This window comes from Xiphias gladius, chromosome 19, assembly GCF_016859285.1.
Source record: "Xiphias gladius isolate SHS-SW01 ecotype Sanya breed wild chromosome 19, ASM1685928v1, whole genome shotgun sequence".
NCBI classification, from domain to species: Eukaryota; Metazoa; Chordata; class Actinopteri; order Istiophoriformes; family Xiphiidae; genus Xiphias; species Xiphias gladius.
In genome coordinates this window covers 28,571,154-28,715,332 of record NC_053418.1, presented here as the reverse complement: position 1 = coordinate 28,715,332, position 144,179 = coordinate 28,571,154, and the positions used below count along the sequence as shown (strand labels likewise).

General features: G+C 38.6%; 4 protein-coding genes and 2 long non-coding RNA genes across 15 annotated transcripts; 3 read left to right on the top strand and 3 right to left on the bottom strand.

The window, feature by feature from the left end:
* The first annotated feature begins 15,182 nt into the window (after positions 1 to 15,182).
* LOC120805754 lies at positions 15,183 to 19,223 on the top strand. Its single transcript, XR_005709596.1, has 3 exons — positions 15,183 to 15,229; positions 17,622 to 17,706; positions 18,801 to 19,223. It is a non-coding gene; the product is annotated as an uncharacterized LOC120805754 (long non-coding RNA).
* Positions 19,224 to 44,048: 24,825 nt separating this feature from the next.
* LOC120804723 (protein crumbs homolog 1-like) lies at positions 44,049 to 91,688 on the bottom strand. Of its 7 annotated transcripts, none has more exons than XR_005709472.1 (17): positions 89,964 to 90,124; positions 89,798 to 89,861; positions 89,061 to 89,375; positions 77,585 to 77,873; positions 69,176 to 69,871; positions 67,394 to 67,589; positions 64,698 to 64,837; positions 62,983 to 63,168; positions 62,763 to 62,876; positions 56,772 to 57,725; positions 55,007 to 55,545; positions 53,490 to 53,655; positions 50,866 to 51,727; positions 49,623 to 49,739; positions 49,349 to 49,475; positions 48,408 to 48,813; positions 44,049 to 47,617 (listed from the first exon to the last, which is right to left on the bottom strand). XR_005709472.1 is itself a non-coding variant. In XM_040154276.1 (17 exons), the coding sequence occupies exons 5-17, from the start codon at positions 77,652 to 77,654 to the stop codon at positions 48,589 to 48,591; spliced, it is 4,392 nt and encodes a 1,463-aa protein (XP_040010210.1). In that variant the 5' UTR covers positions 77,655 to 77,873; positions 89,061 to 89,375; positions 89,798 to 89,861; positions 89,964 to 90,039; positions 90,264 to 91,688; the 3' UTR covers positions 48,010 to 48,588. The 7 variants fall into 7 exon arrangements, 6 of the variants coding, with proteins under 6 accessions (XP_040010210.1, XP_040010208.1, XP_040010207.1 ...); XM_040154276.1 differs by lacking the exon at positions 44,049 to 47,617 and adding an exon at positions 90,264 to 91,688 and having other exon boundaries at positions 48,010 to 48,813; positions 89,964 to 90,039; XM_040154274.1 differs by lacking the exon at positions 44,049 to 47,617 and having other exon boundaries at positions 48,010 to 48,813; positions 89,061 to 89,388.
* Positions 91,689 to 92,243: 555 nt separating this feature from the next.
* LOC120804724 lies at positions 92,244 to 106,741 on the bottom strand. Of its 4 annotated transcripts, XR_005709474.1 has the most exons (9): positions 106,532 to 106,741; positions 105,862 to 105,989; positions 104,177 to 104,230; positions 104,023 to 104,086; positions 101,464 to 102,455; positions 101,157 to 101,284; positions 100,267 to 100,344; positions 100,069 to 100,130; positions 92,244 to 92,325 (listed from the first exon to the last, which is right to left on the bottom strand). It is a non-coding gene; the product is annotated as an uncharacterized LOC120804724 (long non-coding RNA). The 4 variants fall into 4 exon arrangements; XR_005709476.1 differs by having other exon boundaries at positions 101,157 to 102,455; positions 104,023 to 104,102; XR_005709473.1 differs by having other exon boundaries at positions 101,157 to 102,455.
* A 14,719-nt stretch (positions 106,742 to 121,460) lies between these two features.
* On the top strand, positions 121,461 to 127,079 carry LOC120805028 (Golgi-associated plant pathogenesis-related protein 1-like). Its single transcript, XM_040154846.1, has 6 exons — positions 121,461 to 121,560; positions 121,770 to 121,796; positions 121,988 to 122,197; positions 122,872 to 122,949; positions 123,241 to 123,390; positions 126,994 to 127,079. The coding sequence occupies exons 1-6, from the start codon at positions 121,461 to 121,463 to the stop codon at positions 127,077 to 127,079; spliced, it is 651 nt and encodes a 216-aa protein (XP_040010780.1).
* A 9,142-nt stretch (positions 127,080 to 136,221) lies between these two features.
* tubb2b (tubulin, beta 2b) lies at positions 136,222 to 138,814 on the top strand. The gene is made up of 4 exons (XM_040155071.1): positions 136,222 to 136,350; positions 137,207 to 137,315; positions 137,415 to 137,525; positions 137,633 to 138,814. The coding sequence occupies exons 1-4, from the start codon at positions 136,294 to 136,296 to the stop codon at positions 138,691 to 138,693; spliced, it is 1,338 nt and encodes a 445-aa protein (XP_040011005.1). The 5' UTR covers positions 136,222 to 136,293; the 3' UTR covers positions 138,694 to 138,814.
* A 687-nt stretch (positions 138,815 to 139,501) lies between these two features.
* bcl2l16 (BCL2 like 16) lies at positions 139,502 to 141,464 on the bottom strand. The gene is made up of 2 exons (XM_040154845.1): positions 140,982 to 141,464; positions 139,502 to 139,630 (listed from the first exon to the last, which is right to left on the bottom strand). The coding sequence occupies exons 1-2, from the start codon at positions 141,462 to 141,464 to the stop codon at positions 139,502 to 139,504; spliced, it is 612 nt and encodes a 203-aa protein (XP_040010779.1).
* Between the last annotated feature and the right edge of the window lie 2,715 nt (positions 141,465 to 144,179).

Genomic DNA, 144,179 nt, shown 5'->3' with positions numbered 1-144,179 from the left:
CGAGTTGCTAGTGATAACTAACTTTGCAACAAACAGTCCACAATCCAATTTGTGCTGGCAGAATTTGCTTTGTGTTTTGTCGGAACACTTGTGTGAACTTATGTGATTAAAATGTCATAATTTTATGTTATATTTTTATCATATCATCTGTACCTAATAGTTGTCTGCATATTTGTGCAGAAAAATATTTTTTCTCCAAGGCAACTGATCTAAAATCTTGCAGAAACACCTATTAACATGAGCTGGTGACATATCAGACATTATTATTAATATGGCATCATAGCAGTTAATGTGTCCCATGATCAAAATGTAAAAAAAAAAAGGTTTTACCAGCAGAAAACAGTTTATTTTCATCTGTGTTCATGTGATGTTAAAATCCTTTATTAGGTTCTAGGTTCAAAGGATAACCTTACTTTCATTCCGTTTCTCCTCACATCTCTTGCCCCATCACTTTCCTGTTTAAATGTTTAGGGGTGGGGGGGTTGCTGAGTGAATGGCAGAAGGGAGTGGGTCAGCAGCGCAAGGTCGGTCATGCGAGATTAGCCGGAGTGCTTGTGGTCATTATCAGAGCAAAGTCTCAACATTGCAGCACCAATTAGTTTTGACCCAGAAGGAATAGTCTGTAGACCAGGGATGGGCATAGCTCCATCCACAGCAGATTCAGATGGACACACACACATATATGAGATTGAAACCTCACGCTGACACACATACACACTCAGGCTAGCTTGCACGTGGTGCATCACTTTCATTTGTACTGCATCAGTGTAAGTCGCTGGATCTGTCCTTCTCTTGCCCCACATTCTGTTTTCTCGGTCCATGTCCATCTCAAAGCAGAAGTTTTCAGTTCAGGTGCTTCCTGAAAGACAAATTTTGTCTTAACTGATAACCTTTACATAAATCTTGGTGAACATATTGAAGGTTTTGATTGGTTTTGATCATTATATCAAACCTAGAATGATGAAAATTTACCAAAACTTAGTCTAATGTGTACAAAAGTCCATGTGACTTTTATATATGGGCACTGCTTTTTTATGTAATCGGCCAGTGAGAAGTGAACATCATAAAAAAATGCAAAATACATGGTTTTGGATGCAAAAAAAACACTGCAGGTATGATCACACATTGACAAGCAATTTTGAATGCCTGTTTCCCCCTCTCAGGTTAAAGCTGTGTTTAGGCTGAGGACAAACTACAGAAAGTTCAACATCCGTGGTGACGTTGTATTTATTCAATAGTCAGTCAATAGACCTTTAGACCCATATCATATGAGTTTCCCTGAAACATTAGACCCTCCAGAAACGTCTGACATCAGAATTCCCCAGAATTCCCCTAGAATCTTTGTAAAAAATAAGTCAAGTTCTTAATTTCAATAACTTCAAACAGTTATTTATTATTGTCATTAATATGACTCTTTGCAGTTAAGAAAATGAATGGATAATGTTTTGATTCAAGTCTTCTTCTGCCAGACATCTGTTAACTGAGCTTTCACTAGTTGTTGGAGGCATTTGATTCTCACACAGTAGAGTACTCTTCCAGATGTAGGTTGTACATAGATCAGATCAGTTTGTTCAGACTAAAAATCTTTATATTTCTAAGACTACATGATAATCTTTGTTGGTGTGTCTCCGGTGTACTTAAAGGGAATTACTGTGTACACTGTTTTGTCCAACCATACAAACTTCTCAAATGAGCCCTTGAGAAAGTGTCATCAACATGTATTAATAATGCAGTGCAAGTGTAGGAGTGTCAGAGATGCAGAAAAACCCACAGTCAAAACATGGATGTTCACATTCCACAGTAACCTATGTAAAATGGAATAAGTCAGATATCTTAAAGAATAATTCCTGTTTGCTTTAACTTCTATCTTACTGTTACTGAAAGGGATGTTTGTAATAAACTGGACTCATCCCTTAAAATCAGGTTTCTCACCCAGTGAATTAGGGCTTCAATGAGTATTGTATATCGTCAGGTGATGACAACCAATACTGTATATTGACCAAACTAGATTCCATGTATGTCCCTTTATGTAAACTCTGGCTGTCTCTTCCTCTTCCTCTCTCAGCCTTCCTCCTGGCTGCCAGGTTGGCCCAGGCAGACGCCGCTCTGATTTGTTAAGGTAATGATCTAATCTGCGGCCATTAGGGAGAACAGCCTTTAGTGTTTAATGCGTCGCCAGGTGGCCCAGCTGCCACCCTCCCCATACTAAAGGTTCCGGGCTTGGCAGTAATGAGTAATGAGCTCTTTTTAAAAGCTGCCATACCTGAGCCCGTTTGGCCAGGTCTCAATATGGCCAGGTTCAAATGAACAACTTGACTGCTTTTTCAAATTCCCCAGATGCTCAAATGAGCTCAGACTACTGTGCACAGTGTAGCTAAACACACACATGCCAAGAAACACCTGAGCTAAAATATACACACACGCACTTACAGTCAGGGGTGTGTGAACATCCTACATTTTAAACTTTTTGGTTACTTTTCAATAAAGGAAATTGCAGTGAGAAATAGGTAAAGCCAAAGTGAGAAATGTTAGTGACCTCTTTTACTAGATACAATCCAGATGTAATTAGAAATGGCTGGATGAAGGAAAAATCATGAACTTAGATTTATCATGAGGCAACCTATTTGTCCTTTCTGATGCAGACTGGCTATAATGTTTCTCAGCCCACATATTTGTTTGAGTCCTGTTGATTGTTTAAGATTTCTCTTACTTTGAAACGGTTTTTACTGGCTGTTATCATTCCTCCTGTTCATAATAACTATTAAGAGGTCCCTTCCTAACATTCTTCCAATGTAAGTGATGAGGGATAAAATCCAGAGTCCTTATTTTTTGGAAAAATATATTCCAAAGTTTTTCTGAAGTTTATATTAGGCTTCAACGGTCTGGGTTAGACAAATCAAGTGGGGCTCTTCGAAAGTTTGACATTTTAGTGCAAAGTTCCGTCTTTGTGTTTCCATGAACAGTGTTTCTGTGCTGAGCTGTCACTAAGGGACGGAAAAACAAAGAAGGAATTTTGGACCAAAAGACTTGAAAAACTGTGAGCCTATCCTTTAATGAAGGTTTCTGAGCTGTCCTGCCTTGTGCTTTCCAGTTGGGTGGAGCTTGATGTGTGGCCATGTAACAAGCACAAACATTTCAGCTATCCCTAAGTCAATGTAATGCCACTGAGCCTGTACACTGTGAGACTTCTGCATTACAAAAAATAAAGATCTAGCAGATGTGAACTTAGAAAGACTTTATTCTGTGGATCAACCAGTTTACCTTCATTTGGAAAGATTTTTCCTTGTTTTAATGCACCAGATAAAGGGTGAGCACTGTAATTCTTCAATACATAGACTGGGCTGAAATTATAAAAATCCACTGAAACTTAATTCATTCACATTCACAGTGTTTATTTTATTATAGAAATTATATTTTTTGTGCATAAGAGATTATAAATGTGATAAAATTATCACAGTACTTTAATTAAGGTGTTCATGTGTTTGAAATGATACAAACTTATACAGGTCTAACCTTTTAAGAATCCTGTTGAGACTTTTACATGAAAGTGACTTGAGGATACTGTGACCAGCATTTTAAATGCTTTCTAATAATGTAAAGATGTAGTATGGTGAACAAAGATAGATCAGTTGTCAGATGATAATTTTCATTTTTCTAATCTTTTAATCCTCAGTTATAATTCTACCTTTTGCTTCTCATTTCCTGAATTTTGTCTCATGTTCTGCACAAGAAACTATTAGCTCTAGAACAGACTCTGAATTAGTCTTATGAGGTGCACAGAAAAGTTCAATTTTCATTTATTATTAAAAAAAAAGATCCAAGGTATTTTTCAGGCAATAGTTTTAAGATTAACGAAATATGGAATCAAAAACACAAAAACTGTGAGTGAAAATCAGATGAAAGAATCATTTGTAATGAACCATTCATACATTCGTTCATTTTTTTCTTTTAAGAAACTCAGGTGCATGATCAGCAGCATCTGTCCTTATTTGTCTCTTTACTTCCTGTCAGTGGAAGCAAATTCTGAGCTGTGCTTGCTGCAGGAAAACCATGTGTACTGTAAACTGCAGTTAACAGTATCTTCTTGAAGCGGGGGAAACAATAACTTTTAAATGGAAAAGCACAAAAGCTGAAATTAATCAATGCTCCACTGAAACAACTAAAGAATTTTTGAGTGAATTTAATTGCAACTGAAAATTATGAGCCTCGAATAAAGTGTGTTCACTGGCAGTGGACATTTCCATAAGAACACTAATACGTGCAGAGAACACAGAACACCAGTTCAGGGGTAAGTTACTTTTAAAGGAATGACTTTAAAAGCAATTTACTAAATGTTCAATGCTGTTAAACCTTATGTCTGATAATTGGTTCAGATTAAATTCAAGAAAATATATTTTATCCTATAATTTGAGACAAAAACGTCTTAATATATGGAAGGCAGGTTGTTAGTGAAATGCTTATTGGGAGCCAATGTAAGCATGAGTAGGATTAAGTTCTTGTTTTTTCAGTTATTTTCACAGAAAGGTAAGCTATTTGTGTTTTAATGTAAGGGATAAACATTATGTGTGTGTTAATGTAAGTTTTTATTTGATGTATTACAAAAACCATTTTCCATGGTTTCCATCAAGCAGCAGCCCATCTCATTGATCTATGATAATTAGTGCACGAGTTATTTCCTTACATTGGAATTATATAATCCTTTCCCCACATCAGATAATGAGGGGAGCTAATCTTTTATGGAAATTTGTCTATGGTACAGACGACCACGAACAAAAACACAAACATAAAATATATTCAAATTAAAAGTCAGGAGTAATTATAAAAATCACAGGGATAAAAAAACTATAGTTACTACAAGAGAGTTAGTTGGTGAGCATTCACAAACTCATACATATATGATGCTCAGTGAGTACCCACAATTGAAGTATGTATACACTCAATCAGAAATGCACACACACACACGGATCCTGTACTGAGTGGTGGTCAGTGACGGCTGACCACACTTTAATCAGTGTGTGTGACAGTGTGGGGTGAATGCATGCAGCCTGCCATGTCATATCATATCCATTTACCAGACATACACAAACACACACAGACACAGTCTTTTTTTTCCATCATTTGAGAGGAAATTACATTGACATTAATTTCCTTACATTACTTACATTAATTTCCTGTAGACTTACACTAACCATAACAGCTATTCACCTAGCCCTAACCCTAACCTTAACCTAAACCTAACCTTAAACCAAGTCTTAACCCTAAAATGAAATGATTCACATTATGGGGACTGGCTTTTTGTCCCCAAAAGGAAGTCGAGTCCCCATGATGTGACTGTGTAAACAGATTTATGTCCCGACAGCTTGAGTAAAAGCCCCCAATGCACAAACACACAACTCGAGAACAAGTATGTACCCAACACTCAGACGTTAAATGCTGGAGTTTGACAGGACACATGTACTGATACTCTATTATATACTTATTCTAGTCCTTGCGCTGGTTTTATTCATTCATGCATTCATCTGTATGTTTGTTTTTAACCATATATCCACATCTATCTGTCTTTTTCTCTAACTGTCTATCTATCTCTTTTTGTTAAATTCATTCATGCAGGTGCCATTGTTTTTTCATTTTTGTATTGTGTATGTTGTTTGTACTTCATATCATTTGATCATGGTCTTGATTCAATAAAAGTGTTAAATCTGAATCTGAAATAAAATAATAAACAAGAAAAGAAAAGAGATGTGCCATGTTCTGTGAAGTACCTTTGTTCTACGCATAGTTATATGCCAAATTATAAATACTATACGACTATTACAGTAGATTTCAATACTTCTCTAGCCAGTTTTCTAACTAATTAGATATTTGAGAGCAATTTTGAATGCTGGCTCTCAGTCTCAGTAAGCGCGTCCACCCATCCAGGCTCCTTGTCAGGGCTGATTGACCTCTACTTCAATTTCATGCATGCATGGTGGAGAGCTGTCATTAAGCAATGTGATTTGAATATTCAGATGACTGTTTTAATTGAAGAGAACAAGTGTTCACACATGGCGGGGCTAGCGGTGTTGTCAAGCGCCTGAGGCCAAGTCCCCAAGTGGCCCAGACCCATCTGATCATGGCTCAGTGGAGACCACAAGCCCACCAACACTACGGCAAAACCCTGGCTTCTTTTAATACCCCCAGGCTTCCATCACATCCACATCACACTTCACACACACACACACACACACACACACACACACACACAGAGGCCTGCACGGCACAGGAGAGGATGGAAGGAAAGGAAGAATAAGGGAGGACACAAGGAGAGAAGACATAGAGGTGGAAGGAAGAGATGAATGAAGTGAGTGAAAGCATAATTTGAAACAGCAAACACATTAACATGTACAACAAATAGGATTTCAACAACTGTCAGTGAGACGTAAACACAAATCAATATACTAAGAGGGATTTTGCTTCAGTCAGCATAAGCAGAATAACAACAGTAACATACAGAGTACACTCATTTCCCAGCACAAGTAAATTTGATTAAAGCATACATGTACAAGTATGAAAATACAAATAAAAATACAAATGTATTCTATTTATTTATATCTATATTAGTCCTAATAACACAGAATAATGACACTGACCATTTTGCCTTCCGTAACAAAAGCGTTATGGTCTACATTAGTTTGATTGATATACTGTAGTGTAGACATGAAACTTGGACTTTACTTATATCTTTAACCAGAAAGCACAAAATATACCAAAGTACAGCATTTAAAAACTTAAAGACTGAAAAGTAGTTCCCAAAATCAGTTATTCATCCCAGGGGCATGGTGCTTTGCTGCATTATCTGTGGATGATGTTCAACTGTAGGGCCCTTTTATTTGAATAATAATATTACAAATTGTGTCCTGTAAATCAATATATAAAATTAATGTTTTGTTCCCCAAAAACACAGAGAAGTTTGAAATGGTGCTTGTGGTCCGGAGTAGAGTCTGCAAATCTTCCTGTCAGGCTGCGCATGGCCCCAACAAACTTCTTCACCCATCAGAGGTTTTGGGCAACTTGCATGGTCTATGAGGCAAACCGGAGGGAAAATTGCTTCCCATTGCTCACAAAGCTTAATATTGCTTTGAGTGCCACAGTAATATAATAATAACACAGTACAATGGTGACAGTTGAAGACAACTTCCATAAGTGTATCAACATTTTTATCAACTCCTCTCTTCTCTCACCCTGATTACTGCAGTTGGACAGCAAGAGGATGTTTAGATAGACTGCAGCCCTCAAAAAGCGACTTTACGACTGTAAAACTGTAAAAGTGAGGGTGAAAAAAACTGGGAAACATTGAAACATGAACCAAACCCATCTCCAGGGTTAAATAGCAATTTAAGATAAACGAAATCTGCAATATTTAAGAACTATACAGCAGAAAAGTACATTAGACAACTAAATCTAGCTTATTATTGTTTACCAATGCTGAATGCAGGTTTAAATTTTTGTATGATAAGCTGAGAAATATTTATTTTTGATCAAGGCATAGTTTTCCTAACTATATGAATGATTGTAGATGTGAATATAACTGCATTTGTCGGTATGTTTTTATGTCTCTATTTTTTATTGGTGTTGGATTATATGACTTGTTGATATCCAGTTATTAAAAATAGCCAATATTCATGGGTTCAATACTTGTATTGGGAATATATATACTGACATGGAAGTGGAATAGAAGGAATAGAAGTTCTGTTTGAAAAAGATTTGTCTCTTTGCACATGTTGGTATATACTGATTTGGCAATGCATAGATTTAACCTTTTATTAAATGTAGGTGCTTATTCTCTCCTTGTGGTTCCCCTTTTTTGTTATGTCCCTTTAATTAATTGCAATAACAAGTTTATAATTGGGGGAAGCATACCTTTGCAGTATCTTAGACTTTTACCAATAACTGCATTGTTGTGTGCATGCAAATACAGCCAGAGAGGTGGAAAACTTGTTCATCCGGTATGAGAATTTACACAGAACAGATAGATATCACTTCCCTGTTTTCTGGAAGTTTTTACCATAAGACAAGTCTAACGTTAAATTCTCAAATTTAGCATGAAAGTTCTTGGATTCACTGAAGTCTGCTTTATCTGAGTACTCTCTCTTGATGAAAAATCCAAAATATTTTCTGTTGTCTCATACATGGATTAAGAGAATAAATATGTGTGCTACCGTTGTGCAGGAAGTTATTACTACACCGAGGCTTGGTGGTTGCCAGGATCACTATGAAGAATGAAATGGTTGTGTGAGACTGGGGTTTGCTAGCCCTTCACCCCCTCGCGCCTGGTCCTCTTACCGTACTCAGGCACCTCCTGTCCTGCCCAGATCACCCACTCCTCATCCGCATTAATTGGCTGTCAAAAATGTGCTGAATTAACGGATTAATGAGCATGGATTTGAATCCTCTGTTTGGCAAAGGGGCGATGTTTCCCTACCGTGGCGCAGGCTCCCCCTGCCTCCCCTCTCGTGTGCGCAGGCCTGTTACAGATATGCATCCAGGACATTTGAGCGGATTGCATTTCATTAGTTTGATTTGAGCGGACAGCACTAAGCTGCTGAGGGCTCTGCGCTGACAGCTAATTACAGGAATCAGCCTTGTCCACTGATAGAGAACAATGGGCTGGGATGAGCCTGCTTCGCCAGGGGGACTGGCCTTGTATACAGCCCCAGTATTTGGCTTCCATATAGTCCCCAGTATGGAGAACCATTACTTTAGTTAAAGGATATGGAAAGCCTAATTGAGTGCTACCTTCCTTCTCAGTTCCCAACTCTATTTTGAGTCAGAAACAGAAAGAATGATATATAGGAACAACGGCCTTCCTGGCAACCTGAAATGCCCCCCTCACACCTCCTCCACCAACTACATGCCCTTCCCCACCCATCCCCACCGTTACCCTCCAACCCACAGCATCCTCCATCCCCTTGCCCAGGCCAGCCGCCCGGCTGCGTGCATGGATCTGTCCGCTTCCATAACTCCGTCCATCTTTAAATCATCAACATTAAAACATGCCGTTCACTCATGTGAACACTTTCCCCCTTAAAAGAGAATTAAATGGATTACTGCAAACGTCAGTAAATTTAGCGGTGCATTACCCTTGCAACATTCCAAATGGCAGATCGCAGTCAGACAACTGGATTAGCTGAGTTCCTGCTCCCTGCCCTCCGTAATCTTTTGTCAGGAATTATGCTTTTTCTCTCTCTCTGTTCTTCTGCCGACCATGCAAATAAGTTTTCTTTTATATCTGTCTCTAATGATCAACTTTGTTTGTAAGACCGAACAAAACTATTGTGGATTTTCTCTGTTCTTTTAAACCACAGTACTGAGGGTAGAGGCAATTTTGGACAGGATCTCCAAAATAGCCTATTTTGTGCTCCTTTGTCTTGTTTGGGAGGCATTTATATGGCCAGTGGCTAGTAGCCAGGTGCACTGACACAGACTATTATTTTGGGAGTGAGTAGCACCATCTCTCAGCTTTTTGTGCCATTTTCAGGTCAGGCCTTTAGGTCATTTTCTCCTACAGATTCTAACAGTCTATTTTCTGGTCGGCTGATGGAAGGTAATGACTGAGAGGCTGATGATGGTGCTGGCTGTGCCTGCATGTGACCATGTCATCTCATCTCAGCGACAGGGCCTGCGGTGGCCAGCGTCTGCCAGGAGAGTGCAGAAGGATAGACAGATCGCAACGCCAGGTCCGGGGGGTCAATGTGAGGTGGCCCCTGTGCTGACTGACAGGACACAAGGGTTTGTTAGGGAGATTTGTCCCTGCTGTGGATCTCCTGTCGGCCTGGTTGTGGCACTTGTGTCAATTTGCACCCCACACACGTCGCCAGTATAGCTGACAGGTTAGCAGTGGTATGGCGGCCTGTCCACCTAATTGTACCCCGCAGTCCTGCCTGTGTGTGGGTGCAGAGAGGATGGCTGAGGCCCGTACCTGTTAGTGCCCTGCTTACCCTGGCGGCCAGGCCCAGAGCATCCTCCCCAGTATGGGAGTAATCCAAGGTGAGGGCCTGTCGCTCTGTCAGCTGGTTGTGTAGCGGCTACAGATGATGATGGACATGCCACCCTGCACACACAGATATGCATTCTGAGCCTGCTGTCTGAACGTGGTGCTATGTACAACAAGCATGCATGAGCAAATCCATAGACAAATACCCAGGCACAACACATGCAAACAATAAATCAAACTGCATTTACATGAAATCCAGGGAGAGGTTTATAGCTATACATGCATTTATGTCATGCATGCTGTATTCTTTAGGGAATCCAAGGATTTCAGTGTGTGTGTGTGTGTGTGTGTGTGGGGGGGGGGGGGGGGGGTTGTAATTGTCAAATTGTCCATCTCTGAATTCCCCAAAGAAATTTTAATGTAAATATGCTGAACACAATTCTTAAGCAATTCCTATGTTTTGTTTACCAGCTCTGGTATATGATAAATGGGCACCAATTAATGTCACAAGACTGAAAGTACCTTGCGTAACACAAACTTTTGTCATGTAAGCTGTCTCGCTGAATATTTAAAAAAATCATCCAACATGTGTGACAGACAGACAGGAATCAACGATGTGTGATTGTTTGATTTACAGTGTGAAGAGGGTGTGTCTGTGTGTTTGTGGAGGAAGGGAGGGAGGAAGGTTGGGGGGGTTTGTTGGGGAGGTGTGCCATTTCCTGGCTCATGAAGGCCTCCGTGCCAGCTGCGCGGGACTGGTGCTGCTTCCTGGGGGCAGATGCCTGCAGTGCTGCCTCCATGATCCCAGCTCTGTTCCTGCACCAGCCCCTGCAGTCTGCTTCACACCCTAGAGGAGTGGAGGGTGGGGGGGTAACACACACACATAAACACACAGCCCTGCTTGTGCATGCACAGTCACACAAAGTACATACGACTGGCGGTGCAAATACACACACTCACATACACACCTCCTAGGCTCTGGAGCATTAATTAGGCAACCTAAAAGTCTGCCACACCATGGTCTACCTGCATCACATACTGAATAACAGGTAGAGAGAACGAAAAGCACAATTCAACACATACGCTGCAGCATTTGATGAAACTGGGAGGTACGTCTGGACCCTGACTACAGAGAAATGACGAAAAGAAGAGACTCCAGTCGCTTTTTTGCCTCTGAACATCAGCTACTCCTCGACTTCAACCAGCTCGTCCATCGCTTTCATCACCCATTGCCCCTGTCTCTCCTCTTCACTCCAGGCACACTGTTACTGACACCACACTGGCATCCAGAGGCCCTGTTGGGTACTGCAGCCTCTCTGCCACTTCGTTACCCCCACACCACTACCAAGTCTATAAATAGGCGCTAATTAACCACAGTGCTGTACCTTTGGAGATGTTGTTCGGAGAGGGAGAGTGTGTTTGTTGTCTTGTATCTATAGAAGTTGCTTCTCTCTGGGACTGAAGAATGACTGAAGGTTTGGGATGTAAACTGGTGTTCAGCCAGCATATGAAAATGACATGAAGGTGAAGCTACATAAGTGAAGACCTGAACTAACCAGGGTCAGGCTGATGCATGATTCTAATTTTGGATTTGAAATGAAAATACCTCTAGTGTGATGGAGTTTCCTTTGTGGCCACAAGAATTGTTTATTATCTTTTAAGGCCAGATTCCTGACCAAAAATCCATTTCAGTGAAGTGTTGGAGGATTTTACTTTATTTTCAGTCTTTAGACCCTTCAGTGTAACCTGCCTGACTCTGTTTAAGGAGCATAAAGCTAATTAACATAATATAAAACACACCAACAAAAAAATTGCCTAAATCCAGATTTTAGTGGAAAGTGTTGGTGTCCTATCATGCAGTTTAGATGATTTTCCTCCCTGAGAAGAATAAGTGGGAAATTGTGAAAATGTTCAATTTAAACTACAAAAGTATGGCCACAAAACATCAGCATGTGCCTGATTCCACTCAAAAATATCTGTATTTATCACACCAGCACTATTTTTGTAATAGAATTATAATAATAATCTTTTTTGGCCCTCCAAATCTACTCTTCAATCCATTGATTTATGGTACCAGCAAACAAGACTGATTTCCCTTAATGGTCCATGACTCTGTTTTTAATATCATTTACTACAGATCACACATACAGATGGGTGATTAATTAAAGGAAAAATGAGTGGAAAAACAGGATGACAATGCCCCCATCCACAGGGCACGAGGGGTCACAAATGATGTGAATCATATTCAATGGCCTTCACAGTCATCAGTTCTCAACCCAACTGAACAACTATGGGAGATTGACGTGTTAGTCACTCCACCACCATCATCAAAACACTACATGAGGGAATATTTTCGGAAGAATGGTGTTCCATCCCTCCAGTAGAGTTCCAGAGACTTGTAGAATCAATGCCAAGGCACACTGAAGTTGTTCTGGCAGCTTGTGGTAGCCCAACACTTTATTGAGACACTTTATTTTGGTTTTTCCTTTAATTTGTCACCTGTCTGGACATTCATATTACTGCTAACATTTTACATACTAACATTTTTATCATGACATCACTTTTTTTAAAAATCAATTCTCTGCTATTTGATACTTTTTAATGACACAGATTTTGGTCTACAGCCACTGCTATACTAATTAGATACATTAGCCTAATATAAGCATTCAAAAACCTAATAAACTACGATAAGAAATGATGATTGAAAATGGGCTGCAGTAACGTAATTGTATGGGTTATGGTATGGTAATTGTAAATGGTTTCAACATCCTGAGTTGAATCATGGTGTATTTCTTGTGTCATCTTTCTGAATCTGAAAGTGAATCTTTGTTCCCGAAGAATGGACCTCAATCTCAAACAGCCTAATAGATGGGGAAAAAAAGGAAGATAACATAAATAGACTCCTGACAGTGTAGACGCTGCACAGTTAACATTCTCTCCCTCAGTGTGCGATAGGCCCGGCTGCAGAGGGCTGTGGCAGCTGTCTGAGCGCGTGTTTTACCAATATGGGGCAGAAATGCTCATGGTGCACTGTTTTCCGATAGGTCTTCACCACCTCTGCTGCTCGTGGCCTGCGGCTCCTTCCTCCTTCTCCTGCTCCTCCTCTGCACTCAATCAATCGACTGACGCCGCTGACCAGCTCCCACAGCACGCTGCCGGAGGAGGGAAGTTATTAGAGTCGTGTGTGTGTGGGTGTGTGTGTCTGCATCAGATACCTCCAGTGGGGTTGTGCATGCAGTAATATTTGCATAACCTGCTAATAATCTGTAGATGTCTAAAGCTTCAGACAATAAAATAACTGATACACCCAGATTCTCCACAACAGACCTCTGTGGTAGGTTTGATGTGTTAAAGATTTAATTTTTTGTTCAAATATATGTTTCTAAAGATTTTGCTTACATATATTTCGATAAATATGAACAGTCTGCTTTCTTATTCTACAGTAAGTACAAGCAAAGTTTATCATTACTTTTTTAGGAGCTTTTTTCCATCACAAGGGTGTGAATTCACTACATAATTTTACTTCAGTTACTTTATAATTTGACTTAATTTTTTACATTAAGGTGAGCACTGTTGCAAAATTTGCTTTTTTAAATATTTCAGGAAAGCACCAATGTAACGATTAAATTTGTTTGGAGTTCTTTGGGGCTGTAGTGTAGGCAAAACACTGTAAGCAGAAGCCAGTAATGTGATGTACTGTACATAACACGCATCAGCTGTATGAGGGTTCCCAAAGGTTTAGGGAGTCAATAAACTTACACTTTTAACCCTGATATGAAAAGCCACTAAATCTACAGCTTCTTGCAAAGTTGCCAAGTAGCAAAAAAATTACCAAGATACTGTCCATAAATAGGTTCCAGAGTTGATGTTCAAAAAAAATTAAAGCATTGTAAATTAAGATTGTGCAGTAAGTAGAAAGTATCTAAAATTAAGTTGTGATATAATTAGGTTTTCAATATGACTTCTAAAAGTCCCTTCTTAAAGGGTTAACAATGAGTCAACAATAATTTAACATCTAGTTCATAAACTACATTTATTTAAAAGGAAAAACTTTTGCCCCAAAATACACGGATTCGGGGTGTATAACATACTGTAGGTATTCAAATCCATTACTCAGTGCTCAAATCTAATTTTTAGCAGCATTTTACTGTTACTAATTTGAATTAGTGTGTATTCTGTTGAGTAGTGTAATTTCATAACCATGCATCATATTTTACATGCTTGTCATAGGATTTTAATGTTTTAGTCTACAAAGTACTATGATGTAGTGGAGGAAAAACTAGCCTACCTTCTGAAATGTAGTAGAATAGAAGTATAAAGCATAAATGGATACAGTTAAAAAACAAGGATCCTAGAATTTTATTTGAGTATTGAGTAAATGTATTCAATTACTTCTCACCACTGGATACAGCTTTTACCTCCTGCAGAACAAAGAGCTTACAAAATGTTCTAAAGTAATTTACAAGGGTTTATGCAAGATGTTTTAGCTGCGTAAGCAGTGGTCAGTAGGTCATGTGTCAATAGCATTATAGATTATTCAAATTTATATTAACTTTGCCTAATAGTCCAAGTGGTTTTTACCGCCCTCAGTTATGAGGGGTTGATGCATTTCACACCCCAATACAGAAAAATTATAATTTTCTAGATAGTAATATTGATATAAGTAGCTAGATAGATTGATAGATTGACTGATGAAAACCCACATTATTTAGTTATTTTTGAGGATTAATGCAAAGATTAGTAGATACTGCAAAAATGTGAACTCAGTACATAGATCAAATGTCTCCAGAACAATTTAGGTATCAGTTTTCATTTTCCCACAATCACAGCTGTGATTCCAAAACCTTTACATGAAAAACACAAACACACACATTGCTAGTCTGTTCAACTGTTTTTGTGTTGTGAGATTTCACAGTTGAGAAAGGGAGGCTGTAGATACCAGGTGTGTGATAGAAAGTACCTTCCTCAGGGAGCGCAAGGTGCCTGCTGTCATAGCCACCAGCCACCAGTGTGTGTGAGTGTGTATGTGTGTGGCCACCACCCCAGGGAGCTGGTCAGCTGTTGTTTCATGCAGGAGATTACACAGCTTAATCAGGCAGCCGGATCAGGTGCAGCTGATGCTGTGGAGTCTCAACACACACTAACACACGACTAACCCCACCGCATACTATATAGACACCCCTCCCTTTACACCCAATTAGCTCTGTTACCAGGCCCTTCATACTAGGGGATCGCAGACACACCCACCATATACAGGTAAGCACAGCCTCACTCATGTGCAGGCCCATACATGTAACATAATAGTCCACACACACGCACACACACAGTGCACAGCACAATCAAAAGAGGTCACATGTCATTTAAATGACACCTAAATTAATGTAGAGTCAGTCAGTGTGGTCAGACTCTGATATGATGGATGTAATGCAGTTTTATTGATTGTTACAATGTAAAACTGATCAATGCTACACTGGTTGTGTATGAGAAGCTTTTGAACTGAAATGATTCTAATAAGGCAAAGATCAAACAAGCTGCAAGTTTATTATCACTGTTATTATTGTTTCACTCACGAGTTATGGGAGTTTTATTGTCCCACAGTGGTCTAAAGGCTGTTTCTGAGGGAGTAAAGGAAAAAAAATTCATAGTTAAATTAGTTTAGCAAATAAGAAATTATGATGAAACTGGTTATAATGCTTTCCATAATAATGGAATGGAATTTTATCAAAAATAAATGAATAAAATAAGAATAAAAATGCAATGTCTTATAAATCTCTGTATTGTAACCCTACTCAAAAACATTCTTAGTCTTATAAAATCATGCTGTATTTGTAGCTTTACTACAAAGCCCTCTTTGCTTTACTAACTTGTCTTTATCTGATTTTCAAGAGAATTAGAAGACTAGGAGAATATTAACTGTAAGATGATGGTTTAACCCAAAAAATGTAGTTGGCTGTATCCTTTTTCATCCTGAATAGCATCTGCAGGTATTACCTTCAGGCTGCATACAGCCCCACCAACCTTCACCAATAAGGGATAACCTGTAGCCTGGGAAGCAAAACCCTGGGCACTAAAAAGTAGTCAAAGCACCCGCCACATCACTTGCTGGTGCTCCTTAGCTTATTGCTTTGAGCGCACACTAATAACTGAAAGAGACTCAGATGAGTGTACCTACATTTTCATTAACTCAGATCATCTCTCATTTCATCATCTGTTACTATTGTCACAGCACAGGGAGTACTGGAGAAATAATTTGTTGTTACGTCTAGGGGAATTAATTAACACTTCCTCCATATAGTATGTGACCGAGAGATTACATCATTTACAGGCTTCATCATTAATAGAAAATAGTTTAGCTGCTAATACTGAGCAGAGCTATTATGGAGGGGAGTGGATTTGGATTTACTGGTGAGAACATTATAGGCAGTGAATTTTGGTTCATGTAGACACTCTGAGCCACACTCTTTCAGCATTAAAGTGCAGGTTTCGCTATCATGATGACAACACTCTTACTCTGCAACAATGGATTTGATACAGATATCTACTATACTGTACTATACTGTAATGTACTACAGCCAAACTCTGGATTTAGTTAATCTAATTTATATATTTTTTATGTATCTTTTGTCAGACACCTTGACAATAGTGATTTGATTGTGGCTCCTAAGTGCTACCTGCTAACCAGGCACTCCTGCTCTGTTGCTTTGAGACGTTAAAGACTTCAATCAAATGATGGTGTCTGTCAAAATCAGTAACACCTATATCTGAAATACGGATTTTCGGGTAAGAAAAAGCTTAGAAGAGAGAAAAGACGTGTTTTTATATTTACGGTTGCTCCACAATGTGTACAAGTTTCATTTGGTGACGTTTGTGCGGCTTGTTTGTTTTATACTTTTGTGTTTAGTATTAGCATGCCATGTTCCAGTGTTCCGTTTTGAACATTCTTTTTGACAGGAAGTTGGATCAACCAATCGGCTTGTGCAGGATGAAACAATGCAGAGTTGAGATTTGGGTCATGATGTGGGCACTCACACAAAATGTAAACACAGAGCTCCTATTCAGTTTTATCCATTCTAGCAAAATATTCCTATCCTTAAAAGAAGAAGGAAATTTTATATTTTGCAATTTTACTTAAATTTGAAAAGAGAAATGGACCCAATGTTGTCTGAGAAAATGCAGACAAATTCAGTTCATTTCTATCATAGTCTCACAGTCTCACTCAAGACTACACTTTCAGACAAAACAAATGTACTGAACAAAAATATTACTCCATTTAATGTATATTAAAACAAATTCATAAAAGTTTACACCATAATGGATCTTTTGACAGCAGCCATTTAAGAAACAGTCGACCAAATCTTCTGATGAGCCAGACATTTACCCTACCATCCGATAGTTTGTTAATTGTTAAGGCAATATTTCAGATCAATTCGTAGGTTTTTGTCTCAAGAACTTGCTTTGCATATTCTCACATCTCTTAAGCTATGATATCATTTTGTTTTGAGGGCTTGTCAGTAGGAAACCAACAGTACTGATGATTCAAAGGCTGCGCAATTAATCAATAACATACTGAAATCAACATTATGATGCTCTAAACGACTTACATGTAATTTCAGTCATGTTGGTTTGTTCCATACATTTTCTCATTCAGAAAAAGCACACTGAGTGCTCCAGTATGAGGTGTGTGTGGCAATCATGCCGGGAAGAGAGATGGTGTGACCGCAGCTGATTATCAGGTCAGTAAGCTGTGAATATACTTTAACAGTGAACGTACTTTATGAGCTAAAGTTTGTCATTACACTGAAAATAAATTCTGCAGCTCCCTGAGAACCAAGCAGAGTTCCTGAGATTTGTTTAACAGCAGTTGAGTGTTGTGACGGAGGTTAACCCTAAGGTTAGCAAAAAGGAATATGGAGCATTGAGGCAATCTCCCCATTTCTTCCTGACAATAGTCTGGTGGCTGAATCAGGCTAAATAAAGTGTTAAATGAGCCCCAGAAAGGACATGGTGGGAAGTTTTTTTGGACCTACTTTTGCATTCCCTCACAATAAGTTTTACATTGCTTTGCATAAAGTTTTGTGTTTCCTTGCAATACTTTCTGCATTCCCCAATCCATATGAACAGTTAATGTGATGGTTCAGTCCAGTTATACAACACTGCCAGTGTACTTAATTGCTTTGCAGATAATACAAAAAGAAGAGATGATGTTATACTTTACATGATGCATTTTTTGCTCGTTACTCATTTCAAAAGGCAGCGTTGCGACAGTATACAGCCACCAGCTGTGAGCACAGCTGTAGCTGCTTTTATTGCAAGGTACCTCAAAATTTATTGTGAAAGAAGTTTTGGAGAGTATTGCGGGGGAACACAAAACATTGTGAATGAATGCAAAATTTATTGAGAGGTAACGCAAAACAATTTCAGGGAGAAAATAATTCCCACCATGACTTTTCAGGGGCTCCATATAACTGTAATACTCAATAATTATTACTTTTTTGAGATGTGAAATGGAGCATATTTTACATATAAACATAAGACATATCTATACCTCAAGGTGTTGTTTATATCATATAATCATAAATATATGATTATGTTACATAAATATTATTCAGTAGTTTATGTTTTTCTGTTTATAGTTCAGTACAAAGAATAATTGAGCAAAGGTGCATTTTAATGAGATATTGTCTGTTGATTTTTACCAATGTAAATGTAGCAATTAATCATGATATTGATTATAGGCAATATCGCCCAGGCCCAGATTCAAATCACATTTGACATACTGCAAACAAACAAATGTACAAATAACTAAGTTGATCATGTCTCCTCTTAGGAAACTCCCTGTACCCCCCAACTGAGAGCACAGTCATCCAGCCACCCTTCAAACTTCAACCTATTCATCCGTTCCTCCATATTCTTTAAACCGAGACTTTGGGATGGTTCCACTTAGCCAGAGACGGGCCTTGAGATTCAGTGTGTCACAGATTTTTGGAGACTCCTGCAGTCTTCTCATGTGTCCTGAGGGCTGACAGAAAGACAGAGAGACCCTCTTTGTGGATGTCGTTGCTTCTGTCTCTATCTTTATTTCCCTTATGCACTCGCTCCCTTCTTCTAACTCTCCCTCTCAGTCTCTCTCTCTCTCTGATGCCAGTGTCTATCTGGAGATTAATTAAATGCTACCCAGCCAGCCAGCAACACATCAGCCATCATCAGCCTCTCCTTGGCATCAGCTCCCTGCTACAGCAGGGCTGGAGAGAGTGCATGTCTGTCCATGCGCATGCAGCTATGCGTATGATTAAATTTATCTATTTATCTGTGTTTTGTGTGTGTGTCCTATTTGGTGTGTATTTTAATGTGTGAGTTGTACAAAGCTGCACACAGTGATAGTCTTTAAGTGTGTTCATTGCTGAATGTCCTGTCTGTGTAACTGAATATGTGTTTGTGAGCAGGAAATTAATTTTATGGTACAGTGTGTATGTGTGTGTGCATACGGGCATGTGTGTGAGAGAATGTGTGGGCAATTGTACAGTATGTGTGAATATGTGTCCACAGTTTGCCTATATACTGTATGTGTACATTGTGTGTGTATTCTGTATGTGTTTTAGTTTGTCTAGTGTGTTTTTTATGTGTGTGTCAGTCAGTATGCTCCAGTAGAGAGTTGTGTCACAGTAACCGTCAAACCTGGCAGCAGTGGTGATGATTGTAGGGTGGTTACGTGGCAGGTATGGGGGGGGCTGCAGTGGGATGCCGGATCTGAGTGTTTATTGTTTGCCATTATTGTTGTCATTACAGCTAGTGTTGGCATCAGTGCCGTTTGTGCTCCAGCCGGTCTTATCATTACCATCCTGCCTCACCATAGTTCTCCGGTTGTCAATTTACCATGCAGACTCCTCTCAAGAATTTCCCCTGCTGTCACGCTGCTGAAGGCTTCCTCTTTCCCCTTCCCTTCAGTTTTCCCTCTCTTTTGTTTGTTCTTTTCAGTTCTTCGCTATGCTTTAAGGAAGTGCGTGGACATAATGTGTGTGTGCATGTGTTAGGGGGTGGGGGGGTCAGTGAAGCTGGCAGCTCAGACCAGCTCTGCTCGGCTTTTCGGGCCTTAATTGAGACATACTGTCAGAGTGACAAACACATTTGCATGTGGTGTGTTTTTCAGGATGTGCTTTTTTTTTCGGCTGCTCACCATTCTGTTAATCAGCCCTCCATCACTCACATGAAGAAATACGCACACGCACACACACACACACACACACACAAACACACACACACACACACACGCACATACAGCTTAAGGAGCTGTCAGGATACTCCTTTACTCCCCATCCTGGCAGTAACAAGTATAAAAAGAGACAGCTGAAGGAAAAGATACAGACTAGAACATTTAGCTGATATATATAAAGCTGATACTGTCCCCATTTTAACAAGACTAAGCATCTACAGCCATGTCAGCATGCTCACGATGACAATGCTAACATGTTTAGCATGTTAACCATCTAATGTTTACCGTTTTCATCTAATGTTTAGCATGTTTACTATGTCGGCATGCTAACATCTGCTAATTATCATTAAAAACAAACTACAGCCGAGGCTGATGGGAATGTCATTAGTTTTTGAGGTATAAACCAAAGTATTAGTCTAAAAAAGGAAATTTTAACTTGATGGTGTCACCACATGAAAAGTCAGAGGATCACTAAGTCAGTAGGATTCATCCTCTGGGGAACATTACTGTCTGTACAAAATTGAATTTAGTTAAATAGTTGTTGAGATATTTCAGTCTGGACCAAAGTGGTGGATGGACAGAAAGACCAACATAATAAAACCAAACTCAACTACTAAAGTTTGTGTACCCGATGGTCCAAATCTGTGCCAGACGCCTCCACACTTTGTAGTAACACCTCCATGTTTTAGACAAATATCCAGTCACCTAGCGAGTGAAATGAGACCTAGAGGAAAACTTTGCTGCTAATTATCACCAGTTTCTGCTGGTGATCTACAGTATGTAGTGCACTATAACCCACTCAGTGCCTTTTAGCTTTCTGCTGGTCAGACAGACAGTGCTTTGGTGTACCAGAGGAATGTGTCAGAACTGGGTGTCTACCAGCTCATTTTGGAGTTCTTCATCCCCCTTGTGGCCGAACAAAGTAGCAGTTTATAGCAGCTCTGAATGGCCACAGAAGCCTACAGTCATCGAAGGAGAAAGAAGTTATAATAATTCAAGTTGGGTAAATGGAAGGCAGTCTCACCTCAAAGGCATTCAGAGTTTCCCAATCAAAATTCAGACTTGGATATACCACTTCAGGAATGCCATTTAGTCAGAAAACTGGTAATTACAAAACATGAACAAGACATGTTTTTAGTTAAGTCACTTTTACTTCATGCTGAATAACAGCCGAGACAGTATTAGACCATAAAAGCATCCTTGTTTTCCTGGAAACAAGGATGCTTTTGTGGTCTCAGAACATTTGTAAGATTGGATGCATTTTTAAAATAATTTAAAGGTTAATCTTTAAATCACTCTTTTACACGTTTTAGGGTTGTTAACAGACTTTTTGGGAATCACAGGAAATCATTACAAGGGTGCGAGATAAGTTGGGAAAAGTGGTTACACCAAAAAGCCAAAATATAACTTATACAAACTTGTGAAATGATCTGATCCATTAATGCTATCGTGTGGATAGTTTTTTTTTTCAACCTACTGGACATTGAGAACATCAAATGTACAGCAAATGTAAAAGCTCCCATGAACCAGCTGTGGCCCAAATATATAATACATTAAATTATATAGTCAGAGAAATGTGAATTATTTGCATTATTGGTGAGTTTGTGCCTTCCCTTTTCACAACATTATTCAGCAGTTACACGTATGTCATGTTTTTTGGGAGATGAAACATAAATGATGGACATTTTAAGTGCTCTTAATAAAATATAATCCTGTTAACACCAAGTTGGAGAGCAACTTTCCCCTTTATCAACATCAGCCATGATTTGCATACTGCAACGGTGCCAGATAGCCTAACTGTGGTGCCGCTATTCACAATCTGCAATCCTTCTCCTTTGTCATCTCACTTTATCTATTTGCCCACTGAAAACAGCCTCCCTGGTACCAAATTTATTATGCCTTGCATGTATAATCACATTAAATCTGGACCACATAGCTTTATTCCTCATACCCTATTCTACATTCACTGAGGTCCAATCTAAGTAACAGTGGGTGAATGTATTGTAATGATTGCCAAAGCTGAACACTAAGAGGTATTTTGTTCTTGAGGGTCTTAAGGAATATGGATTATGAATGAGGGCGGGATCAGACTTGCTGTGGTTTCAATATGTATGAATCTTTTCATATGCACCGACCCCACTCCTTTATCTGCCACAGCAGGTGAGGATCAGGCAGCACTTCTGACATTGGTGAAAAGCAGCTACATGGGTTGGCTCTTTGCTGGGCTCAAAAAATATAATATATTCCTTAATACAGTTACTCATTTGAGAAGTCATGTTTTTAGTTGGTATTTGTCTCGCTGACCACTACATAATGAATTATGTTCATTTTTTTATAAACTAAAGTTGGTGATTTTATCCAGTGTTTATTCTAGAATCACTGTCAGGATTTTTTTATAACGTCCAGCAGACAAAACCGAATTGAGGCTCAGTATTGTCTGTTTGTGAATAACATCAATGAAAAGCAAAGCACTCGCCAACTATCACAAACACTTGGTTTTAATTTCCAGACATTAATCTCCCTCAGGATGAATTGTAATAACTTTGGTGATCCTCTAGCTTTTCAACTAGCGCCATCATCAGGTCAAATTTTCATTTTATGACCAAATACCCACAAAACAGACATTCCCATTAGTCTCTGTACTTTGTGCTTAGTGCCGATTAGGGCAGTGAACCCGGTAAGCATCATACCTACAAATCTTTGTTCTGTCAACTGTCAAGACAAGATTTGTTGCACATATAGCATATCCAAAGCAACTTGATAGCGACACAATCTCAAATTTTGTCATGTGTTGCCTTTTCTGTTACACTATCAGTCTTGTAGCCTCTTTAGTGGACCTCAAAAACAAAACAACGTAATCTGAATAAAAGTGCTCTGAAACAAGTGGAATCTTCAGAAAATGCTGTTCCTGAGACTCAGTACTTTTGCACTGGCTTTCGGCCCATCAAGTTCAAGAAACAGCTCTGAAAAACTTCAGAAGTATATTTAACTACCTTGCAGTAGTTTAGATTCAGATTATATATTATGCCCACCAGCAAAGCCTCCAGGATTTTGGTTCCCTCGACCACGATGGTTGCCATTTTGTGGTCAGATCCTGGGGTGAATCACCGATATAGCAATTTTCATCACTTGCCTGTCAAGGCCTGCCTCAAACTCTTCTGTTTTCTTGTAAACCAAATGAAAAGATAGGTAAGCGTGAGGAAATGAACTGGATGATTACTGTTGACATTTTAGGACATAACTGTTCCTGAATTCAGTTGATTAACGGGGCCATTTGAGTAAATGGGTATATGTCTATGTGTGTGTGTGTGTGTGTGTGTGTGTGTGTGTGGTCGTGTGTGTGTGGTTGTGTGTGTGCAAGGTTTAAAATGAAATAATGGCTCCGTTAATCAACTAAATTCAGGGAGAGTTATGGTCTAAAAATGTAATGTATCATAAAGCATGATAATCATGATAAATCATGCCTATTTTTCATTTATCACACAAATTAAACAGTGAGTTGTATGACCAAATCGGCCATCTTTACTAAAATAGATTTCTAAAAAGGTTTTCAATTGCTCAACATGAGGTTAATCCGGGAAATTATCGAGCAGGGGTTAGGACAAGAGCCAACTATGGCAAAGCAAAGGGCGTTTATGTTTATGCTGTGTATTGACAGTCGATGCCTGTCATTCACTCATCTGACAAGTTCACTGTTTAAAACAGATTTTAATTTCCATTAAATGAAAATTATGGGTCTTTTGCGTTTTTGTCCATCATTCCTAATGGTTATCATTACATGTTATTTAATAATTACAAAGATCTGACAGCCCTGCAACATCAATAAACCAAGGTGGGTCGAGAAACTAATTTGGAACGGAAAGCTAAGGCAAACAGTAAAATTAAACTGAAAACATAAAAATTATTATCAGCTTTCACATAACATACTTATCGTAGTAATGTGCACACTTTTCGTGTACCACAGGAGTGCAGCGTGCACTCAATTTCAGTTTTATACCCCCCTCAAAAAAAAGAGGTTTAGTTGATATGGCTAACCCAAGTTGTAATAAACTAGAAATATCCCTTTAATAACATACTAACAAACACATTTTTAGTTTCTTAAGGACATTTTTATTTTCTTTTATTACATTTGTTTTTAATTGACCTTCAGTTTTTCTCTACCTCTAGATATATTTCTCATCTTTTTTGCAGGTTTTATATGATATTTGAACTGGTTAAGTGTAGAACAGCAGCCACTTCTTACATTTTTCACAAGGCTTTTCCATTGGGTTGACAGCCATTGCTGTCAAAACCTATACATGCTGAATGGACCATTGTTTGATATTACTGATTGGGGTGTGGCCAGAAGTACAACATGCTTAAAAATTTAACCGACAGGGAGCAGTGCAGGAGCAGGTTTTTGCCATGTGTGTTTATACTGTACCCGGTGTGGATTTAATTTTCTTTCAAGATGTTGAATCACTTACACCAAACTCCTTGAAAAGGTCCTCTTCCTTCTCTCCAAGGTGCACGACAAGGCACTGGATGGCTACTTCTCCGAATACTTCAATTGTATTGTGCTATTTAAAAAAAAGGAAAAGAAGGATCAACAAAAGGCTGCTAATTTTGGTCAAAGAGTTATTTGCCTGTAGTGGAACTACAAGGCTATCTATGTGAATGACAAAGAATTTTTAAAATATTAATTGAAATTAGATGACACAATGTAGCTGGCGGTTACGCAAATAAGCAAAAATTTAATCATGCTTGTGCTCCCCACGTCACAAATGAAAAGCCCTCTCTAGCTGAACAGATGTGTGAAATGAAACTTTATCATTCTTATCCACTACTATGCTAAACTAAAGGGTAGGATGGACAAATTATTCTGTTAAATATGACTAGCGTTAGCAGGTAGCAGTACAACATATTCTATCAAATCTATTAGCAGGTGTAGCCCAACTGCTGCACACAATTCCACTATTGGCCATATCACAATTGAGAATATGAATTTCATTTTAAATAAATCAATGCAGAAATTTGAGTTTAAATTACACACAATATTAAGTTGACGTAATTACCAACATTATTATGTCAACACAACTCATCAAAATAATGTTTGCAACTTAAAAGTTTTATCTAAATCAATAAAAAATATTTTTTTATCTGGTAACCCTGCATTTAATTAAGTGGTGGTAACAGGTCCCCTGAATTACTTTTTCATTTTACATTTTCAGTATAAGCAGGTACATTAGTATACAAAACAAGGACAGATTCAGAGCAGTTTCCTGTCTAGAACTTTATCTAGATGAACATGAGATGACTTACATGCAGTTACTGGGATTCACTGTCATCTTCAGTGAGTTTAGAACAGAACATCTTTTGAGTGTGATGTGTGTTTTGCCTCCCTAGTCTTTGTCACATGCTTATGTCCCTCTCTGGTAATTACGGTCAGGTTGTTGTGTGGGATAATAACCATGAGTGGAGAACTTATGACTATATCAGCAGATTTATTAACTACAATTACAGCTACACCTATGGCTTTAAAGCAGGGTAGATATTTGCTCTCTACAGGATCCACTTTGGATTAAAAATCAGCAAGAGGTCTATAAAATAGCACTGAGCAAGAACAGATTATGCAAAAACCATAATTGTCTTGTAGAAGACAATGAAATATTGGTTATAGTCAGTAAATCATGGGATGGAGCTTGCAGCTATATTTGTTTCAGCTTACTACATGACTCCTCTGGCTGTTTTGACCTGATAAGGGGTGAGTGCATGTTGAGGATTCTCATATCTCTTGGAGTGGTGTGGCGAGTGATGCAGAATCCATTATCTGTTGTGTCCATTGTCTATCATTCCTAAAAAGTTCTCCAAATGTGACATATTTGTGGGCATTTCTAATATGACCCTTATTCTATAGAGAGCAAGAAATCTTGTTGAACTTGATAATGTCTGTCCCAAATATAAGACAACATTCTGACACAGCTAAGCCCTCTTTAACGAAGCCCTATGACCCTTTACCATCAAGCCCTGGAGGGATGCCTCTGCCTCTGCTTATGCTAAACTCATAAGCAGAAGCAGAAGCCAAAAGTAAATTATCTACATTTTGAATCAAAATAAATCATCCTGTCCAGGAGAAATCTTTGAGGTCATTGGACCTCATGCAAGAACATTTTCATATTCTTGTACTAAAATTCTCTGACTTTTTTCAGTGTGATTTGTTCGTATGATTGTTCCCGATTCGGATTCAACAAACTCTCTTAACTGCACAAACTTGTCGTAAATCGTTTGTTTCAAACTGATGAATGCCACCTGTTCTTGATTTGATCATAGCATAATCAATACCCCTAAAACTGCCCGTTGCCGTATAGGGCTGCCTGTTCTTCTTAAGAACTTAACATTGTGAAGATTCAAGTCTGCTGTCAGAAATCAGCAAACAAAAAGATAACAAATTAAGTAAATTTAGTGGTCAGATTAGACGGCCCAGAACAATTAGAAAAATGTCTTTTCAAGCAAAACCAGTCAAGGGGACGACAAACACTGAGATCTTAGACTAGAGAGCATTACGTATTACAGCCAACTGTAGGTGATGTTGAGGCAGGTTGAAGCTGAGGCAGAGTGAGAGAGTTTTCCTATTTTTCTTCCTACGTAACTATTGAAATTTTGAATCTGCTGTGACAAAATATGCAAAAAGAATACTAAAAACTAAAGAATCTCTCACTGAATTGACTATTATTTGAATATTAATTTCGAATTAAGTTTGTTACATACTTTTTTTAATTCAGTCAATTTCAATATCATATATTAATGCCGAATTCACTCATGTCAAACAAGTGTCTTTTCTCCCTGTGAAGAAGGGTAGTCTATCTGTTCATGACTTGTGTAAAAGGTCTGGACCGCACGTAAATTTCATTCCTACCTAAGAGAAAATTCTAAGTATAATTCTCTTAAATCGCTTGTATGTGCTTTTTAAGAACAAATCTGTTCGTACAACTGGTTCTTGCATAGGGCCCATTGTGTGGAGCCTGAGGAATGATTGGGGTAATCATGTAAATGTATATTGATGTCACTCATAGGAAAATGCAAATACTGACTGTCTTTATGTAGCAGAAGAGAAAAAATTAACTGCAGAGGTCAATTACATTATAGTGACTAAAGTAAGCAGGTATTTCAGAGAAGAGAGTGGTAATATTTGGCACTATAGAAATCGGGGAAGCACCACTTGATCTATAGCTCTAAAGTCATACAAATCTGTCCTCCTGTTTCATTGGCTGTTTAACATGAAGTATAGGAAAGTTGTGTGGACTGTTGACATGACAATATTTATTTGGTCTGGCAGAGTTAAGTCACTGTCTGAACAGGATACTGTGAGATCAATGGCAGAGAAGCAATATGTTTTCATGACATACTTGCACTGGTACAACAGCTCTACTCAGACCAATATCTTATGAGGAGTCCCATGCAGAAGAAGGTACAGTAGAAACTATAGCATCATGCCCTTCCCCTTTTTCTCCTCTTGAGGGTGAATTCTAATCGATCAGGGCTGCTAGCACAGCTGATGTGTCACTTTGGCCCTATTCATACCTGGCATTAACATGCTTCTTGGGTGATCTGATCACAAATGGACAGCTGTGGGGTGGCTGTGGCTCAGGAGGTAAAGCAGGTTGTCCATCATTTGGAAGCTCGTGGTTCCATATCCGGCTCCTCCAGTCTGGATATCGAAGTGTCCTTGTGCAAGATACTGAACTACAAATTGCTCCTGATGCCTGTGCCATCAGAGTGTGTGTGAATGGGTGAATGTGGCATGTAGTGTAAAGCATTTAGAGTGGTCGATAAGACTAGAAAAGTTATATATAAGTGCAATCCATTTACCATTTACTCAAAGTACAGGTGTGAATGCATGCATTGAGATCCAATGGTTTAGACCATATTCCGATGTGGTCTGGGCTGAATATAGCCACATTCTTTTAGCAGTGTTTAAGCAAATGTGTCGTAGACCACCTACTCAACTGATGTCCTCTGCGCAAGTGGATGCACATACTCATTCTCAAACAAATACAAGTCGTACAAATCGCGTAAGCTGGCTTTGTCCACAACGTCTGAAAATTTTGAAAAAGCCCATAGAGATACATTACGAGTGCATCAAGCATCTTGGACAATTTGATTTGCCTGGACCATGCCAAGGAATAGATCCAGTCTTTATTGTTTTGATTTCTTCTTCTTCCTTTAATTTCTGGCAGGCTAGGCAAGGGAAGTGCATTGTTGCCTCCCATCCATTAAAAAAACACAACACATTGGGTCTTTGCAAACAGAATTGATGTATGTGTTTTTTTGCATGTAGAGCGGGGAGGTGAGATCCAATCACAGGTGTTCTCTAGAGACACATGTGGAGATGCATTTTAATGCTGGGTGTGAACTGATGTAATTAGAGCTATCCACTTGCGATTGGATGACCCAAGACGCATGCTAATGCCAGGTATAAACAACGCCAAAGGCAATGTTGAAATCAACGAGTTAGAACATACTAGGGTTCAAAACATTAGTGCTGTAGTCTCCTGGCCGTCCGGTCAATTGGTTGGTTGATGTTCTCTTGTTTGACCAAATTCTCATTGGTCAGACATTCGTCAGTGTTACTTTCATAAGGAAAAAAGTGCTACATCAATAACCTTCCAGGATTAATCCATTATTTCCTGTGGGGGGCAGAGTACCTGTGAAAATGGGGGGTCTTGTGAAAGTCGTTGTCAATGTCAGTCGTTCAGATGTCAGTCAATGACATCTGAACGTTTTTGCTATTGTTAGTAAAATGTTGTACTCAAAGTTTACAAAGCAAAAAAAAACTGATCTGTGACTTAATTCTCTTACAGTTGAGCACTAAATCTGTGTGTTCATACTGCAGCCTCCATCTGGTAGCCCAATTGTGTCTCCTAGAAATTGCGTTTATTTGCCACTAATTTGTTTTGCCTATAAAATTATTATATAATGTAATTACTGCCACAGTGACGTATGTTTGGTGGGAATGTTTTTTTTTCCAGGGACCGGAACAAAGTATTATATTTCTGCACCACAAGGAAGGTACAAATAGAAAGGCTGTTATGGTGGATGGTGGATGTACAAAGTGAAGGACTCCGATAACCAAGATCAAAGTTTGCATCCTGAGTACCATGTATGGTTAGGTTTAAGCAACAAAAGCACTTTGGTTCAGGGGGAAAAGGTCATGGTTTTGGTTAAATGTTAGTAGGGTAAATACGCTCTTTTGCCTGCTTCAAGTTATAGTTGCTACAAGCAGATATTATAGGAAAACAAATCAATACATTGTCAGTTAACATTTTATTGAAATGTTCAGTATCAACATTTTGCTACTTTCCGTGTTCATTAACAACATGTAATACAGATGGCATTACATTTCTTACAAAAAATATTGGCTGTTGGGAATCAGTAGTATATAAAAATTTGGCAGGCACACATTTTCCCAGGATCAGGGAAACTTTTATCTACCGTTGTAACCACCATTGCTATCTTGTTGAATGTTGAAGCTAAGTGATCAAAAGCACGGAGAACAGGTAGTTTTGCGATATCAATGATATCGTCATCATTGGATTTTTGTGGACCTCTGACCTTATTTAAAATTCCTATGTAGATTCTTAATAAAAATGTTGGAGTACCCCTGCAGTATGTTATACTATAAATTGTCTGTGCTGATCGGTAATGTCTTTTCCCTCTTCTTTCAGTGGCAATAACAAGTACGTCTTTTTTGGGTGACAGTGTATTTTGATTGATGTTCTTTCTTTAGTCAGCTTTTGTTGTAAGTACAACCTGATTATAATCTGTTTCCTCTCTGTGATCTTCAGCCACCTTTGGGTTATTGGGAGTTCAGAACAAGTATGAAAAACTTTGCTTTTGCATGTGGTTGCACTATGTCATAAAACAAGGTTTGTTAACTCCTCCTCTCATTCTTGATGTCCTATTTGTCTTTCTCTTTGTCCCTGCCAAGCTCCTGCCCTTTTCCCAGACTCTTTTTCTGTGAGTTTGATAATACATTGCGACTGATTATTTCCAAATGATATTATTGTCTGACTAATAATAATAGTAATCAATATGAAGCATAATCATGCATACAACTGTACAAATTGCAATGTGGTTGATGACTAGCTGCACAGTATGTGATATTCAATAAAAGCACCTGCAAATCAGTGGTTTCAGAAACTAATCAGACCCCTTCATTTTTTGCACACTTTAAATGGATAAAATTGTTATTTTTGTCCACCATTCTACATTCATTAACTAATAATGACAAAGTAAAAGCATGTTTTTGGAATTTTTTGCAAATTTATTAAAAATCAAAAACTGAAACTCTACTACTACCTTACAAAGGAACCGATAAAATTGTGACGAGGAATAGATCAGAGCAAGTGTATAAAACTATATCTAAAACTGAGTAACGAGGCAAGAAGGGCCTTGGTCAGGGAGCTGACCAAGAACCAACAATGGTCACTCTAACAGCTGCAGAAATCCTCTGCGAGATAGGAGAACCTGCCTGAAGGATGACCATTGCAGCAGCACTCCATCAATTAGGCCTTTATGGTAGAGTGGCTAGATGTAAGCCACTTTGAGTAAAAGGCATATGACCACCCACTTCGAGTTTGCCAAATGTTATTTAAAGGACTCTGAGAGCACGAGGAAAAAGATTCTTTATTCTGATGAGACAAAAATTGCAAAAACATTTTAGGAAGGACTCCAAACACCTATGTCTGGTGAACACAAGGCACTTCCCCTCACCTGGATAATAGCATCCCTACGGTGAGGCATGGTGTTGGCAGCATCATGCTGTGGGGATGCTTCTCAGTGGCAGGGACAGGATGACTGGTCAGACTTGAGGAAAGGATGAATACAGTCAAATACAGACAAGTCCTTGAAGAAAACCTGCTCCAGAGTGCATGAGACCTGAGACCGGGGTGACGGTTCACCTTTCAGCATAGGAGTGGCTTGGGGACAAGTCTCTGACTGCCATTTATTGGCCCAGCAAAAGCCCAGACTTAAGCCCCACAGAACATCTGTGGTGAGACCTGAAGATGGCAGTTCACAGACGCTTCCCATCTAATCTGATGGAGCTTGAGAGGATCTTCCAGGACGAATGGGATAAACTGCCCAAATCCAGCTGTGCAAAGCTTGTAGAGACTTAACCCAAAAAGACTTGAAACTGTAATTGTAATTGTAAAGGAAAGATTTCAGTTATTGATTTTTAATAAATTTGCAAAAAATTCTAAAAAACATGTTTTGACTTTGTCATTATGGGTTATTGAGTGGGAAATGGCAATTTTATCCATTTACAATTAAATCTACAACACAACAAAGTGTGCAAAAATGAAAGGGGAATACTCTCAATACTGAATACTCTCAGAAGCCAGTGTGTGAGTGTAACCCTGATGTAACCTCCCCCTGCCTGACTGGCGCTGAGACACTTGGCTGGGCACTGTCAGCTCCTCTTGACTAATTAGCTCTGTTGTTTTCTCCCTCCCCAGATTCCCTCTGTTTCAAGTACAGACAAACAGCACAAGGCTTTCACGTTCACCTCCCATCTCCTCCACAATACAGCTGTGAACCAAGTCTGACTGAATCTAGCCCCTTGCACCCCAGCTAAAACTACTGACCCCTCTGCTGGGTGTGTACTGTTCATCTTCTCAAAGTAAACTTCAACTGTGATTTGTCATAAACATCTGAGTTGACTGTAAGTATTTTAGTACAGTTGAGACAGGTTATGCTGTCTTTAGTCAGTGCTGAGGGAACCAATTTTTAAAACTAATTGCTCACTTTGTAACTTAACTGTAAAGAATTTTAGCTAAATGGAAGCTAAATGGAATTCAACAGTCATTCATTTATTATATACACTTGTCCTTTTCCTACTGTGACATGTCAAAAACAAATAAAATGCTGTTGCTGAAATGCCATAATGAGCGCATTATGCCAGTTCTGCAACAGCTGTAAAATATATTAATAAGTTAGAAAAATTTTATGGCCATCTGTGTAGTTTTTCCACAACGTCAAACCTGTGCAGTATGGGATTTGGCTTGTCAGCCTCACTCAGGCCATGTCATGAAAGGATAATTCTGGTTCATTTCAGCTTGGTTCTTCTTTTTACAGTTTTGTCATCATTTCTGTGCGTTATGATACTAATGAATTCACCAAATTAATCACTAATATCTGGGAACATGACAACATCAACACAGCACAAAGTCCAACGAGTCAAGATACTAAAGCAGTCAGTCGATCAGAACCAAATAAGACCCAAGTTGTAATAATCACAAATTATCCTTCAACACTAACATACATTTGAATGAACTGAATTGAAATGAAGTTGAAAAATGGAATGAATGATGCGCTACATTTATTAACAACAGCAGAAGTACTTGCAGTGGATGGTGGGCATAAAAAGTACATGGCTTTCACACCAGAGACTGGGATTCACATTTGGAGTCCTGTCTGTGGTTTGGGCAACAAAAGCACTTTGGTAAAGTTTAGGGAAAGATCATGGTTTTGGTTAAAAGTAAAAAGTGGCTAGTGTAAAAGTACTGTGAGTGTCAAAACAAAACCATAACAAAGTTTAATAATGCTGGAGTCACTACAAGTGGATATTGTACTGCAAGATCAGATATTTTAGCCGAAAACAAATAAGTTTTCTGTGCATATTTTAGTGATATGTTCAGTATCAGTATATTTGCTACTTGTTAAATATGTAAATTAACAACAGATTGTCATTATGTTAATAGCAAACATAATCTGGTCACAGTTAAATTTCCTAAAAAAACATATTTGCTGTTGAAGCTTAGTTGTACAGAAATGTCATTTCTAGGAGACAGAGTTGCAACAGTAGGCTTGAAATATATTGAATGTTTGTTCTTCTTTTCCACAGCAACTATTTTTTTTTTACCCATATGTATTGTTTTCAAGCATATCAGAGGATTAATGTGTAAGGGTGTAAGGCAAAGCTAAATGCTTAAATTTTGAAGGATTAGGTTGTGTGTGTGAGTACTGGAAGAAAATGTGTGTAGCTTACTGTGTGCATGCAACCATTTGTGTGTTTGGAGACTGCCCTCCCCTAAAAAAACCATCCACATAGGTTGTCTGTACAAGCAGCTTATTATGACCCATATTTGTGTTTTTTTTTAGGCGACTTCTTGCAGTGATAGTAATTATTACAGGACCAAAGAAGGAAGTCAGGTGATGTAGTATGAAGAGCAAAAAAGTCTGCATAGGGAGGAGGTCGGGGTGGATGGATGGGTTAACAAACCACAGGACTTTGTCCTATTAACATGAGAGACCGCTGTTCATTTTCATTTGAAACCAATGGTCATCAGTATTTCTTTTCACCATAACCATTCCACAATCTTCCTGCGTGTTTATTATTGTAACCATGATGACTAAGGCCCTCTAACCTTAATGAAGTACTTATTTTGACCCAAACCACAATCTTTCCCTAAACCTCACCAAGTAGTTGCGTAAATCTAACCAAACCGTGACCATTCCATAAGCTTAACTGCATTTATTATTGTAACCAGGTCAAAGAAGAGCCGGTATGCCTGCCGTTATATGGGTACTATTTCAAAAGCTGCTCCTAATGGTCACAGAGGGGTAGGTACAAACAACCTTTATGATCATTCTGGTTGGAGGACTTGTGTGTTTGTGTGCATACATGCATGTCTGAGTGGCCAGAGTGTGAGAGGTCCTCACAGTTGTGTGTGTGTGGTGAGTGCTTGTGGATGTGGTGTGCATATCTATTCCTGGGCCAGGGGATCCTCTCCTGCAGGTCTAATTACTTTAATGAGGGATGTCTCCCACTCTATCAGCACAACCCAAGGGTGCACATTAACATTCCCACCACATAGTCATACACACCAAAGCTCACAATCAACCACAAATTCATCAGCATAGTAAATACTCTTTCTTGCCTCCATGTGAAACTTACTCCTCTCTTAAACTCTTACTTCCGTGAGAAAGCAGCCCCCCCCTCAAGTCTAGCGATTCGGGCCAGACTCAACTGTGATTCCTGGGGTATTTTAAGTCTATCTGCCTTCACTTCCAGGAGAAATTTAAAGGTTAGAAGACACCAGGGTTTTCTTTTTAACTGATCAGGCAATATGCAATTGAGTCATTATTCGGCTGTGCTGTATCACTCTCACCCTCTCATCCAATTTGGAATCCAAGAAAGTGGCTGACAGCTGGATATCTAATGATATTTCTGTTGTGACCTGCAACTATTACCTTTGTGTCTTTGTGGGTTTTCATGTGTGTCTTGTGTGAGTTACTTAGTATTAAGCTTCAGCGAGCAGTCTAGCGTTGCCAAGAGACAGTGCAGGCACCACTAAGGGCCACAGCTTTATTCATGAGAGAGAAATGGAAGCTGGGAGGGTTACTTATTTAAACTGATCTGATGAGCAAAGCCCAAGGATGTGAAATAAACATGCTGAAACTTGGATGGTCCCCTTCTCAGAGCTGCAGCTTCTGTCTGCCTTCTGGTGGTCAAAACAATGAACTGCAACACAGAGGACGGAGGAAGAGAGAAGTTGTGACCTGAAGCTCAAAATCATAAGATAATCATTGCATGGAGATCGATTTATTTCATATTTATTAACATTTTTCAATTTGTCTCACCAGCTTTCACTGTTAAATGGCAAACAACTGGTAATTTATAATTGATAATGAACAAGTGAAGAATTCATCTGATGCTAAAGTGTACCTAGATATCCCGTAAAAGTGTAATCACCCCCAGAATAGTCCATAAATCATAGGAAAAATGGCTGCACACTTACAAAAAATCACAAAGATGGTATTCACATGCAAAATAAGGATTAATTTATTACATCACAAAACGCTAAACAATGTGACAGAAGACAACTAATAGCCTATGTAATTTTAGAGGCTTAAATAAACCAATTTAAGAATAACCTGCCAAAACCTGAAACATTTGTTAGTTTCATTACATTAGTTTTCATTCATTGTGAAAACATAATGATGTTGATGACTGTATAATGATTTCTGTGGCTCCAGATGAGCTTTGTCAAGTCTGCAGATAACATCTCTGATGATGTTGTCAGGGTTATCTCAGCTTTTTTTGTAAAAGAATGCACACAAAACAGTAACAGTGTTTGTGCCTCTTTGATTTTGATTGTAATTCTGGCTTTTTGATAGTCCAGTCGAAAGACTTACCTTTCATAAAAGACCTGCTGTTGACAAAATTTTACAACAACACTTACAATTTTTATTTTCCTAACCTTTCGCCTACTAACTTTAGCCATGTCTTCATCTAAACCATCAACTTGTCTCTTAGACCCCATCCCAACTAGGCTGCTTAAGGAAGTTTTACCCTTAGTTAGCACCTCTTTGCTAGATATAATCAATCTGTCTTTATTAACAGGCTATGTACCACAGTCCATTAAAAAAGCTGTAATTAAATCTCTTCTTAAAAAGCATACTCTTGATCCAGATGTTTTAGCCAGCTATAGACCCATATCTAACCTTCCCTTTTTCTCTAAGATCCTTTAGAAAGCTGTTGCCAACCAGTTCTGCGACTTTTTACATGATAATAGTTTATCTGAGGATTTTCCGTCAGGATTTAGAGTGCATCATAGCACAGAGACAGCACTGGTTAAAGTTACAAATGACCTTCTTATTGTTCGGACAAAGGACTTTTCTCTGTACTCATCTTGTCAGATCTTAGTGCTGCATTAGATACCATTCACCATCACAGCCTATTACAAAGTAATTGGCATTAAAGGGACCGTTCTAGGCTGGTTTAAGTCCTATTTATCAGATCAATTTCAGTTTGTGCATGTTAACGATAAATCCTCCATATACTCAAAAGTTAGTCACGGAGTTCTGCAAGGTTCTGTGCTTGGACCAGTTCTATTCACCTTATATATTCTTTTTTTAGGCAATATTATTAGGAAACACTCCATAAACTTTCATTGCTATGCTGATGATACCCAGTTTGTACTTGTCAGTTAATCAGTTAGCTAAATTTCAAGCGTGCGTTAAGGACATAAAGACCTGGATGACCAGCAACTTTCTGCTGGCAAACTCAGACAAAACTGAAGTTATTGTGCTTGGCCCCCAAATCAGAAACACATTTACTGATGATATAGTTACTCTAGATGGCATTGCCCTGGCCTCCAGCTCAACTGTTAGGAATCTCAGCATTCCCTTTGATCAGGAAATGTCCTTTAACTCCCATATAAAACAAACTGAAAGGACTGCCTTTTTTCACCTAAGTAACATTGGAAAAATCAGGCACATCCTTCTCAAAAAGATGCAGAAAAACTAGTGCTTTGTTACTTCTAGGCTGGGTTATTGCAACTTCTTATTATCAGGCTGTCCCAACAATTCTTTAAATACTCTCCAGCTGATCCAGAACGCTGCAGTGCGAGTACTGACAGGAATAAGGAAAAGAGATCATATTCCTCCTGTGTTAGCTTCTCTGCATTGGCTCCCTGTAAAATCCAGAATACAATTTAAAATCCTCCTCCACCTACAAAGCCCTTAATGGTCAGGCACCATCATATATTAAAGAGCTCATAGTACTCTATTACCCCACTAGAAAACTGCGCTCCCAGAATGCAGGCTAACTTGTCAATCCCAGAATCTCCAAGAGTAGAATAGGAGGCAGAGCCTTTAGTTATCAGGCTCCTCTTCTGTGGAACCATCTTCCAGTTTGTATACAGGAGGCAGACACCCTCTCCACGTTTAAGAGTAGGCTTAAATCCTTCCTTTTTGATAAAGCTTACAGTTAGGGCTGGCTCAGGCTTGTCTTGAACCATCCCCTAGTTATGCTGCTATAGGCCTAGACTACCAGGGGACTTCCCATGATGCTCCTCTCTCCTCTCTCCTCCTCTTCCTCTCCATCTGCACACATTCATTTGGCATCAATGCTTGTTACTAACTTGACTTCTTCTCTCTCCTGTAGTTTTGCGCTTTCTTGTCTCTCTCCTCCTGTCGCTTTCTGCAGGTATTTCCGTCCCTGGTGCTGCAGAGTCTGGATGTGTGACTCCAAACCACCTGCTGCCCCCATGATCCTGCTCAACACCCACTGTTACAATTATTATGATTCTCATTATTATTATTATATTAAGTTTTATTAGTATTATTATTCACCCTATTATTATGATTATTAGTTTTATTATTAGTGTCATTATTATTATTATACATCTTTATGTAGTACCTGTGCTATGTTCTCTTTCCTCCCTCCAAACAGGTTTCTACCTGTTAAAAGGGAGTTTTTCCTTGCCACTGTCACCAATTGCTTGTTCGTGGGGGAATGTTGAGTCTCTGTAAATATAACTATAAAGAGTCTAGACCAGCTCTACATGATAAATGCGCTGAGATAACCTCTGTTATGATTTGGCGCTTTATAAATAAAATTGAGTGGAACTGAATTGAATTGAATATGGCATTTTTAGGTGCTTGTCAGCGGGTTAAACTAGAATCTATTTCATTGATTATAATCAACCTGGGTTTTGTGTGTCATATGAATCTGAGCCTTATCCTTGTCCTTTCAACAAGTTAGAGCTGCATGGTAAGTGCCATGTAATCATAGGCAATGGCCATGATGGACAGTGCTATGAAAATAAGGCTGAATAAATCCTTTTATGTCATTGCTACTATCTAACTTATAACACATAGTTAACATCTGTATCTTAATGTGAACACATAATGTATAGTTTGTGGATAAAATGTTGATGATGGCGTATTATATTACTAGTAGAAATTGATTTTTGCTTATGCAGTTACAAATAAAAGCACCATTCCTTGATATGTCCTCTCTACTTGGTAATATATACAGTACCACCATAGTTTATGTCACGCAAAATTGCCAGTTTACTGTAAAAGAATGGCACTGAAGATGGCAACAAGGGAAATGCCAAATGAATATCCAAAATGGACTACCTCATTCCCTTCCCTCATATCCTCCAGGGGTAGGGATGGTAGTGAGTAGTGTTGGGAAATATTGCATCACTTACTGACATGTTACAGTAATGTGATTACATATTTCAGTAACAAGTAGTGAAAGGGGTTACCATTTGAAATTAAATAATGACATTATACTTAGTAATCCAGTATCGCTCCGTCAGTACATTTGACATTTTGAAGGTTGGCTTGTTTGCCATTTTACTGGGAGTTTGTTTGAGGGTTGAAAGCTTGGTACATCTGCATTCAGAGGAGAGGAGTACATACCCGGGTACATGGGTACATGTTATCTTGGTACAGGGGCTGGAGGAGTCGGTAAACTGTTCGACTCTACTGACGTTAAGCATTCCAGCAAAAAGGATGTGTGCCAACTCTGTTATTTTGTCTTTTAACTTCCTGTGTACACCAGAAGTGGGAATGTGTTGCATTGCGTAGATTGACATCTGCTGCTTGTGATCCCCTTGCACCTATATGTTACCAAATCTATAAAAAGTTGTATAATATAATATACAACACGAAGTACTGATAGAGCTGGAGGACAATGAGACTTTATTCCACAGCAGCCTGAAAAAAAACAACTACTACTTACTAAGTAGATCAGTTCTCCGCCCACACAGAGATGGGATCAGCTGGTCATCCTACTTCTATAATAGTCATAGTGACTGGTTGGTATTTGTGTTTTATTATATGTTTATCACAATACGATATCATAACAGAATACATTGGCTCACTGTGGGAATTTAAAACGTGTTAATACGATATTTCTTCATCCAAAACACAGTCACAGTGGAGACTAATTTATTTTTAGTTACATAATTACATAGAGTGCATTTTTGCATGACGTGTGATTGTTTAACTTGTGTTTAGTGACTGTTTGAGAAAGAATGCAAATCATGTTAATAACTTATTAAGCTGAATCATCATACCGATAAGTCAGCATCAGAACAGATTTTCTCCCCAGAAACAGCTGCTGCAACACATAGTAAGCTAGTTGAGCTAGATGTAATTTAGTTAACACCAAACGTAACTGTGACTGTCTTTTTTATTTGCCTTCTTTTTTCGGATATCTTCAGCAGTAAACAAAGGCCTTTAGAGCCCCAAAATGAATCAACAAACAGTCAGTAAGAGCAATAACAGATAGCAGAATATCAAGTGTTCCCTAATTCAGCCTTTGTCAGGCAGAGTTGAGACAGGGGACTTTATGGAGAAGGCCCACCTGGCTAAATGAATAGGCAATGTTGTCAGGGTTTAGAAGATTCAGTCGGTTGTGAGGCTGCCTTATAATACAGCGTCTGTCAGCGCTGACAAGTCTCAGAAACACACACCTCTAATCTCAACCCCCCCGTTCTGCTCCCTCTCAACCATAACGCACAGAAAAAATGACAACCTGTGCAAATATTAAACATCTTCCAAGGCTATTCCAACATCCTCTTTTCTCTAACACTGTTTTACCCCCTCCCCCTTGCCTGCTTTCTCCTTTTCTCTCCATATCTCTCTCCCATCTTGCCTTGTCCTTTTCTCCTCAGAAGCCCTGGCAGCCGGATCATCTCCGTCTCTTAGTGTCAATTAAAAGTGAAATATCTGCATTTGTCAACATATAATTTGTGGTAGGCCCGTGATGCACTGCTGATTTGTCGGCCGATTCCTGACACTGGGGAGGCAATGCCGAGGCGACAGTCCCCCTCATTAGACCTAGTGCTGGCACCATGATGGCTGACAACGCTGGGAGGCTTCGCTCCCCGCCGACATTATACTAACCCAGGAACAGGGCTCGTCTGTCAGTCCTGTCACTTGCCAGCCAACCATCCAGTCAGGGAGAGCGAGGGGCAGATGGGTGGAGGAGGAGATGCGCCAGGGGCGGGTGGGAGGGTGAACTGTGCACGCTACTCTGAGAGCCAGGGATGGATAGGCTATAATGAAGTTTATTTGTACAGCACAATGTCAATACATGTCATAATGTCTGAGGTACATGTGGCCCAAGTTTGACATTTTAGTGTGCTTACAACAAAATGTAAATTGTTCTAATAATGATCTTAAACCCTGGTTACATTATGCATTCAAAATCAAACTGATGCAAAAATAACTCTCATGAAATAATACAAATGTAAAACAATAAAGAGACAATTAAAGTATACAAATAGGTGGTAAACACTAATAATAATCAATACCGAAAGTCTGAAGCCCCACTAGTGAGTACTAGATGCTGCAACTTACATATCACCTCAGAATATACTGAATTTTACTATTCTTTGTGGGTCTTACATGTAAAGTTTGTCCTGAAGGTGCTTGAAGAGGACAGGCTATGGTGTCTAAAATCAAAAAAGTTCATCCTCTGGGGAACAAGGAAATTTCAGTAAATTTCACAATAACATGCTGATTGGATGTTGACATTTTTGTGTACAAGTACTGAATGTGGTCTGATGATTGTATAAGGGGGAATGTCAGGGGGGCACCAGTAATTATACAGAACGGGCCAATGAGAGTTGAGACACTCTCTTTTGCATGGGCACCATTTTTCCACATGACAATCAAAAACAAAAATGTCCCAAGCAATAATAAACATTCAGACAACAATTGAAATTTAAAAAGAAGCTAAGAGATATGGATTCAATGGTAAAGGATAAAAACAAGAGTAAAACAGAAGAAAAACAGAATTTAACAATAAAGATTTAAATTTAAAATAACAGATGAAAACCAAGCTGTAAGGTCTACCCTTCAGTCAGATCTGACAATAGCAGGTACTGGTGTAGTCAATGGTGGACTCAAGTAAAACATTAAAATCAGCCAACAAAATGACTGTAGCATTACCTTTAATTATTTGTTGAGGGAGCGAGCAGGCAGAGTTATCTTTAAGAAGTTTAAAAGTATTCCAAAATTTGGCTGGTTTATTGAAGACATTTTTCTATGTGTTAATGAGGAAGAAAGAATTGTCTTTCTTCATCAGTTTGGTGCACCTACTGCATTTCAAAGTTGTCTATAAGTCAACCAATCACTTGCCAAATCAGTATGTTTAGCTTTAGTGCATGCACAGTCCCTTTCTCGAATGGCTGTAGCGTGAACAGTCGAAAACCAGTAGTTTTACCTGTCCTTAATTCTAACCCTTTTCATCAGAGCATGTTTAACAGATAAATTAATAAAAATGGATAAAAACTGTCCAAAAGCTTCCTCCACATCAAATTAGTATAAAATCAAAATAAAATCAAACCTGATTTAAGATCTGGCTTTTTTTAGAGATAAAACTACGTTTAGACTTGGGAAATTTTGTTTTTGTAATACATGCAATGAGATGGTGGTCACTGAGATCATTAGTAAAAACATCAAGAGCAGGGTATTTATGCAGAGTGTTTACAATACAACATTAATTAAGAAGACTCTTGAGGGATTTCTGGGATTAGGTTGGGTATCTTTTTTTGTTTGTAGCACATATCCTTCAGTCCGTTGATGATCACCAGTCCAAGTGTAAATCTCCCATTAGAAGCATTTAGGAAGACAAACAAGGGATTGACTACAAGTAATACGATATATCAGGCTCTGGATACAAACACAGGGTATCTGGAGGGGATCCAGAAAAAATTATACTGATGCAAGTGTAAATGCAGGCAGCAACCAGTTCAATCAGAATTCAGATGGACCAGACCACATTGGAGGTGGTTTTTGCCAATGTCACATGACACTGAGCATATTCTCAAGAAAATAAGTTGAATAATATGTTGAAAGGTCACTTAACTGCACCCTTTCCTGCTAACTGAAGGTGCCCATCAAAAAGTAGAGACAAGCCCTTACTCTGCCAGGAAAATAAATAGAACCCATTCAGCAGTGTCACTTTGGGAGACTCTTGAAGGAGAGTTACAACTAGCAAGACAAGGGTCAAGGGTCACATAACATCCACATTCCACATTCATGCAACTGTGCACATACATTACATCATGTGCTCATGTCTGCGTGGACTGAATGCACCAGCAAAAATGTCCAACATCACTTTATGTGCGCATCCAATGTGGTGTAAGCAGTTGTGCTACAGTATGTTCAGCCCTTTAAAGTATAAGTAACATTTGCCTAATTGGCAAGATTACACAAAAGTACAGATGCTTTGGCTGGCTGTCTCCATCTGTATTGTGACCCTCACTTTGCACGGCAAAGCTGGCTACCTCAGAGACCAGGAATCCATGGGTAAGATTTTATTAAAGACTTTTATTTTAATCATGGTGTTACACCAATTACCATGTCTTTTTTTACCGGTTTCAGCATATAAGATTGAAAGTTTTACAGTTACAGCTTTACTATAGGCCACAGGTCTTGATGACATATCTGCTTGATTTTTAAATGTGATAGCCTCATTACACCCTGTATAACCAATATTTTTAGTTTGGCTCCAGAACATGGTATTGTGTCAAAGGATATGAAATATTCTAAAATGATTAAAAAGGGCAATAGGACAGGTCCAGTTAATTATAGACACATTTCTATCTTAAACGTTTGTAGTTTGGGTTGAAGAGCATGGCATTAAAAGACTCTGGAAAGTAAACAGCAGAACCAGGTCATTTAACAGGTTATTTCTTTATATGATAAAGAAAGCTTAATCCTGCTGGTTAATTCTCTTGTTTTGAGTTGTTTTGATCTGTTTGTGGTTTGAAGCTCTGGGACAAACACTGCTGACTGCAGAGGTTCAATACCAATATGGACAGTTGCGTTTATGCTTTTAGATTATGTGGAGCAAGAAACTAGATCATCTTAGCATTGTATATTAAAAACATTAGAAACCATCAAAGTTTTAGAAGTAAAGTTAAATTTTGGCTCATGGTAAATTTGGAAATGTAAGTATGTACAGTAGTTTTGATTTGATTTTATTATCCATGATGTACATTGTATTTGATATACCAATTTAATGTTAATATAATGTTGCTAAATTGTGTGGACTCCTGCATCAGTGCTGTTTTTTACATCAAAGGCCACAATGAAAACAAGTCTCAGACTTTGCTGTGTCATCCTTGACATTTTGCAGATATGTGAAACGTGGGGTTCTCTCTCTCATTGTGTCAAAGAAACTAAACTAAACTAAACTAAACTAAAAGATGTAGATAACATTTAGATGATCTAACATTTAAACATGTTGGACAGATATATATGTATGTATATGTACATATATATAAATATATATACACATACACACACACACACACACACACACACATATATATTTATAAACACACACACACACACTCATATATATATATATATATATATATATATATAGTGGTGTCAGGTAGTTGTGAAAAGTTCATTTCAGCAGTGTGTCTTTTCAGACAGTGTCTACGTTGTGTTATGGTAGTAGAATTTGCACATTGTTTCCAAGTTTCCAATTTCAGATAATTCAACATTTCCTCTTAGTCTGTCTGATAGGATGACTGTGTTTCTTTAGTTTTTAAAAACAATTCCTATTCCATTTCTAACTTGCTTTGGAGTAGCAACAGTTTCATGGTTTCATGCCAGCATTCCTGGCTCCTCCACCCCCAGAAAGGAGGAGGAGGAGGATGCTTGTTCTGCTTTGCCTGCCATCATTAGGAAGAGAGGCACTGACCAAGCCAGCAGCCACCATGGGTGGGAGTCACTCAGAGACACAGAAGGTTGAACTGGTGAAGGTTCAGAAGGTACAGTACAACAGATCTTTTTTTTTCTTTCTTTTTCTTGAAGGCTGATATCTTTTTCCATATATTTATTTCTACTGGTTAAGCAATATACATGTAATTCAGTTTAATTAAAGTTAATTCAGCAAAACCCAACAGCACCCCTCATTATACCCCTCATTGTATATATGGTGCTTTGTATGATTAATGTATTTTATTTTCTATACTCTTTGGAATCAGAAAATGGAAACTAAAACATATATTTAAAAGCAGTTAGTTTTTTATAAAATGAAAACATCCATCCTGGTTATTTATTTCCTTTGTTTTTTATTTTTCCTTGAACACTGTTTGAGACAATTTCATATCTACCAATTAAAGCGCCATTTCCCACTATATACACAAAATTTCAGTGTAACTATACACTTTGATTGAAAGTATACATCTTACTTTACAAACTAATCATAAATCCTCCTCAAATAGACAAGGGTTCTCAGTACAAATTTGGAATAGAACTCATCATGTATTCATCTACAGTTTGCTATACATGGTACAGCTTTAGTAAAAACAACTCCAGTGTAAAATCACTATCATTCTGTACATAGCTGGGATATTTATATGTCCTGTTATGTTATAGTATCATATAATAATGTATGTCTGTATAATACCATAATGCATCAAACAACATTTGAATATTTGTGCAGAGATACAGTTCTCACAATGAGGTTTCTGTCAGTGACCTCGCCTTCTGAAGTACAGTGTACAAAGAGGCTTTAATCTGTCTAACATCAAAACAATCACAGGATGCTTGGGTGTAATGGATGCAGGAGAAGATGAAGGCACATACTGTCTCATCATGTACATATCTGTACAGTCCCTGCAGTCATTTTAAAGGAGCAAAGAAGATTTCTGACCTTTATTTAACACTACAAGGAGGGAGCCCTGCATCCTCATACAGTAAATTCTTATATAAAAGCTAGTATTCATACAATGGTTGGGTTTCAAGTAATAGCCTGAATGAACAAATAAACGCCAGTCTAGGCTGGGTAAAAAAATATTGAGTGGGGTGGAATTACCTTTAGCCTACTACAATAGCTTGTGTGGTAAACTATGGTATAATGCCCATTTCTATAGCAATAATTCCCTCAGTACAATAGTACTGCTGCTCTGAGTTTCTTTGATTTCGTACTGTAATTCAAGTTGTTTCTTTTTTGCCGTAATTCTGATTGATGTTAAACTGCCCTCAACAAAACTCAACACTTTTTTTTCCTTCACATTAAAAGCCTAGTTATAAACAGAAGGCTACAAGAATTTTATTTGAAAATTATGAAGGATGTGTTGTGTTTCATTCATGGTAGCTTAACATCATTCACAGAAAAATGCAAAGATAAATGCCTGACCTGACTCCTTGTAAATGAAATTAGTACTGTGGAAATGGATGTTATATTGACTTTAAAAAGACAACAGGTAAACATGGAAGAAGTTTATATTGACAGGGAAGCCGGCAAAATTACAAAGCCTTTCTCTAATTAAAATTTGTCCCAAATGAAGACATGAATTTACTGTAAATGATAAAGAAGCCACTTTTTATGAGGGCATACTTACACTAAATGCCTTGATGGGTCAGAAATTTTTAAAACTTTTTTTCATTTTTCTACTCTACTTAGTAAATCACATCAGATTTCTGCATTTGTAGTGAAACATAAACATAAGCCGGAGTATTACTGAATCCTTGGAGGGTCCTGCCCTCTGGTAGATCTGACCCAAAAAGTATACGGACACCTGAACATTACACCCATATCTATCTCCAGAACATGTATTTCCAAAACCTTTCCACCAGATGTTGAACCTGGTTGCAGGGATTTGCTCCCATTTAGCCACAAGAGTATTAGTGAGGTCCCACACTGGTGTTGGATGATAAGGTCTGGCTCACAGTTGGTGTCCTAATTCTTCCAGAAGTTGTTGAATGGGATTGAGTTTAGGGCTCTGTGCATGCCCTTCCACACAAAACTGGGAAAAAAACAATTCTTTATGTATCTGGCTTTGTGCACATTATCATGCTGAAAAAGGAAAAGAAAAGAATGAAACTGGTGCAATGAAGCTTGAAGCACTGTTGTCTGAAATATTACTGTATGCTGTACCACTAAGATTTCCCTTCATTGAAACAAAGAGGCCTAGACAAAAAACAGCCCAACAAAGGATAGGTCATGATCAAATTCCTACTTTTTGCCCCTTTAAGAAGACATGTAATACTACATTCGATATTATTGACCAGTGTTTTACTAATTCATATTCAGCTGTGACTTGCATGTATCTTCCATTTCACAAACTGTTCTTTCTCTATTAGCATGAAACTGGCACAGAGTGTCAGTCTGCATTCTAGTTAACTGGTTTAGTAAAGTTAGCAGCACTGGTGACTACAGCGTGAAAGGCAAGTGAGTGGTGTGACTTCCTGGGGTACAGATATGAGAATAGTTGCATAAGACAGTAAGGGCAAATTCACAGTTTAAAAATTCTTAACTGAAATGAAGAATCCTTTGCCACACTATTAAGGTCAAGGATGGTCTAATCAGTATTTGTGAAACATTATTCCAAAGCTAGATAGTAGGTTTATCTTTAGCATCCTCATTAGATTGTATAAATGAAAATGGTGACTTGACACTATATTACTGACATAAACAATACCTTTATGTTTCTTTTTTTTTTCCAAGAGGGAGATAAGGGGATGGATAGCAACCTTATATCTGTGTGTTGAGTACAGAGCTGGAGTCAGGAAGTGGTTAGCCTAGCTTGGTGCAAAGACTGGAAGCAGGGGGGGAACAGCTCTGTCCAAAGTTCAAAAATATGTCTACAAACACATGTAAATTTCAATAGGTAACACATTGTATGTTTGTTTAATGCATACACCAAATTAAAAGTAAAAATTACACCTTCTGGTTTAAGGGAGAATCACACAACACTTTCTCCGTCCATCCGCTATTTCTGTGCATTGTCTCTGGCTGTTGGTTGTGTTGCCAGAAACAATCTGAAGACAGGTTTTAGATTCAGTCTCTACTGGAATGATTGTACCAAACCTGGCAACAACACTGTGACCTGTACACAGTCACTGCACCCAGCTGCTGTTTGCCAAGAAATAGTCCCCTAATAATTACAAATAGTCATTAACTTTTACATTTGTTTGTGTGTGGATTAAACAATTGAGATGTAATGTGTTTATCAGTGAGCTTTAGAGGTGTTAGTAGGTATATCTTTTCACTCTGAAAAGAGCCTTGCTAGCTGTCTCCCCCTGCGTTCAGTCTTTATTCTAAGCAAGGCTAACTATATCTGCCTCCAGCTCTGTATTTAACACATACAGATAGGCTTAATTCTTCTTAACTCACTCTTGGAAAGAAAAATGTTAACTACAATTAGACATTCTTTGCAAATTAATTCTCCCTTTTAATTTGTGACACTTGGTTATTTATGTCCACAAATCCTAATGTGACCACCTTTGCCAAAAAAGATTTCTACAATTAAATACCGTTTCCCTTGAAGATGTAACAAAACCAAAATACAGTGACTTGAACTTTTGAAACAAATTATACACAACACAATTACATGGATAAAAACACTCATAGCATACTTACACAATAACAAAAATTGGTAAAGTGGTTAGCGTGTTAGCCATACAGTGCACATTGACAGTAATTATAACAAAACAGTTTTTGATGCCTGCAGAAGCTGCAGTGGTGTCCATCTGCACATTGGAGAGGGTTCTGGAGAGATATGTTCCATCACCTGAACTGTTTGCATCTTTTTATTCACAGTGAAGACTGCAGCAGTTTAGATAAGGAGGGACTACTCAGTGACAGAAGCTGGTGGAGTCTTTGGATGAATGAAAACCTGCAGACACATGATGGAAGAGAACTGCCTTCAAATTAAGAATTGTCTTCTCCCATGGACAAGTATTATTAAGCACCAGGGCTTGAGACAATATTGTACAAATTAAAAAATTTGGATTCAGCAGAGGAAAACATGATGTTGCAATCTAAAATGCATTCCTTCAGACAATAAAAGTTAAAATCATAAATTTGCTGTGCAAGGGAAAAAACCCATTACAGCAGAAGAGATGAAGTTGTCAAGGATTACCATTACCAAGGGACCTCTAATAAGATAAAGCCAGAATTTAAATCGGGCTCTCTCTCCAAAAAAATCTTACAATTAACCAGACACCCCTTGTATATGTAAGTCATGCTACTACAAGGAGTACGTTGGTGAAGAAAGGGCTCCCCTGATAATTTTATATACTTTATTCTCATGCAAATTCAAATATAATTTAACAATGTGTTTCAAATGTATTTTTCTCCCTCTATACATTCCTCTTTCCTCTGTCTTGCAAAACAGAGTCAGACTTGGAATCTGCAGAGGAAGGTTTTGAATTCAAATAAGGTTTTGCTTTGCTAAACATTAAGACCATGATTCACTTGCCCTTACATGACTGTATGGAAGCTGTCAGAAAAATTCAGTTTCAGTCATTTTCAGTCTGTGTGAATACAAATCAAGCTTGAGATTGTACTCAACACTTAACTTTACAAGGGGACATCCTGGGTCAAAGAATCCTTTGACCACACCCCCCCCTATCAGGACAGCTTGTAAATCAGGAGATTGCCCCTCTCTAGGCTCTATTCTTTACCTGTCCACCTCTGAGGCTTCAACGTCAGTAGTTTTCCTAGGCAGAGGATCAGTCATTGACTTATCCTCCAGCATTTCCCTGTAGGGTGAGAGAGCCCAGCAGTGTGACACTGCAGAGTAAGTGTTCTCTAGGCCGTATAGATAGATGCATCCACTAGATGTAAGAGGCAGGGCTGCAGGACTCAGATCAGCCTCTCCTCTGGCGGCACTTTGAGGACACTGCCCATCTCCAGCCTGGCACCAGCTACCTCCTGTGAGCTGGGGCTGTATGTGCCCTCAGATTGACGTTTCTTCCGGGCCGTCATGATGAGGAAAAACACCACCAGGATGGCGAGTAACACACACAGGGTGGTGAGAGGGATGGTCACAGCAAGCCAGGGAACTCGCTCCTTATGCTCCTCTTTCTGCTAGAGCACAGGGCTTAAAGTTAAGTGTTGTTTAAAACAATCAATCTAGTCTGAAATTGTACATCTTAATACATTTTTAATACGTGGATTTTAGTCCAGATGTTTTGCAGCTCTTTTCTAAAAAGTCAGAGGTCACACTGTCCATTTTAGGGGTCTTGAGTTTTGCTTATTTGTACAGGTGAGCATTTAACAGATGTTATACAGTAACACTAATTATGTTACAGGCCCAGCTGAGGCCTGTAAAATACACACACACACACACACACACACATAAAACACTTATTAAAAGCACTGGACCGGGGCAATACAGTGAGAGATTAAATAATGTTAATGCTATTTTGCTATCCCTTGTCTTTTAAACCACACAAATAGGTGGTAGGTCTGTGTTGTTTGTTATTTCTAGATCATACAGTCTATGAGCAGCTAAAGGGAACCTGAATCTAAGCCATGAATTAGGGTTCTAATTGAGCACATGTGCTGTGAAAGTGAAGTAACTCAGAGGCAGTGTCAGTGAAAATATCTGTCTGTCACTTACGTTGCTCTCACACAGAATGCCACTGAAGCCCGGAACACACACACACTGGAAGTGGTTGAGTCTGTCCAGACAGGTGGCACCGTTGAGACAAGGGCTGGACTGACACTCGTCTATTTCTGTCTCACACCTGAAACGCATCAGCAGGGTTTTAACACAACACTGACTGACAGAGCAGTGGCAAACACACACTCTCTTGACCTTTAGACATGGTTCAGACACACTTTCTCCTCAGCCACAAGTGTGTGGTAAGGAGTGTGTAGTGTGCTGCTCTCACCTGGCACCAGTGTATCCAGGTTTGCAGGTGCAATTTCCACCAGAGTTGCCTCCTATACAAACCCCTCCATTAAGACATTCTGTTTTTGCATCACATGCCACTGGAGGGAAACGCCACCTATTGGACACACAAACATACTTTCTATTACAATCTACACTTAGTTAGCAGTTTATTAGGTACACCTAGTTAAAACTAATGCAGTCTATATACAGCAATTAGCCACAATATTAAAGCCAGAGCACTATATCTTCTATGAAGGAGGATTTATTGCATAATGCAATGAATTTCACCAAGCCACATTTTCTTGTGCATTGTTTCAAAAAGCAGACATGACAGGAAAAAGTATGAGTTGTAAGCATAAATGTCGGGAGATAGGCTGGCTAATGGCCTAACAACAGCATTCCACAAGTTGTAAGTTATACAGCTTCTGATTAAACACTTTGTCCTTGCATTCACTGCAACTAAGCAGCACCCTTCCATGTACTCTACTTGTATTATTTTGTGGTGCAGTTGAACTGTGTGAACAAGAATGTAAACATTCTATACATTTTTCAGAGAAAAAAAAAATCCCATCCCCTCTCTAGCTGGCTGGAAATCGGACAGCATCAAGATTCAGTCAGATTAAACTGCACGACCAATGAAGCAGGGACAGTTCATGATTGGAAGTTAAAACATCTTTCCTGGTTCCTCAGTGAAATGAATGGGGAGCAAAATCAGATTTTGCCAAACTTTAAGAACCCCCTTCCTTGGTACATGCCTATCTTTCAAATTCCATGCCTGTAGTTTGTAGCACAGAATTCTCAATAAAAAGTAGTGGTCCTTAAGGCCAAGCCAAACTACTAAAATGATGTTTCTTGACTCCAGACTTCCAGAGCCACACAAGACATATTAAAACTGTTTTCAGAGGCTAAATATTACTCATCATAAAAATTGACATTGACATATAAATCAGTGGATTGTCCCTTTAATATTTACTGTATTACTACTCAATAAATTTCATTATTAAAAAAAGCTACTTTGTTTTGACAGTATTCCTATGACTGTAGAATAATCTTGGATATTAGTTCATTGGAAGGAAAATAAGTTACTTTTACTCACAAAACCACAGATGGGAAGGTGAGAAGAGGGGGAATGATTCACAGGACAAATATAATTGAAAGTAGTAAAATATGAGTTTTCAGCCTTTTCGAACCAACAAAAAGTCTAAAATGTGCTGCAGAGAAATGCAAAAGTTTGTACTCACTGGCAGCGCTTGCCGACATAGCCAGGAGGACATGAACACGTGAGAGTTTCCACCGTTTCCAGGCAGGTTCCTCCGTTCACACAGCTGAACTCCAGACAGTTATCCAACTCCTCCTGACAGTCTTTACCTGTGTATCCAGGCTCACAGTCACACTTATAGTCTGCCTGGAGGTCTTTACATGTACCGTAGACACAGGGACCTGAAGAACACTCATTTATCTCTATCTCACACAGCTCCCCCTCCCATCCTGAGCTGCAGCTGCAATTAAACTCATTAAACTGGTCCTGACACTCGCCCTGGTTGAGGCAGGGCTGGGAATCACAAATTGGTGCACCTTGGCATCCTATGATTGGCTCACGCCCACCCAGTCTGTAGAACTGGCTCACCTGAGGGGTATCTGGTACATTAATGAGTGGCAGGTAGACTCCACCCACTCTCACCTCCCCTAAACATCCAGTGTATTTCTCAGCCAGCCAGATTTTAGTATGATTGAGGAAGTTGAGGTTGCCGCCAGCACCAAAGCTGCCACCCGCTCTCTGCCCATCCACAGTAAGGCGCCAGCGGGACACTGGCTGTGCAGGGTCGACCATGGTCAGCTGGATATGGTGCCACACTCCATCTGCAATAGTCCTATCACTTGTGAAGGCCAGCAGCTCAGTACTCAACCCACTGTCCAGTTTGACCAGCAGGGAGGAGTTGAGCAGTCCCAGGCAGAAGACCTCGGATCTGCTGGTGGCCCGTAACAAGATTCCATTCTCGTCTCGTGTCCGTATGTCCATTGTGATGTTGATTACAGGGCTCAGCAGGGAGCTGTTGGCAACATACTGGAGAGAGTTGTCCTGAAAAATGGCTTCAGTCAAACCTGTTGGAGGAGAACATCATGTGAGCAGCTTTGAAAAGTTACTGAAACTAACCACTGAGTGTTACATGCCTATTCAAACCTTAGTATGTTAAGTCTTCTTCAATATTACACGATCAGTGAATTGACTGCAAAGCCAAATACTGAGCTGCTGTCACAGGAGGGAACACTTTTTCCATTGAGCAAATGTCTTTCTCTGAACTACTGCTTTGGTGTTGTACAGTAGAGCCCTCTCTCATGCTTTCCAGGTATTAAAATCCATCAAATCAAACTCAAACAACTGTTCAAATTGAACCACTGTTGTAGCAACTCAGCACTGACTTTATCTTTCTCACTGGTATTAGTATAATAATATCAAAGGAACAGTTTGAATTGTGTATAAGTGTATCCATCTCGCTTTTGTTGGAGTTTCTTTTGCTGACCCACTTTATGCGTCCTATCCAGGGGTTCTCCAAATGACATAAAAGAGATTCATTTGGCAGTTATCTGTTTTATACATGAAAGCGATTTACTTGTTATAGTCATCTGTGCATCTTGAGGAGATTTGTCAAGTCTGGCAAAATAACCAAGATGAGGTCATCAGGATTTTCTTAGTTTGAGGTTTGATACTACAAAATCTTTAAGGAAAGTCAGCAATATAGACTAGGGGCACAGAGCTTGAAAGACAAGGGCATTTACCACGCACAGATCTAATAAACTACTAAACTAGCAAGTTGCATCATGGGAATTGTTGGATCCAGTGTTTTGGGTGAAGTAAAATTTTCAGGATTTTTTTCTGCTGCACTGATTTGGTCTATTCTTCTTTTAATCTGTATCTACCAACTTTATGGGAGTGCAACGCTAAATTGCTGAAATATTGTTTAAATTAGGCTGTTTCACAAATACCACCATCTTGGATTTTGCCCTGCCAATGTCGTAGGTTGCAGGACGTATTGGAGAACATTGCATCAAAAGCTAGCTCACTGTACAAGACAGTGAGACTAACAGAGAAATGGGGTATAAAAGAATGGAGAGGATAGAGACAGCACTGAGAGCTGGACAGTTAATGAATTAAGAAGTTGGAAAAATAAAAACACTGTGTCTTAGACCATGATATTCCAATCAAAAACATATAGAAAGACATTTTGATATCACATTTTCAAGCAGAAATATATCCCTGAGAGCCAAAATCCCATCAGAAACCGTCAAAACTCAAAATAAATGCAATTTTTACAAGTAAAGTATACAGTCGTAGTTATGTTGCCGAACTATCCCACAATGCATCCCACAATCAATCACTGGCTTGTCAAAATTCAAGATGGGGGTATTTGTGAAACAGTCTATAGCAAGGTTTAAAAATAATATATACTGTATAGAGAACCTTGTTTAATCTACTAAGGAATACAAAATCTACAACTAGTCAAGTCAGGAGTTCAAATCCCACTGTAGTCACCCATGAAAATCAAAAAGGAGTAAACTCATCATTATCATCATTATATTTATAAATTTTAGAATTTTGTAGGATAATCTTTTTTCTCAGCACCATGTGCAGGGCTCTTGAGGTCATGGAGTTCTTATACTAAGACAGTTTTCCTTTGATGTCAGTAAGGGTCTAAGGTTGGCAGGTTCTCCATACCATTTCATGTTAAATGACCCTTCATAACCTTTTCAAGACTGTAATTCTAATTAAGAAATTAAGAACTAAACAAATAAACTTGACCTGACCTGACTTGACTTGCCCTGCCTTGATAAAAAGAGTGATAATCACTACCAAAGGATTACTCACACTCATAACCATCCTGCAGGTCCACACAGCGCACTCCATCAAAACAAGGGTTGTCAACACACCATCGACGTGTCTCACACAGCCGGCCTGAGTAGTTAATGGAACAGTTACACTTGAAGTCATTCCAGGTGACCTGACACTGACCGCCATTGAAACAGGGCTCATCCTGTGCAGAGAAAAACACAGATGGATGGATTACACGGTCACCTGTAAAATCTCTCATCTGATGCAACCGCAGGGGTAAAAGCTGTAGAGAGGACTGAGTTACAGATCAAAAGGATTCAAAACCAAAGAAATTGTTAATAGGGTTGAGAAAATACAGTACAGCCCAGCTATTAGAGAGGACTGCAAGGCGCTAACACAATTAGAATGAGTTCAATGTTAGAGCTGTGCATTGACTAACCTTGGGGCTTTTAATTAAAACTGAATATTAGCCGGACAGTTTTATCACTTTCTGACATGTTGGATGTGATGCAATCTGCTTAATTACATAATGTAGCCATGCCATAGTGGCCCTAGCAATAGTAATGTTGGTTGGTCAGTGTGTCAGTGCACCTTTACAGCAAAGACTTCAATTTCTCAAAAACTATTTGATGGACTGTAATGAAATTTCACACGGGCCCCAATGGATGAATTCTAATGGCCGTGGTAACCCCTAAATTTACATCTAGTGCCACCAAAAACTCAAACCTTCCACATATCCAACACTTCAGTTAATGACAGGAAAACACTAAAACTAAGGATCAAATTCCCTTTAGCCTGAGCTGCATTTTTGCACTAATGCTAACATAGCATGTTAACATCCAGTAGTTGCATATTACCTTGCTGACCATACTATGTTATTTCAAAGAACAAGCGGCGTACAGCTGAGGCTGGAGACGTACAGCTCTAACTGAGGAAAGCTGAGCAAATCCTGACTGATTAAGGCAAAAACATGGCCTTTCAGGCCAAATCTTACCATAGGGTATTTATCCCACTAGTAGTAAAACTAGATCTCATTGACACTACAAATTCCAAGCTTAATATGTAATTATTTCTAAGGCAAAACATTATGCAGATTCCTCATAAACATGGATAAACTTTCTCTCTCTTTGTTTTACAGTAGCAGTAATAGTCAATGTGGTGCTTGGAGTAGTGGTCATAGTAGTAGCAGAAGCAGTAGCAGACATAATAGTAGAAAAAGCAGAAGTGGCTGTAGTAACAGTTGAGCAGTAGTTCTAGTGGGATTAGAAGTTTTCTGGGTTCCTGGGGACAGAAGACCCCTGACACAAATGCTGTTTGGAATTTCCATGAAACCCTTGAAATTAATTTGAATTTTTTTTTGTAGTAAAAATAGTCAGATTTAAACATTCTTAATTGTATTTCACTACAAAAATATAGCTCACATTAACAACTAAATATCAGTTCAGCCTTTCTCTCCAGTTCAAATCATCTTGAGGGAGTATATTTCATCAAATTTCTGTCTATTCTGTAGTTAAAGTGATGATTATACACCGGACTACATATTTCTTTTTTACCTTGCATGTGTCATCACTATGGCATCCTGGCAACACGTTCTCTGTGCTCGCCTGGTAAACCTCCACCCTCTCAGGATGAGCTTCAGCAGTCAGATGCTTGTGGTCCAGCCGAATGTCCTGCAGGCAGCCCTTGAAGTTTCCACCCCAGGCATTCATGCTCTTGCCTACAGGGAGCCCTCCAACATACGCCACATCCCCTGCCTCTACACTCACGTTCCCTAAGGCACGGTGGTTCCCCGCTTTGGGGAAGACCACATGGCCATAGTGTACCTTAACAGTCACCAAATTAGTGTTGCCATCAGTGACAAATTTGTCTTCTGACAGCAGTGTGGTGTGAGGGCTGTAAATAGCAACGGTGCCTTCCTTCAGGTAGATTGTCAGGTAGGGCTTTCCTTCTCGACTGAGCTGCAAAAGCAGACCGTTGGGTTTGAGGGAGCGCATCAAAAAGGAAATGGTGAAGTTGTCTCCATGGTTTTCCGAGATATTGAAGGCAGCGTAGCTGTTGGTGTTCTCATAGCCGAAAGTCCAGGATGGGTATGCTAAGGTATGAAGTGGGAAGCACAAAGTTGTTAGTATCTTATCCCAAACCATTGGTATATGCTATGCTTGCATCAGCAATACTTTATTTTACTTTCCTTAAAGGGGCACTCCAGTATTACATGAATTATCAGTTCTCCTCAGCCTGGAAAACAGTTTTATAACGTCATTTGTGGCTCTGGGCTTGAACTTGAACGGTACAAATTTTTAACAGAGTAAAATGAAAGATATAATGAAGGATCTAACAAAAAGAGCCACTGAGTTGCATTATGGGAAGTCTGATCCAGTGTTTTTGGAGCAAGACCCATATTGATTATGATCAACTGCGTTCAGATCATTGTTTTCATTTTACAGCCTTCAACTTTACTAGTACTTTACTAAAGGTTCAGTCTCACCACTAATCAATATTTCCAGCAAAAGGAGGCAGCTGTTTTCAGTGAGCTCTGATATACCCACTGTACACTACCTGCTCGGCACCAAATGGAAGACAAAGACAAAGATAGCAACAAGCTGGTGAACATAAAGGAGCATTTAACAGCAGAAGCGAAGGACATTTTTATTTTGAGCCCAGACCAGTTATTTGAGCTCAAACCAGAGAGAAAAGGAGAGTCAATATTGAACTTCTTTTCTTCAAGAGGACAGAAGCACATGTCCAAATGAATCTTAATGTTGCTCTGTGTCTGCTGGATGTATAAATGTCTGAACAACTTTATAAGGTGATAATATGTCAGTGTTGTGCAGCCTGTTCTGTTGCCAAAATTGTCATAACTGTCAGTAATAGTGACTGTTTCCGCATTCTCAAGATTAAATTTTGTATCAAATTCTGGCAGTCTCAAACAGCAATAAGAGCTAACTTTATTACAAAGTAGTAGAAGTAAAGATGCTCAGACTTTGATACATCCAGCTGTCTAGCAAGGGTTCATTGAGCGCTCACAAGGAGGGAGTTTAGATTTAATTCACTAATTCTGATTTGTCATATCCTCCCCTAAAACACGACCATCACTCTGAGAGGGATACAAAAATTTATGATTTTCTTAAGTATAGTTTGTAAGGTAAAGATCCCACCTACAGAAACATTACAACAGTAACTTCTACACATGGAGTTGGAAACCCCCCACTTTGAGAAGCTGTGATTGCTAGCCACAAAGTAACCTTTCCACAAGTAGTATTTTTGCTGTAAAAGTAGCATGTATTCCAGAGCTATAAGGTATACTGTAAGAACTCTCACCTTTCTCACAGCTTTCTCCGTAGTAGGGCCGGTGACACTGACAACTGGCACGAACCCACATGTCCACACACTGCCCACGTTGCATGCATGGGTCCTCGTGACACCAGTCTTTTTTTGTACATCCCAGTTCCAAGCCCTGGTTCTCCTCTCTGATGAGGTCCTGAGGCAGAAGCAGCTTATGGTCAACATGAAGGTCTTCCATACACCCAATGAACCCCCTCCCATTGGATGTATGGCCTAAATATTCCTGAGGTGCCCCTCCTACATACAGCTGTTGAAAGGAGCTGGGCTGTAGGAAGATCAGATGGTTGTGGCCCTCATTCTTCACCTGACACCCTTCCTCACAGTCAAGTCCTTTTACAACCAGAACCAGCCTCTCATCCATGGTCACAGAGACCTGGTGCCATTCTCCATCATTGACCCGGCCAGGGTAAATGACTTGTAGTACCTTTCCTGACTTCAACATGGCCTTGAGGGAGCCACTAACAAGCTCCAAGGAGAAGAAGTGCTCCATGGTGCCCCGGAAGTAAAGCAACATGTCAGGGAGAGTGCTCTTGAATCGGAGCTGCATGTGGAGCCCAGTGTTATGGTCATCAGTCTCTCGCCTAGTCCTGTTTTTGGAAATAGGCAGCTGCATGTGGATGTAGCCCTCTGAGTTAAAGGAGAAGGTGGTTGAAGTGTTGCAGTGTTCTCCAGCCCAGCCAGGCGGACACAGGCAGGTGTAGCTGTGCTGTCCATCATCGGTAAGCATGGGGACACAACCTGCTTTGTGTTGACACTGATGCTGTTGGCAGCCCACCAGGCGGACATCACAGTGTCGCCCACCCCAGGGCTCCTGGGCAGGCTCTGGCATCGGGCAGTGACACCTGTAGGAGTTGGCGGCATCTTCACACTTGGCACCATTCTGGCAGGGATAGCTGTCACACTCGTTTATGTCTTCCTCACAGTGTACACCTGCATCAAAATGGAAGTCATATTTAATCTAATTATTTAATCACATAAATCTGGCAAATCAATCACAACTAGAGGTGACTTGTATTTGCTGTCTTCCTTAATACAATTAAACCAGTATATGTCATACTGATTGTATCAGCTAGACACTGAAATATTGCACTATATGATTGTCAGCTTGCAACATACACACCCACATAAACACAGGCACACACACACCCTCTGCCAGAAATACAGTTTATTTGCCTGGTTTCTGTAGTCAGTGTCACCTCATCAAACTGCATTCAACATTAAGCCCTGGCAGTAGTCAACTTGCATTAACATAGTCCTTTAAAATACTCTACACCCAAGGAACCCTAAAGCTGTTCGTCCTCTCTGTGCCAAGACTCCACCCTTATAGACAAGCACGCAACTTTCTTCTTTGTTAATGTAGTATTAAACAGTGCTATACCATACTCTACCTGTCAGCCACCAGGGCCCACAGCAGCAGCACAGCAGAAACAGCCACAAACTCCTTCCCCCCATGATCCACTGAGTCAACAGCCAAAGCACTCTGGATGGCAGAAATGACACAAGCAGGTCCTGTCCCTCTTTCTCTCTCTCTCTCTTTAGCTTACAAAGCAGAAGAACTGTGACTACTCCACTTTGTACCAGGCAGACAAGAAAGAGTGATTAAAAGTTAGCCCTGCCCAGTTTTCTTTTCCTCCCTATCTTTCTCCCTCCTCTATCCCTCCCTGAATCCCTCCCTCCCTCACATCCCTTTCTCATCTCCTGTCTGCAGCCCAGCCCAAGCAGAGTGGTAAGCTTTTAGCCTCCAGATGGCTCCTGTCAGTGTTTGACACGAGGAATGCAGTGCTGCAGTCCCCTCTGTGCTCCATTTGCTGGCCTGTGGATGCCCACTAGTGGAAGGATCTGCTGGAAAGAACTCACAGGAGGTGCTGCAGATTCAAGGCCTCAGGTGGGCCAGGCCTGCGCACGGCTGGACTGATATATGGAGCCAACATTCATTTTAATTAATGTTTGCATATCCGCTAGTCAGTCTCATCCAGCAATGTGTTTGATTGTATCGCATTTGATTTATTGCCTATAGCAAGACGTGACCTTGAACTGATTCAGTAGTAGTATATTTAAGTATGCCCTGGTATTACTAGCAGTGATAAAGAGGATTATAGCCTGAAATTTGAGTTCTGAATCTAATCCTAAAATTATGAGGGGGAAAACTGAATTCTGCCTTCTCACAACCTTGGTTGATCTTGGTTCATAAAGTCAAAGATATAAATGTTTGAATTTTATTGTGAATAGTCTATTTTTAAAGCGTAACTTCTAACATTCTCAGAATTATGATTTTAACCTTGTAATCCGAACTTTCTCTCAGAATTCTGCTCTTATTAAGATGTTATTTATGTTAAAACAAAAAGAAAGAAAATCTGAAATGAATCTCATAATTTGCTTAAATCTCACAATTTATCCTTTTTAAATCTTACATTTATCCTTTATTTCTGCATTTATTCACAAAATGAGAGATTCATCTCAGACATCATCTTCTTCCATAATGGAAATACTTACAATATTACCTCACAGTATCTGGGGATATAAATCTTGTTTCAAAGGGGTTGTAACCTAAGCCTTTAAAATTACATTTTCAAATGTAATTCTGAGAGAACCAGCAAATGCATCAAAATTTAGAGAAACAGAAACAGAAAATACGGATATACAGTATATGAATAATGTCAATAGTTTTGTCATGTAATCAGTAATTGACTAAATCAGCTGTTACCATGAGCTTTAAAAGCACACACCTGCTGCTGATGATTTGATTAGCAAACCTGAGGAAGCTACAATGTGGAATGTGTTATTTGCTGATAGATTTCTAAATTATGTATGACTTAACTAATAAGTGTAACCCTAACCCAGACATTTTTAATGCAAAATGTCTTGCATCAGCCTTCGAAAAAACTTAATCAATTTCTAGTTCCAAGTGCAATGAAGAGAACACAAGAGGGGTTCATCTCTTCCAGTTTCAACCATCTCATACACTTGGGAAGTCAATCTGTTGCACATGTGCCATACAAAGTTAATAGGATCATATTTTTGTGCCATATGGAGTTTTCCTGTATCTCTGCTTACTGTTGCCAATAGTCATGTGTTCATAGTGTAGCATAGAAGTACAATGAAATGCAGATCATTTGGAAAAAGGGCCTTGTGTTGCTCACAATGTTTTGTATCGTCTTTGTCTTTTTTTAATCAGGCTTTAATTAGTCTCCTAAGCAGCTTTGCTGTAATCTCCCCTCCACTTGACAAATTTCCTAGGAGACCCCTGTTAATGCCCAAGATGGATGCCTGACATATGGCCCCCTTCATTGGCTTTGTTGTTTTCTGCTATCTTCTTCCATACCATATGCCCCCTCATCCCCTCCCTTCCTATGCTCTGTTGTGGCCTACACATCGCGTTGCCATAATAATGTTAGTAAATTTGCTTCTTGTTTTGTTGACCAAAGCTTTTGGTTGAATTCCTCACTTCTAAGTCCAGATCTTGCATTACAAGGTCATCTTCTGGTGCGATTCCTCCTGTTTTGAGTGATGCTGAGACAAATTTCCTCTAATGAGGAATTCATTCCTTGGCTGGCCTTGAGGAATGATCAGCAGGAGGAAGATTAACCCTTTATTGTTTGGCCAAGTAGCTTCTGAGACTTGGTTTGAAGGTTATCTGTCTACACTGGCATCTACTGAGGACATTCTGACAGTTCATTTATGTTCAGATAGATAGATAGATAGATAGATAGATAGATAGATAGATACTATATTCATCCTTACAGGATATTACAGCAGCTACATTCACAGTTAAGACAACAAAAATAATGAAAAAAGTAAAATAATAAAATACTAATTATACTATTAAAGCAATTGAAATATATGTATATATACAATAGATAGAGATTTGGCTTGTGATACATCAATTTTGCTTTCTCTGACTTTCTTATTTAGTCTATAAAATGGTGAAAAAATTGTGAAAAATGCTCATCAAAATGTTTAAAGCTCAAGGTAATGTTTTCACATATCTTGCGGTGTCTGACAAACAGTCCTGATAGTCAGTTAATAATAATATAAAATAAAGAAAATTCTCATATTAGAAATTACATGGAGAAAATTAGCATTGCCCGTCAATACCAGTAATTTTGCCAGCCACATGTTGCCATGATGACCAGTCAGTTCCTGTTGTACACATTTTGATTGCCATACCAAGTAATCAATAAAAAGGTCAGACTACTTCTGTGAAGAACCTATAGAGTAACACCATCACCTTTCTGTCAGTCTTAACACCTTAACACCAGTCAACAGTATAATTCATACTTTGTATACTTTGTTGCTCATTCTTACATTTTTCCTCAGCATTCAAGTCAAAGCTCATTTTCATCAATATACCAAGTAATAATTTCGACCGTTGACTACTAACCATGGTCTAGTAAACTAAGTCATTTGTTCATCAGCCAGTTGTTAACTTTTAGTCATAGTTTTATTAGTTTATTTAGTTGTACTAATGTTAAGCCTCAGGTGATTCACATGTACAGATTAAAAAGCTGGGACAGCAGTAGCATGCTATTCATTGTGAACGAGAACTGGCATTGCAGCCCGACATCACCTACTGACCTATAGAGATTTAAAAATCAACCAACGGCACTTCAGGAGGAAAGTTGTGAAACTTTATGCATATTTCCTCTGACACGATGCAAGCAACAACCAGGCAAGAGCCAATTGCACTAATTTTTTTCCTATCCAGATAGCTGGTGTGATGCCATCTCTGTTTTGATTCAGAAAAAGAGTTGCAACTTGGGAAATGGGTTAAAAAAAAAAAAAGATAAATATTTTTAAGTGTTTTTAAATGATCTGGGTTTTTAACACATCACCAGTTAATTATCTTTTAGAGAAAAACTGATGGTTACCTCTGTGACCCGACTGTATGGTAACACATGAGAGGCACAAACTGGGGTTACATCACACTGGCATACAAGTTCACTGACCACAGGCCCATGCAACAACTGTCATATGTGAATTTCAGGAAGTGTCTCTCCCTGTATTAACATTTGAAACTGTTCCTCTGTAAAAAACAAGCATGTTGACCATCTGCGTAAGCAGGTTATTACAACCCACAGTCCTGTTTTCCTGTTAGATGACCTCTAGCGGCTGTAGTAATTATGACGGGAGAAATGGGAGAAGGTGATTTAGTATAAAGAGTAACAAAGTCCATGTTAGATGGAGGTTGGGGTGGATGGATGAATCGACAAAACACAGGACTTTCACACAGGACACCGCTGTTCATTTCCTGTTTGAAACCAATAATCTTAATATAGGGAGTATAGTCTAGACCTGCTCTATATGAAAAGTGCCTTGAGATAACTTTTGTTATGATTTGGTGCTATATAAATAAAATTGTCTTTACTTGACTTGATTGTGTATTTCAACCATTATCTGTTCCATAACCTTAACTTACTCAGTTTATTATTGTAGATATGACGACAAAGGCCCTTTAATCCTAAGGAAGTACTTTTTTAACCCAAACCATGATCTTTCCCTAAATCTAACCAATTAGTTGAGTTTTTATATGTAAACCTAACCAATGTCCATATAGGCAAGTCTTGCCACTCAGCAGCCATCTTCACAACATCCCCAGGCAGTGATTTACACAAAAACAACCACTCTGGCATTAAAGACTTTTCTATTCAAACTGCTTTAAGTGGTTTGTATCCTGTCTTAAAAAGTCTCTGACCTAACAAAACTGTGACCATTCCATAGTCTTAACCACAGGTTTATTATTGTAACCATGATGGCAAAGGTCCGGTATGGACCTTTGCCATCATGGTTACTATCTGCTATCTGATACGGTCTGCTATTTCAGGAGATGCTCCTGGGTATGAACAAATTAACTTATATGGTTGTTCAGGTAGGACACAACCCTGTGGGTGGCTGGTGGGGGAAAAGCAGCTCAGTGAAGATGTTTTGTCAGAGATAAGAGTAGGAGAGCAGATAAGAGGTTTCTCTTACCTGTGAAGCCGTTTGGACACACACATCGATAAGAGTTGACCAGATCCTGGCAGATTCCTCCATGCTGACATGGAGCAGACTCACATTCGTCCACATTGACTGAGCAGTTGTCTCCTGCAAGAGGAAGACACTGATCAGATCTATGTCATCATCACTTCATGGTGAGTTAAAGAGGCAACATACCAAGAAACTAAAGGGTTTCTGCTATGAACTAGCTTACCGGTGAACCCTGGCAGACAGTGGCAGATGAAGCCAGCTGCCCCTTCGTATGTGAGATTGGTTGTGTTGAGTTCAGGCAAAATCCTGTAGTTAAGGGTATCTGATCGCTGGAAACACTCGCCACCATTCTCACAGGGATGCTGCTCACACTCATCTATATCCACCTGGCAGTTATCTCCCTCATAACCTGGACACACACACAGATACATGTTTAAAGGATAGAGTTTGACTTTTTTTCAAATCTGTCTTAATACAAAACTCACATACCAATAATTATTATACCAATAAAGACTTATTGGTCACTGTAACCATTCCTTTTATCCATAGAGGATGTGATCCCTTCTTAACTTCCACACACACACACACACACACACACACACACACACACACACACATACACACACAGTCAGAGTATATTGTATATACACGGACTGCAAAACCACTTAATTTGTCAAATGTGTCTCAATGAAGCAAGCTCATTTTAGCTACAGTTGAACTTAGAATGCATTTTTGCCACAACTTGACAATTTCTTGATAGATTTAATGACTTTTAATGCCCCTTTAGCAAGTTTTTTTATTTTTTTTATTTATTTATTTTTAAAAACCTAGTGACAAAGCTAGCTACTTTTGGGGGATTCATTTAATGCATAATTTCCAAGAATATACAAGTACCATTTTATTTAATTGTCTGGATAATTTATATTCAGTATACTTCAGTTCTAAAGTCTTTACCACTGCCATCTTTAACACGTTTTTGAAAATACATATAGATTTAGATGCATATTGATGAAATGAGGGAGCCTGAAAAACAATACATAATGTTAAAGCCAGTTAGAGTCGGTTAATTTTATGACATCATTGATAGGCAAATGAATGTATGAACATGATCTAGAAACTTTTCTCACAGGCTTCAGCTACTTTCCATTGAAAATAGTTGGCAACACTGACAAGGACTCTGGATTTTGTCCCCAGATCACACATGGGACGCGCTCATGTTTGTTTCACAGTTAGTACAGAGAGAAAGAATTATTACAGTGACTAATAGCTCTTCCAGTAAACAGTACATATGATATGTGAGTATTGGATTAAGATATACTGTGCTTGAAAAAAGAACTTGGAACCTATCTTTTAAGTCTTTGAATCCACCTTTGAAATTTGCACAAGGTAACTTTTACGACATGCACACATCATAACACAACATAATTATTGCAGCAAAAATCACAGGAAGACTGTTGACGTCTGCATCTCTCTCTGTTGAAATGTGCTCATGGGTCACTTTTCATAATTCATCACAACCCTGGAGGATTTAAAGAGTCCCCTGCCGCTTTTATTTAGCTGTACCATAAATGACAGATAGCCCTTTTCTTTAGCCCCCTCTTGTCCTCTAAACTCAAGGCTCAGATTAACTCTTTTGTGGAGTTTAACTTATGTGTGTGAATCCTCCTGCCTCCAGAGGATACTCTTTATGTGTACAAGGTCTTGGAGGTTGTATTCTTTAAATATTTGAACATAGATTTCCCTTTAGTGATCAAGCAGAACCCTTGATTAACGGTGACTGTTAAAATCTACTGAATATCAAAGAATTGTTCACAATGCGATTATGTTATGTCAAGTGTAATGGCTATATAATATTATGATGGTGGGTGGGTTTATGTGTGACTGCTCTAATGTGTAACAGTTGGTTTATATCAGATCTAGTGTTGAACCACATTGTACCTGGCCAGCAAAGGCACTTGTACTGGTTGATTCCCTCCAAGCAGGTGGCTCCATTCTTGCAGGGGTCAGAAGCACATTCAGGAATATCCTCTTCACAGTGGTCGCCTACAAAGCCTGTCCCCTCACAGTCACATTCATAGCTAGGAAAAAGCAGAGATGCAAATAAGCCTGTCTTATACTGCGTATAATGTTATACTTGTCAACAAACTGTTGAATAAGGGCAACAAATACAGTATATCTAGATTCTTTGTGTGATTCTTTCAGTTCTTGGTAAAATCACTTGTTTGCAAAAAAATGATTGGGAAATGGCACAAAGGCACGTTTTAAATCTAGATTTTCTAAATCAGTGGTTCATTTTCTAGAGGAAAAGGAAATGAAGAAAAATCACGTATAGTCAACTAAGATTTAAAGCAAGCTTACAGTACGTAACTTTTGCTGGCCGCTGTGGAAATAAATTCCAATTACAGGATAATGAGACATTGAATTTTCCTTTATTTCTCAAGATACTCTAAATTAATTAAAAAATATCATTAGGTGACCTGAGCAAGAGCGATTGGAACGGGACTACAAGCATGAAACAAACATGTCTCTTGGTGAAATATGCTGGGTTATATCTTGTTTTAATGTTGTAAAATGTTCCTCTCTTACATGCTAAAACATATTGTAACGGTGACACAAGGAGAGAAGACCCATAATATAATATCAATGACACAACAGTATCTACCTAAACCTGGCTAACATTAGCCACCATAAACTACTGGTCATACAGGACCAATTAGTAACAAAAAAAACCCTGAGTGTATTAAATTGAACAAGGGTGTCTTTTATTACTCCTGAATTCACCTCTTCATTTGTAAGAAAAGGAATGTGCATTTTCTTCTCTCAAAAGTTACATGGTCTCATTTTAAATATTTATAAATAATATAATAATTTATAAATATATTTAAAGATTTTTCTAATAAATAGAATGTTGTGGCATTCTCTGCAAAGACTGTGATTAACAAAGTTTAAAAAAAATCATAAAACCTCAACACAAATCACATAGTCCACAACAAAAAAAACAGCATTATTTCAGTAGATTCAAGCAATAAATGCAAAAACTGCACCCTTGATTTGCTCATCATTGTAGCTGACCATTTGAAGAGGCACTTAAACCTGTTCATATAAAACAGTTATATGAACAGGTGTGTAGTTGGTGCTCAGAGATCACCTGATGAAGAGCCGATCTGGAAGGCCTCTAACTACTTAATCTTCCTGCCAAAACCTACTCTATGATCTACTGTTTTGCATCAGTTGCCTTTCCCCTAAGCACATAAAATACATACAGCCTTCATATCCCCATCTTCCTCACACCCTGCTGTTCCAATTAGCTTTACTGCTGTACCAGGTATTCTCAGCACCTCCAGCCATTTAATGACTCATCACAATGACTGACAGTAAGTGGATTATATCTTATCCCTGGTTAACTTTAATGTCTGCCTTACAGCCTCAAGCTGACATGACACTGCTGGATCACACATCGGCCTTACCAGGCTCAATGTGAGAAGGAAATATAAACGCAGACAGTTATAGACAGGAATATAACAATTAGCAGCAGTTCTGTTATATTAGTTATACATATGAAAACTAAGCATGGGATAATCTCTTAAAATCAGTCAAAAACTCACATAGGCCCACACACTATGGGTCTAACCTTGATTATAGTTGAGCATTTGATCAAATTCCACCAAAGTTCACATTATTAATTTTAAGACATCTTATGTAAGAAAGAAATACTCAGACATTAAAATACAGATTGGTTGTACCTAAAGCACCTAAAAACATGACCAGTAAAACAGGCAATACATATGAAAATGACATATGAAAATACTTTTAAATAGTATGTCACAAATACATACATCTCAGAAAAGAACTAATATCAAATGTCATCCATAAGTTTCACAGCTGTGCCCAAAAAACATTGTCAACAGTTTTGTTGAGAAACTTGGCCTCTTTAACTGGTCACCCAAAACACTTTTTTGACCAGTAAACCTTACAGGGTCTGAACTCCCTTGTTTCTTACCTCTAATACCGTTTGTCATGAATCTGGAGTCACACCAACTATAGAACTATCCTTTATAATAAACTTGGTATTCCTGTTTCTGTCACTGGCATGAATCCTGTTACCGCCCATACAGTACAGGGCATAAAATATGGAAATGGATACATAACTCTAAAAAAAAAATGGATATAGAAAACACTGTAAACAATACAGCATAATAATACAGCATAATCATTTTCGGAAAAGTTCATTCCATATCAGTATGAACCCCCAGATATTTATGCAAGGAAACAATTTAATTTCAGTTTGTTTATTTAGCGTACAAAGTAGCATTTGCACGTTTTTTCATTTTGCAAAGTTCTATTGCTCCTTTGTCTTACTAATGTCAAGTTTCGGGTAATTAACATCACATCAGCTGACAAATCTGTCAACCTCAACTGTGAGGATCTACAAAATGCATTACTTCAAAAACGCAAAAATCTATGGTCTATTTGTCAGACCCCATTTATAAGTACATTTGCATTGTTCTCAGTATTTGTAACTGTTTTTTCATGACGTTGTATTTTCTTTCAAAAACCCAAATCATTCTAACTATTATAAAGTTGTATGTGTAGGTAATTGCTTATAGTATAAACATGCATGTGTGTAATCCCACCTGTTGACCCCGTCTATGCACTTTCCCTCATTCAGACAGGGCATGCTGGCACATTCATCAATATTGACCTCGCAGTCTTGGCCCTGGAAGCCGGCCATGCACTCACACCTGTATGTGGCAACGTAGTCTTGGCAGGTGGCACCATTCTGGCAGGGATGCTCCTCGCACTCATTGATCTCCACCTCGCAGTTAATCCCTGATGGGAACAGAGGAGGAATGGCAGTGGGCCAAGGCATGAGATTGGCAACACATCTAATTATCTTAGCACACATACAGACACAACACAATAACAATGTAGCTTCCCAGAGCTCAGCTGCAGACAGACAACAGTAACACTAATGCTACTTAAACAGAACCATGCAATCTCTTTTCATGTTGGAAATGAGTAGTGGTATAAAAGCTCAACTCGTCCTACTCTCTATACAACAGTAAAAATAAAGCAATATACTATCTGTAGTGTCTGCACACAGTGTACACTCAAAAAATGTGGATTTTCATTCCAACAGCTAGTGATTTTAATTATATACCTGAAAATGATCAAATGTAAAGTCACAGAATGTTGTCACCAAATGTGTGTCACTGCTATTGCACTGCTGCTGCAAGTGTTGAACATGTTGGTGAATTGGCCAAACCTCAGTAACTAACTTCTTCAGAGCACTGACATATACCTGTCCCTTTCACCTAATGCAGTATATAGTATGTTCCTCATGTCTCTCCTACTCCTGCGCCCTGCTGGAGAAGACCATTACAGTTTGAAAACATTTGCTCTAGAGGGCTTTGGGGCAAAACTAAGCTGTGGGCTCCTATTGATCCTTCCCTCACTGCATTTTGTGTGTACCCTGTTTTCTTCAAGTACAGAGTTCTTATAAACTACATGACCAACGTTATCAACAGAACCAGACAAAAACACTGATATTGGATGATTCTAGGGACTGCAAATTGAAATTAGGTAGTAGCTAAATCTGCACTGGCTGTGCTAATCTATACTCCCAAAGTGTAGGTTTTCATTCCGAAATCCAGTGATTTTTTTATCATACTCCTGAAAATGATCAAATTTAAAGTCACTGAATGCTGTCACAAAATACCGGATAACAGTATGGTCAGCATAAAATGCTCTGACCATATTAATCAAATCTTACTCCAAACACAACACAAAGAATATTAATTCAAGTTTCATACAGGGATGGATTAAACCTTGGGCTAAATTTATTTTTTCTTTGCTTTGCTTTGCTTTGTTTTTACGTCCACCATCAACATTTTAAAATTCTACTAATATCAGTGTATGGCAACGAAACGTTCCCAGTAAATTGCAAGAGGTTGCAAGAATAATTTGAGGGTTCAAGAGAAGTTACAGGATAAGAAGGCAGAACATTTTTTTATAATATATATATATATTTCTTTTTTCTTTTGTGTAATATAGGCAAACTTTGAGGGGTCCCAAGCAGACTTAACCTTGTTTTCAGGATTCATAAATCCAAAAGCTTGACCTCCACCACCTTACGTAATCCTACTTAATAAACATTTATTTAGGTCTATGCACAAAATAAAGGTTTTACACAATCAAATTTTGATTATTGAATTTTGGAGTATTTTGATTGCTTTTTTAGTTGCTTTTCACCCTGAAATGATTAAAATACTGGGAGTACAAGATACTTGAAACTAAAAATGTCAAATGTATTCATATCTAATGTCAACTTATTAGCTAAGAATCTCTGATAAATTAACATAAACATAAAAAACCCAGCCACTCATAACCCCGATATAGTCTACACAATGTCCTACCTTTGAAGCCTGGAGCACAGTCACACATGTAGTGATCCACTTCATCCAGACATGTACCATTGTTTTGACAGGGTCGGGAGGCACACTCATTGATGTCTAAATCACAGTGGTAGCCTTGAAATCCAGGCACACAGAAACACTGGTAGGCGTTGACCCCGTCTTTACAGATGGCTCCGTTCTGACAGGGTTCAGACTGGCATTCATCAGTGTTCTCCTCACAGTTCGTCCCCTGGTACCCAGCAGCACACTGGCACCGGTGCCCAATGTCATTGATGTCCACACAGGTGCCACCATTCTGGCATTTCTCCTCTGAACAAGTGGTCACATTATCCTGGCATTCCTCCCCTCCTAATCCAGTGGGACAATGACAGGAATATCCGTTGATTTCGTTGACACAGTAGGACTTGATACCAATACAGGGATTGCTGTGACATTCATCTACATCCTGGGTGCAGTTGAGCCCTGTGAAGCCGTCCGGGCAGTGGCAGGTGAACTCAACAGCCCCAGGTGAGCTAGTACAGTTGGTGCAAGGTGAAATGATACAGGCATCATACAGCTCATCACAGTTTTTGCCCATGTACCACACTGGTCCTTTGGGGCACAGGCACACATAGTCATCCAGGTGGGCAAGACACGTGGCACCATTGTTGCAGGGAGATGATAGACACTTGTCTGCTGCAACTGTGCACAGAAGACCTGGAATGGGAGGGTAAACTGCTATTAAAAATGTCTTTCTTACAAGCCTAAATCCAAAACTGGGATGGAGAGTGATAGTTCTCCATTTCCACTATTTCAGACCCTATAAATTCACGTTCTTTGTTCATATTAAATTATTTTTATAGGTGCATACACTTATCTGCCCCTTGGGAAGTGACAAAACTTTGCTGGTTTCTTTGGTACCTCTGATATATAAGCATATAGCCTTACAGAAGTTTGGTTTATAAATTTCTGGTTAATTAAGTTTTCACGACCAACAAATGACCAAGTGCATGTTTTTTTGCAATGTGTTCACCTTAAAACTATTAGTATTTATATGCATCCTACTGCCCATTTAAAACATCTTGTTTAATTTTGCACGCTTTTGTTTATTGCATAATCAAATCTAATGCTGAAATTATTGGTTAAGTTACACTTAATTATGTAATGCGCAGAACCTTGAGCCTTAACTGTCACATGATGGTTGAGTTTTAGGAAGGTGGACCATTTTTGATGGTTGCTTTGCATTAAACACAGGTCTAGGGTATTAAGTAGCAATTACGGCTATTTTGATATTGCCAATGGATAGAATTATTTTTGAGTAATGAGAACGACATCGCTCAAAATGATAAACCTAAAGGGAGTTAGTTCTCAGTTCCCCTCAGCTCCATGGAGCTTTTTAGACTCTTTCAAACCATTGTTTTGGTTTTATGGCTCTCAGTTTTACTGTCTGGTTCACTATCACAACTTCTCTGACAAAGCCACTATGTATCTTCCCAGAACCAAACAGCAGACAGATTAAATTAGCTACTAGCTGATGAACATAGTGCAGCACTTAGCAGCTAAAGGAGACAAAAAAACAGAGCTAATATGAGAGTGAATATTGGATTTAAATTTTTCAGGTGGCCAGCAACACAACTCCAGGGGAATGTTAATATTCATTCTGTGTCTGGTGGAGTTATAAATATTCTCATTTTTAATCCTGTGTCTATATGTTTTTGTAATGTTTTACCATGCCTTTTTGGCCAAGTCAGTATTGTAAAAGAGAAGTTGTTCTCAATGTTTCACCAGGTTAAATAAAGGAAATAAATTAATGTATAGGCAACTGTTTGACAACAGGTTATCCATAAAAAAATGTTTGTGGTGATATGTCAATGTTGTATTTTAACCTTCTTGCACTGCCCCCAGTGGTCAAAAACGTAGTTAATGCAGGTTTTAGTAAAGGCCATTTTTTCTTATATACATGAAAGTTGTGGTACTAGCTATTGGAAGATTACCAGCACGCTCCACCCAGCTCTTCACCTACCTTGTCATGCTCGCTGTCTTAGCTAATGCAGGAATCAGGAGCTTGCTTGCCTGTGAGTCAGCCACAGGGACGTCTTCCAGCAGCTAATACTAGCTCGAATCCTCGTTGCAAGAGGAGTAGTAGGCCAGAAGCACATTAATGTCTTGATTTTCAGCCCTTAGCTCCCACCCCTGACTGTGGCCTTCTCTGACTTGTTAGAAGGGAGGGGCTCGCTCAGGAACTTTACAGTAGAAGGGAATAACTCTGCACTGCTCCCAGGCTATTCAATGAGTCTTTGTCACAGGAGCCTTTGACAGCACCTCTCCACATTAAGCGTGTTTTGGGAGCATATTTAAACTAAAAAATATTTGAGATAATGAACGTACTGTAGCTTTAATGTTAGCCACCATAAGCTAATGGTCACACCAGACCAAGTAAGGCTGCAGCACCAAAAGTCCTGAGTGTATTGACTTGAGCAAGGGTGTGTGTTATAGCTTCTAAATTCTGCTTGTTAAAGGAAGATGTGCTATTTTTTTCTTTAAAATGTTACACAGCCTGACTTTAAAATTCTTTTCTATCAACCCCTAAAGTGGAGGAATCACATGACAACAAGACCAATTCTTACTCCTTTTTCTTCTGTGTCTCCTACCAAGGTGCTTGATTTTCACCACAAACACCCACACTCAGCTGTATGGTGTCATAGTAAAGTAGGGTGATTTGGATAAAATCCTCCAACAAAATGGCAGACGATCCTCTCGTCTGCTGGCAAGTCATCATTGACAACATCCCAGTAACAATGTGTTTATATTTTCCCTGCAACACCTACATTCCTCATTTCCCACTGCATCCACTTTAACACTCCCAGTTCCTTTCACATGCATCTGCTGTCACTCCCTTTATCTGCTCTATTGCTGAGCCTTCCTCTTCACATCAGTCTCTCACTTCTCTTCCCACCACCACCATGCTTTCCATATCTGATAAATCCTTAGAAGTGTGTTGTTTGTGATCCTCTGTTTTAACTGGAATGCTGATAACAAGCACCAATACAGTGTTTATAACCTAAGCTGGTGTTTACACTGTTAGAAAGAGGGTGTAGTGTAAGTACAACCGGACCTGGGTCAATGAATTTATCATGACTGGAAATATTGTCTCATGCTTTTCAGTGCTCAATGCTATCATTTGCTAATCAGCAGTAAACACAAATTACAGTTGAAGCTGATGAGAATGTCATTAGTTTTTCAAGTATTTTCTCATACACAAAAGTATTGGACAAATTGAAATATTGACCTGATGATGGCACTAGATCTAGGTCAGTGGCTCTTCAACGTTATTACAATTCCTTCTTGATAGGACATGAATAGGGAAATCCATCCAACATATTCCAGCACTGAATGCCCAAAGGTAAAAAGGTAGTACACACACAGAACTTCAGGACAAAGTTGACTATCCAATCCAACAGATGTTTTAGTCTGAACTAAAATGGTGGCGCAACCAACTGACCAGCCAACAAAATGAGGTGCAGCAACATTAGCAGCAATTGGCCATCTGTTTGCCTTTGACTCTGTTTTTGCTGTGCAGGAACATTTAGCAGCTCATTTAAATGCAAATTTAGGTTTTCAATTTATATGATCTATATCTGTTTAATTTCTCTTTATTAATTGATTATAATCAAACACTCAAAAAGTCTATGAGTATTCCAAAGGCATACTGGACTAGATGTTATATTGACCAACTTAGACAGACAAGACTCATTTTAATGGATGGTTTTTTTCTAAGAACCATTAAGTTTCTATAAAGATAAGAAGACTTTTTCCTGTAAAGGATGTAAGTACAGTAAATAATTTATTTGCTATGTTTCCCAGCTAAGCCAAATGCTACAGAATGTTTTAATTTGATGGTAAAGGTGGTATGTTTAGTATGTTTCCTCTTCCTTATCTCAACCCAAGCTGTGATGTCTTTTTCAGAGGTGTCATTGCCTCTGTCTTGCATCATCTTTAGACATCTCTCTCTCTTCTACCTCCCTCTTTTGGCTCTCACTTGTACTGACATCATTTTTACTTTTTCGTTTATTTTTTTCTAATTGTTCTTCTCTTTCGCTTCCCTCAAATAGAACCTAGATCCTCCCCGGTCAGAACTCAGTCAGAATCATGCACTTTAATCTCCACTACCTTAAATCTCATGAATCCTGTGGGCTGACAGGGACAGCGAGGGTCTCCTCTCTCATTACCCATCCATCCAAACCCAATCAACCCCTCACACATTCCAGGGAGCCGATAACCGCTCCTCCTACACACTACCCGCCCCCTATCTCAGAGCACTTCATAGATCATGGTTATTGTCGGACAGGGTTGATCCCTGGCACTGACTGGAACCAGCATCTCAAGCCAACAATAACACTGAGCAGAGCTGCTGACTGATCAAACCACCAGCCCCATCCAGAGACCTCAGCATGTCTCTTCAGGGGGGGTTTAGTTTAATTAGACATATTACTGCTCCCTCTGATGAGAAGACTGATTTTCACTGAATGTGTATCTGCAGGATTTCCAAAAACTAAACCCTAAAATTATTCTTAAGACCAATTAATAAACAATAAAGATGTGAAGCAGGAACACCAGTCTTCCTAATGAAAGCTGTTCATTTACACTGAGTGAACACTTTATTAGGATCACCTGCACACCTGCTTATTCATGCAGTTATCCAATCAGCCAATCATGTGGCAGCCATGCAATGCACAAAATCCTGCAGATACAGGACAGGATTTTCGGTAAATGTTCACACCCAACATCTCAATGGGGAAAAAATGTGATATCAGTGACTCCGACTGTGCCATGATTGTTGGTGCCACATGGGCTAGTTTTAGTATTTCTGAAACTGCTGATCTCCTGGAATTTTCATGCACAACAGTCTCTAGAGTTTACACAGAATGATGCCAAAAACAAAAAACATCCAGTGAACCTTTGTGGCCACAATTTACCATCTTCTAATGGCTAGTTCCAGGATGATAATGCTCCATGTAACAAAGCAAAAGTCATATCAAAATGCTTTCATGAACATGACAATGAGTTCAGTGTACATCAGTGGCCTCCGCTGCCACCAGATCTGTACCCAATAGAACACCTTTGGGATGTGGTAGAACGGGAGATTGGCAGCCTGAATGTGCAGCTGACAAATCTGCAGAAATGATGTGATGCAATTATGTCAACATGGAGCAAAATCTTAAAGGAATGTTTCCAACAACTTTTGGAATCCATGCCACAAAGAACTGAAACTGTTCTGAGAGCAAATCGAGGCCCTACCTAATATTAGAATGGTTTACAGTGAGTGTATGTAGGACACACAGTTTTTACAAATATGAATGGGATCACTTCAATCTTATCTGTATGGAAATTGTGGCCAGAGTGGAGAAGTTCTTAGTTTTTTACTTTTGGCAGCCAACAAGTATAATAACTTAACACGGAAGCAGAAGCATATACAGCATTAACAGGATATACAGTGCAGCGTAGATCTTACTTCATTAACTGACATTTTACTGGCAACACACCTTTTCCAAACACTAATCCACAGAGTAGAAATACAAATATATATAATATTATACATGTATAGATAGATAGATAGATAGATAGATAGATAGATAGATATATCATGAACACACTCACTCTAGTTTATTTTGACTCATTCCCACATACACTGTCTTGCTGCCCCAACTTGTCACTAGTGTAACAAATGTGTATGAATCTGCTGCTGAAAATAGTCCCCAATAAATGCACTATTTCCTTATGTTTGAGTAACGTTATATAAAAAAATGCCCAGTTGTTAGATGGAAAATTACTGAAAAATGAAAATATATATTTGTGATCTTTTTACATCTACATTAGAAATCAATGGGAGATTAACTAACACATGTTTGTCTTGTAATTACATTAGTTGACAATAAGGAAAATATAGAATAACTCCAACCCTATCTCTTAAGTATCTGAAAACCTTTTTGGTGTAATTTGTGAGCCTTTAAAGTAAGGAGTACTATAATAATGCATATGTTTTTTGTACGATATGTGCAACATGCAAGAAGTTAATGGCTGTAAGAGTGTGTTGCACTTGTAAAGCAGATAGGATGACTCTACTAAGATGACTCTGACTTTTTTTTAGGGTTGTATTTTAGAAGATTGGATTCTGTTTCACTCTTTGCAGGTGCAAAAGGCAGGTGGGGAAAGAGATAGAAAGTGTCCCCCTTCGAGTCAGCAGCAACACAAAGTCAGCAGAGAGTCACGCTGCAGGGCAGAGGAAGCAACAACGCTGTGACTCACAGAGAAAGGGAAGCCCCTGGCTAATAGACAAGTTGAGCTCAGAGGAATTTTATTGATTCACCACAAGAGACTGGCAGCTCTGCCCGGTTTCAGCTTTGTGCTCCAAAGGCTCCACAGCAGTTGGCTGCTTTGCTTTATACAAAAAAATGCAAAAATCCTCCCTGAATCAGTCACAGTTACACACTGAGTCTAAGACACAGTTGTTGCCACGGCTGCTTCACTTCTAATAAAATCTGTGTGTCTAGTTTGGGGGCAAAAATATGTAAAGCCACTTTCATCAGCGAGACTTTTTTTTTTTATCTTTTATTTGACATATTAGAATTGTTAGACTAGCCATTACAGTTACTGTGAACTCAAAATCACTGTCTTCCTTTCTGATATTAAGAGTAATGAATCATATCTGAAGACTTATCAGTTGGCTGGTCCATACAACGCGGGGAGAGTAACTCACTGTAGATCGTTTCAACCCCATATTTTTCAGCTGGGTGACTGGTTTCTAACACCTACTAGAACAAATTCTTCTTGAATTAGTCACAATTTTACACCGAAAGTCTTGTCTCCTTGCACTTGTCTCCTCTGTGTATCATCTGGAGATGGCAGCACTTAAGAGGCCCATAATGGAGAGGGAGGATGGTTCTTCTGGTCGTAAAACTGCTGTTGCTCAGGCTTGATTTCATTAAAGCTAAAAACCCTGTATTTGTGGGCCCTTTTCCACTCAGTTCCCCAGTGTAACTATGCAAACCCTCCATCTTAGAATCTCTTCCATTATCATTTTCATCATTACATTTACTCTACTTCCTGTTTGTGTTTTCAGCTGCTGTCTTTTTCTTTAAACCCTTAAGAACTCAGAATGCCAGGTCTCTTGCCACGCTCCTTAATACGCATCACTCCCTCCTTTCAAAGATGAGACAAAAAGCTGTGCAGCAGTGCAACCGGACGCTCAGCACGTTACCATGGTGATCTTTAACAATGCCACTCACAGCCAATCCCTGCTGCCGGCCCGCCACATTTTAAATGAGCTTCAGACGCTTTACATAAATAAAGGTTGCGGGAAAAATGGGTCAACAGAGTTTCATAAGGTGCTGGGGTTGACCAGCACCCCCACCTCAGACACACCCCAAGACTGGTACTGCACCGGTTGTAGATTCATCACACATGAGGGAGTCATGACGAAACTAGCTACTTAGATCCTGCTAAATTAGTTCCTTATCTGTTATAGTATGAGCCACGGAGTTGTAAACACTTAAAACAAATTTAGAAATGTGCTGTACACCTAGAGAAATGAGCTACCTACTCCTAAACCTAGAAATCATTAGGATTCACTATAAATCCCATCACTTGGTTCCAAGTTACTGACACTGTCATAATTACAATATAGTGTACAAATAAATAATGCTGCTGAAGCTACTGTTAAAGATGGATTTCATGCTTTGCAATTGATAGTAACCTTTGTGCTTTTCTTATGGGTCCATAATTTCCTAAGATGTTTCATGGGAAGAACTTTGTAATTTGGCACTAATTATAGGGAAAATAATTTTTTTATTGTTCATTTATGATTAGGTACTTTCTTTATTATTAATTGTGTATTATTCTCCATAAGTGTATCTGTATGGTTGCTTGTAGAAAAATTTCTAACCTACTGTGCACTGACTCAAAGGCCCTCTTGGTTACCCTAGCAATTAACTGGAGTATATTAACTGGACTTCTGCCAACTGAACATGGTATACATTTTTGTTATATTCAGCACCAAATGAATAGTTCTTTACAGAAACTTCTTGGAAATTATTAGTAAATTATTCTAAAAGTATGGTTACTAAACTATAATTTCCTTCTGTAGTATGGAGAAGTTAATGTATCATTTACTTCTACAGTGTGGATCTGTAATAGTTCTTAATGCACATATAAATACACGGTGTACACATAAATAAGGTGCAGGGTTGCACACATACATTTCACCAACAACCTTTGCTTGTAAAATCAACAGCCACAATTGTGTTTGAAATTGGTTTTCCCCCTTAAAATTTTCTAAAAGTTCCTACTCTGATGTATAAATGTTTACATTGAGGTAAGCTGTCTACATCTCAACAGTAGCAGTAGACTGCTCAACTGAAGTTGTTGACTTACCCAGTTTGAACATCATCATGGTGATCAGCACTGTCCTCTGATATCTGGACCAAACTCTTCCAAACTCCATGGTAAAGCAGTCTGCTGAGGTTTCCAGTTAGTGCAGAACGATGCTTTCAGTCAAAGGTTCTCCATCAAGTGCAATGCAGCACTCCATCCAGGGTGCTCCAAGTTAGCTGCTGAGAGTAAGCGGCAGCACCTCCATGCCAGTCCGCTAGGACTCTGTGTATGAGTGTGTGTGATTGTATGTCCTGGAGTGTGAGTGATTCTCTCTGGGGACCAAGCTGGGCTGGAATAAACCAGAGTAATCACCCCAGCAGAGAGTGAGGGAAGGAAAACATGGGATGGATAACTGGATTCGACTCATTCAACCACTGATTAATTCTCACTGTTCATGGCCATTATTTCTATATTTACATGTTTTTACATTTATATGTTAGGAATTTAGGAAATTCTCAATGCACACAAAGCACTTTAATCCAGGGTGACTTCAATTAATCACAGCGATGCTAGGATTCAACATCTTATACATGGACATTTTTAGGGCTGCAACTAATGATTATTTTAAATAGGTAAATTAAATAAATAAGTTAAATTGTTGATTATTTTAACAGTCTTTCGAATATCATATTACTTTATATTACAAATAGTGAAAAATGCCCATCACAAGATCTTAAAACTCAAGTTGATGTCATTAAATTGCAATTTTCCGCAAACCGTAACCTTAAGGCTCTCTTTTTCAAAATCAAAAAATTGTGGCTGATTTGTTTTTGGTTAATTGACTAATTCAGCTCTAGACATTTTCAACAACAATGGCTATATGTAAATTTGCTGAAACAAAGAAGTACGACAAATCTAAGCCAGAAAAAACATCCATACCTACAAACATTAATTTATACATACAAAACGTGATATAACATTTCATGAATGTAATAAATTATTAGATATAGGTCACCAAATTAGAAATTGAATAAATAAAATAATTAAATCATAATTAAATTAAATAAACCAGAGCTGAATTTAGACTTCTTTCCCATGGGGGTCAGGAAAACAACATCCTTTCTATGATTTCATCCTTGTTTTTTTTTTTGGTTTTTTTTTGGTTTTTGTTTGTTTGTTATTTTTTTGTTTTGTTTTGTTTTGTTTTATGGAGAGCACATTTGAGAATTTTACTGTTCTGTATATTCTTAACCAGGTGTGCCATAGTAGGAATGCTATTTTTTCTAATTTGTTACTTCCCTATACTTCAGTGCATATACACTATGCATTTGTAGTGCATATCTAGATTCATATAGATGACAATAAATATAAATTTTAGGCAACATGCTTGAACAAAAGACAGTCTTAGATATATTTTAATTACATGTGATTACCCAAATCATACACTCTAAATAACAATTTAATTTGATATTGGAACAGCAATGGAAATAAGTCCATGACATTTATGTTCGCTCCCTGATAAAGTCTGATGTTTTGTTAAGATATCAGAATGTTGTCAATGCTCCGAAAACACAGTTATCACCTTGGTCATAAACTAAAATATATAATTACATTTATGTGAAGAATGTTCCCTTTCAGTTTAAAATATAAAGTCAGAAGTGTCACCCACTGACAAGTGAGTTATGAGCCAAATCCTAGAGTCCAGTCTAGGATTAGTATGAGTGTAGGTCTTGGATCAATGGATTATTGCTCCCCAGTGCCCTCAGCCTCCACCCCCACCTTTGGGAGCAGAGGTGGACAGAGATTTTCCAGCCCTATCAGGTTGGCGGAGGCCTCTGTCGCAGCTAGACTAATGCCTGACTCACCCATACTCCGAATACCCCACCCCCATCCCCAAACCCCAGTCCAACCCCAACCCCATGTCCTGAGCCCAGCGTAAGGCTTAACTCCAACCTGCTGTGATCACAACAACAAAAAAAGTTTAACTAAACACTTGGCGGGAAGGAGGGAGGGGAGATGTTAAAGTGGTGATTCACAGCAGCTCCACAGCTTCACATTCCTCAGTGACTGGCTGCTGCTTTCATTAAAGCTGCCACACAATAGAGAAATAGACAGCAGGCTGACAGGGAGTCTCAGCCAAGTCGGCCACACAAAAAGGACTGACGCAAGGTTGCTGACTGTCTGTCTGTCTGTCTCTCTGGGAATACAGAGGTACACATTTGTTTAATAAACACCGCAGTTTAAATCTTAGATTTGTAACTCCCACATCAGTCGTATATGAGACCACATATAGTAAACTGAGGGAACGGGTAGCCTGGATCAGACATCTTAATAACCACGTCTGTGGTTATTAAGTCTCTCAAGGGACCACTTCGATTTGAAAAGTGAGGGTCACATGACAGAAAAGTGTAGCCAATGTAGCACTCTTGCTAGCATGCTAATGCCAGCACTGGCTGTGGATAAGACAGTGTTACTTCCTCGATTTTTATTTTACAGTGGATATATTTCAGTAGGAACTGATATTTCAAATTTAAGATTTTTGTCTTTCTACTACAATAGGATTACATGTCCTCTTCATTATCTGATGTTTTTCTGGTCAAATATTCTGAAAGGAGCTGAGCAAAAGATCCACACATTAAACAATCTTAGGGAAAAGTCTGTGGTAAGATAGTTTCTTTTTACAGCACAACAAGGCAACCTATCAAGACTACTAAAAGCTTGAGAGCCTCCCAGATTTCAGTTCAGCAATTCAAAAAGGTCTGTTGTCATGGCCACAAAGTTAAGGGTATTAAGAATGCGGTCATCACCCTATATAGCTACGTAGATACCTAGCTACATTCATAAAATGTTGCAAGAGAAAAATGACCTAAAAAGTTGTTTTTTGTTGACTAACAGAAATATCATCAGTTAAGCGGGACATTTCTACAATATAAAATCTATGAAAACATATTAAGTTCACCACCAGTTACTATTAGCAACTGATTATGCGAAAACAAAGCAAAATAACCTCTATGACCACAATGTCAGACTGAATGAATAACAAAATGGCAGTTGGTCTGATTATCAGTCAAGAGAAAACTAGGTTTCCTGTTGTTGTCCTAACTCTACACTCCCAAATATCTTCCTTGCCTTAGTCCTGGCCCTACAGACTAACATTAGTGTGCAGTTTATGGAGGTGAAAACTAGCCAAGCTCTCTGTGAGGGCAGAGGTGATTTATTGTGGGGAACCACACACAGACAACACAGCACCGTCTTTTTGATGTCAGTTAACATTTTTTAAAACAAGTTATTAGCATGAGTAATGGGCGGCACGATGGTGTGGTGGTTAGCACTGTCACCTCACAGCAAGAGAGTTCTGGGTGAACCTGCCGGCCAACTGGGGCCTCTTTGTGCTTAGTTTGCCTGGAGAACATGCAAATTCAACACAGTTTGCTCCCACAGTCCAAAAACATGCATTATTTGGTTATTCTAAACTGCCCTTAGGTGTGAATGGTTGTCTGTCTCTACATGTCAACCCTGTGATTGACTGGCGATCAGTCCAGGTTATACTCTACCCAGTGTCAGCTGTGATCAGCTCCAGTCCCCCCAACCATGCAAACTTTGGTGTATTCCTTCAATCCAGTTTCACCCAGGGCACAGACAAAACATGAATGGGGGTTGTCATCAGTAAACAAATACTGTCCAGATTAACAGACCACAAGATAATCTGTCCCTCTGTGTCAGTATTTGCAGTTTACGCATGGTACCATGCGGGGCAGTGAACTGTGGGTAAACAAACCTACTTACAATACACGATACAGTCACAAGCAATTAAACGTGATGCCTGTAAAATTACACCTATTAACAGGAGGCAAACACTCAACCCTCCTTTACACCTGGACTGAATGATATTACAGAGAGACTTACAATGAGTGCAACAGGAAGATTTAGTTCACAGATCAACAAAATCACAAACACCTAAAACTGTGTTGAAGAACAGGAATGTTAACTGTTGCATTCTGCATGTTAAGGGAAACACTGATTTTAAGTTTTTCCTTTTTCCGCTTAGAATATTTTCTGTTGTTTGGTTGAAAAGTAACTAATCACAATCTTTGATGTCATTTGCATGATATTAAACTTTGAACTGTGTCGAATCATCACGTCTTCCATTCTGCTGTATACACACACAGTGACTTGCTTCTAATGGACAACGAATGGGGGTGCACTCTTGAAAAGTCTTGTAAATTTATCTTATGTACAACTCGGTTCAGGCTTTGAATGTAAAGTGTATTTCATGGCTAATTTACTTAGGGTATAATTTACCAATATGTTCCTTAAATCATCACTTTCCATCGGGAAAGTGGTTACATTGTTTTTGGACATTTTTTTCCAGGGATTTCAAAAGCAATCTACTTTAGCAAGATTCTTTAACCCACAGGGGGAGTATGAAACCAACATAATAAAATAAAAAAGGAGGTCAGGGTGGAAGCTTGGGTCAACAGGGTGTGTGACTTATAGACTACTGTTGGAATCCCATCCCATCTCCTAACAGTCAACACTGTTTTATTTTAACATTGGACACAATCTTTCCCAAAAATTAACCAAATATTTTTTGTGACAGAACCTAACCAAACTTTAAATACAGTGGAGACAGATCAAAAACACTCAGTTTACAAATCAGTTTGTAACTGTCATATATATTTTGGAAAGGGCTGGCAAATGACATAGAGCATAATGATAGGAGTGCCAGATCCAACAGCACTTAAAGGTTAAGGTGAGTTGGCCCTACTAACAAGTATTGTGTGCGTATGTTAAGTCTGATATGTATCTAATTCCTATTTTGCCGTAGGGCTCCATTGTTGTCCAGAAAAATCAGCATCAGTGAGCCGCACCATTGCATTGGATGACATGTTCCTTCATCACCATGAACAGACACACTGTAGTTTATTTTGACTTAGTCCCACAAACACCATCCTGCTGCTGGAAATATTCACTATAAAATATGAAAATAGTTCCCCACAAATGCATTATTTCCTCTTGTTTTAGTAATGTTTGCTAAAAACTACAGTGCTCATTTGTTAGAGGAAATTACTGAATATTGTTAGTTTTGGTCTTGTCTTGGTATATGTTTAAATAAACAAGCTATAGAATAATGTCTACCTCAACTTTGAAAATGCTGAAAACCTTTTCATTTATTTTTTGGAATTTGTGAACTGACCCTGAGCAAAACTTCAACCTTAAACTGAGTAAAATAAACTTCCATGGGGCATAGTGCACAAATTTGTGGTTTTTGTAAGAAATGTAAAAACTTGTTTGATCATAATTAAGTCAGAGTAAAGAACAGACCATGTGTGTGTTTTGAATTATAATAAAAGAAAAAGTTCAAATACTGTTAAACTACTTGTAATCTCTCAGATGTACAATGCACTTGCTGTTGTGTACCTCTGTTCAAGTTTCCAATGGTACAAAGCAGTTAAAGTAGAAACACTGTTGGTGGTACTTTACAAGCCGTGTGAAAAGCAGCAGCTGACTGCTAATGGGCAGCCAGTACTTATTCTCCTATTGAATAGTAAGTGAGGTTTATAACATTCAATCACTGCCCACTGAGGTGATTTATTAGCACTCTGACCACAACAGTATGCTAAAGTAAGTATAACAAATTCTGACAAATTTATGGAGTTTTATGCAATGTCAGACATATACAAAATGAAAGCACCTGGAATTAAAAACAATCAGTGTCCTATATGTTTCAAGTGGTAAACAGTGTTGTTTGGAGCAAGTGAGTAACAATGTGATGACCTCCCCGTTTTCTGTTTTCGTCAGGAAAAATCCCAGATAACATGTCCCACCTACTCTTGAGAGAGGAGGGACAGGGCTGTTTATAATATATGGGTCTCCTTATAAAGTTCCAGACAGGAGATTTGCTGTGGGTACTCCATCTCACCCTAACTCTATCGCTCTGTGTCTCTCCCCAGCACACATTCCCTCCCATCCACATCTTAACATCCATTCCTGTCTAACCCTCCACAACAATGGCATCTGAAAAGGGCTCCAATTGCCTTGTGACCCTTAACCCCCCCCCCTACTCCCCCTTTTTTAAAACTCTGGCAACAAAGAATGCTGCCAGAGTTCAGATGAGGAGGCATTCAAACTCCATTTAACACAAAGCAGACAAAAACAGAATAACACCTGGTCAAACCTAGTACATGGCTGCACTGTGTAAGGTTAAATGTGCAAAATTGAGGACATAGTTGAAAACTGTGGGACACTGTGGACAGATACTTTCAAAGGAAAGTAGCTAAAGCCTGCTCAAAGTCGCTAAATGTTGCAGGATGATGCAATATGCTAATTAGTATATTCATGATGTCATTGTGTAGTATTTGCATCCTGCCTAGTGCCAGCTGGTTTCAGGCCTTCATCTGTTTGCTGGGGGCAATACTATTGACTCTCTTCTACAGAAAGCAGCTAAGGTTTGTCCAAAAAGTGTTTAGATTTGTCGCTAGGTGCTTTTTTGAAAAACTGTCTAGCAACAAAGGCGTAAAGTCTGCAACACTGCCTGTAAACACCCCCTGATGATGTAATAAAAACCGTTTGCGCCAATTCATTTTTAAAGAGCAACAGCCAGTGGGGAAACTCCAACACTTGGCCAGCTGACCAATGGTGTAACTTCATCATGCATTCAACTCTGTCACACACTCACTCACGGATATTATGGGATGTAGCACTGGATCGTGGCCACTCCAGCCGAAAACTTAAAATGCAAAAACAGCAAATAGCACTAAGGATGACCATACCAAGACTAAAACTCTAAAGGTCTAATACCAGACTCTGGAGGTGGAAATTTATTTGTTCATCTCAAGGTGGCAAATTAAAGGGTCACTAATAACCCTAGTGATGTCATCAAGGTTATTTTGGCTTGGTCTTGGAGCCTCGAAATGATTACGAAATAGCCTTTGTTACAAACTAAGGAGGTGGAGTTGAAAGACAAGGGCATTTACCAAGCAGGGAGTACTAACAAAAAGATCCTGTTGTATTGCATCATGGGAAATGTATTGTCCAGCATTTTTATAACTTGATCCATACAAAGGACAAATAGTCATAATCTCTGCTGTTTCAATGTTGACCATTGTTTTTTTATAATATGTCTCAGGCTAGTACCCCAACTTTAAGGCATTTCCGTACTAAATTGCAAGAGTACCTGGGAGCGTGAATGTGTCTAGCATATTTCATCTGCCTATTTCACCATGACATATGGCAAATATGGGAAATAGCTATCTGTGGGCCAAATCTGGCCCACAAACAAAAATATGTGGCTTCCTGACAAAAATGAGTCTTCCCTTTCATCGTTTAGATCAAAACTTTTACATGAACAATATACGTACAAGGCTCATGTTAATCCCAATATATACAGTATCATCAAAATGAAGTCTAATAAACTTGATAAATAACATATGTAAATGATTTAATTTGGTCTATTTCACTAAAACAGATTTGTATCAACCACAATGCTTTCATTTAAATGAGGAATAACATAAGCAGCTGTAACTCTGTAGCCCTCACTTATTGATGGGAATTATGATATTTGCTGTCATGTTGAATCCCAAAACAGTTTTATAAATCATGTGATTTTTAAACGAATTGCAAGAAATAAACAAAACATATTGAAGACATATATGCCTCTGTTTTCATCACTTCTAGCAACCTAACTGACAACTGACATAGTATTTTATTTACAGACTTCATATTTTGTCCTGTGGCAGTAGGCGAAAGCTCAGAGTCTCTAAAATTTAAAAAATTGAATGTAACCATGAATGCCCTCAGTAAATTTTGTTGATCTCTATGTTTTTTTTATATTAAGTTTGATATTTTTTATGTTCAAGATGTAACTTTAACCTAGAGACTTGAGAATTCATCCTCTTTGGACCATGAAAGACTACTGCAAATTAAATGGAATTGTGGCCAGTAGGATTCTGGATAACTTGTCATGGATAAAAGTTTTGATCAAGGGGAATTTTGAAGTGTGGCACTACAGGAAAAACTCAGAGGTTTGCCAGTGTCATTTGGACCCCCCCCCCCCCCCCACCTGTTTTCCTGTCAAATGTACTAGGCAATTCCAAGCTGTGACTTCACCTCCTCCTCGGGAGAATTAGCGTTGAAAGTGGGAGTCCCAGTAAGAGGATTCTGGTCTGTTCAAGTATCTTAAAGAGCAGTGGCACTAGATACAGGACCAAATCCCTAAGGTTTCTCACTGAGGGAAAAATGTTGTTGTCCAACAGTAGCTCACCAAAAACAAATCTCTGTTGTGACTTCACTAATTGCTGCAGTTGTCTCCGATTATCACAATTAAGTGTTTTACATGTTAACTGGGGCATTTCTCACTACCTGTCTGTGTGAGGGTCTTTGTTCTCTTCTGGCTCTTATTAAGATGTCATGCTCACCTGGAGTCTACAACATACTGAACAATATACTTTATTTCCAATAAACTAAGCGGATGTATGGCTAAATCTCCAAGCTCAACATGGAAATGTCTGCAGTTCAGAAAAACTGCTGACCTCCTCTCTAATGATATTTTCTATGTATGGTATAAAGAGATTGTCAGCGCTCGATCTGTTGTCCTTTCCACTGTCCTCCAGTCTGCAGTAATCTTGATGAGGGGCTAATAAGCTAGAGAGACAGCGGCTCCCAGTAGTGGACCCCCAGTGGGCTCCATGACTGTACAAAACATCTCCCATTAACCCTTTATCACTCAAACCTGGTCTGAAGTATGCCCGCTCAAATGCTCAAGTAATGAAAGGGATTTGAACAAAGCTAGGAGGGATCAAAGAAGACTTCCTCTAGTAATATTTGGAAAGTAAATATAATAGTAAAGCACAGCATTCCATACAGCTTTTAAGATTGTGTCTGCCTTTCAGCTTAGCTCTGACATTACTACTAGGAATTCACAGCAGGGGAGTCAGGACAAGCCAGACATGTATTTCTGTTCTCTGCAATGTTCTCTAGTTTGTAAAACTTAACTAAAATTAGCACTCAGCTGATTTTCAACATAAAGGCCTGATTACTTGGCATGAGGAGCAATAATATCCCTGTGAGAACAATTTGGGATTTTTTTAACTGAAATAATGAAAGTGTTATAACTATAATTTGACTCAGGGTCCCCTTTACAAGACATAGCCCCAAGATTAGATAAAAATACAGGACCTGCCCCAAACAAATATGCCATTAATCCAATTACCACATACTAATTGCCACACAGTGAGCCTAGAGTCTTTAGAGCTCCTGAGGGTTCGTGGACCTGAATAGTCGTTTGCTTTGCCTGATTGTTACCAATCAGCTCCAGCTTTAGCACTGGTCATTAGCAGTGCTTTGCCTTGTAAAAATTTTGAGGACATGTCAGTTTGTTTACATAATGCGATCCTGAGACAACGGTCGGACAGTTGAATATATCCCGTCTCGCAGAAATGATCTCTCTATACAATTAACTCCAACAGCAAATACCTTTTGCAGATATTCACCAGATTGTTTTCTTTGAACATAATGAATGTCATTAACTGACATATATCCACCTGTAGTGACTATAGCATTAATACATTTTTTTAAGGTTATTTTTATGTTATGTGCTATATTTACGGAAAGTAGCTAAGGTTTGTCCAAAAAGTCTCTTGATTTGTCGCTAGGTGCTTTTGTGAAGAAAAGTCACTAAAAGAGTGTGAAAAGTCGATAAAGTAGTGAAAAAGGAGCTAAATTGGCAACACTGCTTGTAAACACCACCCTGATGACGCAGTTGAGGAAACAATAGAAACTGTTTGCGCATTTTCATTTTGAAAGAGCAGCAACCTGTGGTGTAACTTCAGCACTTGGTCACGTGGCATTCAGATGACCGATGGTGTAATTTTCAGTCAGTTAGTCAGTCAGTCTTGGACATTTGTGTTTAGAGGGCTGGCCCTGCTGTTGCGGTCCAGTCAAAAAACCTATGATCTTTTCCTAGGGTACTTTTGTTCCCTCGGCCTGGCCGTGGGTGGGGGTCTGGATGCGGGCCATGGCCTCTGGTGTGACAGTCATGCGCTTTGGCTGACTGCCATCCGAGTCCGTTGCTAATAAATGTAGTACTTCATTCAAAAAACACCTTGCATCTGAACATAATTCAGTTACAGATAACATTTCCTACAACACATTTGTTTAGTTGTATAGAAATGTAATTTCTAGGGGACAGAGTTGGATATACACTTGTGGAATGACAATTTATTTATTGTTTGTCATCAACCATTTCCATTCCAAATGGAGAAATAAAAATACTGTATGTTCTATGGAAAATGAAAAATAGATTATTTAATATAATTTTTTGTTTATTAAATGTCATCAGAGCTTTATTCAGAGTGTAAACAGTAATTTAAACAGAGGCAAAGCTTTCAAGTATTGACCACTATTTCTGAAATGGAAACAAATAACATAATGAAATACTGACAATACAACATCCTGCACTGCGGCTCAAATGAAGATGAGGAGTCTTTTTGCAAACGCTTGTAAACTCATAAATGAACTTAAATCATGTTTGAAATTACATGTAAAGCTTTTGATAGAACATTTCCAAAATCGGTTACAGTAGTGATGTGACCGGAATACTACAGATGACATGAAAAACAAAATATATATTAAATTCAGTATACTCACTATTGAGACCCACAAAACCAACTAAATAAACTATAATAAGTGTAGTCAGTTATATCATGGGTTGATATACTGTTGTTAGTAAGTGATATTGTAAGCATAGGCATGGCCAAAAGTATGTGGACACTATCCACTCCCTGCACACATCCTTCTTTGTACCGTTGGTCTGGGGCTGCGTTTTCATAGAAACCAGTATTTCTAGTGAAGAAAAATTGTGTCTGACTCTTTTCTGTTTCAACTTGACCATACCCCCATGCACATAGCCAGTTTAATCAAAAAAATGTTCTTCCCAGTTGTGTGGAAAAATTTGACTGGCGTGCAACAAGCCCTGACCTCAACCCCATCCAACACCTTTGGGATGAACCGGAACACCAACTGCAAGCCAGGCTTTATCACCAAACATCAGTGTTTGACCTCACTGATGCACTTTTGTCTGAACTGGAGCAAATCTCTGCAGACAGGTTCCAAATTCTGGTGGAAAGCCTGAAACCAGCAGAGTGGCTTCATATACTTTTGGCTATATAATGTAACAATTATTGCCTGATGTCATAGTGACACCATGAAAAAAACCTCACCCACAATTTTAAGTAGGAAGTATTATCAATATGAATGTAGTCTTTGTCGAAACAGTACTGAGATTGTGGACAAAAAGTCCACTATAAAAACCTATTGAAGAGAACAGATTAGATGAACTAAAGTAATATAGTATTGCTTCTGAGATATAGGGGGGAAAGAAAACATAAAATAAGTTTTAACTAAACCCTACTAAACCCTAGGAGAAAGTCCCTATAAACTCATAGAGACTATGTTCCTAGAGACTGATTACAGTAATCAACATTGATTACTAGTAGTATAATAGTAATAATAATAGTTCACATCAATCATTTCTGACCTTCTATGAGTCCAGTGAAGGTTCAAGATGTTTCAGTACTCCTCCCACCAGGTGCAGACTGCCGGTCACCAGCACAGAGACTTGACCTGCCTCTCTCAGCCTGTCAGGGAGCTCAGTGAAGCCCAGTGATCCAGATGGGGTCAACATCAACTGATTTCCCTGGTTGATCCACTGGAGGGCGCTCAGGATGCAGGGGAACACCAGGCTCTGACTTACAGAGCTGGTCACCAGGTGGCGATGGTGGTTATGTATTGTTTCTGTTGCATTCAGTCTCTGCTAGCTGCTCTGGTTTTCTCTGCAGCGAGCCAACAGGTGCTGCACACACACACTGATGTCAGTGACAATCAAAATGTCAGTTAAGAGTTTAGATACAAATTCAGTTAAATCGCATAACATTTCCCAAATTTAATTTTCTCGGATAGTCTCTCTCCAAATTTAAATTTCTTTCCAAGTTTGGGTTTATCTTCCTTAGTTCTCTCACATCTGAATGGACCTCTGGCACACTGAGCATCCATCGGCTCACTGATTCTACCAAAGTGTCCTTGAGCAACACGGAGTCCCTACCCGATTATTCAGTGTAAGTCACTCTGTATTAGGGAGCTAAATGCCTCACTTTGTTCAACAAGCATTTTGATGGATGCCGCAGTTTCCAGCATCCATCAAAATGCTAGCAACATGAAATTAGGCATAAAAAAATCTCTTAATACATCACAATGAATACATCATTACTGTCTCACCTGTATTGTTAATAGGTGTTTCAGTAATGTTGGGGCAGAACAGTGCCTGGTCAAACTGGCAGGGCTGCAAATCACACACAGTCACATAGTTTGATGGCACATACATATGCACTGGTGTTGCATTTGTTTGTTTTTGTTGGAGCACTGTTATTTCTGTTCTACTCACCACCAGCAGTCTGAGTAAAGCAGCAGACTCCCTCTCTCCTGTTGTGTTAAAGAGCAAAATTTTAAGTGCAGGGCCCCTGTGAGACAGAGGGAGATCTATTGGACTCATAAACAAACAAATATATTTTCTCTCTATTAGTATTAGGCTGGTATTGTTTTCACCTTGTGAGTCTGTGTGTGTGTGTGTGTGTGTGTGTGTGTGTGTGTGTGTGTGTGTGTGTGTGTGTGTGTGTGTGTGTGTGTGTGTGTGTGTGTGTGTGTGTGTGTCATCATGGCAAAAATGGTGGGTGGAGACACCTACCGTAGCAGGAACTACCACAGAGGCAGTTTTGAGTACTTTGGCAGGTGTTTATATGTCTGTCTCTCTGTCTGACTGTCCGTCTGTCTGACCGATTATGTCACTGGGATAACATCATAACTGTGTAAGAGACACTCATGAAACTATACAGGTGTGGAGTTGAGATCAAAATGAAGGTCAACCTCGAAGATGTTTGGGATGGCTATGACCCATGACCACTGAGTACTCATGTAATAATGTAGTAATGACATTCCACTCATCGGGCGGAATGTCAACATGTTGACGGGCGTTGCGGCTGGTGTGATCCCATGTCAAGAAGGTCTCTAGTTCAACACTAGCAGCACTGTAAACCAGACTCCATTCACCTAGATTGTATTGGGTCAGAGTTAGAAATCTGGAGACAGATATCTCAAAACCTGGACAAATAAAACCAAAAATATGTATGTGGCTGGACACTATAAAGGTTAAATGAAAAAATATGTACTCTACAATCTTGTGAACCAGCTGTTTAAGTGTTGTTTCAAAAAACCATTCCCTAAAAAACTATTTTTAGGAATAGATAGATAAGGTAATTAAAATCATTTTTCAGACGTTTAACAATATAAATGTTTCTACTGGAAAAACAGCCAACAATTTTAATTGATACCCTCTATTCATTAACATTAAGTGGCATACTTACAAATATTTTTAAGGTACTTGTATGTTGCGTTGTTCCATTTTATGTAGTGATATGACTCTACTTCACAACATCTCAAAATGAAATATAGTGCTCCTTACTCCATTACATTTATCTGACAGCTATTGTTACTAATTACATTTTAGATAAAAAATTTTACGTATGAAACCCATGACCATCTTATAAAAGATGATGCATTGTTAAAGAATAAACTACCCAAATGTCTACAAAATAATTGCTAGGGGTGTAAAGAGTGTGTGGGAGCGGAAGTTGCCAAAAAATTTTTTAGACAGTATCTTCACATTCGACTATTACTATTTGTCTCATAAATGCAGTGTGGAGGAGGCTTTGAAACAGTATTTAGACTCAAGAATTCAGTATTTCTCAAATCCTGGCCAAAACCCTGGTCATAACACAAACAAACTCATATTTTTTAACTGTTCAGCTCTGAGTTTGTATTTTAGAGTTAATGCATGAAAAGTAAAGGCCAACACGGGACCTTGTATTTGGTATTATACACTTGTGGGTTGGGGTTTACATGTTTAAACCCTAATGAGTCTCCATCTTGAGGCTGTGGAGAAACTGCAGTGTTGTGAGTGTTCTCATACTGAGTCCGGTCTCTCTGCAGCATCTCCTGTCTGAACCAGCAGACACAGGCCTGCATGCTAGCTGTGGTATGGGCTCCATCCAGGTAATATGTGACAGAACCACACTTCAGCGTCTGGTTTCGTCCTAACCACTCTGTTTCCTGTAGACCTGTTGGTATTAGAAAGGGAGCAGGTAAGGCAAATCAAGTTTAATTGTATAGCACCTTTCAACCTTGACATAAAAGACATAAAGATAGGATATAAAAGACATGCAAGGCAGAAAAAAACAGAACATGGAATATAAAAAAAAGCATATAAATAGGATTTTAAAAGAGTCAAATAATAGACGGCAGATTAAACAGCTGGGTAAACATTACAGCTTAGCTAGAGTGTAGTGCAAGATATGAATTTAAGAAAGTCACCTAGTAATACTTTTAATTACAGTCCTTTCATGTGTCAAGTTATTTGAGTCAGTCAGGTTTTAAATTCAGTGAAATGTTAATGGTGGTGAAAGAGCAATTACAATGAAAAATTAAGTTTTACACAGAGACAAACATATGGAATAAAACAATATATCTGCCAGTATTTTATAGATTAAAGTTAATTCCCTCCTCAGTGTCGTCATAATCATATTATGGCACAGTGATTTTTCATCAGTCTGCACTGATAGAGATATCCACTTTTTCATCTCAAGGTTTTTTATGGTTTTTTTTAAACTTGCCTTTCAGCATGGCTGTGCTGAGCTGGAAAGGGACAGCTTGGGAGCTCAGTCTGCAGCCTGTTTGAGCTAAACTGAGGCCATCTGCAAGGAGTCACAAGTGTAAGGGTTCAGTCCGCATTATCTTTACCCAGGCCTTATCTGCACACCAAACAATGAACTAAAAGAAAACCCACACCTTTTATAGCGAGGTGTTGCCTCACAGGGACACATCAAAGGAAAGGGGAAAGGCCACTCACTAATAACTCTGATGCAATTCTGTATGCTGTACTGTATTCTGTATTCTATTCTATATTTATTTGCATATATTTACTCAAAGGGTACTTAGAATAATGTTTTTCTCTCTCTATGGAACTTCTTATTTTGTTTATGCGTAACTTACTCTGTAGACATGTTGCTTAATATGAATGTAAGCATCGTTATGTTTTAGCTCTTGCTTGGATGAAGCGTAACCTCCTTGGTACACAGTGAGTATTTTTCTATGGGAGCTTTTCTGACAGTAAACATGAAAAGTTTTTTTATGCCTAAAATTGCATGAATCGCAAAAGTAATGTGTGGAAAACATTCATTTTCCCCAAGAAGGAAACCTGTTTGTTAGCTAATAGTGTATAAGTGGCTATTAGCTCCAGTGACCTGGTCAGAGCCATGGATTTTATGATTGCGGTACATGGTTGTTGTGTCCGCCACTTGGGGGCATAGTATAACTAAGAATGGCCTTTTGTAAAACAGACATTGAGAGCTGTGTGCAGCGTGTATTAGCATGGCTAATAATAAAGCCAGTTAAAAGGAGTTCTTGCCTCACTGATTATTACCACAGATGACTTTGTTATTAATACTTTGCTGCAACTACTACACATAACTGGCGACAATGATGTCTGTACCCATGCCTATGCCGTTCCTGCCCTGCTGTGGGGAACCACCTATTCCATTCATGACATGGTGAAAGATTTTCAAGAATTGCTTGTTAGCCATGGGGGCTACCTGAAAGTCCTGGCTGGATGCTAGAAGACGTGCTTTGCTCATTCATGCAGTTGGCACAAAAGGACAACCCTTGTTCTACACCCTACCTTACACAGGCAATTCATAATATGAAGCCATGGTGGGTTTGGAGGTACAGTTTACGCCAAAAGTGAATACTGTCATGGCTAGCATCAATTCAGACAGAGAATTCAGCGCATTGCCACCTTCCAGGGTCCTGACAGGTTGTGCGACTGTGCACATGGTCACGCAGCAGAAGCTGCATCAGTTGAGGGAAAACAGACACCATTCTGACTCACCTAAAAATGGACCAGCCCAGAGTGCACAGCCGACGTAGAGCACCTGCTACAGATACGGATCAATGACACACCTGGCCAATGCAACCGAATGCCCAGCAACTAAAGCACGAAACACATGTGGTAAAACTGGACATTTTTCAAAGGTTTCCCACTCGGCTAAAGAGGCTAGTGAGGTAGTGCCTAAGGTAATTGTACCGATGATGAGCTCAGAACGTGTTAATGCTACTGACAGGATACAATGCCAAGTGCATATTGAAACTGCTTCAGAAGAAGCTACAGAATGTGATCTGCTGGTGGATACTGGTTCCTTAGTCTCCATTATACCAAAGGTATTGTATAACAGGCTGTTCTCTATGTGCCCCCTTACTCACCCTGAGATTAAGCTGAACACCTACATAAGGAGAACATTCCCCTACTCGGATGTTACAAGCCACTGTTTCCCTTGACTCCACTACTGCTCCTTCTTACATGGTTCAAGGAGACTCGGCTCTGATGGGGATGGACTTGAACAGAGCTTTGAAATGGACATCAGGTCATGAACATAATCTTGCTTCACCTACTGACCCCAAAAATGCTTCACCTACAGCTCCTGTGATGTAAACAAAGACTGATCCCTTTCTTAGTTGGCTGTGTTGCAGGATTCATGCAAAAAGTAAAGGTTTGGGAACCTGCTGTACCAGTGCAGCAAAAGTTACGGCGACTCCCCTTGGCTGTGCAACAAGCAGTCTCTGATGAACGTGACATGCTGCTGAAGGAAGGTATAATCAAATGGACTGATGCCTCACTTCGGATTTCCCTGATCATGGTCACGACAAGGAAAAGAGGTAGAATTCGACAATGTGTGGATCTCCTTGAGTCAAAGAAGGTAATTATTGCTGACATTCACTGGCTTCCCCACATGGAGGAGCTTTTGAGTGAGCTCAGAGGTGCTTCATTGTTTTCTACCAAACACTTGGCTTCTATGTACCACCAAATACCATTGCACGAAGACAGTCGTGAACTGACTGCTTTTACTACACACAAAGGGATTTTCCACTACTGGTGTGTCCCTTATAGTTTGGCCTCTGTTCCATCCACATATCAAAAAATGATGGAAACAGTGCTAAAAGTTCTACCTGAGGTATGCAACTATCTTGACAACGTGATCATTGCCAGACGTTCTCAGGATGAGCATGACAGGAACCTGCATGTTGTCCTGCAGCACCTGACTGACACAGGTCTGAAACTGAACATGCAAAAATGTTCATTCAGACAATCAAGCCTCAGATCCTTGGACCATGTCATCTCCAAAGAGGGAATTCTGCCTGATCGAGATCACATCACAGCCATGTGTGATGCCCCAGCCCCACACAACATGGTCTCACATTGGTCCTTCTTAGGACTAATCTCATTGTACAATAAGTTCCTGCCAAACTTTGCTGCAGTGATAGAGCCAATGCGAGCACTACTGAGGGATGCTACAGACTCTTGCTATGAATGGACTGTGGATACAGACCACAGTTATAATGAACTGAAATGGTTGTTACTTGACAGTGCAGGACTTGCACTATTTGACCCCTCACTCCCAATCCTCATGATGACAGATGCATCAGACTATGGACTGGGTGGCATGCTGACCCAAATACACCCAGATAAGACCGAACGTACTGTTCCATTTGCATCACGGAGCCTCACCACTTCTGAAAGAAAATATTTGAGGGGGCAAAATGAGGCCCCGACATGCTGTCGAAAAGTGAAAATCGTATCTTGCACGGACCACGCTGCTTGCTGCCAAAGGGATTGGCCAGGCAGGCAAGAGAGGGGCGAGGTGGTCAACTTGATTGCGTCAACTACGCTATTGAGTACAGACCAAGGTCACGGAACAAGGCTGCGGATTACCTGTGACGTCTATCACTTGCTGCCAATACGGCCACAGTGGAGGAGCCTGACACGGTGATATGAGGGGTGAGCATCGCTACATGGTTCCTGTTTCCTTATGCACTACTGTGGTCCACTTAATACACGACACACACCAAGGAGTTGTGCGCACAAAAAAGAAGCTATGTGAACTGTATTGGTGGCCTCAGATGGCTAAATTAATGGAATCCGTTATTGCCCCATGCCTCACCTGCCTGAATGACATGTCTGCTAAAACAGGCACTCTATCCACTCTAGACCATTGAACTGCCAGACAAACCTTGGGAGAAAGTGGGATTGGGCATTGTGTGCCCTTTCAAGAATGCTCTGTCTCCTGTAGGCAGCGTCTACTACCCACAATGCAATGGAGGGGTAGAAAGATGAAATAGGGTACTTCAGGAGTGCATCCTAGCTACAGAACAGTTGTAGATAAGATGGAATACCGCAGTGACTGACTTCCTGCAAAACTATCGTGCGACACCTCATGCAATGATTGGTGTTACACAATCTGAACTGTTACAAAACAGGAGAATAAAAACCAAGCTTGACATCCTTCCAGTTAAGGACAAAAAAAAGTGTGCTACTGTGAGAGATACAGTGATAATGGAACAGAAAAAAATCTAAACTTTACTGTGGTAAATGGCAGGGTGCAAAGACCCCTGCATCCAACCCTTTTGATTGGATCAGTGAAAAAGCCTGACTGTGTCCACGAAGGTTCACTCAAAGTTCACACCACCCTTGTCTATTCAGAGGCCCCGTTCAGACCTGGCATTTATATGCGTCTCGGATGATCCGATCACAAGTGCACAGCTCCAAGCATGTTAGTTCACACCTGGCATTAGAATGCATCTCCACATGCGTCTCAAATGGTAAATGGTAAATGGATTGCACTTATATAGTGCTTTTCTAGTCTTACTTACCACTCTAAGCGTTTTACGCTACATGCCACATTCACCCATTCATACAGCGCTTTTCTATACAAACAGCACTTTCTATACACACACACACACACTCACTCACATACGTTGGAAGCAATTTTGGGTTCAGTATCTGCCCAAGGATACTTCGCAATGCCTGGAGAAGCCTGGGATTGAACTACGGAACCTTCCGGTTAGCGGTTGACCCGCTCTCCCACCTGAGCCACAGCCGCGTCTCAATAGTCCACTTGTGATCGGATCTCAAGTTGCCGCTCTTTATGCAAATAATTATATCCCTTTGCAAAGACCAAATGCGTCGTTTTTAACCGCTGGGAGGCAGCAATGCACTTCCTCTGCCTAGTCTGCTGGAAGATGAAATCAAAACAATACAGGCTGGGTCTGTTCCTTGGTGTGTTTCAGGCAAACCAAATCACCCAAGATGTTTGATGCACTTGTAATTTTTCTAGGGGCTTTTTGAAATTTTCAGATGTCGTGACACAGCCAGTTTACACGACTTGTACGACATGTATTTATTTACGAACGAGTGTGTACATCCGCTTACGCAGAGGCCATCAGTTAGGTAGGCGGTCTTTCAATGTGGCCCAGGACACTTTTGCGTTCACACTGTGAAATGAATTTGGCCACACGTGGCCCAGACCACCTCTGAATGTGGTCTGAGTGATCAGATCTGAAATGCATCATGATTGTGTCTTGGTTGCATTCACAACTGTACTTAGAGCTGTCCACTTGTGATTGGATCACCCAAGACGCATGTTCATGCCAGGTATGAAAAGAGATAGAAACAGACTGAACCAAGCGCTTTCATGCTAAGTGATAATAAGAGGTGGAATGCTTCAAGACTGACTCGCTATCCTGTGGGACCAGAATTACCTATTGTGGAGCCAGCTCATACCGCCCCTGTGACTCTTAGGAGCAGTGGTAGTTGCCACTCCACTATGTGGCTAATGGATTTTCAGCTGGGTTACGGACTGCAAAGAACTGAGCCAAATGTCACAGTTAACTATGTGTAAGACCATGTGAAACAAGACAAATTAACAGTAACTGTTGAAAAAAACAGTTAGATAACAAGTGGGGGAAAAAAACTCTGTGGTTCTAAAAAAAACTGCCATGTCAAGTTCTGTAATGCCCTAAACTTTATTAGACAGTCTGTCTACTGGTGTTGAAATAGCCTCTTAGGAATGGTTGATATGTTGTATTTTCTGAATGTGTAATGTTAGGAATGCTTTTGTTATTGCCTTAAAAGAAACAGTATGGCAGCTAAGGTTATGAGTGTTACTTACTAACCTAAGTTGCCACAAATGCCTCTGATGTTTTCATTAGTCTATTTGGGAATGTACCTTGCATAATCGTTTAAGTAATGGGGGAATGTTGTGTCCACCACTTGGGGGCTAAGAATGGCTTTTTGTAAAACAGACATTGTGAGTGGAGAAGAAAAGAGAGTTGAAGCTGCGTGCAGCGTGTGTTATAGCATGGCTAATAATAAAGCTGGTTAAAAGGAGTTCTTGCCTCTGATTATTACTACTTTGCTGTTACTACTAAAGCAAACAATAGTTTTGCACTGAAACTGCATAAATAAACACTAGTTTTAATTTAAAACAGTTAAGAGTGTTACTTTGTATTAAAGGCTGTTTAATGAGTATTACTAATGTTAACAGTGTTCAGAGTCTCTTTTTATTATCATGTGTTTCTGATCAACAGCTGGTGGCCAGAGGTGAGTTTTTCTAGGGTGGGATGTTTGATGTTACTTATCCTGGTTGTGTCATTGCTCTTAACTTGTGCAGCAGGGAAAAAACACCATGATATGTTGTTGTTTTTTTATGTTAACTTTATTGTGTGAGGGGAGAGACTTCTGAACTTTTAATTTTAACCAGTGATATCAGTTGTTTTTGGATTCACACAGGTCATTTCTCTCTACTTGAGTTGCTAGGTTTGTATATAGCCTTGTTTAGCATTGTCACTGCTACTAGCTGCTGTTTTTCTTTACTAGAAAATGTGTCATGTTAGCTGCCAGAGTTGCTTATCAAAGATGGCATGAAGTTAAAAAACTTATCGTCAAAAAGTGAAAAAGTGAATGTCTTCTGTCATGATTGATGTTGTAGGGAAAATTTGCTTAGTTTAGGGAAATGTGTCGTTAATCAGAAACACTTTAATTATTCATCCACTAATATAATCTCAGAGTGAGCATAATGAAACTAATAAAACCATTTCCCTTGGTGATCAGTCGAGAGTGTCTGTAACGCACAATTTAACTTTAGAAAAGAATTAACCTGAACGTAGGTAGAACAAGCCACAAAGCATCAGATATGTAAAGTAACTGAAAGTAAGTTACAGTAAACCTAGGCAACGACTAAGGGGCTGATTAGTGGCTTTAAAGTTATGTGTTCAGACCCACACTTCAGTGTGGTAGTTCCATCCTCGTGTCTGTTGGTCCAAAAGTGAAGTTGGGTTCCTTTTTCTTTTACATCCATCTAGAAGGATAATCAATTATTCTATTTGGAGGCTGAAGGAAAGTTATTGAGGTCAACCAAGGGGCACAGCAGGTTGCAGCATCCTGTTTCTAGCAGAGCCTGTGTGACTTCAACCACTGCTCTCCATTGCTGTTAGCAGTTACTTGTTAATCTGGTTTTATATTCTGCTTCCTCCAAGAGGTCTTTCATTGTCTTTGAATGTAAACACCAGATAGATTTTAGAGTAGCAAAATGGACTCTCACCTAATTTACACCTGTGGGAAAGCAGACTCCTAAAGGGGAGGAGCATATTTTAGGAGCTGTCTGGAATGCACAACATCTGTCTCTCGTGTTCTGCTAAAAGGTGTCCTACATTGCTCTGACTTGTTCTGTCACACCTGGAGAACCGCTCAGTAATTGGTCAAGGGCTGCTGGGAAACATCTAAAAGAAATCTTCAGATTGCGTAGAACAGAGCAGCCAAAATAGTTCATTGTTCTTTCCTTGCTAATGTGTGTGAGATGCATATCACAGTAACTTCTGAGGCTAAATCATAATCTAGTCATCTGTTAGCATGCAAATTGTTATTTGGAATAATGTGTACGTATACTGGTTTTTGTCTCATTATAAATCTATCTATCTATCTATCCATCTATCTATCTATATATAGGTATAATACATGTCACGTGAAAACTGGTCATCTGGTGATGCTGTGTCCACAAACAAATTATACGATAAGAACTGTTTGTAAAACCACTACCCACAGACCTCTTTACAGAGTTTCTTCTGCCTGGAATATGCTCCCGACCAAAGTCAGAGAGATCAAAATTAGATTTTCTTTCTAGGGGTCAATAAAACAAAAATTGATGAATCTTATGTCGGTGTTACTTTAGTTATTGCTGTTTTGGTACCTTTTGATTGTTTTTATTTTCTTTTTGTGCCTATTTTGTTTTTGTTTTCATTGTAAGTTTCAATTGTCTACAATTTCATATATAGTGTTATTTTACTTGTTTTATGATCTCTATATTTAGCTTAGGTTTTTCTTATTTTATTGATACTGTGGGATTTCCAAGTGTCTCCAAGCAAACTGCGGTGATCAAAACCAAGAGATGTGATCCCACACACCCATGGCTTCCTGTTGACCAAACACAATGTGTAACTACTGCAGCATAAACAGAAAACTTTTTTTTTCCTTTTATGTAACTAGACAGATAATTAATATTGGTTTTGCATCTGAAAATATATGACCATTACATTATCCAAAATATTACCTGATTATGTTCGTGAAGTCGTACTGCCCTCCAATCCAAACTTCAATCACTGCTAAATCTACCTATGTTCACAGAAATGCAACAGAGAACAGTTTCAGGCTTTTTGTGGGTGTTTGAACACGTGTGTTCGGGTTGGGAGCGACAGTTATGTATTGTACACTATGGTTGTGTGACACTCTTTGTACATATGCGGCTTACCCTCTCCTGCAGAAAGACATGGAAGGCCAGAAGAGTCAGGAACTGAAAATAAAAGGGCATGGTGCCTCTATGGACGTCCTGTGGATTCAGGGAAGTCAAACTATTATTTGTTGGAGAAGCTCACTGGGTTTACACAAGCTTAACAGACATCAGCAGCCTGGCATGTCACCACTGAATGAGTGAGGACTTATTGAGCTATATTTTTAGCTTAATTAACAAACTATCAGAAAAAATGGCTGATTTCTCAGCTTGAAAATTAAATTTCCCCTTGTTTAATAGTTAGCTATCAAAAGACAAACACTAGAACTTTATCGACAGTTACAATACAAGTAATATACCTGATCTTCCAGGTTTTCTCAGGGCATATAATGGCATGTACGATTGATAATAACATTGTTATAGGTAACACGCAGTTGTAAATCAAGAAATCATAATGTTAGTGATTTATGAGCTTTATCATATGTAAAGTCTGTTGTAGTACTGATAATCAGTGGTGCTTGACAGATTTTTGTTTCAGCAGGCTGCCACTAATGATGATGAGAATAATTTTCATTCCAAAATATGTAAATATACCCCTGGATATTTCATTTTTATTCTTTATTCTAGTCAGGAAGATAGAATACCCCCTGAAACATTGTCTTCTGAGACTTATGGCCTTTTCTGGCTTAGTGTTATGACATGCATACTTGGGTGGCACCTCTTTAAAGGCATAGTCCACTGATTTGTTTGTCACAAGTCTGCCAGCCTAACAAGGAGTTTAAAAGATATTCTGGGTCTAATGAAAAATGCTTTTGAGCTAAATTTTGGAACATATAGGATCCAATGTTTATTGAGCTTGACCCATATTTAAGACTAAGGGCATTTTCATATTAGGTACGATTCCTTCGTACCTTGCCAGAGTGCGATTGCCTCCCGCCCCAGCTTTCGCATTAGCAATGTTGTTCCACACCCAAGTACACTTGCGTATCTACACACTCTGATACAGTAGTTGGCAGTATGCACCTAGTTTGTTTGCAATCTGCCCATAAAACAAAGAAGAAGAAAAGTACACTTGCATCATCAACCACACGACATTTGTTTATGCTGTGTAGAAAAGCGCACCAATCACAATTACATGCCCATACAATGGTATTGACCTTCACACTATGCTTAATATTATTGATATTTTGGAGACAATGTCAAGAACAACCCTCTCACCTGTGTTCCTACTTTATCAACTATGGCCTTGCAGTTCAAAGGAATAGCTCAGCGCATACTGCAGGCATACACAGATTTCAGAGGAAACAGGCGGCGTTGAGAAATGCCTTTGCGACTCTACTCGCTGACTGCTACTTGCATTCGTCAATAAGGGGAGAAACAGACCAGTTAAGACATAACATTCTAAATAGAATCCCACTTTCGTGTTTTGGTATAGCAGTTTTCACAGCTGATGCAAACCATACCCGAGTACACATGAACCATACTTGAGCCCACCTTTTCAAATGGACCCTGACATGGTTCGGTGATCTGTTTTCTGTATACCATACCCAGCAACAGATCAATGAACTGTGCCCGGGTATGGCACACAGTGTTCAGACTAATCAAACGAATTAGACTTCGTGGTCAAGTGGACTTGGATCCGGGCCCGGGTCCCTGATGTGAGACCCCCTAAAAGTCTATTGATATGTAGGCCTGATTTATCAATTTTGGATTTTTTTTTGTTTGTTTTTTTGTTTGTTTGTTTTTATCTCCTGTGACTCCCTAAACTTTATGGAGTGCAATACTAGATAACTGGATTACCCCTTAATGGCCCCAAGACACCTAGAGTGTTCATCCATTTCCAAGAGAAAAAGCAGAGTGAATCGTCAGGAATGAAAACATGAGAATACTCCAATGTATGGGTAATAACAATCGATGCATTTGCTCATATTTGTTACAGACCTAAGTCTGGACTGATGCTCATATTCACTTATTTCTTAGTGTCTTTTTACTTGGCATCAGAACCAGAGAAGAATACTACAAACAAATCCTTCCTGCATCCCCCTTTCCTTAAAGTCACATGGACGGAAATCATATATAGATCAACAGAGCCTACCTTTGTGTCCTCTAACTGCTCATAAGTCTCTCAAAAGTACTTGGCAAAAAGCTGCTTGCTGATTGGCCATCCATTGATGCATATTCTCTCTCTGACATGAACCAAGTGGGGAGAGCTAAGGGCAGAAAGAATATGGTTATTTCTACTTAGAAACTTACCTTCTGAGAAACTCCAAAAACAGCTTTGAGTTCATCCACCTAGTTTTGGAAAGCTTTTATGAATATCAAAAGTCATAGTCATTGTTTTACTAAACTGCCACTAAAACATGAAAATCAATAAGGATTAAATAATGAGTGGAGAACAGAAAAGTAAAAGTTTAAAAATTAAAATAAATGAAATTCACTGTGAATACCTGTAGTGTGTAACTACCTGAACTGTCCTGATACAGTGAGTTAAGAAACATAAAAGTCATTCATAATCCCCAAGTACAGAGGTTTAAGTGCCCAAACTCAGCAGATTAATTGCTGATTTCTTTAATTAATTTCATCATTTGCAAATCAACGGATTTTACAGTGACTGATTCTGTTTGCATTAAAATAATACAATTAAACATGTTTACTTGTCATAGCAGGATAAAGGCAGGTGTAATTAAACATATGATGACTCAGCTCCATTTAGAGGTTCCATGGAAAACCAATAATTAGTTATTAATTCAACCTGTGCCTCTCCTGCTAGGAGATTTCAAAATGTCTGCTGTGAAAAAGATCTATTAAATGGCAGGCATACCCAACCTTTGCTGTCATGGTAACAATAATAAACAGGCAATTAACATTGCTCTGTTATTTCATTCACTGATGTGTCCTCTATCATATTCTGACTCATTGATAATTTGTATATCGCTTAACTCTAAACAATTTGCCAAAAAAAGTGCACAACCTATTGTGTACAGGGCTATCATTGGAAGCATCATTTTCACATCACTCACCAACGGACTAGTGAATGATGTAGTTATCCCGATGATTCGATAACTGTAGGAAAAGTGGGTTGTCCACTAACTGGCTCCTCTGGCCTGCATGTTGATGTGTTCTTTGGCAGGAAAATGAACCCCAAATTGCCCTGATGGCTGTGCCCTTCAGTATGTGTGAATGGCTGAATATGGCATGATGTGAATAATAGTAGCTTAAATAGTGCTTTGAGTGGTCGATAAGACAAGAAAAACGCCATTTAAAGGCAGTCCATTTGCCATCATTGTCAGCTATTGTCATATGACTATACAGTATTAAGAGTAATTTATGCATATCTATGAATAAACGCAGTAAGACGATTCTCCTCCTAATTTGGTTTAAGTCCCTCATTTGAACCATGACTCAGCCCTATGCCATTTCCACAACTGAATGCTAATATGTGTGACAGACAGACAAGCTTGTAACAGCAGTTTTGGTTAACCATTAATTAGTTGGAGAGCAGACCAGCCAAAGTCCAGAGTCCAAACTGCACAACAAATGTGTCAGTATATATATATGTATATATATATATTGATATATATATTGATATGTTAATGTTATAATACAGTATTTCTGTAATATGTATATTGGTATTTGCAGGGTTTTTGTGAGCATCATCATTATAATTCATAGCTTTTTTCCTCAGATACCACAAAATTATTCCTAAAATATTTCATTCTGCATTTATTAATGAATAAAAAATAAATAAATGAATCAAAATACATTTTTTTATAATACCTGTAAAATCCCGTCCGAAAGCCATAATTCCTGAGTATTCTTTCAGTAAAAGCACACGTTGATCCTGGGAAAAAAAGAAACTAGCTTTTTATTCATAGTGCTGTTTCAATGTTAAACTTGAGTACAGCAGAAGACTGGTTTTGCTGATACCTACCTTTCCTTTAGTCCCAGGGACATGGATAATATTGAGTTTGTCCAGTTCACCCACCTAAAGAAATTTATAACAGTTAGGAAAGGTATAGGTCCAGATACAGTAGTGAACACAGGTCCTGTCCCTTCTGACTATGTGGCTTATGTTATTTAGATGTGTTGTAATGCATCCTGTGAGTTATGCCCCAATTTTTATTTATTCTTATAACAAAAACTCTACATTTAGGTGAATGCTGGTTAGTGATATAATGCAATAACACTTCATCATTGAAAATTTAAATGTTTGTGATGTTTTTTCTGCATGGGTTAAGAAATTGTAGATTTACATTTCTCAGATCCAGAGCTGCTCTGAAGAATTAATTGCATTAGCATTTACACTGAAGCCAATGAAAAATGCAATGTTATTGTGAAGCAGTGGTCGAAAGTAATCAAGTACATTTATATGTAACTTGATTTTACTGAAATATTTCAATTTTTTTTAGAGGAAAATATTGTATTTTTTACTACACCGCATTTATTCTACATACTAGTTATATTGCACATTAAGACTGTATAAAATATATGATCATTTTATAATATATAATGCATTTGTTACAGATAAAGCTATCCAACAGCACAGTATATGGAGTTATTAGCTACAATATTTAAATGCTACATGGTAAAGTATAATTACACATTACTATGGAAGGGACGATTACAGTTCCACTCATTGTGATGAACCAACAGAGAATTACCACCAACTCTGCTTCCCCTCAGCTCTACACAGGGTTTTAGCCTCTTTCAGCTCATTGTTTTGGTTTTATGTCCTGAAACTTTACTGTTCTAGTTCATTGTCACTGTTCTCATTTGTATCCAGCAGCAGAAGGCAGCTGTTTTCAGTAAAAAAGCTCTGGTTAACCGTCCTTACACTAACCATTCACCACCAAACAGCAAGAAGTGAACATAGTGAGGCATTTAACAGATAAAGTCAGTATTCAGTACTTAGTTGAAGCACCTTTGGCAGCGATTACAGCCTCGAGAATTCTTGGGTACTACACAACAAGCTTTGCACACCTGGATGTGGGGATTTTTTGCCATTCTTTTCTGCAGATCCTCTCAAGCTCTTTCAGGTTGGATGGGGACTGTTGGTGAACAGCCATTTTCATGTCTCTCCAGAGATGTTCCATTGGGTTTAAATCAGGGAAAATTTAATTTAAAGGATTTTAGCATGAGGCCGCAACATAAAAAAATGTGAAAAAAGGGATAGGGTCTGAATACTTTCTGAATGTACTGTGATTGAGCACACTATTGTACTGTATCGCTACTTTTACTTAAGGCTCTCCAAACTTCTTCTACTACTGTCATGGAGCATAGTATTTATGCAAATAGCTAACTTGGAAGGTCAAGCAATCAGCTGACCTTCAAAGTTCAAAATGGCTAAAACAGGTGATTAGCTTTTTATTGACATTATTAACTGAGCTACTTTATAATATTCAAAGTAGGCCACTGACTGTACAGCCCCTCTAACTGTACTTGGCTCTGCAGACTGAGATTGATCAACAAGTAAGATTCCCACCTCAGAAACCATGGGGCTCAAGGGAGTTCAGTTCTCCTTCAGGTTTAGGAATCAAACACAATTATAAAAATCAAAACAATTCAGAGACACTTGGATGATGATGGAATAATTGCTATTCTAATGTTTGTACGCACGGTAATACCGGTGCGATAGAGGAATCCTTGCATGGCCTGGAGCTGCAGGCCTGGATTCTCCTGATGTCCATCCAGCCACTTCAACATGCAGCATTATTCCGCAGGCTGTTCAGGACACACACAGCTGACTGAGAACCCACACACATACAAACCCACACACACACACACACACACACACACATACCACAAACACACACACACACACACACACACACACACACACACACACACACACACACACACACACACACACACATACCACAAACACACACACACACACACACACACACACACACACGTTTACTTTTGTCCCTTTTGGGGAAATAACATAGACTTGCAATCATTTTCTGGAGTCTTAACCTAACTCTAACCATAACCACTGACCCAAAAATCATTTTTTTCCCACATGAGGACGTGGCTTTTGTCCCTAGTTGGACAAGCCACCTCGAAATAAATGGACTTTAATCTAAAATTTGTCCCCAGAAGTAACCTAAGTCAGACTTACATAGACACATTCACACAAACAAACATGCGTGCACAGTGACACTATTAGGAACTATAATTCAGTCAAAATCTAAACATGTTAAAAAAAAATTACTTTTTCTTTCAAATCTTACCTATTACTTATCATAAAATGTAAGCTTGAATACTCGCGTTTGATAATACTCACTTGAAAAGTTTTGGTTCTGTTCACGACAGCAGTTTGACCCACGATGGTAGTAAAGCCTTATCAATAAATAAACAGCCTATCACTACTACATGAAAAAAGCTACACAAATGTTCATTTACATGCAAGTGAAGTCAATATAATGAACATTATGTATAATATAGCTGGTAATAAACTCTCTTGCACTGAGCATGAGAAATATCAAACTGCTTGTGATAAGGTTCCTGTCTTTTTTTTTTTCAGCACGAGGCGGCTGTTTGCACAAGATTTCTGCCAGTTCACAGCCTCATAAAAGCATGCTGCCAAGGGAAAGACATGTATATATAGTGACAGAGCAACACGACTGTCAAAACATTTATTTTAACAAGTCTGATTTTTATTAAAGAAACTGAAAACTTTTGAATGAATGAATAACAAGATTACAATTTTTTTTTCAATAAAGTAAGTAAAGTATTCAAGCTTCCTAGCTCATGATCCATAATGAATTTGTCTCTGCTGGTCTCATATCAGTTTGGTTGTCAATAGATGAGGTTAATCTGCTGGACACATATTGAATTTCAAGTCGCTGCGTTTTTTTGATTGGTTTACGTTCGCTGACTCAGAGAAAATGTATAGATTTTCGGAGACAGTGGTCACCCACCTGAACTGAGCTTTATGTCGTATGCAGACAGTAGCGTGATTTTACTTTGAATATTTCAGAGCGAATTAAAATTAGCATGATTTTAATTATCTGTTTTACAGTAATGTATTTTATAAAAATCAAAATGTAGTAGAAAAAACAAAGCAGCATTTTTTTTAAATAAATTTTGGTGACATTTTATTACACATTCACAACCTAAACCTCAATTATATTACATTGAATTATATATATATATTTTTATATGGCAGTGCATCATATTCTGTATGATATTTGTGAGTGTCATTGCTCATCCACACACTCTGAAACAAAACAACAGAATTTGTATTTTCGTTTTCCAAAGATGATCAGACTGTAGTACTAGAGAGTAATATGTGGACATAATAGCTGATCATCAAAAGCCTGTGAACATATTTGCTTATCTCACTTGTTGTCCTGTGAAGGAAGTATGACTAATGATATCAACAGAACAAACATAATTTAAGATTTCCTGGTTTTAGTAACATTTGTGACAAAGAAGAAAAGCATTTGGCAATAAGAGTTCACATGATTTATTAGTTCAATGTCGAATTTACAGTACGTGGTGATATTATCCCCACTTTTTGTGAAGTTACAACATTTCAATGAGGTTATTGTGCAGTATGGAAGTGTATAGATAGACAGTGATCATGCAGCTTAAGGCTAAAGTGTATCGGCATTTCTGGAGAATTATTTGTTGACATGGCTTTAATTATTTATAAGATTTACCAAATATTATCTAGTTAGTTGTCAGCCAGAAATATAGTTGATACAAGCAACAGATAGTTCTGTTTCTTTGTGGGAAAGCAACTTTAGCATTAGTTAGGCTTTAGAACTGATTTGTGTTTATTTGCAGTGATCTAAGTTAGCCTTTACTAATTCAAACATAGTTAAAGTAAGTATTAAACATGTTTTCCGCATATATTTATGTTTATTTAAGTTTCAACATATGTATTATATATACAGTATATCAATAACTATATCTATCTATCTAGCTGCAGAGCTCTAACAGAAAACACTGGTTTCCTTCTGTAGCAAGGCGGGAGGTTAGGAGGGTTCTACCTGAGGAGCGCAGGCAGCAGCTAGGCTCATAGCGCGTGACTAAATCTATGATGTAGGTGGGAGGCAGGCAATGAAGGACTTTCAAAGTATTTAGTAAAAGTTTAACATCAATTTTATACCTAAAGTAGCCAGTGTAGTGTAGCAAGGATGGGAGTGATATGGTCTTGTTATTAAGAGTCTGGCAACAGAGTTTTGAGCAAGCTAAAGACGGGAGCTGGCATTTTGACCCTTGAATACAGGGAATTACAATAATCTAGATGTGATGAGATGAAAGTGTAAAAAAGAAATTGATTAACAGTGGCCTACTTGGGTTCTGGGACGAGCCCAACACTGAACAACAGAATAAATCACGAAAAGCCCAGAAGTTCCATGGAGGAGAACTTTTTTACTGAACAAAGTCTTGACAGGGTATGTAGGAAGATGTCTTTGTGTGGGTATGGGTTTGCATGGCCATGTGTGTGTGGTTTCTGAAAGAAGAAGAAATGAACAGCGAAAGAATAATATAATACAAATAATTACATAAAATAACAGCTTCCATGATTAGCATTGCCACAAGCTGGAACTATGAAATACAATGATGCCAGATAAGAGCCAAACAACCACTTATTCATCAAAGCAGGCTCAATTTAACAATAAAATTCCAGCAATGTGACTTACACTTAATATAATGTGCCTACAATATTTGGGTAACATAGTAATATAGCCAATGCCAAAAATTTGAATATACAGCCATATAGAATGTTTGTAACATTCCTAGGTTAAATATGAACACAACAGAAAGCACGGATTACTTTTTCAAGGTCCACTTGGAATAAAAAATTTTTAACCAGCAAGAGCAATGTCCTTAATACCAACACAGTATTCATGATGATTTATAAAGATATCATGTTCGACCGTATCAGATGCAGAACTTAAATCAAGTAGAATTAAAATTGAGTAAGCCCTAGAATCAGCAGTGAGCAGTAAATCTTTGTAACCTTATTAAGGTGCTGAGCATGAAATCCTAATTGATACTGCTTAAAAATATTGTTGTATTGTTGGAAGATTAAATGAAAGGTAACAGATTTTTCTGTTTTAGACAAAAAGGTAAGTTGGTTTAAAATAGTTTAAAAAAAGAGGGTCAACTGTAGGTTTCTTTAGGAGACATCAAACTATTGCATTTTTAGCTGGCCAACAACAGCGGGGCCAGCCCTATAAACGCAAATTTCTTTGAGTGAGTGAGTGAATGAGTGTGTGATGAAGTTACACCATGGGTTGGCCGGCCGAGTATCGATGTTTCCACATTAGCCGTTGCTCTTTTACAATGAATTGGCACAAACATTTTCTTCTGTGTCATCAGGGAGGTAATTACAGGCAGTGTTGCCAACTTAGTGCCTTTTTTGCTAGATTTACTGACTTTTCACACCTCTTTCGCAGCTTTTCTTCACAAAAGCACCTAGCGACAAATCTAGTGACTTTTTGGACAACCTTTAGCTGCTCTCCATAGAAGACAGTCGGCAGTATTGCACCACGATCGCAAGGTTGGGTTTTCCATCCACAAGCACACCTCTCTATGTGTCTCATTCAATTGACCTGCACAGCAGCTGCATAGACGTGAATGAGCTTCCAACTTTCTCTCTGAGTGATCTTTTTACAAGCAAATATAGCTGAAATCACAGCACATTCACAGTTCCATTGTCTGACAACAGAAAAACATGTAAATGTGCACAGTTTTATTCGGAATTTGGCTGTATTAAATTACTGTATACATAAGCACAGAGAGTAGGAAAGAAGCAAACAGACAAAGGGCAGTCAAGCCACGTTTCTGGTCACAGCTGTGATCTGGAGCCTAATGTCATGTATTTTATTCAAGAAATGCTTGAGAAGTTGCACCCATATCTCAGTGGATGGTTCTATTTGCTGGCTAAGAGGAGGGTTAACCTATAAACCACTGGCTTGATTGCCTGAAAAACCTTATACTGTAAATAGCAGGGTGTTTTTTATTGGAGTCTGGAAATGCTTTTGACATTTTAAATGCTGCAACTGAGAGCAGAGGCACTTTAACTGCCAAAACCTGCAAACTGGTAGTTTGTGCTGAAGGCATTTTCCTACCATGTAAAGCAGGTGACATTCAGCAAGTCCAGGCCAGGCTGTTTTCTACTGTTTCTAATGCAATGGTAGCTTGCTAATAGCTATACTTGATATACATGTATCATTTATCAGGTAAGTTATATTCTATTAATGTCAGCAGGAAAAGGTCTTTATCTGACCCATTTTAAGACACACATAAAGTGTCACAATGAAGTGCCCACAGACAAGCTCCAGATTTGAGACCACTGTTTTGATCCTGGGCAACAACAGGAGTATTCATAAAGAATAATTTGCATGTCTTTAGACTGTGGGAGGAAAGCAGAGCACTCAAAATAAACCCACAGAAAAACACAACATGCCAGCTCCACACAGAGAGGCCCTAGTCAAAACCAGGATCTTCTTTCTGAGAAACAACAACAATACACATAGGTAGTGTATTATCCCAGTGATTTAAAATGTTCCTTGCATGTATTGATGTAGTTTCATGTTGGTTTACTTATATTAACACCTGCAGTCTTTGGAGCTTGTCTAATTCTCTTTGCAAACAGGTCTATTTTTTTTACAATTAGATTTCATTATAGATTATCCATGACAAACACTCAAGAAAGACAGTATGTCATGGCTATTACACAGACAAGAAAAAACCAGTGGAGGGAGGGAGTGGAAGGTTCACAGTGTTAAATTATTTTATGCATGTTTTACTACTGTATTTAACACACAGTGTGTACAGGAAAACATGCATGCACATGATCTTAAATCAACACGTGGATTGCTCCAACACATAAATACACTTTTTCTTCTTAAATAAACTTTACTTAACAGAAACAGAAAAGATGGTTGAAGCCAGGGTTGAATATTTCGAGACCAATAATGGCCTTATTATATTAAACAGAGATAAGGGCAAGATGTTGCGAGTCCAGGACTGAGTCCATCCCCTACCAAGGCTTGACAGAGATGATGGAGCTTCTTCCATGTTTATACGGTTCAGAAAGTCCTCCAGCCATTTAGTTAAGTTAAAACAACTGGCTTTTATAACTTTCCAGTTAATAAGAATTGTGCATTTAGTTGCAAGGCATACTAATAATGCAATCTTCTGTGCAAATTGAATTGAATGCCATTAGGTTGGAAGCCCAACAAGCATGTCACCAAAAATTGAGCGCATCCCTGTTTTAATTCTTTGATACTGTATTGCTAACTGAATCCCAGAGGGTCTTAACAGCTGGACAGAGCCATAGATAGTGCACAAGGGTGCCCACCTCCCAACAACCATTCCAGCATAAGCCTATGTGGGTTTGATCCACCTTTTTAAGTCTAGAGGGACTGATGTATGCTTTGTGCAGTATTTCCAATTGTATTACCTTCATCATCATTCGGACAATGATACAGCATGCCTCAAAATACTGTCTCACTCATATGAGGTGAGTGAGACACATACCAAGTTCTTACTCCCAGCTTTTCTCTGTTATTACTATTGGGGAAAGAAAGGAAAGGGAGGTTATATATGTACCTGAGACTATTCCCCCCTCATTTCCAATTTTTTTTAGGCTCTTGTCTAGATTTTCATGGCAACCTATGTAGGTACCCTTCGTTATTTTCATAATAGTAGCTTTTAACTGCAAAAATAAGAAAAATAGTGGATCCATTGAGATTGAATTTTGTTATGATTTCTGAAAGTTTAAATATGGTATTGTGCTTCACAATCTGACCTATCTGATGTATGTTATATCCTTATATGTTGATCAGCGTTTTTCCGCCTGCTCAAAAAAGGGTGTTTTTCCATAGTGGACATGAAGGCAGAGAAGTACCGATTGTACATAACCTCCTGTGTTAATTTTAACCCCACTAACAGATATTGTATCAATGGATTATTCAACCTTGCAATAGGTTTGGGACGATACCATAACAATTCTAGAGAAATAGATTTGTTATACTCTGTTATCTGTTCTTCCAGGCCATCCCAGCCATTATTCCTTGTCATAGACACATCTATTTGAAAATATTAGTGGAAAAAGACAGCAGCCCTGATTTGTACTCCTCTCCAAAATTAATTCCTCAGCAAATAAATAATTGATGTAAATTTTAGCTGTAAGGTATTCATATAATAATTCTACAAAATGTATAATGTCAATAGGAACATTTTATTTCAGTTTTATTATATATATACAGCATATATATAACTATATATATTTAAATTCAAATTAAGATAAGAACAACTCAGATATGTAGACACTACTTATCTTGTTTATGTTTTTTATGATTAACTTAATTATTATTGGTTTGTAATGTTTAATACTCATCGGATTGTATTGTTGGTATAAGACTGTGAAGACAAAGTGATGTGATACATTTCCTCCAGTTTTCTTTCTCACCTATTTTCATTTTATCTTTACTATGAACTACTGTTTTCTTTTCATTTGTCAGTTTGTTAGTTGTGTCAGGACTCCAGGTGCAAATTAGCTGTTGCGCTAACTGATGAGGAATTTTTTTACTGAGGTCCAGCCATGGGGATTGTGGAGACAATTTCCTGCAGTCAGGAGTACATGCACCTACTCTTGACGCTGCAGGTCTTTGGGCAGAGAATGTAATTTTTCTTTGGCTGTACTCCCTGAGATGCTTCAATAAAATAAATCAATAATTTCTTCAATAATAATTTTTCAATAATAACAATATAAGTAAGGTTGCAATTTTATTAGATTATTTAATGTGATATATATATAACATTGGCTAGAGTCAGATTTGTTTCCCCTCATTTTTTATATGTCCATTCATTCCCTTACAGCTGGTTACTGTTATTATAGATTAATGTGAGCCAAAATAACCCTTGGGAAAGATGCTTTTATCCTACATATTCCTGTACACTATGCAGACCTATACAAACACAGCATTTTATTATTTTATTAAAATAATGTCTGTTGTTTCTCACACATATTGATGTTGTCTCCACTGACATTCCTGTTCACTGACAGCATCCAGGCACGGCACCATTTTTACTGGGAGATCTAGATCGATTCTACATTTTACATCTGTCCCATAACTTGATATCTGCATTGACATTTAACATGATGTTACTTAGGCTGAAAATCCTTTTCATTAACAAAAATGACCCAAAAACTGCAGCCTGTTGTAAACCAATGTCTGGACCTTAGGGACCTCAGTGGTAGCTATGGTGGAAAATTTTCAGTGTTCCTTAATATGTATGGTTCTCTATATGTAAACAAATACACAAACAACGAGCAAATGAATAAATAAATAAACATTATTGCTAGAAAAGCATTCATGTTTTTTATTATCTTATAATGTAACTCATATTACACTCCACCTTAAAGGGGAAATCTGGTGAGTTTCTATGATATTCTATATTTCTCTTACTGTCAACAAACCCCATAAAGCACCAAAACCATATATAAATTGATCCAAATAGCACATTCTGTCTGTGTATCCAAAGCCTGATTACTCCTCTATGCCATAGACCTCCTGCTGCTTTAAACAGTCACAAGAGCATCCAATGTGGATTAATCCATGTATTGAAAATAGTCCTAATCGAGACAGAAGACTATAAAATTAAGGAGCGACACTGTTCCTGTAAAGCAGCGTAGGTTCACTGTTAAAATCGTTAAAAAGCAAAAGCAGCAGTGTATACATTCAGTATACCTTCAGTAGCTAGCGTAGCATATAAGTGCTAGTTAATGATTGATGTGCTGTACTCTGCAAATATAGCTCTACAGGGTTTTGCATCCATCTGATCAGACTTACTGGCTACGCTATGATTGCCCAGTCTACCGTAAAGGGGGGACTTAGCAAAGGGTCAATTACTGATCATTTTTAAAAATGAATTGGACTTGAGACTGACAAATAAAAATGTGGTTGACTAATTTAGTTGGATGAGTATATGGATAGAAAGTATTTGGAAAGAAAAGAGTGTTTTTTCTTTTCACTTTCATCAGTTTGAATTGTTGTAATAGCTTTAACTGACAAATCTCCAAATATGTGGTAATTACATAACAATATTTTAATGAATGCAGCTTCCTCCCTTAATGATCCTTAATGATTCTTGCTTTTTATGGTCTCTACACCATTAATTTTAGGCCCTGGCTGGTAAAAAGAAATCAAAATGAGCATAATTGCTGATTGCAAAACATTTATGAGCTACTCATCAACTGATACTTAAAGATACTTAAAGAATTCTATAAATATGTTTTATATCTTTAATGTATTATTATATGTGTTTCTTTCTTCCAGGTTAAAGGAAGATTAAATCCATAAAAAGTCAAATAAGGGTAAACCAAATCTCATAGAGTGTGAATCTTACATTTTTCCCAGAGGTCTTACAAAAGTCTTGTTTGGTGTTACGATATAACACATAACAACATGCTGCATACCCTACAACCCTTCAGTCTGCATGCCAAAGTCTTTAATGTGGCTGTAACGGCAGGTTTAACTTGGGTCTTCATTTCAGAGTGCTGTACAAAGGCAAACCAAGCCAGTTTGTGTGCCTCTCTAATACATACAGTGAAGGTTACACTTGGTGACCAAGGGATCATTAACTTCAATGCTTACAAAATTAGAAAGGGCCAACACACTGGTCTTGTGGTCTAGCTTCATTGTTAAATGTTAAAAACAACACAACTGTCATTATGGGATCAGGAGCAGCCACGGTGAGCTGTTAGATGAAGAGCTGTAGGTAACATGCTGCACACTTCCAACTTATCGTAAGCCAACAAACCTGTTTTACTATGTCAAGCTATTGTGTGGAAAACTACACATGCTATTCCTGTGTTTGCTGTAGTATTGTAGTAAACTGCATTTGCTGTTACCACCAGTAATCACAGGGTTGCCAAATCAACCAGTGCTGAAATCTTAAGGATTATACCATTAAGATGCTTAAACTAGATCTTAATACTGGCCCTTCAACAAGACAGCATGCTCAACAGGAGGTAAAAATGCTGGACATATGGTATAGATAAATAGCATGGTAAGGGTAGTAATGCAGGAAACAACGTTACCCAAGAGTATATACAGCACAGATAATGTGAGCCTGGGACCCAAAGAAATAGTAGTCAGGGGAATATTGAAATTAAGCATCCAGGGCTGAAACCTGTGGAGGGCCCTTTTTCCTTCCTCTGATACTTTATTAGGTATCATTTTGAATGTGGGACCTGTAATTGAGTATTTTTCCACATTTGACTTTAGTAAAGGATCTGAGGATTCCTTCCACCACGTTGTGTAGTTTGTTCTCAGGTATCTTGTAAACCAGATCTTGAGCTGAAGGAGGCTTCCTGAATAGATAACACTAACCTGACTTAACTAACAAACTAACAAAGTAATTTATCAGCAATGAGCGCATGCATGTATTTGACTGACCAGTGCAGTGCGTTGTTAGATGACGTTGCACTGTGTTGCAGCTGTTTTCCACACAACATCGCTGTGCCAATCCAGTGGTCTCAATGAATCCTAAACATAGCCTTAGGCCTAGCTACTGGGGGGGTTAAAGGCCGTGTTGCTAACTTCAAAAAAGCACCTAACAGCAAATCAAGCGACTTTTTGCACAAGCCTAAGCTACTATCCGTACCATATTTTCACTATCATTTTGCAGTTTTATCTGTGATCACAAGGAACCATCAGCTCCTTCAAAGGAAAACAACTCTATTATTAACACAAGTTTCAATTTAAATCTGTGGAATGCAAACAAATGACTTAACAACATTTCTGCAGAATCTGACCACCCTGAGTATTTGACAGTATGGTTTTATGAAGCTAAAAACAGTCATAAATATTGTCCAACCATGTTGTGTGCTGAGAAAACAAATGAAAGGAACCTGATCATACCAGTTCCATACTGATATCTCTCACACTCAGCCAGTGAGAGGAGAGAGTTTATTAAGTAGCCTTGCACAAAAAATTGCATTCATCTAGTTTAATGGCAGACTTTAGGACACTTCTTGTGAGTCAATTACTTAAAGAAACTTGCGGTATAAGTATTTCATTGATGTGGATAAAGCCAAAGATGTGATGTAGTTTGAGGCTGTAAAGTTTTAATCTAAATTGAATGTAGAATTTTCTGGCATATAAATGGTTGCCTTTTAACTGTATATGGATAAATATTGGTATACATCAACCCAGTATCACTCAAAAAAATATTGGTATCAGTGTCAATTTTAAAGATTTTATAAATTGTCTGAATTCCAGGCTCCATGTGTGTCCAATTTCACCATATTTTGTGGTCCACCTTTAGTTGCACTATGATCTTTACTTTTTGGCATAAAAAAAAACAATCTTTTTGGCCGGAACGCAACTGACTGATTGACTGAGTGAGTCAATCAGTCAGTCTACCGCCATATAAGGGCTCTGATTTTGTGTCGACGCATGGTGTGGAACACGGTGTCGCAACGGCAAACTAGTAATTTCCTGCAGAACACTGCAATCTTGGTGCCAAGAATGAGTGTGTTTTGTGTGGTCCACTATTTGCCTGCTCAAAGCACAGCAGCTGCTCAGTGCACTTTTGTTCCATTAAATTTTGGCCATTTTATTTGCTGAAGGCTTAAGGCTGAAGGCACATCCATTTAAACCTCCCTATAATCACGCAAACCCTTGTTTGTCTTTCCACTTTTATTGTATGTTTTTCAACCAGCTGACATGATCACACAAGGAAAAAAAGTTTTATTCTGATTAAGGCATTACTGCCAGTGGGACAGAATAAAGATTAACGAGAATTCAGACCAGCTCTGTAATTCTAGTAGGTAGTAGGTGACCGTACTGATGGCCTTTCCTTTAGTCATCTGACTTTTTACAGCCATCTGAAGGCAGCAGGTATTAATTCCATCTGCAGTCTCCGACTGGAGTGATGTTGCACACTGTCAAGCCACAATTACGCACTCATTAAATTTTTTGCAACCAGACCAGACTGTTGCAAGATAACCACAGAGATCTTTGAGCTCATGTTTACATTAAACTTGTCGTTTTTATTTATTCCACCATTTTACTGCAATCAACAGCCTTGTTGGAGGCCGACACTGAAAATAGTTCACACAGTTCCATGAAAAAACCTAGATCAATTAAAACTTCTGATCTCCATTCCTGCCAGTCCTCCCCCCGGTGTCTCCATCCAAAAGGCCAGGTAACCGGGCCAATGACTGTACACATCATCAAGAGTCGGGCCAAAATATGCTTGGAGCTCTGCATTTTTAATTAGAATACAGATAGACATGTGTCTGTGATGACTGTTTGTGTTGAATTTTATCAGTGTGTTTTCTCTGAGAAAAACTCTCCACAGGATTCCCAAACTGTCCGTGCGTCATGATGGGAAGAGTCCCGTGTTTAAAGGAGATGAAAGTAGTGAATGTGATTGTTTGTGATTGTCACAACATCTAACGCACCCTACTATAAAGTATGTTAATGTATTCCTTCTATTTTTTTCTTTCTGTTCAGTTTTTTCCAGCCAGATATCTTTCTCAGGAGTTGGTGGAGCCCAAAGCTAAAAAGAGAGTGAATATTGGACTAACATTCATCAGGTGAACAGAAGCAAGACTCCAAATTAATGTTGATGTTGCTCTGTGTCTGTTGGATGTTGATTACTGCTACAGTTAACTAATAGGTTTGCCATATCAACTTAAAAATTGTTAATATTTCAGTGTTGTGTTTAAAAGTTGTTGCACTGCTCCCACGGGGACTGCAGCACACACTGTGAGTTAAGGGTCTAATTTTTCCAATGTCTGCTTGATACATTAATGTATTACACAACAGTGCAAACAGAAAGTATCTGGGAAGCGTGCAAGTCATAACCCTTGTGACAAAAATAAACCAGGCTAAAACATACCTTTTCCTGACAGTAGCAGTAGCAGTAGCAAATATCTATCCAATTCAGGGCCTGTCCTGTCTCATGATTTTATGTTGGCTGTCTTCCCTGTACTGAAAGTCTCCCACCTGCATCTTGCTGCACTCTGCCTGGCTGAAAAAGTAGAAGTATGAAGGATTATTCCTTTGAACTGAATGTAAACATATCAAATTTGCTGTATTGAGGAAAAATATCTAAACAATCAGTTCTATGGTAATCTTCAAAATATTCACCATTAACTGACACTGACACACTCCAGTGACAATGCAGAGCCCTGTATTTTCCTGCCTCGATATGCCGTCTCAAACTTCTCAAACTTACTGCAGATCTTGCACAGAGAACCCTACACCTTGACTAACAGAAAGGAAAAGATAATAATTTGATAACTAAAAAGCAGAACAGAATTAAAAGGCTTGGGTATTATGTTACATGGTTAATTGTAAATATGTAAATTGAATAAATATTTCTGTGAAAGCTTTACTTGCAAAAAGGAGTTATTAAAATCTGCTCTCACTCTAACTTGTCATCGTTACAAGCGTTGACCGAGGTGATTAGTCAGACAACTTATACCGATTTGACATGATAAATCACAGTGCAATTTGTGCAGTTCGTTTACTTTCTACTGCTACCTCTTGACACTCAGGAAAAAAAGACTCTTGAAGTAATTTTCTGATGCATAAGTACAATTTCCACACACATCTGCACGTATCTATAATTATGCGTGCAATATCATAACTGATCTCAGAACGGAGGAACCTGAGTCAAGGGTAGCTTGACAAGCACACTTGTGGCTATAGCTAATCACTCATCAAAGATCCCAGGATTATCCACAATGTACATGCGAAAACATACACAAAATGCTGTTCCCCTCCACTTGACAAGCCCCATCCTTTGCCAATGGGACACGGCCGTACCCATGAAAATGACAAAATGAGAGATGCAGCAGCTGGTAGTCAACCTAGCTTCCAGAGTAGCCCACAGGAGGGCAGTAAATTACAAGATGTATGCAAACAGGCAATATCAGATCCTTTATGGGACAGAATGCTGTTCTGAGATGAGCGTGACTCATGATGAGAATCAAAGATGAGTCAAATGGAGCTGTCTAATTTATATTTGGTTTTAAATTAGCCACAAGTTAGCCATTGTGGGTTCACATGCAATTTTATATCAATCAATCCAAACATTTTAATCTACTCACAAAAATTCAGACCAAACAAACGAGACATTCTGTTTGACCAATTAAAAGAATAAGTGGGTGTGTTTTTCTGTGTTCCTATGTGTAATATTTTAGAGAGTTAGCTTATGTTTTACACCTTTACATGGAGGAGTAGAGTTAGGACTGTAATTCAGGACAGGAGTTATGCATGCAGCAGTAAAGGCTAAAGTTAAGGTTAAATGAGAGAGAATGAATGATAAATGGCAAGGTTAAAGGCAGAAAAGGAGAAAGACCTTTGCAAAAATATAATCATTATGTCCCGTCAAATTACAGACAGTGAGGGTGGTATTGCACAATGCCACTCACACAACTATCATCACTTTGTAGACATAAAGTAACAATTCACAGTTCCCTTGAGGCCTCTGTCTGAGATTAAAGCAGCTTTCAACATCTTTCTTAGCAAGTCTTAACATACCACTACTTTCAGTTTACACAAAGGACTTAACAACATTTCTGCAGAATCTGACAGCGTGGTTTTATGAAGCTGTGCATACATGTTGCGTGCTGAGAAAACAAATGACAGGAACCTGACCATACCAGTTCCACACTGATATCTCTCACACTCAGCTAGTTACAGTAGATAGTTCATTAAGTAGCCTTGCGCAAAAAATTGCATTAATCTAGTTTCATTGCAGACTTTAGGATACTTCTTATGAGTCAATTACTTAAAGAAACACAACTTAGGCCTTGCTACTGAAGAGTTAACATCACTTGGTATCAAAGTTCTCCTCCTTCCATCCATCCATCCATCCATTTTCAGCTGCTTATCCAGAGTCGGGCCCTGGTAGCAACAGGTTAGGGGAGGTAATCCAGACGTTCCTCACCCCAGCAATGTTTTCCAGCTCCGGCTGGGGGACCCTGAGGCACTCCTAGGCCAGATGATATATATAGTCTTTCTAGCATGTTCTGGGTCTACCATTAAGTCTCCTACCAGCTGGACCTGCCCAGAAAACCTCCAATGGACAGCGGCACCTCAACTGTCTCCTTTGTAACTAGGAGTGTAATCAATGGAAGAAAATCTTGGTCAACTGAAATCATTCAACCAATCAATTGGTAGCAGAGAAACAAACAAACTGCAAATTACCTCTAGATTCACTAAATCTGCCACAGTGCACTGAGCACACTCTTTGTGTTAACCTTATTAGCCTAAATGAATTATAAACAAAGCATATTAAATAATTTTAACCTAATTATTATCTCCGCTAAGGAGGTTATGGGATCATCTGTGTCTGTTTGTTTGTTGGTTTGTTTGTTCTTTGTCAGCAGGACTGTGCAAAAACTACTGAACCAATTTGCACTGAATTTGGTGGAGGGATTGGGCATTGGCTAGGGAAGAACCCATTACATTTTGTGGCAGATCTGGATCATTTACTATGAATTTGAATTTTTTCCTATTAAGTATGTTGTTTGACATTGGCCTTGGCAGAAGTCTACCATCTACTGAATGCATTTTCTAGTTTTATACCCCCCCCCCACCACCATACTCCTCAACTCCCCATATTCATATGATTTCTGAAAACGGAACTATATGAACTTGTGATCGCAGCACAAGAACTATTCAGGAATATATACTCAAAGCCTAAAGCCTTAAACCGAAACATTCTTCACCTATACTCATCTATTCTCTGTTTACATGTTTTCCTTGTCAAAAAGTATGTCTGCTGCTCTTTAATTGCTTTGTTAATCACTTGTATTTAAGGGACACTTCCCTAGCTCCAGGGTGGTAAACCAGACTGAGTAGTATACCTGATCATTATCTGTGAAGTAACAGTCATGTGAACAAACGCTAAATAAAAGAATACCAAGGAACCAGGAAAATTACTAGTTAGTATCACACGCTTGATTACCTTCCACAAAAGAAAAAATGTTTACCTGCAGCCTTAATGTGTCTGTGGAATCATTAGACAGACAGAAATGACAGAAACCACTCTGCATCAAAATCTGAATTTAAATCTGCATGTGAACAATGTGGGATATCCCACAAACAACAGCACTGTGCACTAAGAGTAGTAAAAAAGTTGTAAAAATGTTGCACAATGAAATAATTACAGGCCAGGGCTGGGTGTCTGTCTCCTCCTATGTACAGAGATGAAGAAGGATGGGGAAGGCTCATGTCAATAAATACCAGCTTCAAGACAGCAAACGTTACTGTCTTTACAGAACATTCCTCCAGACCTTAGGAAAACACCCTGACTCAGGTGAGTACCACAGATTACTGCAGTTAGAAGAGGGTATTTGTGTTAGCTGCCACTAAAGTAGATAAGCCGTCGACTGTATGAAATTACTCCTTTTCCTCATCACTACTTTTGCCTGAGCAACTGGTGAAGGCTTTCTCAGATCATTTGTGAATTTGTTATCATTTATTGAATGCTTTTTTATTTTTAACTCTGTTCTTATTTCATTTCAGCCTTCATAACCAAGGATACAATGGCAGGTTAGTGCGCTGTTTGGTCAGGAATTATTAAGAACACAAAAGGCATCATGTCTGGGGAGATCTGTATCACAGGAAATTATTCATCCTGTCTATATCCACAGTGTTTGAACAGCCAGTCTCAGAAATTGTACAAGACATGTTTTGTCTCAGCACTAAAAGGTAATCAATTAATAATGTCCTTTTATCTACAGATGCAAGCTTTCAGAAGACGTTCCTGGAAGCCCACAACACCTACAGGTCAAAGCACAGCACGCCACCACTGACCCTTAGCAGCGAGCTGACTGCTTCAGCTCAGAAATGGGCCGATCACTTGCTGGCAATCAGCACCCTGAAGCATAGTGATACACAGGATGGAGAGAACGTCTTCACTATGTACAGCTCAGCAACCATTAAACTGACAGGTGGATCATATACCCAACCCGCATTCTTTTCCATCGTTTCAGAAAGTTATTCTTTTTAAAACTTCAGCCTCATTCAATCAAATTTGGCAAATCACAATCATTCATTTGATTCAACTTGATTGCTGATTTATTTATTTTTTCACCAGCTAAAATCACATGATCACGGTGATTGATTAAAGTGAAACATTTGAAATAAGAAATACTACTATTCTCGACTAACAATTATAAACTGAAATAATAAGCACTAAAACATACTGTTGGTTAATTCAACACATTCAGGGGTTTTGCTGCTATAGTATTACTTGTTCCACTATGACCAGCAGCATATAGTGGCTGATGTTAACTAACGTTAGCAAACTTTAAGACATTCCAGTTCTGTAACTTTATGACTCGTCTCTACTTACTTAAGTGTTATACTATGTTTTAGCATTTACCATTATCCTGTAATTTTCACTTACAGTTTCATAGGCTTGCTTTAAAAAAAAAACAACCTTTTTTGTCATTGCAGGTTTCCAGTTAGATAAACTTGCATTCACTGAGATTTAGGTCAAACAGCCAGATTATATCTGCCTCCAGATCAGCTCTGTTTAGGCTATAGAACCTAAACTCCATCTACCAATTCAAATGTTCACATTGTGTTCATTTTGTCCATTTATTTCTCTTTCATGTATTAGGAAAAGAAGCTGTAGATTCGTGGTACAATGAGATCAAAGACTACAACTGGAGCAGTCCCGGATTCAAAAGTGAAACTGGTAAAACACATCCCATCTGATGAGTTCAATAAATGAGTCCATTAATAAATATAGATTTGAAATGTGTACCTAAAATACTTATCACTTGAAGATTAAACCATAAGAATAAATTAAGTTATTAATTTGTTGCATTCAGTTGGAAAACCTAACCTTTAGTTTAATTTAGTTTTGGATATAGGTATACAATACTATGCAGTTAATACAACATTGAAAGATCACGTTTCTTTTGCAAGTTAGGAAAACATACCACCACACGTTGAACTTACTACACTGCTGTGCTTCTTCTTGCAGGTCATTTTACCCAGGTGGTGTGGAAAGACAGCACTGAACTGGGCGTGGGCATGGCCACTGACGGCAAAAGGGCCTTTGTGGTTGGGCAGTACCGGCCAGCTGGCAATATGAACATGGCAGAATACTTTGAGAAAAACATCCTCCCTCTAGGTAACATATTACCACAGTTATATCGTCTTCTAAATTGCAGATTAAGGCTGCAAGTTGGTGGCTCCAAATGGAAACAAGAAGTGTATGTTTAAATTTTGATGACTTCATTACTCTACTAGGCATTACGATAGTCATGTAAGATGCAGCAATAACTGTGCTGTTAAATCATGTCAGGTTGTGCTTTTATCCAAACCAAGTCTATGTCAAACCTAGTCCAGTGGTGGAAAGTAACTAAGTACATTTACTCAAGCAAGTGTGCTTGAATACAGTTTTGAGGTACTTGTGCTTTACTCTATTATGCTGTTTTACTTTTACTTCACTACATTTCATGGGTAATTATTGTATATTTTTCTTCCACTACATTTATTTGGCTGATGTATAGTTAATAATTACTTATATTGTAGATTCCAATTTTACACGCAAAACATACAGTATGATCCACTTAAATAAACAGAACATATATGATACACAGTATATGATAAAATATTGCAAATGTTTTCCTTAACATCCAAATAATATCTGAAATAGTTCAAATAAGCTCCACTTTGACCAGCCACATTTAAATACAAGAGTAATACAATACATATACTCTATATGCAAAGGAGGCAGCATAAAGAAGTACTTTCACTTTTGAAACTGTGAGTATGTTTAGCTGTGCATACATATAATCTTTTAGTAATATTTTAAATGCAGTAATTTTATTTGTAACTCAGTATATTTAAACAGCAGAACTGCTACTTTTACTAAAGTAAAGCATCTGAATACTCCATCTACCACTGACTTGGACCAACAGACTTCTGCATTCACCAGCTTGATTGTAGGAAATGTGAACAACAGGTGTAGGCTACTGACACATTATGAGCCTGTAGATAACAATCTTTGGCTGTTTTGAGGAAGTTGCAGCACTGGATTTTACAGTTAGCAAAAACATTTCTGTCGTAACTAACCAGTTTGCGTTGGATCTAAACTTTCTGTGCATCTGACTTCATCCTGTGGCATGTATGCAGTGACTGCCGAGGGGAAACTTGTTTAGCTTTTTTAAAAATAAACTTGTTGCCACTGCAGTTAGATGAATATCTTTTGCTCACTATATGTAAGTCAGATGCTATCTGTAGATGCAATAGTCTCAGTCACTGGGGACAGATGTTTCTTCTCATGCAGCCAATTTTCAGTCAGCTGGTATATTTTACTGTCACTTTCCAGTGTAAAGGCTGTGGATTTTACAGTTGGCGGAGAGTTGGGTGGAACAAACAACACCTCCAGTGAGGGGGCTGGAGTGAACCCATGTAAAACCTGCTCACTGCTGTAGATGACATGGCCGTCCCTGCAACCCCCAACACACAACTTCTTAATATTTCATGTTGTAAATCAGTAAAAAAAAAAAAAAAAAAAAAGCATGTCTTATAAAATGTCTTTGATTTAGAATGCTTTTGATTGTACTGAGATTCAGTATAAAGTTTGTAAATCAATGTGGAATTGGTGTTTACAATTTTTATAAAATGACCAACTATGTATCACCATAGTCCATAAATTCATTTGAAAAAACATGATTGAGTCAGAGCAAAAGCTTCTTTTTGCAGAAGTTTACAGATTCAAGGAAAGAGCGGAATAAATAGTCGTAAAGTGTAGATGCATCAGGCATTAGGGCGAACTGAATGGTTTGATGAGTATGCTGTAAATCATATGCTTTAGACTTCAAAGTCACCAGGTCCAGTATGAAGAAAACAAAATAAATGTCAGTCAAAAGTGTTTCAAAACTCTAAAGATTTTGCTCTTATCCAAACCAACCATAAGTGCATTTAATAAATGTTTCTAAGTGAAAGGAGAATTTAGTTCAACACTGACAGGTGCAGACAGGTAATATATTCAGACAGTGACTGTAAATCAAATCAATGTCAGACTTATTCTTGTTGTTTGTTTGCTGATCTGATAAAAAAAAAGAAAAAAAGAAAAAGTGGTGTAGCATCCTATCAAATGCCAAATGCAAATAATAGACTAAATCTACTCATTCCTTAATTATACTGCTTCAGGTAATCTATAGTAATAATAAATATCATTACTATTATTATTATTAGTTGTAGTAGTCATAGTAGTATAAAGTTGTTATAAAAATAATATAATAAAAGTGAAGGATTTTTTACATCTACTTTTCACTCAAGTCCAAAATTCAACTATTATCACATCATATAGTATATTTTATATAGAATATGAGAAAGTGGGATCATTTACCTTAATTACTCACTTTGTTTTAATTAATATCAACAATGATGCTTTGTAAAAATTTTTCTGCACTATTTTTACAGTTTCGCATTTTGGGTTAAAACTCCACAGAATTTCAGGGTCAACAGTTACTAATGAATAATTTAATACCTACAAAAACAAACACTGTAGACCTAATAAAAACCAATAGATCATTGATCAAAAAAAGGGTTTCCAACAATGTGAAAAAAATATCTCTATCTCCAGAGCTAATGAGCTAATTCCAAATGGTACAACTAGGTGGCAGCATAACAAATCAAAAAAAAGGTGTTTCCTTGCTCTTCATGGTTGATGTTGAAAAACAGGACCTGCACAAAAACAGTAAATCTAATATTTTCAGATAACTCTGCAAGTCACAGCAAAATTCTCTTACAAACCAACAAATGTAGTCACTAGCTTAGTTCAGTTCACATCCCTTGAACCATTTTTCTTACAAGGTTACATGAAGATAATACTCAGAGGTGCACAACATCAAGTGACATAGAATTTATGTAATTAACACCAATTTAGCATTAAAAACCAAGGAAAGGTAACTAGCCACAGAATACACATTTCAGGATCAGTGTTTGATTTCACATTAGAATATGAGTAAATTCTGTGTTTTATTTTCAATATTAAATACTGTACTCATATTTAGAATGTTGTCACGGCATAAAAGAACAGAGATCGGGTGTGTAGGCACTGATTTATTAACTTTCTATAAATATGCCAGATAGATGCCAAAAAAAAGAAAAAGTGTAACATCCCATCAAATGTTCAAATGCAAATGATAGATAAATGAACTCTATCCTTGATTATTCTGCTTCAGCTAATGTATTATTATTATTATTACTAGTAGTAGTACTGTTGTTGTTGTTTTCACTAACACACCTCTACAGTCTATTATGAGGGATATTTGGAACTATAGTAAAATATAGTATATAGTAAAAGACACCAAACGTTCAATGTATCAGGAGGAAGTACAAGTACAAGATAAGATAAAAATGCATGTACTCTGTGTCTACCTCCTTTGCCTAATGCCCTCTGTCCAGCTACGAGGAGCAGGATGGTATGCTTGGAAAACTTGTCCATCACCAAAGGCTTACAGGTTTGATCACGGCAACAAAAGTGTCCTCTTGGGATTAAACTCATGATGATTTTCAGGTATGCATGCATTGAGAGGGTTGCTGGAAGACAATGAACATGCAACCTTGTCGGTTTATGATCATATTTGGATGTGATCTTTACCTTAGTCCTAAATATGTGTATGACCATGAAATATCCCACAAGGATTCAAAAATATCTGCCTGATCTGTCATAAAACCATGTCTTTGGCTGACATACAGTGCCCCCTTGTGGCTATAGGTTCTCAGAAATATGGCTCTTATTTAGCAAATAGACCTCGCCTCACTGACGACCCTGTCATGAATCCAGACATTGAGGAAACCTGATTGTTTCATGCTTCCTTTGTAGTTTATTCTTCCACAGTCCATTTTTGTTACTGACTAAAGCACTAAAAGAGAATGAATTAAGTTAATTAACAATATGCAGGTATCCTTTGTCTGTGTTGTCATTTTGCCTTTTGTATCAGCACCTGCTCAGGGTTTTGGATGTATGCATTCTTTCTGGCTGTGTTTTTAAGGTCAGTTAGTCCTAACAGTATAGAGTACCATTTAATTTTATCTGCACACAGCAAATGCCACACACCGAACTGAAGCGTTCTACATGTTTTTGAATATTGACTATATACAGTCGGTGCTGTAATAGTGATACTTTGCTGCAATTTATGTACTTTCTCAAGTAAGCGTGTAATATTTTTTTATATAGAACTTTTCACAACTAGGGTTACAAGGTGCTTGACGAGATGCAAATGAAAACATACAATGAAAAAAGCACATTGATACATAATTCAATGAAAGAAAAGCAAAAATTATTAAAATAGCAAAAACAAAGAGATACCAATCAAGGCAAGAAGCATCAATAAAATGCCTTTGAGAAAAGGTAGGTCTTGGGATGAACAGAGTTTGCTGTTCTAACCCCTAGAGGGAGACTGTTTCATAATCTGGGGGCCAGGAAAGCAAGAGCTCAGTCATAATTTGTGTAAACAAATGAGTTGATGGTTGAGACAAAGGTCAACCTCTACTGCAATTGTATTGTGTATAACTTGTGTTTCGTGAATGAGGACTAGAAAATAAGCACAATTTATACAAGTAAACTAAATGTGCTTTACATTACAACAAAAAAACCTGCAGAAGAATATGTTAAGGAAAAAAAAAGAAGGAGTAAAAAAAAAAGGAAAGAAGAAAGACAAAACATTAGAAAATTAGAGTCTGGAGGCATGGCACCACTGAGGCTGTACTTAGGCACAGCTGTAATTTGAGGTCAATGCTAATTTAATTTCTAAATGTGTAAATGTGTAGGTATAATGTTTACTGTGTTCATCATCTTAGTCTAGCATGTAAGCATATGTAGTAATAAACATAAAGTGCAGCTAAGGCTGATGAGAATGTCATTACTTCTGTAGGTATTTTGTAATAAAACAAAGAACTGGACAAATTAACATGTTTAACCTGATAATAGCACTGAAAAAAGAGGATCACCAAAGTTATTACAATTCATCCCTGATCATGAATGTCTGTAACAAATTTTATGACAATCAATCCAATAGTTGTTGAGATATTTCACTAAAAGCCAAAAATGTCAACCTGCTGGTAGTTCTACAGGCAACATCAGATTCAAGGAACCACATGTCTGTACAAAATTTCATGGCAATCCATCTAATAGTTCTTAAGCTATTACAGTCTGGGCCAAAGTGGGATCCGCATTGCCATCCCTAGAACCATGCCACTAGCATGGCTAAAATCAACACACTTGAGAGCCCTGGATTGTTGTTGTAAGGTCACAAATGTACAAGGGAGCCAAACCTTTAAATACCTCTGATTCTGATTTAAATACAGTAGAAGCGTGTTCAGCATTGCATGTATATGGGAGTCGTGATGCCGTTTTTTGAATGAGCTGCAGTATTCCTATTAAAATTGTTTAAGGTGGTTGAAATGAATGCATTAACTGTTTTTTCATTATCAGCTTGAGAAATTTCAAATTTTTTATATTGTTCAAGTCATAAAAAGCTGCTCTAGTTATGTTGCTGATGTGACTTTCAAAGTTAAGTTCAAAGTTAAAAGCTGTTTCCTGACAATCACTGTATTGTAGAGACTGTCTCAAAGTGTGAATACATTTCCTGTCTGAAATGTCTGTCTCTAATTAAAACCACATTTCCCATAAACCCAGTTGCTTCTTGATCCCTCCCCTTTGCTGGCATCATAACACGATAGAATTGATTTTCCTGTCAGCCTCATGCTGCCAGGATTGCTGCATTGCAGTCCGAAAGCCATTAGAGGCAGCCAGTCTTTTTGCTGATAACATTTTGGTGATGAATACAACATGATTTATAGATAACATAATGCTACCTGCAGCAAATTTAAGCTCATCACTAAAATGGATGTAAATAAATCCATTAAGTATCAAAGCTAACAGAATCCTTAAGACACATACAAACAAGTCCAGAGATGTAGACTGACGTAGACGGTACAATAGAAGTAAACCCTCCCCTGGTGCATCCAGCTGGCCCCACAGCAACGCCCTAACAGTATAACACAGTTGGTGTATTTTTGTAATATGATATCCTGTGGTAGCAGGGTGGGCGGATGCATCCTGGACTTCCCCTGGACCATGCTGACCATCGTGTCTTGTACACTTTGCGGCTGTGACTGTGCATAGCCCATTGGTGACTGTATGGCTATATTAGCATCAAATGGACTTCTTCACTCTAATTTCTGGAGAGCAGCCAAACAGACACTCCTATGTGTCTCTTAAAGGCACATAACGCATACTAAAGAAAAGGGAAATATCAATGGATGGATGCATATCTCCCTCTGTATTATTCAAAGGCAGGACAAATAGGCATTTTGTTTTCTCACTTCAAATATGTATGATAAATACATATTTTAGGCCTATATGGCCTGATTTATATAAATATGGTGTATGCCATTTTGCTTCATTCTGCTTCTGTAATGCAGTTTGTTTGACTCTAGATTTTGTCATATTCATCTACATTTACAGTTGTCAATAGGAGGCTCTTGTCTATTGCTTTTTTCTGCCCTAAAAAGGTATATCGCTACAGAAGCAATGACTTTGAGAAAAAAAAAGGGTTTAAGTTTTGTGTAGCAGATTGAATGGTTGTAATGCCTTGTTTTGTTTCCCTTTAGGCTGATAATTTCACCCCCAGAAACCCACATCATTATGTGGGTTTCTGGGGGTGAAATTGAACTGAGTATCTGCATTACATTTAATGCAGATACTCAGTTCAAGGTTGAAAGGCAGTATCTACAAATCAAATGTGTTCTTTCAGCCGTCTTGTCCACTTTAACTAGTTTCTTTATTAAAATTAACTGTATTTTGATTATTTATAGTCCTAAATTCACTGAAATTAAGCAAGTGTGTTTCTGTCTGTCTGCAATTAATATTTATTTACGTGGTAATCAATATAATATATTTAATACAATTTAGTACATTTAAATATGTCAATCAAAGTTGACTTAACCACCAAACCCCGATTTCCACTACAGTCAGAAGCTGAGATGGCAGCTACTGATACTCTGCTAAACTACTTAACCTTAGCAAGAGTTTAGCTGGGGCTTTGTCTCCATCATGACTGTGCTACTGCCTCATTTAGTTATAGAATAACAAAATCAATTACAAAGATGTCAGGTCATCAGAAATTATGATGATATTTTTTCAATTGCAGACACCAGCTGGAAAAATCAATAAATTTAGTTTTAGTTTTTGCTAAGGCTAGCTCCCCAGCTAGCTTATAGTATCTACTGAGCAAACTATTGAGTTTCTATTATACATGTATGAGTGAGTGAACAATGGGGTTGATTTCGGACACAGCCTCAGAGCTGAGATGGCAATTACTGCACTATGCTAAACTAGTTAACTCCAGCAAGAGGTTAGCTGGGATTTTGTCTGCATGATGACTGGGCTACTGATTCATTTGTTTATATAAAAAAACAAAATGAATTACAAAGATTATATTTTTCAATTACAGATAACGGCTAGGGGAAAATCAAATAAATTCCAGCCTTGATTCAATTTTGACCAAGTAGGCTCATGTGTTTTGGCTTTGCATCTGTATTGGTTATAATGGATTGTTATTTCACATATATCTAAATACTGTTTCAAAAATCAGCTATCAATGGCCTAAATCCAGAAGTATCAGTTTCAAGCTTCAACCATACAGCCATGTAAAAAGTCTATTCATTCTGCTTCTTTCCCAGCTTATCCATTGTATTTTCCAGCACCTTTTACAAAGCCATCTCAGGGTGTAACCTGCAGTCAAACAAACACAGTTTGTGCTGACACACTTTGATCGTGTCTAATGTGTTTCTGTAGACTGAAAGGGCTGTGGTTTGCAGCAGAATGTGACACTGGCGGAAAGCTACTGCAGTGGGGAGTGAGTAACCTGATATTATAGTGAATCAGTGGTTCTCTCAGCAGACATACTGTACATGAGCCCAGCTGTTCCTGTCTAACACCTGTCCACCCTAATAGCCCATTCCCGACAATATCTATACCCGGACTAGTCACATACTAGATGAACATTCCCCCAGTTGTTGCATTATTGTCTTCAAAATGCATTCAAGTTTTAAAAAAATTAATATGTTTGTCTGTGCCTGCAAAATTATTCTGTACACGCTGCAGTGAGAATATTGCATTTAATATAGTGCAAAACAACTAAAATTAATATTATAATGTAATATTAAAAGGTTTCATGCCTACTCCATTTGTAATCTCACCTCATCTGTATTTAACTCTGACTTTTACCATATATTATGGCTTCTTTTTATACTACCAGATCATTGTTTACTGCAGGGGGGGGGATGCGTGAGCCATAACAATGGGGGAAAATGTGGAGCGGAACAAAATTTGAATGAATATGATTCCTTAGGGAACAAAATCCAAAATATGAAAACGCATCTTTCCCCTGATTTCGTCAGCACTATTTAGCAGGTGATCCTTGAGTAATTTATCTCTAAAAATTATTCAGTTTCAGCAAAATTTAATCTGCACTCACTTTACATTTGGATTTAAGAGAAACTATATTCAAGAAAAGAAACATGCAATTCATGTTCTTGATGATGATATTGCAGTAAAGGTCTACCTATATTCTTCCTCAAAAAAATACACGCTGGGTTTAACAATTTTCTGGCTTCCAAAGGAGGGCATGACTGAAAATGTTTGGGAACCACTGTTTTAGATGGTACATATCATAGTTACACTTATTCTATTGTACATACTATTGTTATTGATGCATAGCGTATTCTGTTTATTCTGTACATCTCATATCATTCATTCATCTTAATCTGAATGTAGGTTCTGTTTAGATGCTAAAACTTCATTTAATTGTACTGATTCTTACTCTGTGTAACATACAAGTTGTATTAGCCGTTGGATGGCTTTAAAATTATTCAAAATAGATGTTAGATTTGGAGCCCATTTAAAGTGTTCAGATTTATTAGATAATCCTGCTGTAGCTAAACATGAATATCTGGAACTGTGAAATACTGCTGGTTCGTTTAGCCAATTTGTGGTTTGTCTGGTTATTTACATTCAAAAAATTGTACATTAAATGAAAATCCAACAACTGGTAAATATGATGTCCACCAGGGTTCAACAACTATGATTTTTTTTAAAAGTGTAACATCGGTGCTTATATTTTGGGATCAAACCTGCCCACAGCCAGACCTCAACACCTTTACATTTCAGCAATTACATGATGGAAATATTCAAATTCTATGACTGCGTTCTTCCTTACCAGATTACCTCCCTGCTAGACAGTGAGTGTAAATTATAGTATTCCTAAGCAAACATTTTATGATCAAATTACATCAGTTACATCACAGGTTACATGCTTGTTAAAGCATTATGACCTCTGAGCAGGAATTATGTGGGTATGTCTATTCCAGCAGCATCTGTTTCCTTTTTGTAGTATTGATTTGGCTGCTGGAGGCTCGGTGCTGAATGCCGCAGTGTCCTGAGAGATGCTGAGTCATGTGAAGCAGCACTGGTTCACAGAGACACACTGCATATTACTATACTGTAAGCACAGTGCAGGAAATGCCTCGTCATGAGGTACTGTACTCATAAAAAGCATCAAAAGCAAAATCTCCTCCCAGTGCACTGAAAGCTTTTTTCAGCTGACCTGCTCAAGCTGTCATCATAAACCACTGAATGCACACAATTCAACTTCCCAAAGAAAGAGGTCAATGAATAATTTATCATTATAGCAAAAAGGCAACAGACTGAAGCGAAACAAACCTGACTTAGATCAAAGAGAATACCCACCAAGTCCGGAGGTTGCCTGCAACATACTGTCCGACTCATGTAGCCTACTGGAATATACTTCACGTTAACCAGTACAATGAATCTAGTCGATGTTAGCAGGGCTGTAACCAGGACTTTAGAAATACTTAGTTCATGGGTCCAAGTTCCCCCAGGAGAGCCCTACCTCCAAAAAACATTTTGACACAAAATCTTCCATTTTATGTATAATGTAATTTTTATCTCCTTACATTGTGACCTGGTGCCACACATAATGCTGCAGAAGACTGTTAAATTCCTTTTGATTTTATTTTATTTAATCCTATGGCTAGAACAGTCAAATATAGTATAAACAAGACAAAGAGTCTACAGCCATGCTAGCAGTTCTGTGTGGATGTAGCCTATTTAGGCACAGCAGTGCTTTGAGCTAAATGCTAATGTCAATATGCTAACATACCCACAATGATAATGTGGATATTTAACAGGTATAGTGTTTACAATGTTCACCATTTTAATTTAGTGCACCAAAGTGATTACAATTAATCCTAAGCACGACATGAATGTGTGTACCAAACGTTATGGCAATCCATCCAATAATTGTTGAGTTCATTAAAAAAACACAAATGTCATCCTCACAGTGGCACTAGAGGAAAAGTCAGGGGATTACCAAAATCATTAGGATACACCTAATGCCACAACAATCTATTCAACACTTGCTGAGATATTTCAGTCTGGGCCAACACACTGAAATTGGCCAAAATGTCTAATATGTGTGGAACTGTAAAATCTAAACTCCAATTTAAAGTTATTATATCACCCCAGATTACCCAGATATATTACCCAGGCAACAACCTCTATCTCCTCAGTGGTAGAGCACTAGGTGTTCATGTTCATATTGTAAAGACTGAATAGGGTAGATCTTTTTGTAATGTAATGTTACCATTATACAAAAAGCAAAGAGGTTATCTATAGTGATAAAAAACAAACAAACAAACAAACAAAAAACAACTCTGATACACTATATGTCCACAAAAGTATGTGGAGATATGGACATGTGGAAGAAGTTGACTGGCCTGCACAGAGCCTTACCCCAACCCCATCCAACACCTTTGGGATGGAACTGGAACACTGAGTAAATTAATGCCCATGGTTATGGAATGAGATGTTCACAATCACGTGGAATGTTCCTGAAAACTAGTTACATGCCAATGCATTCATACTGCACATATCTGCAAAACTGTCAATGTATTTCATTTGTTTTCCTACAGTATCCACTCCTCAAAACTAAAGAAAGACTAATGCTTTTCTAGCTGTGTTTCAGCAACTAAAAGAACTTGGTTGATGTTAGGGAAAGATTGTGGTCTTGGTCAAATATTGAAAAAAATCTATGCTGACTTGAGGAATTTGTTTGTAGGAGACGGATGCGCTGTGGGAATAGAGCACATCCATTCTCTGGCTCCAATGACAGAACAGTGCCTCTGGATATGGTGGGAATTTCAGTGACTTCAGTACTGCGGCCCTGTGAACCGTTGTCCTTTGCTGAAGAGTGTTCAGACCCGCTATATCTCCCTGCTACAAATAATAATAATCATAATTACACATCAGCTGTTGCAGGGTTCCAATTTATCACCTTCCTGTTGCAGGATAGTTTTGCCAAATAGTCTGAAGGCATGAGTTTACAGAGCAAGGTCCCTGCGCTAAACACTGAGAATCATTCTGCCCAAATGTCTCCCAGTCAACTTGCCAAATTTTTTTCTACAATTTTAGCAAGCACTTAAAAAACAAAAAGGCCCAATGTACAGATGGGAATAGTGCTGCAATATGAGCTAGCTGGTCAGATCTGCTTGTATCCTGACTCATCCTCTCTGTAACATACTCTGTCATGGAGCAAACAGAGGAGGCCTTTGTGTGTCAGATTACAATCCACACAGAGACCATGAGCATGACCCACATGCTGTATGATATAAGTACAGCAGTGATCCTGTAAAAACACTCAGGCCCAAGCCGAGTGAACATGAATTCATAATAACTCTATTTAGATTCAATGAGACACACTCAATCCATTGCTATTCATGCAGCCCCGGAAAACCTTTACTTGTCTACACGAGGACTAATCTACATAAAAATGTATGGTATGTACAGATACCGTTGTAAAGGCTCAGTAGCTCCATGAAAGCTTATAAAGCCCTGTGCTAATGCACAAATGTCTGCAATGCCCAGTGGTAAAGCCTCACTGTCATGGCGACAGCTACCCAGGATTGATGTTCAGTCCTTAGAGACATAGCCATGGCAACTGCACCATGCAGGAGCGCTGTCACAGCCACAATCTCAACCGGTATTCAGATTAACTATTTAAAAGCTCACCTGCCCTCACTCCACGACAATCCATTACGACCGTGTACAGACTTTTCTTCTCTCCATACTTTGTGTGTCTGAGTCAGCTTCTGTATATTATGTATATAATTTACATTAATGCTGCATTCTAATATTCATAATTTACCTTCAGAATCAACTATGAATCTGTAAAATTCTCTGTCTGATATGGAAAAAGTTGAGTTCGGCAGGTTAGAAGCCTACATTCAGACGGGGAGAAAGCAGTTTACAAAACTACACCAGCTCACCCATGACCACAAACTGAGGAAAGGGGAACTAATCTGTGAAATAAACTGCTGTTGTTCTTAGCTGGGATGAACAACTATAGATTCCTAGGCCCAAGAGGCACATGACTGAAAATCACTGTTGTAGTTAAAGCAGAGTCATGGCCAGTGTTGTTGCGACAGTTTCCGCTAGTGAAACGTCTGCTAAACTGGACCATTGTACTCTGCTAGTCGGCCACGTAGACTGTAGTTAACCATCAATCAACTAGGATTGCTGCCTTATAACTGATCAAATCAAAATATCATCCAGTGATCGAGGAAAAAAACGTTTCATTTACTAAACCTAAGCTATGGTGCGGAAGTGAAATGCAAAATAAAATCTAAAAATCTTCCGCCATCATGAGGGAAGTAGGCCAACGTCTACAGATTAGACGTTAGTCACACGTTTGAGATACATGTGACTGACAGACGGATTCGACCAATGGCATATATGCATTTGAGCATTTGATTGGTCTAAAATGGTGTCTGTAAAGATTGCTTATGTGTATCAGCCAATAGACATTCGAGCTGAGGAGTAAAGGGCGGGTTCGATTGTAGTATAAATACGACAGTTGCGCTGTTGTGCACGCACATAAAGAAAGTCAGTCGTTTGTGTGAAGGTATAGTCTACCTCCAGAAAAAAAAAAAAATGAGGGAAATCGTGCATCTTCAAGCCGGCCAGTGCGGAAACCAGATTGGTGCTAAGGTTTGTAAAATTGTATTTGTCTTTTCAGTACTAAATTGAATTATGTAGAAACATCGTATTCTCTGCTCTGGGAGCCTGTGCTTTGTGCCCATAAGCGTCCCAGAAACCACACCCTGGGAATATCAATGTGTCCTACTTACCAAATTTTTCCTTTAACGTTAAATCTAAACTTAATGACTTTTATGGGCGTGTTTAGCACCGTAATGTGTCGAAGTATAGACTAATAAAAAACGATTACAACTAATTTTGGCGTGTTATAAAATTTCTATCGAATGCCTTTTGTCCGTCTTTTGATAGTTACACATTTCAGAAACCTTTAGAAATCAGTTTAAACGTTACTGAAGGGATTTAAATTGACGAACTATATTAATTTAATACCTTTTGTTCTTCCGCCAACATTAGTTCTATGCGGGGGAAAAAGGAAGTGAGGGTAAAAAAACAAAGCATCTTATCTCTAGAACATATGAACGGTACAATAGTATTTATGTTAAAGCATAATTTCTCCGTTCAAGGTAAATATAAGCAGTCATTGTATGGTACAGCAGTTCCCGGCTCATTGAGGCCTACTTGGCAATGCTTTCTGAGCAGCGCCCGGCTTTTGCCTGAAGTAGGCGGTGTTGGCGGTTAGTGACGTAGCAAGTAATTTTCAAATTCATAACCCCTGAGACGCAGCCAATAGGGGGTCGGGCCGCGCGCGCTCCGAAGCGGCATGGCGGGAGATAACGTTCAATTGTTCAGTTATTACATTGTTAACATGAATTAGAAATATTAAATGTTAAATAAAATAGACTTTGATTATCCCATCTGTCACTTTTTTCTTCGGCGCTAACAAAGTTTTGCATACTTATTTTTCTAGTTTTGGGAGGTCATCAGTGATGAGCATGGTATTGACCCAACGGGTACATACCATGGTGACAGTGACCTGCAGCTTGACAGGATCAATGTCTACTACAATGAAGCCTCGGGTAAGTCAAAGGAAGCCTTTAATTTTAAATTAATTGCAGTGTATTCAAACTTTACTTTTTCTCTAACCTGTTCCTTTTTTTGGGGGGGGGGGAGGGCAGGTGGTAAATATGTGCCCCGTGCTGTGCTGGTTGATCTGGAGCCAGGCACCATGGATTCTGTGAGGTCTGGACCTTTTGGCCAGGTCTTCAGACCAGACAACTTTGTTTTTGGTAAGTTTTTTTTTTTGTTTTTTTTTAAATTGTGCATTGTCCAGAAATCAGGCACTACTCCTGATCAAAGATTCTTTGGTGCCTAATCTTGACTACTGCTCTTACAGGCCAGAGTGGTGCTGGCAACAACTGGGCTAAGGGTCACTACACTGAGGGTGCAGAGCTGGTGGACTCTGTCCTGGATGTGGTGAGGAAGGAGGCAGAGAGCTGTGACTGCCTGCAAGGCTTCCAGCTCACCCACTCCCTGGGGGGTGGTACAGGCTCTGGTATGGGAACCCTGCTCATCAGCAAGATCCGTGAAGAGTACCCTGACCGCATCATGAACACCTTCAGTGTGGTGCCTTCCCCAAAAGTATCAGACACAGTTGTTGAGCCCTATAATGCCACACTATCAGTCCACCAGCTTGTAGAAAATACAGATGAGACCTATTGCATCGACAATGAGGCCCTATACGACATCTGTTTCCGTACCCTCAAACTCACAACCCCATCATACGGTGATCTCAACCATTTGGTCTCTGCCACCATGAGTGGTGTCACCACCTGCCTCAGGTTCCCTGGACAGCTCAACGCTGACCTGCGCAAGTTGGCTGTAAACATGGTGCCATTCCCCCGTCTGCACTTCTTCATGCCAGGCTTTGCTCCCCTCACAAGCAGAGGCAGCCAGCAATACAGATCACTCACTGTGCCAGAGCTCACCCAGCAGATGTTCGATGCCAAGAACATGATGGCTGCCTGTGACCCACGTCATGGCCGCTACCTGACAGTGGCTGCCATTTTCCGTGGCCGCATGTCCATGAAGGAGGTGGATGAGCAGATGCTGAACGTGCAGAACAAGAACAGCAGCTACTTCGTTGAATGGATCCCCAACAACGTCAAGACCGCGGTCTGCGACATTCCTCCCCGTGGCCTCAAGATGGCTGCCACCTTCATTGGCAACAGCACAGCCATCCAGGAGCTGTTCAAGCGCATTTCTGAGCAGTTCACAGCTATGTTTAGGCGCAAAGCTTTCCTCCACTGGTACACTGGTGAGGGTATGGATGAGATGGAGTTCACTGAGGCAGAAAGCAACATGAACGACCTGGTATCTGAGTATCAGCAGTACCAGGATGCCACTGCGGAGGAGGAGGGAGAGTTTGAGGAGGAGGGTGAGGAGGAGCTGGCCTAAATGTACCATCTTTACAAAGATCTGCTGTTGTATCTTTGCAGTGAAATGTAACGTTCCAAATCTTTCCAGTCAGTGTTCTGTCTCCTGTTCATGTTAATAAAAGTACTTCTGCATATTTGAATTTTGATTCCCTGGTTTTAATGAGTTGGTATATTTATAATACCTTAACTGACTTCATAATCATGTACAGGTTAAAATAATGGTAGATCAGAAGATTTTTATTTGAGCAGATGCACTAATATAAAGTTAATATTGGCATTACTGATAAAAATTACTACACAAATGTCAAAGTTGACCTACACAGTACTCTAGTTTGTTTTGTACCATGATTCAAGTTTTGAATTAACCCATGTGAACTTGACTTATTAAAAGATGAAACATTAAACATGGTGACACAAACGCAGCTAACAGATATCAAGGCTGTTACAGCATAACATAACTTCAGTCTGCTCTGTATTTCTGACTGACAGGACTTTTCACAGCTGTCCTGGAGCTCAGAGCAGATATATATATAAGATCAAAGTCTATATACTGCTGCGCAAACATTGTTCAAGCTCAGTTTTTACCATTGTGACTGTTGGAATGGCTTAAATGTTCCTTATATCACAAGTTAAAGTTCTTACATCTTTTATGACCACAACCTAAATATGCAGTAAATGACATGGATTACATTATGTATGGGTTATTAACTGACAAGCTTATACAAAATTAAAAGAAACCATAAAATGCCCCTGCAGGTACTTTCATGTAGCATGGGTAGCACGTTCTTTAAAATTTTCTGGTTGTGGTCACTAGGTGGCAGTGCTGGCTAAGCCATTCTTTTCCACAACAAGTAGGTGAGGATACTTGTGGCCAATGTTAGCAGTGTCCAACAGCACACTTTCTTCACCTGGCCCTCCAAGTCCTGCTTCTCTCCAAAGCGTGACACAAAACCACTCTGTCAGAGACAAGTAGATGAAAAGTTTTCAAATTTCACAATTAAGCAGTATTTTGGGAGCCTCTTCCTTCCTCAATGCACCAAGAGAGCATTCTCATATCATTTAAGAGGGAGATGGAGAAAGTCTTAACATTTCTATTTGGTTTGAATTGTTATTTTTAATTTAGCATGTGGAAACCAATTACGTATAAATATTTTTTATTGTTATTTTTACTTTATTTTATTTTTTCAGAAATAAATAAAGGTTTTTTGTGGATTTTTTTGTTTTTTTTAGAATCTTGTACAGGTCAGTTATGATACAATGTAGGTGTACAATGTATGTTTTAAAAGCCAATATAAACCAACATTTTTAATTTCATCTTGTTTGAAAAAGGATGTTGATGTATACCTCCACGGCTGAAATAGCAACCGGGTAGAGAATGCAAGTATCCCATGCCCCAAAACTTCAAGGATTCCCAAAGGCCCCAAATCACTGTGTGGCAATTAGTTTGTGGTCACTTATATAACTGAAACATTTTTTTTGAAAATATGCATTTCCAAAGCAAAAGTTGAAGAGAACATAGTTCTAACAGGTTTACATTGGAAACAACCAATGTCCAAATGTGAGGGGATCTGACCAGAATAAACATGGATAATGGAAATCTTTGTTTGCAGCCCTGAGCCTCCAAAATATGTTAAAATGAATAGATTCCAGTTGGCAAGACTGGTGTTTAAAGGGGTACGCCATTGATTTTATATGTTAAAGTCAATTTACTAATCACAGGGAGTACTACACAGCCTGTGAAAACAGCTGTATCATGTCCTCTGAGACTCTGATTTAGCTTTGTCCATTCTGAGAAAAAATTACTGAAGTGATGTCACTTGAGCATTCTCTGCTTCAGTGTGGAAGATACAAATTTGTAACAGATAGTCTGTTAGTCTAAAATTAGTGCCATGGAGTCTGAAAGAAGTGGGTCTTTACCGGGCCCTGGTGAAAGATGCTATCAAGTGGCATCACAGGAAGTATAGGATCCACTGTTTTTGGAGCTTGACCCACACTAGGGCTAAAAGTCAATATATCTCAGTCTCTTTTACTTCAAATTTGAACTATTTTTAATTTGTCTCTCCCTGAGGTCCATGAGGTTTATGGAAGTGCAATACCAAATCACTGCAATGGCTTCTTAAGGGTACTGGGTTTTCACTGTTGTTTAAGATGATGGAGCAGGGTTGTAGGGGTTTAGGTTATTTAAAAATCTATAATGTATAACAGTATGATGGTTGCACATGTTTAAAGTAGGTGGATTCTATCTTAACAAGGATCAGCTTATTTTATCTTCTCTGTAGATGTAGATATTAACTTGTGACCACTTACCCATCCTCCCTTGTCTTGTATTTCAGGGCAGATGACCCTCTCTACATAGGCCCCCACACACTCCTTCAGCTGGGGCAAGACCACCATCATTCCCCTCTCATGGCAATGCAGAGCCATCTGGCCAGCCAGCACATACACTGACAGCACTGCGCTCCAGGCCAAGTCCCTTTGGCGCCCCCCAGGGACAGGGGGAAAGAAGTGTTCATCAAGTATGCTTATGAGCATAGGGCAGGCTGTGTTCTCCGCCACATCCTGGAAGACACGAGGCCAGCGCCTGAAGAAGATGGGGAAACGGGTGAGGAGCTCGTCTCCAGCATGGCGCAGGGCAGCGGTGCAGGCTGAGGGGGCAGGACCCATGGTCCCATCTGCCCCCCCTTTGGTTACATAGTCTATGTAGTCATGGGCCATCAGAAAAGCCTCTCTCACTAGCGGATCAGGACTACTCAGACCCAGTCTGGCCTCTGGCTCCTGTGACTGACACATGGTCCCCTCTAACTGCCAGTTCACTAATCACAATGCTGTATTCTCAGTAGGCCACAGTCGAAAGCTATATTTCCAAGCAGCATAGCCATTCTCTAAGTCACATCAGTCTGTCATGGTGGTGTAGGGATACTGTTAATGTGAAATTTTAAAATCATATTAGTATAGGGAAGAGGGAAATAAACATACATACTGCAGTGTCCTGTCCAGTAAGGAAATAAAGTATTTACAACTTACCTCCACTTCAATAAGATAAACACAGACCAATGCTAATGGAACAACAACAACCAGCAGGGGAAAGAGTGTTGGTGTCCAGAGGAGTATGGCTCTATGTGTTGCAGTCAGACTAGGTCACCCAGTCCCCTCGCCAGCTAAATATAGAGCGCTTTTTGGAAACTGACACTGATCTCCAACCTCATATGCACAATCATAGCTGTTCCTGATACACATTCCCATTCCAACACAAGCAGTGGGGCTAAATAAAGAGCACAGAGGACCTGCAGACTGAGAAGAAACAGGTTAGCTTAACAGTGGAAGAGCGTGTTTAGTTACAGCAGAAGAGTGAAGATGTGAACAATCAGAGGCAATGCTGGTGATTGGTTACAGCTTTCAAAGATGTATTGAGGTTTAACAATTTGCATATAATCAAAATGTCTTACAGGAGATTGTGAAACCTTTTCTGTTATGACTTTTTTCATTTCACGTATTGTTTTTGTCACATATGACCATTATGGTGACTGCATTTTACTAATATTATCATGCATTGCATTTATATAAAATGATCATCTTGTAATAATGCCCAGTGACAGAAAGTAACAAATACATTTACTCAAGAACTGTATAAGAACAATTTTAAGCTACTTGAACTTCACTATTTCCATGCAATGGTACTTTATACATCTACTCCACTGTATTTGAGAGGGAAATGTGCTTTTTACTCCACATTTACTTGAAAAGTCTAGTAGATAGTTACTTTGCATATAAGCATTTTACCAAAAAGAAAAAAAAAATTCCTTCATCGAGCTTTACTCAATACTCCATAATGACAAAGTGAAAAAAAACAGAATTTTTGAAATTTCTGCAAATTTATTTAAAAAAAGGAAAAACTGAAATATCACATTGATAAGTATTCAGACCCTTTACTATGATACTTGAAATTTAGTTAAGGTGCCTCCAATTTCTCTTTATGATCTTTGAAATGTTTCTACACTTTGGAGTCCACCTGTGATAAAATTTAATTGATTACACAGACAGAGAGACAGAGACAGACAGACAGACACACACACATCTGGGGAAGGCTAAAAAAAAATAATAATAATAATTTTAAAAAAAAATTCTGCACCTAAGGTTCCCAAGAGCACTGTTTCTATTGTCTTCCATAATTCTTCAATGAATGAAGTCTGAAAAAAACTAAGACTTTTCCTAGAGTTGAGCAGGGAGGTGACTATGAACTGGACGGTCACTCTGGCTGAGTTCCAGAGGTCCTGTGTGGAGAAACTTCCAGAAGGACAACCAGTTCTAAGCATCATGTCTGGTTTCCTCCAGACACGGAGGAATCCAACTTTAGGAAGAGTTTTGTAGACTTCCCCAGATCTGTACCTCAACACAATTCTGTCTCTGAGCTCTGCAGTCAGTTCCTTCAACCTCATGGCTTAGTTTTTGCACTGATATTCATTGTCAGCGGTGAGACCTTTATTTCAGTTTTTCCTTTTTAATACATTTGAAAAAATTCTGAAATTCTGTTTTTGCTTTGTCATTATGGGGTATTGAGTGTAGAGAGAGGGGGGGGAAATGAATTTGAACAATTTTAGCATAAGGCTGCAACATAACAAAATGTGAAAACAGGGAAGTGGTCTGAATACTTTCCAAATGCACTGTAAATGTACATACGTAAAGTAGTTCAAATTAGCTCCACCTCGACCATCTACAACAGTAAAACTCTGCTTACACATTGATGCATTTTAACAATCTAATAATGTCATGTATAGTAATCAGTCACTCACTGAGGCCATTTTTCTAAAGTTTTCTGACGATTCTTCTGTAACTTGAGTAAGATTTTGAATGCAGGACCCTTAAACAAAATTAAGCATTTTTATATTGTTGTACTAATACTTTTCCTTAACTATAAGATCTGAATACATCCTGCCATTGACCTCACACTACTGAATAATTTGCAGACTGTAGGGGAGTCTTTCAAACAACTTGGAATACATATTGGTTTTAAAAGTAAATTCCCACCTACCTTGGTGGGCGGCATCTACACATTCAGATGGTTTTGGTTTGTTTTTGATCAGATTTTGTGTTTTTTGTTTTCGAAATCTCTGCCTCTACCCCAATACTATGGAGGAGAATGTAATTTAATTATTAGTGCTCACAGCATTGAAAAAGGACATAAAAAATTCAACAGCAACTTACTCTGGATAATACAACGACCTTGCTATGAACAGTTTTTGTTGATGCTTGAACTACTTTCTAATGAAGAAACAATCCCTATGCAATCTGCTGTGTGTTAAACGGACAATTTCTTCAACAGGAAGTAATTCCAAAGAAGTCTGTTCACAGTGAGGTTAATGCATGCGTAGGTAACTCATGATGTTGCCCTAACACTATTTAATTTTTTTATTAAAGAACTGTAGTCAAAGTGACAATTACCTGTAACTCGTATATAGTTATATATATCTATGAACAGAAAAATATGAATTGTAACTCAGCTGAAGT

What these genes read in the sequence shown, in the direction of transcription:
- LOC120804723 (XM_040154276.1), bottom strand. Translation starts at nt 77,654, where the DNA reads ATGGAGTTTGGAAGAGTTTGGTCCAGATATCAGAGGACAGTGCTGATC. An exon ending in CTGTGCTCCAGGCTTCAAAG is followed by an intron (nt 67,590 to 69,175) that starts GTAGGACATTGT and finishes TGTTCCCATCAG; the next exon opens with GGATTAACTGCGAGGTGGAG. An exon ending in GCATTCTGTGTGAGAGCAAC is followed by an intron (nt 48,814 to 49,348) that starts GTAAGTGACAGA and finishes CCTGTGCTCTAG; the next exon opens with CAGAAAGAGGAGCATAAGGA.
- LOC120805028 (XM_040154846.1), top strand. Translation starts at nt 121,461, where the DNA reads ATGGGGAAGGCTCATGTCAATAAATACCAGCTTCAAGACAGCAAACGT. An exon ending in AGGAAAACACCCTGACTCAG is followed by an intron (nt 121,561 to 121,769) that starts GTGAGTACCACA and finishes ATTTCATTTCAG; the next exon opens with CCTTCATAACCAAGGATACA. An exon ending in GAAAAACATCCTCCCTCTAG is followed by an intron (nt 123,391 to 126,993) that starts GTAACATATTAC and finishes TTGTGGCTATAG; the next exon opens with GTTCTCAGAAATATGGCTCT.
- tubb2b (XM_040155071.1), top strand. Translation starts at nt 136,294, where the DNA reads ATGAGGGAAATCGTGCATCTTCAAGCCGGCCAGTGCGGAAACCAGATT. An exon ending in CTACTACAATGAAGCCTCGG is followed by an intron (nt 137,316 to 137,414) that starts GTAAGTCAAAGG and finishes GGGGGAGGGCAG; the next exon opens with GTGGTAAATATGTGCCCCGT. An exon ending in ACCAGACAACTTTGTTTTTG is followed by an intron (nt 137,526 to 137,632) that starts GTAAGTTTTTTT and finishes CTGCTCTTACAG; the next exon opens with GCCAGAGTGGTGCTGGCAAC.
- bcl2l16 (XM_040154845.1), bottom strand. Translation starts at nt 141,464, where the DNA reads ATGTGTCAGTCACAGGAGCCAGAGGCCAGACTGGGTCTGAGTAGTCCT. An exon ending in TACAAGACAAGGGAGGATGG is followed by an intron (nt 139,631 to 140,981) that starts GTAAGTGGTCAC and finishes TGTCTCTGACAG; the next exon opens with AGTGGTTTTGTGTCACGCTT.